The sequence below is a fragment of the Phodopus roborovskii genome, unplaced genomic scaffold, assembly GCF_943737965.1.
Source record: "Phodopus roborovskii unplaced genomic scaffold, PHOROB, whole genome shotgun sequence".
Classification (NCBI taxonomy): Eukaryota; Metazoa; Chordata; class Mammalia; order Rodentia; family Cricetidae; genus Phodopus; species Phodopus roborovskii.
The window spans coordinates 8,073,176-8,217,354 of NW_026126416.1; the positions used below are offsets into that span (position 1 = coordinate 8,073,176).

The 144,179-nt window shown below is 40.7% G+C and overlaps 1 protein-coding gene and 2 pseudogenes across 4 annotated transcripts; 1 reads left to right on the forward strand and 2 right to left on the reverse strand.

The window, feature by feature from the left end:
* Positions 1-4,266: 4,266 nt before the first annotated feature.
* On the reverse strand, positions 4,267-108,007 carry Kiz (kizuna centrosomal protein). 4 transcript variants are annotated; one of them, XM_051183231.1, is made up of 14 exons: positions 107,887-108,007; positions 102,584-102,646; positions 99,326-99,488; positions 93,411-93,491; positions 77,401-78,043; positions 76,220-76,523; positions 39,360-39,441; positions 33,621-33,786; positions 32,900-32,962; positions 25,518-25,586; positions 23,010-23,096; positions 20,166-20,262; positions 5,967-6,010; positions 4,267-4,404 (listed from the first exon to the last, which is right to left on the reverse strand). In XM_051183231.1, the coding sequence occupies exons 1-14, from the start codon at positions 108,000-108,002 to the stop codon at positions 4,301-4,303; spliced, it is 2,082 nt and encodes a 693-aa protein (XP_051039188.1). In that variant the 5' UTR covers positions 108,003-108,007; the 3' UTR covers positions 4,267-4,300. The 4 variants fall into 4 exon arrangements, with proteins under 4 accessions (XP_051039188.1, XP_051039189.1, XP_051039191.1 ...); XM_051183232.1 differs by lacking the exon at positions 93,411-93,491; XM_051183234.1 differs by lacking the exon at positions 99,326-99,488 and having other exon boundaries at positions 107,887-107,973.
* On the forward strand, positions 13,759-14,649 carry LOC127221341 (60S ribosomal protein L6-like; annotated as a pseudogene).
* Positions 29,352-29,844, reverse strand: LOC127221343 (60S ribosomal protein L12-like; annotated as a pseudogene).
* Positions 108,008-144,179: the final 36,172 nt, after the last annotated feature.

The following is a 144,179-nucleotide window of genomic DNA, read 5'->3' on the forward strand; positions in this document are numbered from 1 at the left end:
TTTGAGAAATGGTTCAGATCAAAATTGGGTCATTAAGCTTGGTATCAAGAGCCTTCACCTGCTGAGATATCTCACTGTCTTGTAATTTCTATTTTAATTAATTAATTAAGCAATCATTCATTTATTTATTCATTCATTCATTCGTTTGCTTGTTTGTTTGTTTGGGGCAGGGTTTCTTTGTGTAGCCCTGGCTGTTCTGGAACTCACTCAGTAGACCAGGATGTAGATTCAGATATCTGCCTGATTCTCCCTTCCAAGAGATTAAAGGCATATGTCACCACTGCCTGGCATTCACTGGCCCTTAAATGCCATGTTTTAACCCAGTATATCCAACACACCCATTTTAATATAGAACCAAATTTAAATTAATACACTGTCTTATTTCTTATATAAATACAGATTTTAATGAATCTGCTATGTCTTTCTCAATATGAATTAGTTACATTTCAAGTAGTCAAACGTTTCTCATGGTTGGTGACAACTGTATGGGACAGTAGCTCTAGAGCAGTGGTTCTCAACTTTCCTAATACGTCTACCCAATCATGCTGTGGTGACCCCAACCATAAAATTATTTTCATTGCTACCTCTTAACTATAATATTGCTGCTGTTATGAATCATAATGTAAATGTGTGATATGCAACCCCTGTGAAAGGTCGTTTGACCCCAAAGGGGTCAAGACCCACCGGATGAGAACCACTGCTCTAGAGTGGCTGTCCACATTTTTTCTTTTCCTTTTAAAAAATACTTTAACTTTTATTGATTTTTTGTGGATTTTACATCATGCATTCTGATCCCACTTTTACCTACCCATCCCCTCACATTCGCCCTCTGCCCTTGCAACCTCCCCACCAAAATAAAATTTAAGAGAAAAGCCAAAAACCAAACCAAACAATGATAAAAATTAAGAATCTTGTCATGGAAGCTGGATTGTGGCCCATTGAGTCACAGTTGACCCTTTAGTCCATTCATCTTGTAAGTGTTCATTGCTATGAGTCATTGTTCTGGTTCGAGGCCTCTGACTTCTGCTACTCTATTGATAATGGGCCCTCTTGGATATCCTATTATTGTTCTATCTCATGTCGTCCTGCAGTTTTTAATCTATAGGTCTGCTCTCTTCATAAGCTCCAACAGTTCATAGATGAGGTGGATATTGGGGTGGGCTAACTCATAGCCCTGGTTCTGGGCCTGGGTGGTAGCTGGGTTGGTCATCTGGCCAGCTTTCCCTCATTGTCACTACCTGGGCAAGCTCTCCAGTATTGCCTCAACTGGCTCACTGAAAGCAGCCTGCAGCTAGTAGCAGGGCCAGTTCTCTTGCACTCAGGCTCTCAGATGCAGGTCACCCACACTCACACCACCAGGGTCAGCTCTACAGTTTTGACTAGGCAAGACACAGAGCCCTCACTCCTGATTGCTGTAGGGGGTATATGTAGAGAGCAGGGCCAACTCTATGTTATCATGTCCTCAGGACTGATTCATCTGCATCCCCTACAGTAGGGTACTGCCCAGGTGAGGTGCATGCCTGTGGTGAAGAGTGGTGACATCTTTCCAGAGTGTGGGGACCAGCTCTCCTGCTTCAGTGTTCAGCAAGGGGCATGACCAGCTATCCCAGGGCCAATGAAAGGCAGGGCTTATTCAGCACAGCATGGTTCCAATGACACCCCCCCCCCCCATGCTAACACAGGCCATGGACACCATCACAGTCCCCAGCTGCAGTGGAACCAAGGACCCAGACATGACCCTTGGCAGCAGCTCAGGCCCCAAGTGGCAGCACAGGCCACCCAGATCAGTATGGCCCTGGCAGCAGCATGGCCCTCAGTCACCAACATGGTCTCAGGTTGTCCATATTTCTTGATGTAACAAGTGACAGTTCACAGAGTCCCACTTTCCTGAAGTTCTCAGTACTTACTATGATCCCAACCCCTCAAACCTCCCAGTTGCTGTTGAATAAGAGACAGCATTCTTTTGCAGTTTACAGCATTATGATTTTGGTTTCCTTATTATGTCTACTTATTCTGTTTTCTAGAAATTTCTCCTTCTAACCCTCTGATTTTCCATTGACTTGTATATTTCTCATTGATCTTTGCTGAGTTTGGTAAAAAAGGTATCTTAAAAATGTCAGTGTTTCAACAATGGTTTGTGTCCTCACATTGATAGCAATTTTGTCACCCAAAAGTTTTAAAGTCATAATATTTATTGATGCTTTCCTTCCCTTCGTGAGTTTGTGCTTTTTCTGTTAATAAATTCTCCTTTTCTCCAAAGTCATAATGATAGTTGCTTCTTTTTCTTTAAAAATTTCAAGCCCTCTTTTTCACATTTAGTACATTTCCCTACTGGAATTTCTTCCACGCTCAGGTAAAATCCATATTTTGCTTTGCTGTGTGGATCACTCATCAGTCCAGCAGCACTTATTAAAGGGTGTTCTACACCTCACTGTCTTCAGGACCACATCTGGACTATGCTCAGTTCCCGCACCTAGGAGGACTTCTAGGGCCTTTGCATCTGTTCATTATACATTACTGTAACCAAGGTGATGGAAATTTTTTAAGGGTCTCAACTGCAAAGATGACTTAAAAAAATGGATCCGGTTTTTTGTTTTAAAGATCTGTTTAAAGGTTTTATATTTGTTCAGTGAGGACTTGGGAAACTTTGGGAGTCTCACCACTCTGAGTTGTACACTACAAGCTGACTATGCATAAATGGAAGAGTATTGGTCAGGCTGGGTTAGCCTTTCTTCTCTGTTAACAACCTTCTTGTCAAGTGGTTTCACTGTGCATCAGCAAGGGAGACCTGCTCATTCTGCTCACATATGGCCAGGGCTGACTGTCTCCATTTTGCTACACATGTCCATGGCTACTCATCTAGCACATGGAGAATCATGCATGGTTCTTAAATTTTTAAGTTTTTGTTCACAGTTGTTCAAAGCAAGTCAAACATTTCCCTTCAATACTTGTCAACTCCTCCCCACTTCCTTGTTTTCTTTTTGCACCTAGGCTGTATTCTCTTGGCTGCCTGCCATGGGGTTTCTAACTAAGTGTGATAAAACACACACAAAGTTGCAGAGGGAGGAGTTCATCTGGCTTACTCATCCATATCACAGTCCTCATCAAAGGAAGTCATGACAGGAACTCAAGACAGGAACTCGTGTGTGTGTGTGTGTGTGTGTGTGTGTGTGTGTGTGTGTGTGTATTTTTCGGGGGGGGGGACAGATATAATTTCTCTTGAAGTGGAATGGCTAGATGACAAGGCAAGACTGTTTAACCATTTGAGGGCTGTTTCCCAAAACTGCTGTACCATATCCTATCCAACCCTACCAGCAGCCTATGTGATTTCTTCACATTTTCACCAACACTTGTATTGTACCTTTAGGTCCCAGCAGTATCTCTCTGTGGTTTTGACTTGCATTTTCCCAATGACTAAAAGCTTTTTAGTGTGCTTACTGGCCAACTATATCTTTGGAGATATGTCTGGTCAAATCCTTGTTCACTTGAGACAGGGTCTATCTTAGTTACTTTTCTATTGCTATGACAAAACATCACAATCAAAGCAACTTATAAAAAAAAAAAAGCATTTACTTTGGGGCTCATGGTTCCAAAGGGTAGTAGAGTCTATGACCATCATGCCTGGAAGAATGGAGCAGGCAGGCAGGCAGGCGGGCAGGCGGCAGGCAGGGTGCTGGAGCATAAAAACTTACCTTGAGATAACAACTACGAAGGGGGGGGAGGGAGGGGAATAGGGTACTAATCAGGAATGGCATGGGCTTTAGAAACCTCAAATTCCAACCTCAAATCTCACCCCCAGTGACACACCTCCTCCAATAGGGCCGTATCTTTCAACCCTTCTCAAACAGTCCCACCAACTGGGGACCAAACATTCAAATATAAGAGTCTATGGGAGCCATTCTCATTCACACTACTACAGGGTCTTATGTAGCTGACACTGGCCTTGAACTTCTCATCCTCTTGCCTCCATCTCCCAAGCACTGAGATGACAGGGTTGAACAGCTCAGGATGGCCTGGAAATCACCATCCTGCTGCTGCCATGTGCCATTACTTTGGCTGCTCATAGCACTCCCTGGTGCTAGGGATCAGCCCCTGAGCCTCTTTCATGCTAGCCAACTTCTTTACTAAACTACTCCCCAGCCCCTGGTCGCATCTCTGTCATGCAATCACTTGAATAACTGGTTCAGTTTTCCCCTTTAACAACTAGCAAACTTGGAAGGATATTTTAATGTTGGGAATTATACATAAACACACAGTGACAGTTTCTTTAAAGACTTTAATATTTCTGGCATGTAACAGTTTATGTGTCATAAAAGTCATCAAAATCATCAGACATATTATGGTCTCTGGGACGAAGAGCAGCTTCGATTTCAGAGTTACTGTCATCAGACTCCCCCCAGAAGGCTGGAAGAGAAAAGCACATGGCTCATTAACATTGTTGCACTCTGACAAAGGGTTTTCAAAAGAGCAAGGCAACTGCTTAGTGGGAGCACTGGCCAGCAAGTGCTGTGTCACTTGTACAAATTTACGGATTTCATGCTATGTTTTTCCCATTGTTTGAAAGCAACTTTGGAGACTCCTTCTTTTTATCTTTCATTATGTCCAATTCTTTCTTTAAAACCTAGGTTTGAACACTTATCATTTATTTGGGAGGCAATTTTAGTAACCATGGTGAGGAGAATGGGACAGTGACCCAAGAAGAGAGGAAGCTGGTGAAAAGTATGGGTGCCGACAGTGGACAACTGGGATTCAGTCCCTTTGAGGATCGTCTGAGAGATTGTAGAGCGTTTTCCTCATGTTCCAGTGAAGAGTAAGACAGTGTTTACTGATCTATTATCTCCTAACCCTAGCTGCCAACTCTCTGGTCCTCTGTAAGAGCTTCATATACTTGTGTGGTAGGCAAAAGTTCTGGGTCAGAGACACAACTGTCTCATGTAGAAGGCCATGGGCATACCTGGCTATTGGAGCCCTGGTGACCTATAGGCATCTGACAGGGTGTGGTACAGCATCAAGAGCATCTTCTGCCTTGACAATCAAATAACTGATGTCTATAGAGAATAACCAGGCAGCTTTTGGATGGCTTCTTTCATAGGATCCCAGTTGACCCTTTCACCAAGCTGGTTAGAATACTATTACTGTTTGCACATTACTGAGCAAACAACAGCTGAACAAGAGTAGGTATCTGGCTACAATCATGGCATCAGTGCTTGTCCAGCACAGTTACACCTAGGCCATCTGATTCATACCTGCACTATGCAATACTACCAGTGGGGGATGGGAGGAGAGGAGACCAGAGCAGAGAGCCCAGACACATGAAGGAAGTGTCCCAGTGTTGTTGTGGGACAAGAGCTAGAGCATCACTGTAGCTCGGGTGCTGAAGGATGAAGGGGAGCTCAGAGTTTAAAACTTCATATAAAGGAACAGCATGAACAAAGGCACAGAGGCAGGGGTATAGCAAAGTCAGACAGCTGTGGCCTTGCAAGGAAGGACTGACACCAGGGATACCACGGGAGGAAATACATTCTGTGCTGCAATTAGTGAGAGATGGTGGAACTGGTAAGCAGCAAGCAGAGAGAGTGAATCTGGGTTAAATGCTAGTGGCCATGTGGGGACAGGAGGGACTGGGTGTGGAGAAGCCAGTTAAAGTTGCTGCAAGAGTCCTAGTGGGCATGAGCAATAAATACTCATGGGCTCTGCCCTGGGGGCAGGGAAACAGAGGCGAAGCCTTCTGTAGGTAGAGAGCACCGATTCTGACAATCATTCCCAAATAAACTGTACTACCATTGTATCCCACAGCACCTTCATGGTCCTTTCACTAAAGGCCTTGTTCATGGGCAGCTGTGTGGGCCGTCCCTGGGCTTACAGGACACGTTACAGTCCTCACACAAGGACACAGAAGACAAATACACAACATAACTCTTTCGGTTAAGATGAGAAATGACAACTGGCGTCTGTTTATTTCTTACCATTCGACTTTATAGTGGTCACTGGGTCCCTTTTGCTTTCATGCCTACAAAATAGGAAAGTGAAAGTTGACAGCTGATCAAATAATTTCACAGGGAACTGTTTGGGAAGAAGCTGTGTTGTTTATGGTAAGGAGAGAAGTTTTAGATTTCCTTCCCAGGCTTGAAAAGCATAAAAGTGTCAAGGCTTGGGATGGCCAAGGCTGGGGGAGCCCTGTGTGCTGTGGGCCCCTGCTGGAGGATGATCACAACAGCTGGAGGCAGAGGATGCTTTCTGTTCAACTGTCCTCTGTAAAACACTATGTACCAAGTGTCAGTGCTTTTGAGAAAACTCAAAGTCAAATACCTGAAGAGAACTCAAGATATTGGGGAGAAAGTGAAAATACCTCAGTCAATCAAATCAGCAAAAACAATGCCATCGATTTAACAAAGGCAGTCACAAGTAAACACACTGTGGGAAACAGCTAGTGTTTTTTGGCACCCATGTTTAGCTTTCTATGTATTCACTGACACAAATGCTACGTGTATGTCTTTTGGTACCTACTGGCCTCCTCTGATGGATGTAAAATAATGACTCTTTGGAGTAGGATTTCTCATTGTGCCTTTCCAGGGCTATATACAATTTAATGAACTTAAAGAGCCCTTCTGGGAGTATCACTTACCTGTTGTATTGCACCTAAATTCTCCAAGTGTCATGATGAGAGACAAGTGGTCAGTGGAGACATTAGGGGAGAAATTTACTTTTTCTATAAAAGGTATCACCATCGCCCTGTTATGGTCAGGACCCTGTTCACCTTGATGGGAGAACTTTTCAAATTCACTCCCCCCTCCCACTTGGTCCAAATCTTAACCTGCAGACTACACATATGCCTCTAACACTAGCATCACAGCAAAACAGGCTCTACCAAGGGTCCATTTTCCATGCTCTACAGTACCTTGTAATACTCCCTGGCATTTGGTGCCTGCTACTGACCAGGATCCAGCAGTGGAGCCCATGGCCATTCTCCATAAAGAGCACAACACCCTTGTGGCCATCAGAAAGGGGACAACAAATAGAAAAGCTACCATGGGGTTGAGCATTAACAAAGTGAGCCTCAAAAAAAAAAAATCCTTTTTATGTAAGGTATATACACACATACACACAATTAACCCCATGTGTGTTGTAAAACCGTTCACCTACTCCCATTACCTAGGTGCTAGAATGTTAGGCTAGGTGCTGGGAGAAAGAGGTGGACTGTAAAAACTCTGGGAGACAGGTAGTCTTGAGACAGCTGTGGTCTGAATAATAAGAGGAATAGGAAGAAGGTCAAGCCTATTGCTGGATGAGACTTGAGAGGACAGAGGGTTTGGTGACAGGGAGGACTAGGAGCTGGAGGGTCCCCAAAGGACAAGGTACTTCTAGTTGAGAAAGAAGACACTGCAGGCCCTGACTGAGGAATGGGATGTGGTGGGATGTGACAGCTGGAAGTCTTCACGCAGGAGTAAAATCATAGAGGCAGGCAAGCCCAGGCCAGGACCCGAAAGCTTCAGTGACTACTCCGAGTTCCAGAAGCAAGTCCAGTGTACATTTAGTAGCTCCACTTGCCCTCCTCCAAAGCAACCTGTAGTGAAAGTCATAACCTTTCTAGTGTGGTCTTCACTAGACAGTACTTTCCCCATCTCAGCAAGTGGCATCTCCAACTTTCAATGTCCCTCACCAAAAACAGTCAATAACTATGTCCTGCCAATTTGACCTCCTGGTATGTCCCAATGCCCTCACCAATTCCTTATGTATTTTCACCACACTGGCAAGCAAACCAGCAACTCCTACCTAGATTTCCACAATGGCTTCACTAATGGCACCACACAAAATTTGTCCTCTATTATCCACCTTCTACTTGGCAGCAAAAGTGAGATGCTGGACACACAAATCTTACATTTTCTGATGAGAAGCTCTGTTTCTGGCATAAAGACTTAAATGCTGAATGGTGCTTCCCAAGGTTGGCTCCCAAACACTGTTGGGCTTCCTCATTCTGTATCCCCATTCCCCTTCCACTGCAATCCTCATCAAAGTTGCTCATCCATTCCTTCTGCTAACTGATAAGCTACTCCTTACCTTCTAGGCTGTAAGCAGAAACCATATTTGTTCCAGCTCACCTGGATAACCCAGTGCTCAGCAATTAGCAGGTGCTCAGGGTGGAATGAATAAATGACCTTTAGTAAGCACAGGGCCCGACTGAGAGGCTCATGATCAATGTTCAATAATACACAATGTGATCTACATGTTTATGATTAGCTGTGACTCCAGAATCAGGTTTTTTTTTTTTTTTTTTTGCATTTTTTTCATCTTCTCAACAAAGAGGGAGTACACAGGGGAGAAAAATGAGGAAAGAAAAGAAAGAAAAAAATTGCTTCACATAATGTTGTGAATGTGGCCATGGCCATGTGAATATCCTCCATATAACTGAGTGTTTGTAATCACCCAACTCATCAAAAGCAAGTGAACTGAGCCAGCAGTAAGTAAGGTCAGGTCCTACCACATGGAGGTGACCTATTGAGCATGCCAGGGATCCTCTTGCTCTATACAATGTATTCTGGGAATGTCATGTCTCCATGAGGCCACTTGAACTTTTTTCTGTTTGCTCTATAGTTATGCTGGGAGCATATCTTTAAACCATTGGGAGCAGGAAACATCAATGAAATATGAATTAAATGTACAGTGATTCTTAAAGTCATGTTTATTAGAATTCTTACAAGGAACCTATTACAGAACTACTTATGCCATAGTTCATCACTGAGAAAGATGGAGGATGCTTTCAAGTGTTCTCTACTCTGGTATCTTGGTTTTTTGTTTGTTTGTTTTTTTGTAGGAACCCATCTCTAAAAATCAATGTGATGCTATAACTCAAGGTCACCTTTTATTACATATTATTCCTAGGGTTAACATTTCTTTCATGGGTCTCACTAAACATGTAAAGAAAGCCAACAGGCACGGAGGAATGACTGTCCATGGAATGCTGGACAGAGTCAATTAGTTTAGTTGCAGACAGAAAAGTAGACATGAACTTCATCTTTCAGAGTAAGAAATTGGGTTTTAGTTCCAGGCCACACACTTGGGCCATTACTCCATCAAAGTGCTTAGAACTGGACTGCCTAATCTTCAAAAGTGTGAAAGGAATGCTTCTCACTTGTAAGGCTGAGGTTGGCCAAGGATTTCTATAAACCACTAGACAGTAAAAAAATTCAGACTTTGTGGGCCATATGACCTTTCACAACTATTCGGTTCTGTGGCCACAGATGGACGTAAATGAATGGATATGGCTATAACACAATGAAACTTTATGTAGAAACAATGGCACTTGAATCTCATGTACTCAGATGTTATGAAACAGAACTCTTCTTTGAGCTCTTTTTTACAACCAATTAGAAGTATAAAAATTGCTGGGCATGGTGGTTAATTCCAACACTTGGGAGGCAGACAGATCTCTGTGAGTTCAAGACCAGCCTGGCCTACACATTGAGTTCTAGGACATCCAGGGCTATACAGAGAGATCCTGTCTCAAAGAAGGACAAACAAACAATAAGAAATTAGAAGTATAAAAGCCACTCAGTTCATGGTACAGAACCATTCCTGCCTGTCATTTATAGAGCCTTTTATAGATCTGAGGTATATCAGCTTAGAGCTTCTAATACCCAACTCTACTTATTATGTCCTAGGCCAGTTCCCTGCCCTTCTGAGCATCAGTCTGGTTGCCTATAAAATGGATCAGCAATGCATTCCTTCTAGTATTGTGGTAAGTTTACAGATGATCCCACACGACAGTCTGTATAAGGTGGACTTTAGCAAAAGCCCCTGCATTCTGGTGTGCGGGTATGAATTCTAAATAGAGATGACACACATCAAGCAAAACTAAGGTTTGGGATATAGTGACACAAGACAGAATTGACACACATTGCCTTCATAAGCTGCCCAATAGGTAGGAGCACTGAAGGGGACCTGTCAGACTGCCTCCGAGATGTGGAAACCTCCTCCAGTGGTGGACATGAATCTAGTCTGAGTTTGTTCATTCAACAGAAGGGGAGTCATGGTGGGACTTGGGAATCCCGGATGAGCCTCCAAATTCTGAACCCCAAAATCACCAAGAGACCCATTCCAATGCAAAAGCCAAGAGTCTATTAATTAATAGTTAATTAATTATAGTTAATTAATATAGTTAATTATAGTTAATGAGTTAATTGTATTAATTCAGTCCCTCCGTCTGATATGGGTAGGGCAAGAAGGAGTGTCTAGGATCTTCAACAGACTCTGGACTGGTCCATATCTGAACTTGAGTGGTTGATTGGTCAACTGGTTGCTATGGCCTATAGGTCCTCCCAGGGCAGTTGCTATGCTCTGTACACCCACTGTTACCATAAAGCACATCCAGAGACTACCAGCTAACTTCTGATTGGTTCCTTGCCACACATGGAGATTATCTGACCTCTTAGTGACTAGGACACTGGGCAAGGTCAGGAAGCTTAACACATGTTGCTGAATCAGAGGCCTACATCTTGCTGGTCTTTTCTGCAGCCTGTCACGGCTGCTAAAGCAGGAGGCTGGGTGAGGGTCTGGCCCCTTTGATTCTCTAAGCAAGAACAAATAAATGGGATGCTGTGGAAACCATGGAGTCAGGGTCTGAGCTCATGCAGCAATAAACAAAATTCTAGGCAAGCATCCCCTTCTAAGAAGAGAATCGGAGTCATTGGAAACTAGTCCACAGAGGAGTAATGCAGACCACAGTTTTGTTGTTATTCAAAGTTGCAGTGCTGAGGATTCTGAGAGATAGTTCTAGCAATATTACAATGTACAAGCAGACTGTCTCTTTAAGTAAAGGTGTAAGCTGCAATACTAAATCAGGAAAGGAGGTGGAAGCGACACACTGTAAGGATCCACATGGACAAGTTCTCATCTAGCACTTCATATTACACTATATTACATATTACATATTACATATTACATTATAAACACTCAATGCTTTAAGATGCTAAAATTGTAGAAGGCTGGAAAACTCAGGCCATCTAAAGAAGACAAGTCAAAACCAGAAGCAATAAAAGTGTAAGAGTACACAGAGACACAAAGACCAGGCCAGAGAGTGCTTCCTAGAAAAATGGATTCCTACAGGATTCCTATTAGACTACAGATGACCTTGATCAGCCATTATTGGTCAGCTCAGAAAGGAATGTTTGCAGAGATGGCCTGTCTCACAAAGTAATCTGTCCTGCTTGAAGCAGGCAATTCCAGGAAAGAGACTATGAATACACACAACCCATAAGGCTGCAACACTTTCCCCATTTCCAAGCCCTTCACCCTGTATAAAGTGTTGCTGCCAGACCCCTCAGTTCCCCTTGCTGTGTGCACTAATAAACACAGTCTGTTGAAAGTCACATTCTAGTCTCTTTCTTCTTTCTGCCTCTCTCTGATGCCTCAGGAATGTAACTAATACCAATGGCAGCATTGGTGTGAGAATAAGGTGGCAGTTCAAGAGCCTGTAGGCAAGTCTGCGATGCATTTCAAAGATTAGTGACTGATGTGGGAGGGCCCAGCCCACAATGGGCAGTGCTACCCCTGGACAGGTGCTCACAGATTGCACATGAAAGCAGGGCAAGCCACAAAAAGCAACTCAATAAGTGGCATTCTTCTGCTTCAGTCCTGTCTCTGGGTTCCTGCTGTGAGCTTCAGCCCTGATTTCCTTAAGTAGGAGACAGTGGCCTGGGATGTGTAACCAAGCAAACCTTTTCTTCTCTAAGCTGCTTTTGGTCATGGTGTTTATCAAAGCAAACTAAGGCACTAGATTGGAAAATCTAACAGAAACAGATGAGTTTCTCGATATATATGGCCTACTAAAATTACTGACTCAGTCATATGGTTGTGGTTATTAGTGGCCACTTTCATGCAGATCGTCAATGAAAAGGGGCAAGTGAAACAAAGAGAAATGCAAAACGTACAATGTGAGGGGGAAAAGGACACAAGGAAAGGTGGTGCTGGAGCCAAGTCCTATACTCAAGGAAATAAAAAGGTTAAAAAAAGCCTAATGCTAAATTGAAGAAAGGGAGTGCTAACCTCAGGGCAAGACCTGACCTAGCTAAGCTTCCAACTTGTGAAAAGAAATTAAAGGAACACTAAAGCAGTGAAGGGAACCATCAACAACAGAAAGCTGATGCAAAGGTAATTGAAAGAGGGGACAAGTTCCAGTGCCAGCAACAGGACTTGGCAGCTTTAGGCATATGGCTCTGGCTTAGAGTCAAGGGTACAAGAAAGGAGTTGTAGAATCTCCCTTCACAGCTAAGGAAAGTCACTGAGGCCAGAGGTGTGTCAGGGATGCCTCTGAATGGAGGCTGAGAGAGGTCACCGAGTGAGGCTGTGAAGGTGAAGCATTGATTGTGTTGAGAGACCCCCAAGATGTTGGAGATGCCCGGTTTGTAGGATACCGCAGTCTGGGTGTGGGACCAGCCCAAGAGGGAAGAGCATGTTCCAGTCAACAAAGCTGAAAGGAGTTGGAGACCTGAAGAGAGCTTTTACATCACGCATGGCGATGCAGAATTTGGAGTTTGCCCTGATGGCTTTCGTTCTCGCTTTGGTTCAGTATTTCCTCACTACGCTCCCCGGATGTCCTTTTGGAATGGTAAAGCATATTCTATGCCATCGTATGCTAGATGATCTGCTTTTTGATTTTGATTTACAAGAGTTATAGTAAAGAGATTGCCATCAGTCTCAGAAGAGACTTTGGACTTTTAAACAGTGTTGAGACTGTGATAGACTATGGGGGCTTCTGTAGTTGAACTGAATGCATTTTTTTTTTTTTTAACATTATGATATGGCTACAAGCCTATGGGGGCCAGTGAGTGGAAGGTATTGGTTTGAATAAGAATGGCCCCCATAGGTTCATATATTTGAGTGCTTAGTCACCAGGGAGTAGAATTGTTTGAAAGGATTACAAGGATTAGGGGTGTGGCTTTGTTGGAATAGGTGTGGTTTTGTTGGAGGAAGTGTGTCACTGGGGGTGGGTCTTGAGGTTTCAAAAGCCCATGCCAGGCCTAGTCTCCTTTCTTGTACTCTGCTTTCAGATTAGGATGTAGCTCTCAGCTACTTCTCCAGAACCATGCCTGCCTTGACACCATTCTCTCTACCATGATCATAATGGACTCAACCTCTGAAACTGTAAGTAAGCCCCCAACTAAACACTTTTGTAACATTTTATAACATTTACTTAAATGTTATAAACATGTAATTATCTTTTAAAACATTTGCCTTGGCCACCGTGTCTCTTCACAGAAATAGAACAGTGACTAAGAGAGTGTCTCCGTAACAAACAGTGAGACTGAAAAAACCAAAACCAAACAAAATCCCTGAGGAGCTGGAGAGACTGACCATCAGTCAAGAGCTCATATTGTTCTTGGAGAGGAGCAGGGTATGGCTCTCAGTACCAGCACAGCACTCACAAACATGTGTAATTCTGCTTCCAGAGGACCTGACACCCTCTTCTGACCTCTAAATGCACCAGGTACACCCAGGTACACACACATATATGAAAGCAAGCACTCATACATGCACAAAAAATAATAAATGCATCTAAAAGAATCTCATTTAACAATGGCCAGACCCAAATGGAGTCACTGGTGAATTTGACCAGACTTTCCAGGGAGAACTAATACCAATGCTTCTCAAACTACTCCACAGAACAGGAGGGAGCACTTCCAAACTCTTTCTAAGATGCCAGTATTTTCCTGATATCAAAACCAATAAAGCTATAACAATAGCTCTTCCCCATCTTGTAAGATGGCGGGTGAAAAAGCTAAGAAGCCTGACAAAAAAGGGAAAAACCCTGCAGCCCTTCTTGGCTGGTGGTGATGCCGCAGGTGCCCCGCTGCCGATGCAGCTAAAATGGGTGACCCTGAGGTTAAAAAGCCTAAAAAGACCAAGAAGGGGAAGCTGCATTGCAGCTGGAACCCTGTCCTGGTTAGAGGAACTGGCAGGTACTCCCGATCTGCCATGGATTCCAGAAAGGCCCTGTACAAAAGAAAATACTCAGCTGCAAAAACTAAGGTTGAAAAGAAGAAGAAAATGGAGAAGTTCCTTGCTTCTGTCACCAAACCAGTTGGTGGTGACAAGAATGGTGGTTCCTGGGTGGTTAAGCTTCGAAAAATGCCCCGGTATTACCCTACTGAAGATGTTCCCTGGAAGCTGCTGAGCCATGGCAAAAAGCCCTTCAGTCAGCATGCGTGAAAGCTTCGAGCCAGCAACACTCCAGGGAGCATCCTGATCATCCACAGAGGCAAGAGGATAGTTTTCCTGAAGCAGCTGGGCAGCAGCTTGCTACTTGTGATGGGACCGACCTCTTGCCCTCAACAGAGTTCCTCTGCGGAGAACACACCAGAAATTTGTCATCGCCACCTCTACTTGATATCAGCCAAGTTAAGATCCCTAAACACCTGACTGATGCTTACTTTAAGAAGAAGCAGCTACGCAAGCCCAGCCACCAGGAGGGTGAGATCTTTGATACAAAGAAGGAGAAACACGAGATTACAGAGCAGCGCAAGGCTGATCATAAAACTGTGGACTCTCAGCTTTTGCCAAAGATCAAAGCTTCAGGGCTACCTGCGGTCTCAGTTCTTTCTGACAAACTGGATGTATCCTCACAAACTGGTTTTCTAAATTGCTATCAACCTAATTAAACAGCTTCATATGTTAAAAAAAAAAAAAAAGCTATAACAACAAAATGAAATGATAGACCAGTCCTCCTGAATGCAGGCACAAAAATTCACAACAAAATGCTTGTGAACCAAATTCAATAAGACTTCAAAAGAAATAGAAAAAACAAAACATTCAGCCTGATAAAGCTTAATATATACAAACAATAATTTAACGTATCAATAAATAGACCTAAAAGACACAAATCACATGGCCATCTTGGTAGACACAGGAAAGGCTTTTGACAAAAAGCCAACATCCTTTCACAGCAAAAGTACTGCAGACCTAAGAACAGAAGGAATGCATCTCAATACAATAAAGGCTGTTTCAAGTCCCTGACATGGGCCAAGTGCATCTTCATCTAGGTCAAAACAAAGACAGGTCTTCCATCAGCAGACAGAAAGGCAGTCAGGAAGGATCCTATCAAGGCTTTCTGTAAGCATGCCCACCTAGATCCTGTTTCTTGAGAATGAATGCAGATGGGCTTTGGGACAGTCTGGGAAGAGGACTTAACTTGAGGTGAAGCTAAGATTTCCCTTTGGAAATGTGTACACCTCTCCTACACATACTGTTTGTAGATGAATATATAGAATATGCACTGCCCTTCAGCTCAGGGATGTGACGCTAGCCTGAGGGGAGGCACTTTTGCTTAAAGAAGAGTGATTGGCAGAGTACACTCTCAGGAAGTTCAGCAGTTACCTAGTTGATAAACCTGCCATGCCAGTGAGAAGCTCACATGGGGAAGGGAGACAAGGTACCTGAACAGCTTTTATACCTAGCTAAGTAGTGATAGAAATACTACAGGGCCACCAGAGGGGCATCTGCCACAGCCACCCTCTGCTCAGGAAATATTTGAAAGGCTAACTGAAGCCAGGTTAACAGTAGGGCAGGTGTATTCCAGCCAAACAACAAAGGTCCCAAAGACAAGGGATAGCATGTTGTAACCGAGCATGATATTTGACTTGGTACTGTGTAGGACATCCCATAATTCTACATAGTAGACCAGCAAGAGCACCTACAATGTGGCTATCCCAGCAGGAGGAGGTACATGCAATGGGCTTCTTCAAGACTGGCAACAGCATTGGAATGGGGCTTGTTACTACTCACTTCTGGTCGTGAAAGGAGGACAGATATGGAGACTAGAAAGACCTGGGGATATGCGAATGTTAGCAACAAACTGATTGCCCATCTTCTCTCCCTCTCTCCTCCTCCCACCTTTCTTCCACGGGGGGGGGGGGATCCTTATCTCATTAACAAACACACCCAAGTTGCTGGATTTGGGGTCCACTTGAATTTAGCAATTAACTTTGAGGATCCTGCCAAGAACACAGTTTGTGACATAGAGGACAATTAAGAAATGGCTCTCAGCGGAATGTGTCCTCCCTGTCCTAGGGCCTTATTATAAGACTGTCAGTAGACTGCCTGCTGTGAAATCATGAAATCTGAGTTTGGATCCCCAGTGTCCATGTAAAAGCTGCATGTGTGTCTAACTCCATGAGCTGGGGGAGGATGGGGGTCAGGGTGTGGGTGGAAGTAGGTAGGTCTCTGGAACTCAGTAGATGAATCTATAGCCAATTGGATGAGCTTCAGGTCTATTGAGAGAACTTTTCTTGAAAAAAATACAGCACAGAGAGCAAATCAACAAAAATATTCAACATTAATCTCTGGCACACACACACACACACACACACACACACACAGAGAGAGAGAGAGAGAGAGAAGCATACCCCCCTAGAAGCATGCCCCTCCATGAAGAAACATGCCCCACCCACATACATACAAAATGAGGGGACGTTAAAAAAAACTAAGCTATGAGAAGGTGTGGTATCTGTCTGTGAATTATAAAAATTTCTGTGGGTTTGAAATCAGTATTAAAAATTTTCAAATAGCATTTCTTAGCTGGATTTTTCTTTAAAACAGACACATTTCTGGGAAAATATAGGGCAAAAACAATCCATAAAGTAAAATAAATACAAATGACTATACCAACAAATCTCCATGAATATCAATTTTAAATTTTAAAAGACTACCCAAGTCTGAGGCTGTTTAAATTTGACAAAGTCTGAGCGCCCCCTGATGGCTAGTTGGAACTCCTACATCAATGCTGTAATTTCAGCTGCCCTGGGGTCAACTTGTTTACTTCTTTCCTTCGAATAATCAAAGTGATTATTCTTAAGCGAAAGTGTGTGTGCAAGAAAAAAACAATGTGTATGGGTTTATGACAGTAAATGTGGGCTGTTTAAGAAGCTTTTAATTTAGTAAAATTTAAGGTCAACACAGATTTCCTAAGCTAAAGTTGAGGTGTGCACTTTTACATAGGACTGCTGGGAAAATTTTGCTTTTATTTCAATGAACAACTAGTGTCTAAGTATCTTTATACCATTCCGGGGGATAAAAAAAGCAAATGAGCAGATGAGAAAGTAAAGCTGTAGCCACCATCTGAGCATCAGCAGCAGGCTGTCGCCCTCCGCTGGCCACTCCCATGGCTGCAGGGCTGGCAAGGAATGCCACCCAGGGTGCTAACGGGTGCGGGTGGCCCGGTGACTTTTAGTAACTTTCCCCAAGGCAATTGTGTTGCACTCTTTTATTCTGGCAAAAATCTTATCTTGATTCAACCCGAAGGCCGGAATTACAAGGGAACCGGTAAGCTGAAGTTACAAGGGACCTGTGAAGACATACTCTCCATTGAATAAATGGATCCTGGAGGGTGAAACCGCTTCCTGGGGAAGGTAAAGAGAGACAATGTTTGCAGAGGAGAGGAAGCTCTGGCATGCACCCCGGAACAAAAGGGAACAAGTGGTCTTTACTCGGAGAACAGCTTCCTATTAGGACTCACTCCTTCGTACATCATGCCTTTCATCCCCACTCAACCACAAAATGATTTTACTGAAGCAAATACAATGGTAGAAAAAGATTTACACTGAAAGAATCTTTAATAATAAACTGTTGCCGATCGGCCTACTTGCCCGTGATTTATAATACAATAAACATCGGATTCTATTACGGCTCATGCACTGAAGCCTCAGCTCTGAAAAACGGAATATGAAAGCACGGGGACCGCGCCATCGTCACAATGAAATGAGCATGTATAAATGTGCTAAGAGTATCTCTTTGCATCTTTTATAGCTTGTGTGTATTAATCTGTAACGCTTATTAAGAAAGTCATTGCTATGCAAAGCAGCACCCAATCCCTTTCTCTGGCTTTTCAACAGAGTGCACTGTTTAGCCAATAGGAGGGACCCTCTGGCCCTCATTCTGCATTCATCACAGGCAACATTTGCACAATGTATCTCTCAAAGGCGGCTGAAAAGAAGGCCTTAATACTCATGTAAACAACTGCAAACCAATTACTTAATGAATCAGGCCCACACATAATGAGGTGCAGACAAAGAGCTATAAATGCATTTTTGCGCCCAAGCCCCTGCTTTAAAGTAAAATCCCTCAGCTGTAGTTTGGGCTTAACTAGCACATCATAATTATTGTCTCTAGGACATCAGAGGAAGCCATTTTTTTAAAGGTCCAAACAGGGTCTATTTTTTTTTTTTTTTTTTTTTTTTGAGGTTGCTCATCAGCTCACTGACAAAATAGAGCAAAGAAGAATTTTTAAAAGTGCTACAACAGCGCAGCACTGTTATGTTTATTCTCAAGTACTGGGTTTCGAGACCACTTGTAAAAGCAATAAAGCACAAGGAGTGACTGCAGTAAGTGGGATCCTTAAATGTAAGCCTCTAAGAAATTTCAGTGAAGCCGGGCACAAACAGCAAAACCTGAGCTCTCCAAAGCCCAGGGTGGGGTAGTAACAATAACAGAACCAAACTGTGCCGAACAAACAGCATACCAAGCTGTACACTCACTGTTCAAAGCCTTTCAAGCTAGATTACTATCAAGTGTCTAGAACCAAGGGTTTCTGAAGACCTTTCAGTGGGTTAATTTTTCTTAAAGGGGGGAGGGTGATGAGATTACTTATAATTTATTAGGAAATTAATTTCATACAGAAATATAATAACAAGAGGCTCCTTGCTATAATTTGTAAGAGAACAAAGTTTAATTTTAATCTGGTGAAATGTGACCAAGTGTGGATGACCAGGCTAAGAAAATATCCTACATAATCCTATTGCTTTCTAAGAGTGTTTAAGAATTTCCCAAAGAACACACATAAAGAACTTGTTTTATATCTTTAAAATATAATGTAGACAAATACTTCTAACAATCTTAAAAGCTGAAGGGATAAAATTTAAAGCCAAATGATAATATTAAGCCTGGAAACTAACTACCCATAGAATCTACTGACCTTTAAAAATTCTCTTAAACTAGAACTTGAATTTATAGTATAATCCCAATGATATAGTATTCAACATTCTTCCACACCCAGTTAGCTCCTGTTTTCTCCAACAATATGAACAGAAATCAGGTAGCAAAGGTAAGTTCTGATAAACGAGGAAGCATCTTAACTAGTCATCAAAGTTCCTAAAAGCAAGAATTTTAGAAGGCTAACCCATTCAAATAATTCAGGTCCTGAAATATTGTAATGCTTTTGTAAAATACAAATGAATAGATTTTTTTCCATTTCCATTTCCCTTTAATATGACATTTCTGGATCAGATCATTTTGTTATTTGGACATTACACACAGCGGTAGAAATGTAAAGGTCATGTTTTAACATTTTAGCAGGGTCAAGTAGTAAATTCAAAGGTAATGAAATCATCTAAAGGACACTTTTTTAATGAGCATGCTATTACAAAGGAAACTTGCTGGGCTGTTTGAAATAGTATTTAGCCCAAAGTAAAAGAGTAGGCACCACATTAGGCAATTGCTTAGGTTCACATTATAAATGCTTCCTAAGTGACTTGAAGTCACTGCATGATTAATTAGTATTGGATGCTGACGGCAAATCGGCACACAACTCACTTATTAGAGCTCACAAAACTTGTAAGGAGTGTTACATTTTAACGAGTGTGGAGAGATAAATTCTGTTCTTTAAGGGGAATAAGCAAGAGCTCATCTGAGAAGGGTGAGAGATGTGGTCCAAAGACTTGGTCTTAAAAAAACAAAAAACAAAAAACCAAAAAACCGCACACAAAAACTAATATACAGCAATTGTCTGTTCGTCTATCAGTTGCCTCAGAAAGAAGAACATGCCACTTTATTTCTTTTAAGGCCTGATGTTTTCTCCCTGCCCTTTCCTGACAACCTCCTTTGTGTGGTCTCTAAGCAGTCCTACTGCGAGCAGCTGTAGACGCTAATTTGTGGTTCACTGAGGTGTCAATTGAGTCTTAAACAAGGAAACAACAGCTGCAAAACAATACTTGGCTCTGGTGCAAATATTTTCAAAGGTAGACTAAAGTTTCAACTGTTATTTTAGGTAAACAAAAAACCCAAACCATAACCCTCCATCAAGTCACACAACAAAATAACACGCAGCCAGGGCTGAATTCATTGCGTAGTGACATTTCTCATCTTGTTACTGCTATTCAGAAAGGCTTTCACGACTTTACCTTGACAAAGGACTTCCTTCACTAGATGAAAAACTAGCTTCCGAAGCGATTTTGTGGGCTGTCTTTGTCTTGAATGTACTGCTGCCAATATCCAAACCTGTGACAAGCACAAACAAGGAGAGTGAGAGTTAGCCACCACACAGCCACAAAACAAGCACAGACACAGCCTCCTGGTAATTTTGGAAAATCAAGAGGAAGATTTTGTTCAAGCCACAGAAGGTTTCTAAGTTTCTAGAGCTAGGGACAAAATACTCATAGAACACTGAAAAGAAATGGGAATTTTCTTTGTAATAAAAATAAAAAATAAAAACAAACAAAACACAACTACTCAAAGGGTTCTGCTTTATGTTTTACTTTAACTACTCATTCTTTCTTTGTGGTATGAGGCCTGAACCCAGGGCCTCCTCAGATGTGCTCAGCAACCATATGATCTAGAGCTAAGACCCCAGAAAGCTCTGCTTCAAACGGCCAAGATATACCCATAAGAGCATGGGTTGAATAATTCATTTTGTTAGGACTAAGGCAGAGATGGCTTACCAAAACAAGTACTGGGAACCGGGTCTCAGACATAACTGATACTCCTGGATGACAAGCACCCATTACCGTCTACTCTTAAGTCCTTTTGCTAAATCCTGTTTCCCATCCCTCAAAGAAGAATACATTTCTACTAAAAGCCACCAAGGCCACTTTTTCAGCCTGTGTTGAGGATATGGATATACAACACATCTTTTTCCCAAGGGATGGAGGTTGGACTGTCCTCTGCCTTGGATATTTCTGCTGCATGTCTGGTTTCAATGGGCAGTCACCCCAGATCTCAGACTGAGAGTACACAAGCAGCTTTTTCAGCACCAGGCCCACGGTCAACTCAACAGGGTCTCCACTTTCATATAGGACAGGACTTTGGATTATGAAAAGTGGGGTTCAAAAAGTCAAGTGGCTTTCCTATGTATCAGAGACAGAAACCTACAATATCTAACTCAGAAAGTAACTGAAACATAACTGTTCCTTTGGGAGCGAGAGGTGAGGACAGAAGTCCTGTTCCCACTGCCTTTAGGTGCTGGGAAGTTTCCCTTTACCCTCACAGATGGTCTTCTGCTTCTCTGCATCTCACAGCACCTGAGGACAGCAGATGTGAGAAGATGATGTGCAGCTAATGGAGAGTGGATGCAAGGCGCCATCAATTCCGAGGGCAGCCAACAGCATCAGAAGCTCCTGCAGCCAATACCATGTCAGACTATTGGGGACCTTCAAGGCATATAGTGTCACTGTGAGATGGCCTGAGGAAACTGAACTTGCCTGTACTTAGCTGTGAAGTTCCATTTCACAGTTGAAAAGTTTATCAGGATGTGATCAAAATACATTGTCTAAGTATATGAACTGTTCAAGTATATTATTTGAAATAAGTTATTAATATATTTAATAGCATAATTTTTATAGACAGCCAGGAAATAACAATTTACGCCAAATACTTGCCTTTTGTACCTCCCGATTAGGCGTCAAAATAATTTGCCCAAAACACTGCAGCACTGCCTACGTGCATCTGCTAAGCAGTTGTGCTCCAAGCAAGGATGGCTCTCTTGGGACATTATTTATAAAGTGAGGGGGTTGGAAAACACCTTCTAAAAGCAGTCTTGACTCAGACAACTAAAATGTGAACAGAAAGATGATAGGCACTAAGATCTTTCCAAAGCTATAAGGACCTCCTTCAGAGGTCAAGAGATCGTGATTTTTATATTTTCAGAGTTAAATCATAGCTACCAAACACTCTCCCCATGAGCTTGGTCTTGGTCTTTAACCTACAGTGGCTCACTGAATCCTTAAAACAACCCAAATAAATGACACTTCCACTTATATTTCCTAGACATGTATTCTCCAAATACATATAGTTCTGATGCACTTAAAGCATATGTCTTGAAAAAGGGTCTGTCTGAGGAAGACATACTCAAGACAATCGGAAATCTGAATACCGTCCAAGAATTATACATTAAGAAATCACTGTACAACTCTAATGGGAAAAACAAAATATGGTGACCACAGAAAACTAAAGCTATTCTGAGCTGGAAAGATGGCTGGGTGGTTAAGAGCACTGGTTGCTTTTCCAGTGGTTCAATTCCCAGTACTCCCAGGGTGACTCGCAATCAACTGTAACTATGGCTCTAGAGAATCCAACACTCTCTTCTGACACCCATGGGTACCAGGAATGTACATGATACACATTCATACATGTAGGCAAAATACTCATGCACATAAAATAAAATATACAAGTCTAAAATTAACAAAAAAACACTCATATACTTTCTCCTGTATTATGTATCTTTTATTATGGGTGCTAAATTAAGTAATACCTAAAAAAAGAAGATATAATAAAATAGAAATCACTAAAATAATAAATGGGAAAATATAAGAAAATTAAAATAGAAACAAAATCCTAGATTAAAGGAACTATATTTAAGCCTACATTTTGGTTTTATTGGGATTTACAGTCCTTTCAGTGTAAGAGAGAATTTCCCAGCATTCCCACAGAGTGGACATGCAGCACGAAGCTGCTCATTTGATGATTAAAAAATGAGAAATGTGTAGAAAAGAAGCTTGGGGCATCTTCTATGGTACAATTGTAGAGTCTATGAGAACTACTACCATGCTGGGCTGGCCCCATGTATCCAAAAGGGGGAGGGTCCTTCCAATTCTTAGCTTTTCTGTTAAGGATGAAAAAGTTCTTGCTCACTCAGACTCAGTAACACTCCTTACCAAGTAAACTCTAAAACCATACTTCTCTCAGCATAGTGCTGACTGTTGTCCTGAGCCCCATCACAGTATTTAAGTGTTGAATCTGTCCCTACTTACTTGAAAATTGACTTTCAAATCTCTCTTCGGTTTGATTTGAATTATCCTGAAGGGTAGACTTCTTTAGTAACTGGTATGCTTTTGTCTCTATAGATGAAGAAAAGTACAGGAATATTTTACTTTCAACTGTTCATAACTGTTTCTTAAGTTCCTCTTATGTGGCTAACATTTCTCAGATACATGGTCTCCCTAATTAGGTCTCCTTATAGAGCCCAAGTCATGGGATGATAAAAGGTGTGTGCCATAAATAAAAATTGAGTTGAACTTAATTTTAAGACTCTGAGATGGATTTTAAGAGTTTGAGGCTGCAAATTCCATTCAGCTTTTCTATGGAGCTACATATAGAGTCACTATCAAAATGAATAGCTTCTCTCCACTCCAAGCCCTAAAGCTGCATCCTGGGTAGGGAGGTAACTCCAGAGCACTCCAGACCTTGGTTCTCAGGCTCTTATGCTAGAGTGTGGGGCTCTGAGAGAGGGGAGGGAGAATGCAAAGATCTCAGGAGGGGCAGAGGCAGTAAGATGGATCCAGTGAAAAATCTGATCCCAAGGGCTAAGGAGAGGGCCCCTGCAGAAAGCAAAGCTAGGTGCACACAGGGATCAGCAAAAGTACAAAGGCATATCCAAAGGTACAACTTAGATGCTAGGGAAAGCCCTCACTGAAAGGGCCAGGACCTGAACATGACTCAGAGAGGCTGTGTCAGCTATAATATGTTAAGTGGTTGTGGACCAGCTTCAGACTCTTTGCAGGCAAAGGCAAGAGGTTCTCAAAGAATGCAGATTCCCCTCTGGTAACAGCCTAGAGATTTAATCAGAAAGCAACTTCACAGTGCAAAAAGGCCAAACAATGCATGTGAGTTTTTCAGCAACTTGAGCCCAGACTCCTATGGAAGAAAAAAAGAGAGCAAGGCATCAAGCAGTTACAGTTGCAGTGTGCTACTGCCTTACAATCCAGTTAAAATCAATGGAGAAGTGATAAAGGAGAAAAATCTACAAACAAAGGGGTAAGGGGTAAAGAACTGGCTGCAAGTAAGGCATGTATCTGAAAATTTAAGTACTAGGTAGCTGTTAAAGGTTTGATTTACACTGTAGCTTGTGCCTTGGAACTCCAGGGAAATACTTCTCTCATTTGTAATGTTAACCACTCACATAATTATGGAGTAATAAGAATTATTAGATGAAACCAACATTTTAAAAGAAGCCAATTCTTTTCATACACAGAAACAAATACATGTGCATCTTTGAGTTTTAGGTTCTAAATCCCGCAGTCAAGCACCATTATATATTCAACTCTATGTCAAATTCTAGCTTAAAAAGTAGAAAATAATTTCAGTTTAAAACCTAACAAGGCAAGGGGTCTACAACCCATGTAGTATCCAGATGACAAGAGACTAAAAGCTATACTGTTTATTAATTCTAGGCTGATGACACAATGAGATAAATATATTTCCTCTACTTTGTTTTGTAAGCTGGAACCCAATCATCCATCTCCCTGCAAAGTGCTGAGGGATCACTAAGGCGATTTTTTTCTTTTTGATATGCATTTTGGGTCTAGAAAATAGAAGCAGCTATAGAGAAAAAAGGGGAAAACATGCTGAATAAAGGGGGTAGGAGAGAGATGATGCTGAGGAGAGGGGAAAGAAAAAGCCTCAACTTCTTATCTTTTATTCTCTTTTATATGCAAATGTACACCTGCTAAAATACTCCTAAATCTACAAATAAAGAGAAAATATCTGATGAACAAGTGCTTTTTAACAGCCCATTACAAGATACACATGTGTTTCACCAGTCTCTAAGGGCTGTACAGAGGCAAGGGATCTGCCCATTGCTTGTGCAGAAATCCTTAATGAAAAAAAAAGAGTTGGGCCTGGAAAGGAATAACAAAAGGAGATACAAACAATACTATCACGGCTGCAAGGGAACCAGACCTTGAACTCCAGAGCGCTCAACTAAGGGCATATAAGTACCATTCCTTTATGAAGTGGATAGAAACTCTAAATATTGAAAGATGCTTTCTGTATAAAAAATGCTAAGGATCTATTTATTACTTTTCATGTATTTCTATACGTTAAAAGTGTTTTTCATATTATATTAGGTGCAATGTCAATGAATCAAACTCAGTTGCAAAAATGTATTTCTAAAATTAATTCAAAAGACACAAATTTAAGACACTAATTTAAGTGCATAAATTAGTTATCCAGTAATCTGCTCAAATAAAAATGGAAAAAACTTTGAATATGGGTACTTTTACAATACGGTAAACATAGAAAATGCTTGTATATTTAAGACTTCGGAGAAAGAGTACATAAGTCAATGAATGTGGGCAGCACTGGCCCAGGGAATCTTCACATCTGGACTTCTAGTGCTACTCATCCCCCAGGAGACCTAGGTCAGCAAACCCACTGTGAGGTCTGCTTTCTCCTCCAATGCTGCAGATACACAAGAATCACTCCTTCACAATGGCTGCCTAGGGAAGTGTCAGAAAACAAGTGCCAGGTGTGTAACTGACCTTTCACGGCTGCTCCCAAGCTAAACTGAAACAGCTCTGAGGGTATAATATCCGCCTCTCTGTGTCCTTCTGTTCCACATCCACGGGCCCAAAATGCAAATATAGATTAAAATATTTTAGAAAAAAAATGTATTAGTATTGGGTACGTACAAACTTTTTCTTGTCATTATTTCCTACTGACACATTAATATGCATCATTTACATCATAGTAGGTATTTGTTTAAAGTATCAAGAGATGATTTAAAGTATGTGGAAGGATGTATGTAGACTATATGGAAATACCAAGCAATTTTATATAAGGGAGTTGAACATGTGTGCAGTTTGGTATTCAATGGGCTCCTGGAGTCTATTCCCCTTGTACAATGGGGGGCAACAATAATTTCCTACAAACTTAACTACCATACTGCTTGCTGCTGACCACTGTTTAATCACAGGAAACAAATTTTCAGCTCTCAAACTCAGGGAACCTCTAACTTTTCAAAGCTTTCACAATCTCTGTCAAAAGCTGGGTTTTAATGGTATGCTCCACGATTTTCATTTTTTCCTAGTGCTGGAGACTGAATTCATGGGCTCATGCAAGTTGAGTAGAAGCACTACCACTGAGCTATATACTCCCAGCTCTAAACAGTTCTATAAATATCACTTTTAGCAATTGATACTTAATCATTTATATGATGGGAGGAATCAGATATCTTGACATTATCTTTGTTATTTACAGAATGGGCAACAATGATGGTTATGAGGTGATCCAAATACTAGAAATATAAAATATAAAGAATGCCTTTCTCAAACCCTATAGTGGGCTGAACACTGCCTTCCTCATCCCAAATTCAAATCCACTCAAGCCTTAGAATGTAATCTTATATGGTAACAGATTATTGTAGACACATTAGCTAAGGAGAGTCGGATGAAATCTCCCTGAATTTTCACTGGACCCTAAGCCAACAACTGGTGTCTACTTGGTAAGAGGAGCAGATACAGAGACACAGAGAAGGAAATAAGAAAGCAGAGGCAAACACTGCAGAGACACCCCCACAAACCAGAACCACAGAGGCTGGGAAGAATTCTTCCCTGGAGCCCCACCCTGGTTGTACCTTGCTTTCTGCATATTGAATTGTTACAGTCTGAGTTCTATCCTTTTAAGTTGGTTTTAAGTTGGTGGCATTTTGTTTTCATGTTTGAAACTTTGTTGCCCAGGGAAGCTTCCCATTAGTATTAATGCTCCTCCTGCTGTAGCCAGTTGAGGATCTGGGACTACAAACCTAGGTCATTGCATCTGGTAAACTTATGGTACTGCCACATCATCTCAGGGAAAACAATGCTCTCTCCAGACCCCCCCCCATTTTATGAAAATGTCTAAATCCTGACCTCTCCTGTCAATTTGAATTCCCTGTGTAAAATAAAGGTCTTTTAATTTGACCTACAGACCCTCCCAGCTTTGAGACTCTTATTGTACGATTCTCAACCTGGAGACAGATGTGGATGTGTCATAAGATGTTTATGCCAGGGATCTATGCTGAGTTCTGACAGAGCACAGCACAGAAAGCCCACATGGAATTTTACTACATATTCCCTGGGAGAATCTCTCTTCAATTATGAGCTCATGTCTTCAAACGCAGGCACACTAATCAACAGCACTCTTCAGAAAGGTCTTTTTATTCTTTCACATCCATGTTAAACAACTCTGTCCCCCAGGTGCAAGCAGCAGGCAGTAGGATCAATGGCAGAGGTGCTGACCGCCATGATCAACACTACAGCAAATGATGCCCTGCTTCACATTCATTGGAAGTTCCCTGACCCAGGCACAGTAGATAGTGTCTTTCTACTAATTCTTCTGAGTGAAGCACTTCTGGAACAAGGCAAGAAATAAAAGCATTCTTAGTGAACTTGCAGTCCTGGAGGTTATATGCCATTACACTTGGGTGGCCCAAACTTGTCACTGCATTCTTTTCTCCTGGGGTAAATGCAGTCACCAATGACAACCTGGCCATTGTATGTGCCCAGCTCCTTTTCAGCTTGGTATAAAACAGAAGCTGTAGTGTTTGGGGAGGTGGTGTCCAGAGCTCCACGCAGCGCCCTGCAGGAAGATGCTAACCTGTAAAGCTTCTCCATGGATGCTTCAGTGTGACGACAGAGAGTATTTCAGCTGGCCAAGGAATATTGAGGAGGAATGGCACAGTGAAGCAACACTTTTAACACAGCTTGACCAACACAACTGGTGTTAAAAGAATGAGAGGCTGAATGGACATTCTTAGAGGCTTAATCCTCTTGAGATAAAAGCTGACAGCCCTTTTCACATGCAGCTTAAGGAGATGAGTTTTGCCAGGATGGGCACGTGGGATGGGAAAAGTGGTGGTGGAGTGAATGATTGAAAGAGATAGTGTTCTGGCCTGAATCAACAAGCATTTAAGGAAACTCCTTAATTCCCCATTTTTATTCATTTGTTTGACAAATTAAGGGCCCACTGTGTGGCACTAGTATGTAAAGTACTGGTTTTCATGATTTAATATAAGTTGTATCGGGGAGGGGGAAAATAAAAGTTGTATCATTTGCTTAAACTAAAACTTGGAACTGAAAGGGGCATTGATTGGTGTGAATACAAATTAAAATGCCATTGCTGTGGATGTGAGTACTTCAGAGGGACATGTTCTCTCATAATCTTGGTAAGCATCACTTTCTTCCCGGCTTAAGTGTTCCCAGGGAAACAAACCAGAACATCCTGCATCCTTCACATGGTTTCAGAGATCCAGCTGTGCTCAGGCCTGTCCCATTTTAGAAAAAAGGCAAGCCTCTTGGTCTGGCCTTGGAAAAATTTAAAAGCTGTTCACTTCTCTAGGTGTAGCCAAAGTGAAAGGAAAGTCATGATTGCTCAACATTGCTCCCCAGAACTTCCTTATTAAGCCCCTCTTTTGCTATGGTATAGGCTGAGATCTAATTGACCCAGATGCCCTGATACAGCTGCTTTTCTGCTGCTGTAACAAAAATAGTATGACAGAGGAATGAAAATACTGAATGCTCAAGTTTGACTTGGATTCTACATTCACTGAGCTGGCCCCGGCCTTCCTAAGTTTCTGTTTGACAGCAGGAGGAGTTAGCCAAATTGAGTCCTGTAGGGCTACTGTAAAGATTAGAAACGACTGAGGTTTATTGAAAGCAGAGGCAGTTCTTTCTAACACTGATATCCTAAGCCTCAGTCCAAGTAATAGGCTAATATATTAAACATGGAATGGCATATTACCTATAACATAAATAAACACACATGTTCATAGATATAACATTAATCTGTTTATCTGGATTCCTTAGTAAGGACACCAGACTATGTTTAACAACAGACTAATCTGTAGAAATATCTGATTTTGTCTACTGGGGAATGTGGGCTGTATGAGGGGCATTATATTAACCCTGGTGAAGAAAACTCATTTTTCTATGACTAACAAAGCAGTTATCTTTGAAGGGCTAGTAAACTCTTTAAGGATGAACTTTAAGAACACTTAAGTTTGGGGGACATAAGTAAGAAGGTGAAATAAAAACTTAGAATGTTGGCTCACATTGTAGTTGGATTTTGATTTGGGCTGCCAGCTCATAAATAACAACACGGAGGCTTATTAATTATGGAAGCTTGACCTTGGCTTAAATTTGTTTTTAACTAGCTCTTATAACCTTTAACTCATTTCTACTCGAGTACATTCTGTCATGTACCACCTATACTGCTTCCTCCAAGTCAACTTGCATCTATGGCTGGTGTCTCTCTTGAGTGCCTCCTCCTCCTCTCTCTGCCCAGAAGTCCAGCCTAGCTCCTGGACTTTCAGCTTTTTGTTTGTTTGTTTGTTTGTTTTTTGTTATCAGATATATTTTATTGAAATATTTTCTCTTGTTGCTTCTTAACTAGCTGGGCATTCCACTACACCACTGTTGACGTCATCAATGTCATGAGGGTGGTGGCCATCCACATTGCAGCCCACAGACTGTGCAGTACCCAGGATCTCTTTAATAGTTCCAGAAAGTTCTCTGGCTAAAGACCGGTGTCTCATCTGGTGGGAAATGCTGACAATCTCATCAAAAGTGATATTTCCACTGTGTTTAATGCTCTTCTGCTTATTTCTGTCTCTTGGTGGCTCCTTGAGGGCTTTAATGATCAGGGCAGAGGCTGAGGGCACCACCTCAATCTGAGCCTGTTCTGGATGGTCAGTTTCACTGTAATCCTCAGACCTTTCCAGTCACCAGTTGCCTTGGCAATGTCATCACCAACTTTTTTTGGAGACAGACCCAGAAGACCAATCTTGGGGGCCAAAGTACTTGACTTTGATCTCATTGGGGTAGAACTTAGGAAGCATGGTGAAGGTGGCTAGTGTCAGATGAACCGTTCAGCTTTTTATTATACAATCACAACAATACACCCTCACAATGTGCAAATATCCTGCAATAATACATTGATTCCCTTAGTGTACAGTGAGAATCATGGCCTTGTATGAAGAAATGGCATGTTCTATAGACAAGAATTCCTTCTACAGGGCTTGCTGTGGTTCATGTTCTCAGCTCAGAATCTCATACCTAGAAGACTGTCCTTTGTATTATGAAATGAAGAGCTAAAATGTGCCTGTTACCAATCTACACTGCAGTTATGCTCAGTAAATGATCTGCTTTGCACATAGCAGCTCCAAATGTACAGAGAGAGAGAGAGAGAGAGAGAGAGAGAGCAGGTGCGCCTTTTCAATGTTAATGTCTCAGGACTCTGTATTCTGAGAACTGTGTAATTTCAGAGCCTCCCACCCAGCCTGGAACCTGCCCAGGATTTCACCTTGCTCTCTTGCTTTCCTACTTCTTTCTAAAATGGATGCAAAACAAATAGGCACACAGGGAAAAGATCCACACTGCAGAGCCTTTCTGGACACCAAAGTTACTACTATAACCTTCTGGCCAACCTGAGGGAGTTTTATCAGTAGTTTTCAATCCTAAAACCCCAATATGATTTGATTAGAGTAGCCCCAAGTCTCACCCACTAGGAAGGTTCACAAAATGGTGTGTAGAAAAACAATGAGGCTAACTTTACTGTATTGAGAAAGCTGATGTCCATCTCAATTGGACCTGATATTTTAAGAAAAGGTCCCATATATTGCTTGTTTGTCTGTTTTCCTCTTTGAAACTTGTTTTGTAAGATTCTTTTTGACTGCGTGCTACTGATTTGTAAATGTTAGGGATTATGAGATCCAGCACAGATTTAACATTTGGATGGATATTATTACTGTATATCACAACCAGCTAGTCTTGAGCTAATATTTAATATCTAGTATCTATTTGGCACTTTCACATACTTATTTCATCTCACTTAACTGTTTTTTTTTTTTATTTTTAAGACAGGGCTTTATTATGTAGACCTGCCTGCCCTTGAACTTGCAATAATCCCCCTGACTCTGCCTTTTATATGCTACATTATAGGTTTATACACCACACCTGGCTGATTTCACTTAAACTGTATGGTAACTTGTTAGATAGCTTTCCCTACTTAAGAGACTCAGAAGTATGTAAAATCAGCAGAGAGTGAAAGACACTGATGCCAAAGCCCAGGCTCAACTGCTAGTCTCTTCAACATCCAGAGGACAGATTCTGGAGAATATTCTAGATGGAATGCAGCCCATATAAATAAACCCATTATGCACCTACACAAACCTGAAACTTCAACAGACTATTATAAAGGGTAGGAACACTGAATCTTAAATTGAACTCTACGAACTTGTCTTACTCTGTGAACAATCAAATCTCCAAATAATTATGATAAAAGACACAAAAGTTTTAAAAAATGATAATAATCAAGAGTTTAAGAGACCAAGTAGTTATGATGATAGACACAACAAGAATATAGCAGCACATGAGGCATGTAGACACGAACATCAAGAGAGGCTCAATGGGGCACTTAGAAGAACAAGGGCAGGGAGGAGAAGACAGCACTGCTCTAGCAAAAATAACGTTACAAAGTTTTCCAGGACCCCCACATGCTATTTAATTTTAATTTATTTTTGAGACAGTATTTCTCTGTGTAGCCGTGGCTTTCCTATAACTAGTTCTTTAGGCCAAGCTGGCTTCAAACTCAGATCTGCTTGTCTCTGCCTCCATCAGAGCCAGCTCTCCTGTGCTATTTTATAACAGCTAATACTTTTGTATGCTAAACCACGGTATTCTCTGGTATTGACAGAGGGCGGGATGTTAATATTACAACTTTTTAAAAATTTGTGATCACAGGCTTTATAATCTTAACTGAAATACATTCAGAGGTCATTAAATACTTCTGCACTCATAGGTAAATATATGAAAAAGATAACCAAATAACTTCAGATATCTGCAGCTTAGGGATCATCTATATTTCTTCTAGTAACACCCAGAAAACAAAAAACAAAAACAGAGGGAACCCTAACAGCATGTTCTCAAAATGAAAAATAAAAACACAATGAATGTCAATGGGTAAAAATACTTAAAACTACAGAAAATCTGTATATATTTGAGTTAAATTATATATATACATATATATATATATTTGCTCTGCTATAAACTCTATTTTCAAAACAAGAGTTCATCACATAAACTTGTGTTTAAAAATTAGTCATCATGCCATGAATCATATTACCATAAAAGCAAGCCATTCACTTTTGCTTGTAAACAAAAACAAAACTACCCCATATGCAGAAGCATGATCAGTACCTCAGCAATGGTGTGTTTACTTCTATAAATATTTAAAGTCAGACCTTTGAATTTATAATGAAGCAACATACCACTTTACAAAATAAGGATCTAGTAAATTTAGATGTACAACAAATAAGGTTATGTTCAGAATACTAATTGCTGCTTGCTGATATTTTAAGCCTAAAAATTGTAATGATACAATTCAGATTCCACCTATAAATGCGCCTAATACATGTGCAGAAGTCCTAATAGGTTTTGATAGATGAAGCATGGTTAGTGAGAATTTTAAATTGCCAGACAGGCCTGTATACCCTGGGCATGAGCAAATTTCCTACCTAGTACACATTTAAAAAAAAAAAAAAACATTAGTTTTAAGCAGTTTTAAGTTCAATTGCTACAGGAAAGAAAAAGAGTAAACTCAGAAACATCTATAGTTTGTCCTCTATCAATGAGGTACTCACCCTGGCCAACTGACAGTTCTCAATGGCTACAGGTGCTGAAAAGTTGTATGATGGAGGATACTTAGAGGCTGAATGTTTAAAATCATTATGAAGAGCTCAGTGGACAGAGTCGTTTACCACCTTGGGTTATGTTAGCACAGCTTACATACTGAGTCATTGAACCCACTAATGACTAAGCCTGGATGTTCTGATTATGCAGTAAGATTGCATTCTGGGACTGAAATTATTAAGTACTTGCAACAGTACCTGTGACTGGAATTGCAGCCATGCTTTCTTCTTTGCTCTCATCTCCACAGCCACTTGAAACTTCTAAAAATGAAAACATAATAAAAATGTGTTTCAAATTCATAGAACAGATTTGTTCTTCAGTGCCTTACAAATGATAGGCAAACTCGCTACACTCCCAGCTCTATATGTGTTTTGTTTTCAGATTTATTTTATGTGCAAGAATGTTTTGCCTGCATGTGTATATGTGCACCATGTGTATGTTGTGCCTCGTGCCTGCCTGGAGGCCTGAGAGAGCTGGAGTTAACAGACAGTTGTAATCTATCATGTGGATACTGCCTGAGTCCTCCCCAAGAGCAGCCCGTACTCTCAGCCCATCTCTCCAGCCCCTGTATGTGGAGTTTTAATAACAATCCTTTTCTTTTTCATGGTCTCTTCATTTACAGTTTTTGTTCATTTATTTCTTGTCCAAAGGTACTATAAGTGATTGGTTTAAGATTTCCTAACTTGTGAACATTTTATTTCATTAGAAGCTCAACAGAACTACACTTAGGGTTTACCTTCCTGCTGACTGAGAACATACATATTAACTGGAAGGTACCATAAAACAAACAACATACCATGCACTTAAAACCTGAGACGGGCTTTAGTTAGTGGGATTTTATAGGTATGCCTCAAGAAAGGGGATATTGCATTGACTCTGAATGCCTTTTTGCTGTGGACACAGTTTCACAATAGTTACCTTGTTCCCTAGTAAGAACACTGTTGAGCCGCAGAGCGGGCTTTGCTTCCTTTATTCCATTATTGTCATTCAGAATAGATGGCATGCTGCAAGATGATTCATTGCTGTGAATAGCTGACCTATGGTCACATTCTTCTGTAAGGACGTTTTTCAATAATGCTGGGGCCTACAGCGTTTCAAAGAAAGCACAGAAAAAAAAAAAAAAATCATCAAAACAAACCGGAATCCTGTTCCCTTTGCTCTCAGAGACTCAGACATAAAATAGAATTTTAGGTTAAGCTTTACTTAGACTTTAAATTGCTTCCTAACATTAAAATGTCCTCAGGATCAAAATAACAGAGAAGAAGAAGGGGGAGAAAGAGAACTGACATGAAGTCGGGTGGGTAGGGAGAATCTGGGAAGAGCTGAGAAAGGGAAAAAAATCATCAAAACATAAAAAACTTTTAATTAAAAAGGAACAACTGGTTATTTCCCAGCACAATTTAATTCTGTACAATTTTCATTCACAATAATGTGTTTGAAGACTGAACCTTAGGTACTACACAAATGTTCAAATTGAGAAGTAGGTACATGAGATGAGATCATCTCTGTTTATCTGAGCTAGCCTGTTCTCCCCTTTGATATACATAAGAGCCAACCCTCGGACTTTTTTTCCCCTGAAGGACAGATTTATTTTTTCATTGCATGATTCCTGTTTTCTAGACTTGTAACAAAGAGTTGGTTTAGGGGCTGGAGATGGCTCAGCAGTTAAAGAGCACTTGCTGATCCTGCAGAGGACTTGGGTTTGGTTCCCTGCACCCACACCAGACAGCCTATAGCATCAGTTCCTGGAAATCTGATGCCCGCTTTGGATCACTGTAGATGCAGCATGCATGTGATGCACATACAAACAGGTACACATACCTAAGTAAAAATGAATTAAAGAAAAGAAATGCAACAAGCAGAAGATAACAGACTTGTTTGTGAGTCTTAATCTTTAGCCAAGGATAAAAGTCTCCTGAGCACCTGGGGAAATTCACCTGCTACCCTACATACCTTTTTTCAAAGGACACTAACTAGCCTATATGTATAGGGAAATTGATTTTTAATCACAGCCTACCTGAGAAGCAAGGTAAGGAAAATGGCAATTAAGAGGATCTGAGCTAACCAAGTCTTTTAATTTCCAGGTAAGCACTTTGCTCCTACAACATAAAACTATGCTAATAACAATCTCTGCCCCAATGTCCCACTGCCAGTGTACACACTCTTTTAGGAAGTGGTGATTTGTTCCATTCTGGTGATGGTGATGGTGACCTGCTGATGGATGATTGCAGAAAATATGGAGCAGCATCTAATCTGCAAGAAATGGGTCCAAGACATCATAAACCAGTATGATTAGGAGAACAAGACAAAGGTCCTCAGGCTTTATACAGTTGAGTGTCTGGGTAACAAGCAATTGTTCAGTGAATGGTGAAGAAATCACAATTCTTCACCATTAGCGTGGAAGAAGGAAAAGATGCCGCAATGTGAGAGCCACTGAAGCAGAGCATGGGAGACCCAGCCCTGAGCATTTAGCTCAGCTAGTCCTTCAAGGCTCACTGCAAGGCTCTTTCCTTCTGACTTCCTTAGGGCTGGTTGATCTCCTGGACCCAAGGCTTATGACAGAAGCTTGAGAAACTGCTATGGGGGTGATGTGTTAAGGAGCTGTAATTCTTGGCCAAAGGTCCTGGTATCCTTAGCCTTGTAGCTAGGACCTTGTGCTGCAGTGCTAATTCCCAGGTTCTTTGCTTCTATTTGTATAAACTGTCCCTGGAGTTTACTTCAGTTCTTACAAGTCTATGTAGATGAACTGCTCAGGGATTCTGTTTCTGCAGACTGGAGCACGGATTTGGAGCCTTGCCCCTGAAGCCAAGCCCCAAATGGCTCCCATCATCAGCTGTCATTCTGATAGCCCAGCAGCCTATATGTAACTCTTCACTATGTATGCTCCTTAGGTCTGAAAGGAAGAAAGCAAGCCTCCTTGAACTGCATTCTCACACTGTCCAGGGTGCTTTTTAGACTTGCCCAGGTTCTATTTGTCTGTGCCCAGAAATCCTAGATATAAGCAAAACATCTTAAAGTATGAATAAAAACAAATTTTCACCTTTAGAAATCTTATAGTGAAGTTACAACTTTTTATTTTCTCAGATTTAAAATAATCCATATATTCTGATAGAACTTTGAGGGTGTATTCTAAACTATGTGATATAATTGATATTTTTTGCCTTTTAAGAATACTGTTTTAGCATACATTTAAAAAAAAACAAAATGAGAAAGGATTATTGAAGTTTTTGTGCATTTTACAATGGAATTTGCAGACTGTAAAGAGTTATAGATTTTCATGCAATTTAAAATACCTTTATACTCTCTCCTCCCCTGAATGCTGACACTGTTTTGGACCATAGGTGTTTCAGATTATTTCTGTCTTATCCCCTAATGCAAGTTACCAGGATCAAAATGGAGTCACTATGTCAAAATAACAAAATGGAGCCAAGAGACCACAAGACAAACCCTCTTGCCCATATGCCTGTAACAGGGTCTATGCAAAGAATTCCTCAAAACTACATTATTATAGATTAACTACCTGAACATTCCAGCTTAGCTGCTCATATAAAATCACTTGATAAACAATGGCGGTCTCCACTAATGAGCCAATCACAAGCTTTAATAACCAATGGTCTTTATTTCATGGTAACTAAAGTAAAACTTATATCTTTTAAAGCTTCCTGTTGTCCCAATCCCTTCAGAGGTACCTGTAGTCTACCACTGAATGCCAGATCTGCAAACTACACTATATGTGGCCAAATAAACTCTGCTTTGGAGAACTGGTCTCCCTGCTGCTCATGCAGAGTTTAGTTGCTTTCAAGGATGACACACATTGATCTGCTTTGTGTATGATTTCATATACGACTCTCTTTTGCTTGAGCTGAATTTGAATTGGTCTTCAAAAGAATACAGAATAAAATGCTATAATAATATTACAAACATCTGTCTAGTAAGTTCCCATGTGCTTGATAAAAACACCATTGCCACTATGTAGAGCCCTCTTTTCCACACAATGTGGTTAACACTGCATGGCTGGCTTAATTTAGTTTGTATATTTTATCTTATTTACCTTCACTACTCAATATCCATCTTTGTGATTTCCTATATTTTTTGAAGAAATGTACAAGAACTGATCTTTAAAGACAATTTTATAAATAATAATTTCTCAAAGGCGAGTATCTTACATCTCTGGAAATTTAGGTGAATGGTCAAATTGTGAAAATAGATGGTTTAACTCTACCAGATCACAGAGACAACAGAGACAATAGTAGATCTGCCCAGTGGGTTATCTGCAAAGGAATCTATCTATACTATAAGCCCCTAAAAAGTAGAGAAGGATAAACTGACAGAGACAAATGTCCAACCCCAGCAAAGAGCCAGTCAAAAGCCAGTAACACAGAGTCACTTTTCTGTTGGACATTTCAAAGTTTCATTTTATTTTTCTGTTTGTTCCTTAAAGAAATCAGACCCAACTCCTAAGAATCTGATTTTTAAGGGCAATATGAATCCAAAGAGAAACTAAGTGTGAAAGCACTTAGTGGAATTAAATTCTCTTCTATATGCAAACAGTGCCTCTCACACTGCTACTGAGGCTCAATGACGGTGGATGAGGATGCCAGTTCCCAGATTTAACTACCACTTCCTCAAAATCCTTCCTCTGGGTTATGGAGAAATACTTTTCAGTGTTTGAAGAAAAGCACAAGTACCAGTGCCAGTTATTTCTGAGTTGAAGGCAGGGATTTTATTAATGCAGTATTTAAAAGACAAAGAAATAATCACAAGAGTTGAGAAATGAGTATGTAGGAGATATCAGAAAACAATCCATCATTTAGAGAACATGTCATCTGGTAAATAAAATCAGTGTGAGGACAAGACCAAACCAATTCTGAGTGACATCAGTAAGTCGCTCCAATGTGTCAAAGTTCTCCCATGTGGAAACAGACATCACTTGGGAGAAAAGAAGTATTAAGCCACTTTGTATTTTAATGACACTCCCAACTCACCCCCCCTACATAAAGTAATTACCAATTTCTCTGAATTAAAAGCATGCAGCTCAATTATGTAATTACCTACCAGGTTATTCGGGTGCTGGCAGATCTTATCTGGTCTCCAGGGGACAGTGAGTTTCTATGGCTTTGGTCATGTGTTTACTCAAGAGAAGAGATTGACTAGAGCTGTCAGCACAGGGACCCACAGGTAAACATCATTTACATGTGGCTGTTTAATTAGCCATTTCCTCAAGAGATCAAAGTAAATACTTCTGGGCTTCATTAGACTTTACATTTTCCAATGGAGCATTCTTAAATTTTCAAAATCACTTACTTTTAAGAGTTCCTCTAAAGAGAGATATTTAACCTATTGTATCTACTATATCTATCCCGTTTCAATATATAGAAACAACTCCAAAAAAGATAATGAGGGTTGGGGATGTAGAGTGATGGTAAACATGAACAAGACTCTGAGCTTAATCCCCAGCATCATATACACTTGTATGCATGCACACACACACAAACACCACTTTAGAAATTACAAAATCATTTTTTACCAAAATTTATGGGTATGTCTTCATTTTGGTACTAACACTTCCTTGAAATTGTGAATCTCTTCAGCCATACCTACATTTTTGAGAAACTGCTTGTTTATTCCAATTTTTAGGGAAAAATCATCTTAGCCCTGCTCAAAGGTCTATAGCAGTGTTCCAAATTCCAGAAGATATGGAACCCTTTCCTGGTATCCATAAACACTTGCATTCACATGCACATACACACAATTAAAAATAAAATAAATCTTTTAAAAAAATGGCTCTATTGCTACATATGTATTAGGTTTCCCTGTCTGTTCATTGGTTCCCTGTCATCCCAAACATCTTCTCCAGTCTCACTTTGTCAAAAAGCCAGTTTCTATAGGGTCACACCTTACATGTCCCTACACTCTTCCATCAAAAGCTTTCCCTCACTGCCTCTCCAGGTAGCTGGGCTCACTTAATGAAGGTGCACATCTCTGCCATTTTATTATGGCACCCTGGTAACAGCCCTCAGGAGAGGGTCACATTTTTCATATTTCTTTCCTTCCAATGGATCTGGGCTAGTACCTATGTACAACAATGGATCAAAAATGTATTTGTTGGCTTAATATTAATGACTTTATAAAATTTTATGGTATGTAGACAGAAAACTAGAATATTACAGAAGCTTCCAAAATCTGAAGATGGTGCGGTAGATAAATTTAAGCGACCTCTGGGAATTAACATTAAGTCAGAGTCAGATCCTTCCACAAAACATATAAAAGGTCTAAGATCAGAAAGTAAAAAATAGCCAGGCGTTGGTGGAGCACACCTTTAATCCCAGCACTCAGGAGGCGGATCTCTGTGAGTTTGAGGCCAGCCTAGTTTACAGAGCTAGTTGGAGGACAGGCTCCAAAGCAATACAGAGAAACCCTATCTTGAAAAACAAAACAAAACAAAACGAAAAACCCAAAACCCCCAGAAAAATAAAACTATTATCAACAGTCATAAAACTTCACTTACCACTGTTACCATTTTTTCAAATATGTTTATCACTCAGAATATACTATTTCACAAACAAATAGTTTGTATAATCTTGGAGCTTATCAAAATAAAAGCTATTACTAACCCTATCCCTTGGTCATAACTAAGAGAATAGACTCACTACGTACCTCTTCTTTAAGAGAATTATCATGTTCTTTCATACACTGTTCTTGTGTCTTCAATAAGTGCCAATCTGGAACTTGTCCAGATCTGTAAAACAGAAAGAAGGAGACAGTATAGAGCTGTAAATATATGTAGAAAAGGGTGAATTAGAAGGGTCCCATACTTTTAAAGGCCTTATAGTCAAGTTACTGGAACAATGTTTATTAAGAAAAGTCTGGAACCTAACATATTTGAGACTATAAAACTTTTCAAATCCCCATTGTGTGTGTGTGTGTGTGTGTGTGTGTGTGTCTGCGATTGTACATGTCTGTGTGTGCATGTATGTGTGCATATCTTATGTCTGGTTGTGCTCACTTGTGTGTGCACATGCAGAGACCAGAAGCCATTGGATGTTTTCCATTACTCTCCATATCATTTTTGAGACAGGATCTTTCAGTGAATCTGGAACTTACTAGCCCAGCTAGACTGCCTCTCTGGTAAGTCCCCAGTATCCACATATCTCTTAATTAACCACCATTAAGCTATCTTTCACAAGTCCCTCTTTTATAAAAAAATTATTTTGTTATGATGTCATTGTCAATAAACATTCTCAACCTTGATTACACATAGAAACAGCCATGAAGTTTTGCAAAGTCTAGATACCCAATGCCACACCTATGTCTATACTGCGACCTAGACAGTCCATTTTAAAACTCACTGCAAGTTCTTTTTGTTTGTTTGTTTTTACTCACTGCATACTTCTAAAGCACAGCCATGCGCCCTGGAATCATGACATAGTTTGTAAATGACATCAATCACATCTCCATCTCAACAACAGCTTTTCATGACATTTTTTATTATCACCCACTCACTATTAAAATAATTCAGGTACTACTGTGGAAGACTTAAGAAGGAAGTGTGAGCTGCAACTGCACCAGTTGTACTTGTTATACCAAAAGGTGGCTCCTTAGAGAGAGGCTCCCTTCCAGTCTGGCTGCAAGAAACTCATCAGATAGACCCAAAACATCAAGCAGTGACAGAAACCAAGGATGTTCCCAATAATTACTGAGGGGTGTCAAAGGACTCAGCCCGTCCTGAAGGGGTTCCCACGGGCCAGCAGTGGGAGAATTTGAGCAGCAAAAGAGATACTAACTGCAATGTACTAAAACACACACGCAAAAAAAAAAAAGCTATCATAAATGCCCTTCCTGGAGAGTGAGATCAACAACTAACTTCTCCATGGAGCCCTCAACTAATGCCTGTTGAAAACAGGACCAAACACCCATACATAAACACTGAGTCGAACTAGAACCCAGATGCAGATGGAGAGGACAAGACCATGCAGCAGAAAGACATACAGACAGCTTACCTGAACAAGGAGGAGCTAACGGGCCACTAGACTGATAGCTGGGAATCCAGCAGGGGACTGACTCAGGCCCCCCTGAATATGGGTCTCAGCCAGAAGGACTGAGCAGTCTAAGAGACCTCAGACAGTGGACTTTGCGAACATATCTCCCATGGAGGGATAACTGCCTTAATCTAGAGACAGGAGAGAAGCCCTAGTCCCTACTTCACAGGACCAGTCAGATCTACAGGACCCCAACTGGATGGCATTCCCCTACATATGGAATTGGGGTGGGGGGATGGGAGGGGAGGGTGTTTAGAGTGCATGTGAAAGGGCAGAGAGAAAGGGAGAGAAAGAGGGAGGGAGGAATGGGGGGAGGGAGGGAGGGAGGGGGAACTGGGATCGACATGTAAAATAATAAATTAAATTAAAAAAAATTGCTTTGACTCCAAAATTTAAGTTGAAGGACAAGTTACTGGGGAAAAGGATTTCTATTTTTGTTTCCACAGAAAATGAAAAGATGTGGATTCCTTTCAGACTAATGTGGTTTGATCATGCCAGACCGCCTGAAACAGAGTACAAGGTGATCCTACATTCAAAACAGCTGGACAAAACAGCCCTACAGACTACAGCCAGGATATCTGAATCTTCTTCGAATCCCCCATGACAGCGCCCCTTACCAGCAGGAAGTAGTTTGGAAAGAACGACGCCCAAATTCCCAAATATTGTGTATAAATGTTTGTTTTCATTTAATTGGACTTTGTTATATAAAATTAAATAAAATAAAAAAATTTAAAAAAAACACAAAAAAATCATAAAAAAAGGGTTCATTTAAAAAATAAACATAAACAAATCTTTTAAAAAAACTTTTGAAATACACACACAAACACACTGGGATGTGTGTGTGGGGGGGGTATTATTTGATGTAGTTATAAATAATCTAGGATGCAGTAGAAGATTCAGAAGTTTGAAAGCATTTATTATTTTTTCTTAGTTTAGCTATTCTGCATAATAAGATGATCACCACGTGCATTTATTTTCCATCATAGAATATAATCATTTTGTTCTTTATGGAATAAAACTCCACTGCATATATTTTGCATTTCATTTATCCATCATCTGTTGCCAGACACCGAGGCTAATTTGCTAACAGCTACTGTGAAGGCTTCAGGAAACATGCATCTGCAGGGCAATGCTGACAAGAGTCCTTTGACATATACCTAGGAGTGATGTAACAAGGCCTTACAGTAGTTCTATCTTTAATTTTTTGAGGAACTACCATACCGATTTCTATAGTGGCTAAACCAATTTTCATTCCTACCCCTAGTATAAAAGAGTTCCTCCTTCTAACTTTCCCTGTGCCCTATATTCTTGCATTTGTTGTTTGCTTGCTTTGTGATAGTCATCCTCTCTGGGTAAGATGAACTCTCAGTGTAGTTTTAGTTGCATTTCCCTAATGGCTAAGGATGTGAACAGGTTTCCTAGGTGTACTAGCCCTTTGTATTTCATCTTCTGAGAATCTTCTAGTTTGTTGTTTATTGTTGTTTTGTTTTGTTTTTGTAGTTCTTTATTTATTTTAAATGTTAACTGTCAGGTGATAGCTAGCAAAGTTTCTCCTATCTTGCAGATCTCCTTTGCTCCACCATGCCCTTTGGTGTGTAGTTTTTTTGGTTCATGCAATAACATTACACTGACGTCCTTTATAGAAAGTCCTTGCTTTGCCTATATTACCCTGACTCTGGGTAACAGTAGAATATCTAAGACAATTCTTGGCAATGTGCAATATTTATGCAGCTTCAGAAACCAGAAACCTTGAATCAGACCAATGATTAATTACAATGCAATGAATATTTGCATATTAAATGGTATCTGTGTCTATATGGTCACTCACATGAATGCAAACAAGGACTATTACTAGCCATCTTGCTTTTCCTTTTATGGCTATTTGTGTCAGAACCTTTGTGGTACTATACTTTCTCTGTTGACCTTTGCATTGTTGGCCCCTAAATCATAGGGTATATAGGCTGGGCAGTGGGTATCATAGCTAAAGGTGTCATTGCCATCTCTAGGTACCAGAAAGGTTGTCAGCAAGCTTTCTGTTGGCGTTACTTAGATTCTAGCACCTGTAAGCATGTTCACTGCTTACACCTATTCTAGAGACCTAGAATTCTAGAGACCTAGTGGGTTTCACTGTAGTCTACAGCCTATGTTTTGAACCAGACTTCCACATGGAACATTGTGCAGTTCTGACTCAGGGTTTTTCCCATCTAGCTAGAGGTACTACTCTCCTACACGCTAAGACACAGAACAGTCTCCTTAAGATCAGCTCTGGGTTCCCAGAGTTGACTTTCTTTTTCTTGTTTTGTTCTCATTTTCTCTAATTCATTTTCATATTCTCCCCCTCTGCTTCCTTCCCTACACCTCTCTCCCTCTCCCTTTCTCCCCAGTATCTCATTATGTAGTCCAGGTTGATGTGAACTCACACCTAATCTCCTGAGTCAGTCTCCCAAGTCCTGGGATTACAGGTATGTGCTATCATGTCTGGCTGTATTTGAAAATTTTCATGTTAAAATGTAAAAGAAATTCTAGGTTTAATTCAGAATCTTCATTATTGTTATAGTTTTGTTCTGAGTCTCATCATTTCATTCTGGCTGGCCTAGGATACACTGTGTAGATTAGAATGGACTCAAACTCACAGAGATCTACCTGCTGCTACCTCTTGAGTGTCAGGATTAGAGGTGTGCACCAACATGTCTAGCCCAGAATCTTTAACATGTCTTGCCTGACCCAACCCAAGTTTTCCAAAAAAAGAATAAGATGGGGTGAGTTTTTAGAATCCATTTTTAAACTTCCAAGGATGATACTAAAACTTCCCACTCATGTGACAGAAAGCACATTTGGCAATGTAATTGCTACCACAACTCAACGATATGAAACAAAGCAATTTTTCAAGTTCTATTTCTTCCTAGATTAAAATACACTGACTTGTCATCTGCAAATTATAGGTCATTCAAGAAGTACCTTTGTTTTAACATGTAAGTCGATTGTTCCAAGCTAAATGCAAGTTTAATTAGAGTGAACTATTTTTACAATTAGGTGAATTAAATTATGAGAGAATGATTTCTCTAATGACTAAACTATACAGTTTTCTGTAGAAGCAAAGTCAAGGTGTGAGACTTTGTTACTATTATTCCAGCCAGCTGCAGCTTCCCTGAGTCCAGACTATTTCAAGTCTCTTGTATTTATCTAATAGTTATTTAATTATTATTTATTTGCTACAAAAAGACAAAGCCAATTAACTGGGTTGTGCAGGACCAAACAGCAAGAACAATTAAAGCAAATACCACATCTCAGATTTGACTTCTGAAAAACTAAGTAAGCTAACAATCAAGATTTCCTGCAGATTTGTTTCAGAACATCTGCAGCAAGGAGTTTAAGAGCCACAGCTGTCCTTGAATGGAGTCTTTTCCATGTCTCTACGTGAACACAGTAAGTGCGAAAATTTGCAAGGTGGTATAAAGAATTGAAAGAAACTGTGCTTACTTTATATTGTGAAAATTTATAACATCAATGCCGTGGAGAATCAAGAGTTTAATGTCACATGATTTATATACGTCTCTAAATACAACCCAAACAATGTAGCAGCTTTTTCTTAACTACAACTGACTTATTACCAATTGACAATTTGACCAATGTTTTAAATGCAGACACAGTAACAAATATCTTGAGTTTTATTCTGAATCTAAGTAGAATAAAACAAAGAAATTTTTCTATTTTTTTTACAAGCAATGTAAAGCTCACTCCCTGAGATTAAAAGAATAATTATATTTGAAAGTAGATACTAAGAGAGAGAATTGTTGCACCTGGAAAAACTATAATAATGGAAGACTTACTACATTTTTCATATATGATAAAACTACTTAAAGTGCTTTGTTAAAAAATACAGCAAATTTAAATAATTCAATATCCAAATTATGTGAATCATATTAATTCATAATTGTCTAAAATAAGAACTTGGTTCTCTACCTAGTAACAGTAAGTTTTGCATATGAAGCTCTTGGCATAACATAAAATTAATCCTTGGTTTAACAGAAACCAATAATGATGAAAGCAGTGGTTTATCTATTTTTCTTCTCCGTTTTAATTGGTTTCATTTTGTGAGTAGGATTCCAAATCTTCACATTTTATTCTGGAGTATGTTCTAGGGTAGGTGTCCTACTTTGTGGTAGGATTAAAAAGACATGAGTGCTGTACTTTGCCAGGAGCAAGGCAGGCCTACAGTCATACCAACCAAATTCATCTATTCAATAGGCTTTAAGGCTTTCATAACCTGCCTTTTTGCCTCTGTGACTTATACTTCTATGAGATTTGAGTCATTAACTGTTACACAACAGAAGTAAACCATTCTCTCCAAGTCTGCATTTCTGGGATGGTTCATCAAACTGGCCTGCTGACTGTTTGGACCCTGGGAAGATCGAGGAGGAGTACTTCATTCTGGGAAGTTCCCTGCTAGAAATCCTGGGTGATAGCTAGGGGGTGCAGCAAGGTTGATGCAAGGAAGGTAGAGGGGAACCTGGTGATTCAAACTCATCAGAAAGGACTAGTGTTTCAAAATCTGACTGCTTGTCTCCCACAGGCCACGAACACTTAGTATTTTTTCCAAGGCTAGAGAATGAGCCAGTGATAATCAGTGTTTTAGAACAGTTGTCTCTGGTAACAACGTACATGGCAACTCTAACGGTAACAGAGCATGATGTCCATGGCAGACATTTCTCACTTCATCTGGTTTTAAAAATGATCACAGTAGAGAAAAGTCTTGAAGACTATTAATTTTTACAATTGTGCTGGCCATGAAGGATCACATCTTGTGGAGGGCTGATGTATATGTAACTGCAGCTGGAAGGAAATCAATGTCCTATTATGGATGAACACTCCTTAGTGTAGTCAATGTCGACCCTTCTTATCACCACATTCTCAATTAGGTTTAAGAGTCACACCATGCATCATTTATTATAAATGCAAATACACTTTCCATATCACAACTGTGGGTGTGTCAAATAGTATATAAACAGATAAAAAAGGCAGTGTGAGAAAAAGCCAGGAGATTTGCTAAAGAGCCTTGTAACCTGTAATTACCAAACAACCCACAAAGTTCTGACAGACCCCTCCCAAGCCAGCTTTTCCCATTATCTTGGAAAGCGAAATTTTAAGACAGTAGGTTTTATTCTACATGATAAAAATGTGATAGAAGATGAAAAGCTACCAAACAGGAAGGTCACTTCCAGCCTCCTTTAGTTCAGAGATGAAAAATGGAAATGTAGAAGTAGTATAAATTGGGGCCACCTAATCTACTGGTTTTCTTTTCTTTCTTTCTTTCTTTTTTGATATTTTTAAATTTAAATTTGAAAAAAGCTTATTTTACATGCCAATTCCAGTTCCCTCACCCTCCTCTCTTTCCCTGTCCCTCTCCCAACCCCATCCCCAGGGAGGCCTTCCATGGGGTATCTTCAGAGTCTGTGATATCATTTGGAGCAGGGCCTAGGCCCAACCCCCCATGTGTCTAGAGAGTATCCTTCTATGTGGAGTGGGCTCCCAAAGTCCATTCATACACTAGGGATAAATACTGATTCACTACCAGAGGCCCCATGGACTTTCCAGTCCTCCCAATTAATGCCCACGTTCAGGGGGTCTGGATTGGTCCTATGCTGGCTTCCCAGCTATCGGACTGGGGTCCATGAGCTGCCTCTTGTTCAGGTTAGCTGTTTCTGTGGGTTTCCCCAGTCTGATCTTGACCCCTTTGTTCATCATTCTTCCCTCTATACAACTGGATTCCAGGAGTTCGGCTTAGTGTTTAGCTGTGGGTGTCTGCTTCTGCTTCCATCATCTACTAGATGAAGGCTCTAGGATGGCATATAAAGTAGTCATCAATCTCATTATTGTGGAAGGGCATTTAAAGTAGCCTTTTCACTATTGCTTAGATTGTTAGTTGGGATCATCCTTGTAGATCTCTGAATATTTCCCTAGTGCTAGATTTCTCTTTAAACCTATAATGGCTCCCTCTATTATGGTATCGCCTTTCTTGCTCTCCTCTGTTCTTCCCCTGACTCAATCTGTCTACTCCCTCATGTCCTCTCCCTTCTCTTTCTTCTAACTCCCTCTCTCCTCCCTCCATGCTCCCAGTCTGCTTCGAAGATCTTGTCCCTTTCCCCTTCTCAGGGGAGCCATGTATGTCTCTCTTAGGGTCCTCCTTGTTTCCTAGCTTTTCTGGAGGGGTGGATTGTAGGCTGGTAATCCTTTGTTCTTTGTCTAAAATCCATATATGAGTGAGTACATACCATGTTTATCTTTTTTTGTGACTGGGTTACTTCACTCAGGATGGTTTCTTCTAGTTCCATTCATTTGCCCTGGAATTTTAAGATTCCATTGTTGTTGTTGTTGTTTTTCTGCTGAGTAGTACTCCATTGTGTAAATGTATTACATTTTCTCCATCCATTCTTCAGTTTAGAGGTATTTAGGTTGCTTCCAGGTTCTGACTATTACAAATAATGCTGCTATGAACATAGTTGAACAGACATCCTTGTCGTATGAATGTGAATCTTTTGGGTATATGCCTAAGAGTGGAATTGTTGGATCTTGTGGTAGACTGATTCCCATTTTCCTGAGGAACCGCCATACTGATTTCCAAAGTGGCTATACAAGTTTGCACTCCAACCAGCAATGGAGGAGTGTTCCCCTTTCTCCACATCCTCTCCAGCATAAGTTGTCCTTGGTGTTTTTGATTTTAGCCATTCTGACAGGAGTAAGATGTTATCTCAGAGTTGTTTTGATTTGCATTTCCCTGATGGCTAAGGATGTTGAGCATTTTATTAAGTGTCTTTCAGCCATTTTAGATTCCTCGATTGAGAATTCTATTCAGTTCTGTACCCCGTTTTTTAATTAGATTATTTGGTGTTTTGGTAACTAGTTTCTCGAGTTCTTTGTATATTTTGGAAATCAGCCCTCTGTCAGATGTGGGGTTGGTGAATCTTTTCCCATTCTGTGGGCTGCCATTTTGTCTTGTTGACTGTGTCCTTTGTCTTACAGACACTTTTCAGTCCCATTTATTAATTGTTGATCTCATCCACTGAAGTTTTCTGTGTCAAGATCTCTCCAGAGACTGTAATCCTGACTTCTAACTAGCTTATGATGGAACCCCAAGTTTACTAGATTTAAGTTGAATTCTACTCTAAGGAAATGTACTTCTCTTCTCTATTGGTGATTTCATTAACATACAACAACCTAAGTGAGCCCTGAAAGGGAGAAGACAGCACTAGATGGAAGCCAAACAGATAGAAAGTTGTTCTCTCTCTTAACTCACAGGGTCCCATCTGTGGTGGTTTGAACAAGAATGGTCCCTACGGATTTATATATTAGAACACTCGGTCCCCAGTTTATGGAACTATTTGGGAAGGACTAGTTGGTGTGGACTTGGAGGAGGTGTGTCACTGGGGGTGAGCTTTGAGGTGTCAAAGATTCTCACCATTCCAAGTGTCTCTTTCTGTTTCCCGTCTGAGAATCTGGACGTGAACTCTTAGCTGCTGCTCCATATCTGCCTCCCTGCCTTCTGCCATGCTCTCTGCCATGATGGTTCCTATTCCTCTGGAAATATAAGCATCACACAGAACCTTCCTTATATACGTTGTCCTTGTCCTAGTGTTTCATATAACATTTCTATTATCACAATAGATGAGTAATTAAGATACCATCCAACAATGGTCTTTAAGAAGCAAGCACTGTCAATTCCTCTGTAATTATTTGATCTCCACTAGTAAACAGTAAGGATATATTCTGAGAGATATAGGCAGCCCTCACCCCAAAAGAAGAGTTGTGATATTGGGTAACACTTAGGCTGTAGCTACTTATTACATATCACACATGTTACACACGGATCTATTACTGAAACAGTCCACATGCTACAGAGTTCTAAGACCATAAGAAAAGCTCCTATCAGCTAAAAAGTGGGTACAGGGTATGAAATAGGTTCCTGACACAGCAAAAAGGTGTACAAATGTTGGCTAATGTTTTAGCCACTCCAGTAGCTTGCTCTCTCATCCTAGCTTTATACTCATTTAAAGTTCTTAAACTGAAGGGCTTTAAACAATAAGGGCTCATTAAGGCCCAGATGGCCCGGCCCCACTCTTAGAGTTCCTGAGTCACTGGGTCTAGGGTAGGACTGAAGAGTGAGCTTTTTCAAAAGAAGTTCCCAGAACCTGCTGATGCTGCTGGCCCATATTTCAAGAACCAGCTTTTGACTAAGGGGTCTATATCTAGAGTGAGCTTGGAAATCTGGGAACCCAACTATTACTTAGATCTGCTGAGGACCTTCTTATTGGTAGCTATGGTGGATAAATCCTGGGCTGCTCACCTGACTGTAGTCAGTCAAGCTTATAAACACACCCCACCCAACAAAGTAAACATTGCATATTTATGAACAAAACCAATCTCTGAAACATTGATACAAGAAGGTGCTGAGTATAAGAAGTTCACTAATAATAAGAAACAAATACAGTTATAGGCAAATAGATGAGGACTTCCATCAAGAGGCTAAACTGGAACAAGATGGATACCTCACCACAGCAGCCATTTCATGCCAGACACCTGACTTCCTGTTCTGCATTGCTGTTGCCCCCAGCTTCAAGTTTGGGAAGTTGTGAAGGACAGCTGTTCTGTAAGCTTCAAGGTCTCCCTTCAGAATGTCACTTTGATTACAGAGCCTATAAAATAAAACAGGCACTGCCAGAAGTGTTTATGTAAGCACAGGCCGCCTGTTTCTAGAGGCTCTGTTGGTTCCTCCTGCTTTACTGGAATATATGTGTAATATAATCTAGACATAAAAATGCAGCAACTATATGTCTCTCCACAAAGATGTAAAATGGGGCACTTTGAAAAACTTGTTTGTGTATTTGTGGCAGTTTTATATCCACTGGAGGAAGTAACTGTTAACCCTTTGATGATTTTAACGGTGTTCAAATCCACAGCTGGGCAATCTCTTTTCACATTCCATATAACTGATGGGAATGCTGATAATCTTAACAGCAGAAAAGGCTAATTTTATATTGTCAATCATTACAAAGTTAGATCTATACAGCCTATGAAATTTATTTAAATTGCCACTGCTAAGAAATTGCAATTTTCTAGCTGAAGTGTGGGTTACATCTTCTACTTCTAAATGCAGAAAATGACTATCATTTTCCATTCAGAACCCATTGCAGTAAAGTTTATTTCATTTTAATAAGAACTGAAAGGTATGGAAGAGTAAAGGTAGTTTCTTTACTCATTGGGAGATTTAGTCACTGTTTTAGATTACCTCTGTCACTGTAGCCAAGAAACCGCCAAAAAAGCTGGGTAGCAATTACCTAAAAAGATATGTATTGGTGGGAAGCACAATTCTGAACTAATACGGGATAAATTAAAGCCAGAACAGTATTTCTGCTTAGAAGCAGCTAATAATATTGTGAGCTGGGAATATTCAGCACACATAACACTGAAAAGAAAATGAGGATTGTTTATAAAACCAGTTATTAAGCAATTTGCTACCCTGCATGTTGGTAATTAGTAATGTATTTAGGCATGTTACTGAACTGATATGGGGCCGTATGCCTGATATCACAGAGATAAAGTCGATGTAGGCTGACTGCTAGAGGGTAAGGCACAAGTGTAGACTCAGTCCACCCCAATACCAAAGCAGGTCTTTACAGAAAAGGAAACATAAAGAGCCACTGGACTCAAGCCCCCTCTTGACTGTCACCCAAGATACTAGTACTCCAACTGCAGTTGTAGGAGCCAGAGGGGCTGAGGACACCATGAGAACAGGGCCCATAGAGACAGAAGTGACAGTCACAGAGCCTGCATGGATCTGCACTAGGTTCCCTGCATACATTATAGTTATGCAGCTTGGTGCTCTTGTGGGACTTCTAACAGTGGGAGTTCAGGCTGTCTCTGACTCTTTTGCCTGCTCTTGGGGCCCTTTTCTGCTCACTGGGTTGCCTTGTCCAGCCTTGCTATGCGTGACGGCTTATGCTTATGCCTACCTAGTTTTGTTATGTTTTTGGTTGGTATCTTGGGGAGGCCTGATCTTTTCTGAAGGGAAGGGAAAGAGGAAGGGACCTTAGAGGTGGGGTGGGGCTGACATAAGTGGAGGGAGGGGAAACTGCTGTCAGGATATAATGCATGAGAAACGAATAAAATTTTGGAGAAGTATATTAGCTAGTGTTCTATTGCTATGAAGGGACACCATGAGCAAGGCAACTCTTACAAAAGAAAGCATTTAATTGGGGGCTTGGTTGGTTTTGGAGCCTTGATCTATTACCATCATGGCAGATAGCCTGGCAGCAGGAAGGAGTGATGCTGGCAATGTAGCTGAGGGGTACTTCCCTATCCCAGAAGAGGGGGAGATAAGAGAGAAGGGGCATGGAAACCTCCAACCCCACCCCCAGTGAGACTCTTCCTTCAAGGAGGTCACACTTAATCCAAGATCATACGTCCTAAACCTTCTCCCAGGTGACTAAACATTCACATATATGAGCCTATGGGGGCCCCAAATCACCACAGGAAGGAAACTCAATTTCCAAACGAACAACAACAAAAGGCATCATTCAAAGGGGAAATTCCAAGTGATGAGTGAGTTGTTTAGCAATAGTGCATATCCACGGATGTAAGAAAGGAAAAAGAACTCATCTTCCCATCCCAGTGTGTGGTAAAAATTCCATCACTCAGGAATTTGGCCCTGTCTTCTTTCTGGGTTGGGGTTCTAGGGGCCCTGGCTTCCCTTCCTCTAGTCCCACCTTTTCTCCCTCTTCCTGCCATAGCTAGCACATCCACTAACAGGCAAAGCTATGAGGAAAGGGGGTGCTTTGTTTTGGAGCTGAGGTAGAACGGTTCCTGCTGCAGTTTGAATGTGAAATGTCCCCACAGGTGGTACCGCTTTGGTAAATAGCTATGGACACAGGCCACTAAGAGAGGATCATAAGGGTTAAAATCTGGGCTTTCTTCCAGTCCTTTCTTTCTTCCTGTTCACCATGACATGAGTTTGGCCATATGTTCCTTTAGCTACAGACTCCACCATGATTGTTGTGCCCAGATTCTGAATCCCAAAATCACTAAGAGACCTGTTCCGATGTAAAAGCAGAGTCTTTTATTGTTTAACGAGCTAACTGCATTATCTTGGGCCCTTCATCTGTTCATTGCAGTGGATGGCAGGAGAAAAGACCCTGAGGAACCTTGAGGGGGGAGGATGTATTGGGTGGCATAAGGGGAGTGTCTAGGGGTATGTAAAACAGTCTCAGGATTGGTGCACTTTCGGGCTTGGATGGCCTGTCTGGTTGTTATGGCCTGTAGGCCCTCCCAGGACAGGTGCTATGCTCTCTCTGCATGCCACCATTGTGCCATTTGTAGTGTAAAGCATGTCCAGAGTCAGAAGCACAGCCCCATTAGCTAACTTCTGATTGGTGCCTTGCCATGAAGAGGGTATCTGAGGTCAGGCAAGCACATGTTGAGCTTTTCTGCAGCCTTTCATGGCTGCTAAAGTGTGTGTGTGTGTGGGGGGGCTGATCCCTTCATGATGAACTAAAATCATGAACCAAAATGAGTGTTTCCTTCCTTAAGCTGTCTCTGTGAGAGAGACAAAACAGTAAACAGCAGTTCTCAACAAGCAGGGAGGTTAAGGGATGGAAAACCAGCAGATTCTCCTGTATTCTCTGTAAGGGCTCAGGACAGCCTTGACAGCCTTTCTGCATTTCTGAACTAAATGTCATTCAGCCTCATGTAAGCAAAAAGACCAAAACCCTGCTGAGAAGCTTTGGTCTGTGTGTCCAGATTTTCTGGTTTTGTTTTTTATAAATAAATAAGTTTAAAATAAACTTGCTGGGCAAACTCATACACACACACACACACACACACACACACAAAATGAACAGGCATTCTTCCTTTATAATTATTTCACTCCTAAAACATAATCTCTTGCCTTTGTGAGGCTGAATGAACAGATCCAGTCACTGTCTTACAAACTCTGAAAGTTAAAAAAAATTAAAACTAATTTAAGTTTGGTTGTTAATTTGAGGTCCTTGGAACTTCAAGAGGCTCTCAGCCTGGCCCAACTCTGTTGAAATACTAAAACAAAACAAAACAAACAAAACAAAACAAAACAAAAAAAACCCTCTACTTTTCACCAAGGGTCAATGTACCATGATACTGTTTTGACTTCCAAATACCCTTTAGCTTCATGCATTCAATTCCAGACCAGCCTAAAACTAGTATTGCTCCTGCTTTAGTTTCCCTAGTGCTGGGATGGTAGGCAAGCGCCACTGGGTAAAATGGTAATACTTAGAAACAACTCTGTGTACTTTCCTGTCTGGCATGTGTTACTGGGAAATGTGGAGACTTCAGGAGCCTTTTAAGTCAGTGGTTCTCAATCTGTGGGTCTTGACCCCTTTCACGGGGGTCACCTAAGACCACCAGAAAATACAGATGCTTACATTATAATTCTAAACAGTGGAAAAATTACAATTATGAAGTAGCAATGAAAATAATTTGATGGCTGGGGGTCACTACAACATGAGCAACTATATTAAAGGGTTGCAGCATTAGGAAGGTTGAGGACCCACTGTTTGAAATTATACTTTCTAGCCTGAACACTATACTAGTAACAATCCATACAATTCGTTTTGCCTCAATGATTTCAGTGACTAGAACAGGGTCTCCTATGGGCACAATTACAATGTTTGGTGAAGAAACAGCTATTAAAATATCCCAAGTTTTCAATTTCCATTCCCACTAAGTATCTTATCTGTTTCATACTGAATCCAGTCAAATCATAACCCTTTCTTCCCCATTATACTCATAACCCAGCTTCCTGTGCCCCTTTTGTATTCAGAATCACTGCTGGGCAATGCAGAGCCACTGTCATGTGTCGATGAGAAGACAATTTCATCTACTGCCTACAGGGCCATCGAAACTGGGGGTCCCTTTAAATACAGGGTCATCGAAACTAGGGGCATTTTTAAATCGAAACTATATGGTTTGGACAGAAAGGATTATTTTTTTTAAAAACTACCATATCATCAGGTTGTCTCTTCTTGTCTTATGTTTCTGTCCCAAAGAAATTTGATTACAACTCACAACATTTAAAATCCTCTTAAAATCATGAAAGTTCTTAGGTTTAAATACTTGTATTAAATGCAAACCCACAAGGGCCCCACCTGCTATAACATAAAACGAACGAGCCAAAGCAAGTCTGAGTCACTTGTTCAATCTGTGTGGCTCAAAACGAGCCAAAGCAAGTCTGAGTCACTTGTTCAATCTGTGTGGCACACTGTCATCCAAAGCTGTTTGGCACCTTCACTAGAGAGAGAAAGGTTTAGTGACCTCCCACCCACAGGTATACAAACACGACAGAGAGGTCTGTAATGTGCTACCTCCATAAGGATGCAAATTAAGATTTAAACAGGGGAACAATTGCCTAGAGCTAATCCTTTTACAGAGGTGTAAACGGCCATTGAGAACTGAATTCTAGGCTGCTGGCTTTTGTTAAGTAGTATCACAGACAAATTTTACCAGAGAGTGGTGTTCAGCTGCCAGCTCTGAGGACTACTGATAAAATACTTAAATAAAGCCAACGTAACTTGTTTGTTTTGATATCATATTTCCTGGCCATAAATTCAAGAATGTAAATAAAAGCACAGCAAGAACTAGTACCCTGGGAAAATAAACTGGTTGTTGACTATCTGATCAAGCCTGCCACCCCAGGAACTGCTGTATGTGAAGCCACTGTGAAGTTTGCTACACAAAAACAATTGTAGAAAGACAAACACATACATAGTTAAACAGTATTTTTCTTTTGACTGGCTGTCTTACAAAACCTATGTTTTGGTGGCTACTTCGTCCCCATTGTACAGCCCCCTGGGTGGTCCCTTCCAGGGGGCCACTTGAAGGGAGCACAATGCCCAGAAGGAGAGAAGGAGGGGCCAGCAACACAAAGGCCATCGGAGCAGGGCGGTCTGTGGCAGCCCAAAGAACAGGGGTCAGCAAACAACACTGCTACTCTTTACCCAGGAAACAAGGGTTCCTTCTCTTTACCTGGAAGCACTGTGATTAAACTGACAGCTCGAATTATGGGCTACCTTTTGTAGGGCGCTGTCCGGCTGTGCTAAGGTCCCCTTCATTGTCACGGAAACTGCACAAGCAGCACTCTTGCCTTTACCCGCCTTTGGCCTCCCACCAGACCTCATCATTCTGTTCCATTTCCATCCTCAGAACTAGGCCCCTCCTGTTACCACATTTTTTTTTTTTTTTTTTTTTTTTTTTTTAAGTTTCTTAATGAGGAGCTGGAAGGCCTGGGAGAATTTATAATAGATGTTTCCCCCCCACCCCTGAGCAGAGATAACCAGCCTGAACCTGTCACTGTTTCTAGTAGCCAAGAATCATTAGTGACAGCTGTAGATGTCTTTTAAGAAGCAGATAAGTCTATTCTCTCTTTGATAACTGTGGATGCCACACTTAATATACAAGTTGACAAAATCCTCCTAGCTGCAGATGGGTAAGGGGCGAAGATCATTAAAACGTATTCTTACTTTCCTGGATTTCTTTTAGATCTGCACTGACCCATTGGCAGAGGGGTTTAATTTTAAGGGTGTTAGTTGAGTTTTCCATCAGGGAAGTACAAATGGACCTCCAAATGTATCTTCAGGGCATACAGATCCTAAGCTTATCTTGCTTTACTCTCTGATGAAAAACAGTGTCCAGGGTAAATGTCTTAGAATCTTACAACTTCATACCTTTCCCAAATTTAACATAATTGGGCCCTTTATTTTGGAAAAGTCTTAAAATACTATAGGCAATGTTACTTCCAGGTATTTATTAGACAATATTTTAAGGGTTTCCAAATGTAAGCTCTAGAGCAGTGGTTCTCAACCTTCCTAATGCTTTGACCCCCCAACCATAAAATTATTTTCAATGCTACTTCATAGCTGTAACTTTTTATGAATTGTAATGTAAATATCTGTTTTTCATTGGTCTTAGGTGACCCCTTTTGACTCCCAAAGGGTACATGATCCACAGGTTGAGAATTGCTGCTCTAGAAGGTCCTTGTGGGAAAAAGACAACTGATGTGTCTGGGATCTAAAAGCAGCAAAAAAGCAAAGCAACAAACTGCTGTGTTGTAACAGTTCTGTGTCTGTATCTACAAACACATACATACTTGTGCACACATGCATATGGAAGGAGATATATGTACATTTGTATACGGAAGGGGTGTATATGCATGTATGTGTATGTATGTATAAGAAAGGAGACGGGGGCTCAGAGCAGACATTAAAGTTATGCCCTTAGTGGCAAAGGGGAATTGCAGGTAGGCTTGCTGAGGTCTCAGGAAACATTCACAACCTGAAAATAAGATGAGCATAGTGGTACATGAGCAGAACCTTGGCATTTCAGAGGCAGAGGCAGGAGAATAGTGAGTTCAGTGCCAGTTTGGGTTATACAGTGAGACTATCTCAAACAAAACAAAATGAAGAAACAAAAACAAAACCTACACCTCCTGGAAATATGTCACTTTACCAGGATAAAGAAGTGTCTATGTAGGCCAATTAACTCTGGAGAATGAGAATGAAGTCTGGCACAGAGTCTCATCTCCCACTGGGGGTAGTAGTGATAAGAAAAGTTGGACAACCATTGACCATGTGTCTGGTGGTGGCATGCGGGGGGGGGGGGAGCTGCCCCTGTCCCAGCAATGCCTGGGACGGGTGGAAGAGCAGAGACTTCTCCTTGACCTCCACCAGCTGCAACACTAGGGAGAGCAGGCCCTGCACCATGCCTGGGCAACACAATTAAGCCAACAGTGTTGGCAGAGGTGTGGATGAGCCCCCTGAAATTGTGGGCATAGGAGAGCTCTCCCCGTTTCTCATTTGTCTTGTGGTGGCATGGATGGCAATGATGACCTCCCTCTCATCCATCTATACCTAAGGCAAGTGGGAAAACTAGCCCCTCGATCATAAATGTGAGAAAGCCAACCCTGACCCCCACCAGCTGCAACACTCAGGAAAGCACGCCGTGTACCTCTCCAGGGCGGCACTATAGAGCCATCTATTAGCACAGGTGTGGGTGAGCCAACCCGAAATTGTGGGCATGGGAGAACTGTCCCCACTTCACATTTGACAGACCAACCCTACAGCTGCTCAGGCCCCAAACCCAGGTTTATGACTTGGCCTGTCCCATCATTCACCTTATCAATGATCTGCTGGAGCACATGAAGGGATCTGACTTGCAGACCCAAAGTTTCAGGACTCCACTACACAGGGCAACAACAGGATGTACAGGAGGAGCACTAATGAGGGCCCACCATCAATGGGGTAGTAGAAACCAGTGGCCTCAAAGCAGACCAATGACTTTGCAATGAACACTTTCAAGGAAAGACATGTGAACAAAGGTGTTCATGGCATGACTCACTATCTGCAGCTTCCATGTTGAGATTTTTAGGTTTTTTTCCTTTCTCCCCCCCCTTTTTCTCTTAAATTTTGTTATATTTGGGGGGTGTGCAGTGGCAGAGGGCAGATGCAAAGGGACTGGGAAATGAATGGGATCAAGATGAATGATATAAAAGACACAATAAAATTTTATAAAAGGACAAGTGCCTCCCAATGTTCTGACTCAGCTCTAGGTTCACTTTTAGAATGACAAGGAAGGGAGATCAGCTAGAGAAACACTAAATGCCTCCATTAACGTCTGTCCCCTGCTGTCGAGTATGGCAGAAGCGAAGCAGGACTGCTGAAAAGACTGTCCTGGGTTACAGCTGAACCCTTCAAAGAGCCAGCACTGTATTAAACTGAAGGAGCTGAATCAATTCATGATTCAGATACTCATTCTCCTAAGAAGCTGCTGAAAGGAACCATCAACAAAAAGACAAGATAAGGAACAAGTGGAAAAATCCCACAACATTATGAAAAACAAATGGATGAATTGTGAAAGACTGCAGGCAAAATGTTGTAAGAAAAGAACAGAAGCTACTTGCTCTCTTGGGTAGAGTCCAGAAACAAGATGACCACACTTCTCCTGTCAGTGTCAGAGTTCAGGGAATGTGACACAGCTCAAACGTTTTCATTCTTCAAAATGGCAGATACCAGCGTCAAGTGTGCTCTCGGCTGAAGGTGGGATGATGCTCCTGAAGCAGCCTTGACCAGCACATGCCTAACACACCAGGGCTCCAGACCCAACACTGGAAGGAGGCTCAACTGTCTGGGAACACAGTGGTTTTCAATCACTAAGATGCAGAACACTTGAATTCACAGAATATTTTTTTTTGGCAAAATACCACTGAATACACAAATTAGGAAGACATTTGCTAGAAGGCAATGAATGTATATGTAATATGAAAATGAAACTAGTGGCACATATGCCCATGATTTCTTAAAAAGTCTATCAATGCCACCAAAATCATCATTTCCACAATATTATTCTTTTTCATTTTTCTACTTATTTTGTTATTTTCTAGAGCAGGTACCAAAATATTTAGTAAAAATATTTTTTCAGGTGGTTGAAGTGAGAGGCCTTTCACAGGCCAGGCAAGTACTCTTCTAACACTATTGTTAGGTCACTGTCATGATCCCCAGGATATCACAATGCTATTAGCACCTTGCAATCAGAGTGCCAGGGCTTACCCACAAGAGGCCCTCACAAAATTGTGTCTATTAACATTCCCTTACAGAAGAGTATCGAAGTCATTAGACACTCACCTGAGATTATAGCCACTCACTACCTCCTGTCCAAGATGCAAGAGGTTTACTGAAGAGGGCAGGTACTTCCCTTATGGAGCTCATGGATCTTTTCATCTAGGGTTCTTTTCACTAAAGCTGCTGTTCTGAGGTCACTCACATTTCTGTAACTAAGTCCAATAAACTCATTGGCTCATGAAGCTAGACATGGATGGAATAATTTCTTTGGTCTATGTTGGTGCCTTATGTGAGGTTTAAAGATATTGTTCACAACTCCTCAGGAAGTCATGCCAAGAACTACTGACCACTTCATAAGGTGACTTTGACAAAAATCTCCCAATTACAAATATTAATTTGTAAGAAGACAGTTTAAAGTTTCCTGCTTTGCTGAGGAGTCTGCCTGACACAGTATGGCCTATGGGCTGAAGATGGAAGATTACAGAAGAACTTCGGGTGACTGATGAGGCAGTGAGCTGTCTCTGTCATTTCTAGAGTTTATATATTATCACTCTGTGGTCTTTGATGGAGTTGAAGACAGATATCTATGGTTATAGTTTTCCTTATTTATGATTAAAGATAAGTTACTTATACTTTAGACACACAAAGATAGGATAGATGGAATATTTTCTTCAAATCTTGCTAAATGTTAATGAACTAAATATTGTTAACTGTAATTCTTATTTGATAACTGTTGTGTGATATATTTTGCATGCTAAGGTTAAAACCCTTCTTTTTATTTTAGACAGAAAAGAGGAGATGATGGGAGATGTCATTCTGTAAATATGTTTCTCATACTGGTTAATGAATAAAACACTGTTGGCCAATAGGAAAGCAAGATAGGCAGGACTAGGAGATAAGGAAGAGAGAGGAAGTAGTAAGGAGGAGCCAAGATGGAGAGGCTGGGGAGACAGGACGCCTGCCCCATTCCCCGGTAAGATGAAAGCACGTGGAAATATTAGATCAACAGAAATGGGTTAAGTAAGACAGAGCTAGCCGATAAGAAACAAGTACCTGGCCAACAGCATTATATCTGATACAGAGTCTCGGTGTGTTATTTGGGGCTGGCATGGCGGCGGGACCAGACTGATGGTGGGCAGAAAAACCTTACTCATTACAAGATGGCAATGAAAAGGAGGAGTGATGAAAGGGGACTTGCCATCCAGCCACTAGGAACAGAACTCAGGTTCTGATGTGCAGCATGCCACACCCTGTCCAATCCATGTACACGGAGTGAGGTTCGAGGTAAAGCATGGGGTCCAGGTATAAACTGATGCTACACTTGCCTTGCTAGTATAGTTTTGAAGTAAGCAGGCTTGTGATACTGTCACAGTCAAGGAGCGATTCTGATTTAGCATGCCAGGATAAAGACCTCAGGCAACACTGCCTGAAAGCTTGCCAAATCCAGGAGGGAAGGAGCCAAGAGACAAATAGGAAGCTGAGCCCACTTGTGCCAACTGGGCCTTGGGCAAAGTCTGAACACTGGATGTTGGGCTTCACTGACATTCTTAGTCTTGATCACTGGCTGCACCCCCACCCCATCCCCCACATCACTTCAACCAGCTCAAAACAGTTTCTCTACTACTGTAACACAAAGAAAAAAAAAAAGATAAAAGAAAAACAGCATGTAATATAAAGATCCTTAATGGACACGTAGAGGAAGTGAATTTTAAAAAGACATCAAAGGATAAAAATATATACTAAGTTACTGTTTCTTCATCACTTTTATTTTCACTGTATGCATGCTAAACTATGGCATATTTTGGACAGCATGAAAAATATTTGAGGTATGTGTGTGTGTGTCTTTTAAATGGTCATGAAAAGAATCCCCATTACATGATGATTCCCAAGACCAATGTGATACCAACATAGAATCAAAGGTGCTTTTGCCTTCATGCAAGTACCTCATAGCTATGATCTATGTATTTAAGTTTTCGGTTCCAGAGATAGTTTTTTTTAATTTTTAAAAATATTTGTTTCATGTGAGTGATTTTTGCCTGCATATATATATATATATATATATATATATATATATATGTGTGTGTGTGTGTGTGTGTGTGTGTGTGTATTGTGTGTGTGTGTGTGTGTGTGTGTGTGTGTGTGTGTGTGTGTGTCCCATGCCCATGGAGGTCAGAAGAGGACACTGGATCCCCTGGAACCAGAGTTATAGATAGTTGTGAGCTCTACATGTAGGTTCTTGAAACTAAATCTGGGTCCTCTGCAAAAGCAACAAGTACTTTTAGCTGCTGCGTACTTCTCCAACCCCAGGAGACACTGTTTTTATTAAGCAGTTTTACTAAGATATAATTTACATATTGCCAAATCCACTAATTTAAAGTGTACTTGTAACAGTAAGTTATTTTTATCAATAACTAACTGGATTGTGCAGCTACCATACAATTTCAACTAGAACATCTACAAAACATGATTCTGAGGGCTTATTCTACTTTACATTTTCCCTCTGATTATAAAAGTAGTATTCGTCTATTATAAAATAGTTGAATGTGGCACTCTGCCTATAAAGCCACAAGAATCACACGTCAAGGATCTTCCTAGAGCTGAGCCTGGTGGCACAGGTCTAATTAAGATGCTCTGGAGGTTGAGACAATAGGACCACAGTTCCAGGGCTGACTGGGCTAGAGTGAGTCTAAGGCTGGCCTAAACAACTTAGTGTAAGACCAGGCTCCAGGTTCAACCACGAGCTCCTCGGGCTAGCTGTTTTGTGCAGCCACACCTCTTTTTTCCTTCCCCCAAGGCTTCCCCAGGGGCCCTCATATATGCTAAGTACATACCCTACAAGCTCCTCTTTTGGATAACTTCAGTCACAATGCAAGTGTCTACTCAATGTCTCTTTCTCTCCCTTTTCATGGAACCTCAACTTTGTTTAGTAATCAACCTCTCCTCTTGATCTTGAAAGGTCTAAGCCAGGGGTCCAAGAAAATTATAATACATACTGCCATGATTGTCTACATAATGGGCCTGTGACCAAATATGATATGAAGAGAAGTCGGCTGAAGGTTTTCCCTGCTCCTCACAAAAGGAAAAATAAGAGGGGGGGGGGCGAGAGAGAGGGAGAGAGTCTTATCTTCGAAAGTTGAAAAGTCTAAATGAGATCTTCATGTAAATTAGACTTCAATGTCCCAAATCTACACCTCTCACTTCTAGAATCTGGGAAGCCTAAAAATCAAGGGAGTAGGCCTAGAAAGGAACCACTCCTAGATCTGCAAACAGCTACCTTCTCCTTATGTTTACACAGTGGAGAAAAAGAGTGTTCTGTCTCTAAAGAGCACTTAATTCTATTGTGATGACCCTATTCTTGTGGTCTCATCTAATTCTAATTACTTCTCAAAGGCTTCTCCTCCACATATCATCACACCAGAGATTAAAGATCCAGTCCACAATTACAATGATATTGCCATTTTCTCATGGCCTCAGGATGAGGCCAACAAAAAATGACCCAGCAGAGAAATGGAACACCACTGAGATTTTGTTGACAAGTGTGAGTGAACAAAGCAACACTACGATCTGACTGAACAATGCAATGTGCCTGTTATCCAAGATGTTCTGAGACAGTGCTATGTGCATCCAATAGTATCCTGACATGTCCAGATAATCAACAGATAGTCAACAAGCTTAGAAAGCTACGTTTGGGAAAAGAGCCCTTATGGAGGCTTTTCAGCCATTCAAATTATTTTTGTTTAAAACACATTTAAGAAGTATGCTAAAATGACAAATCTATAACCTGCCTGTGCCCTGTCCCCTACAATGTCATCTCTTCGTCATTTTTTGTTTGTTTGTTTTTTAAATATGAGCTAGGGCTGGAGGGGTAGCTGAGGGGTGAAGTGCAGGCTGCTCTTCCAGAGAACCCAGGTTCTATTTCCACCATCCACACAGTAGCTCACAGCTATCTTTAACTCTAGTCTAGTCTTTTCTGACATCCTTGGGCACTACACACATGTGCACAGAAAAACATGCAGGCAAAACACCCATACATATTGAATTAAAAGTTAAATGAAAAATGTGTTTTAACATTAATGAACCAACAGCAGAATCTTCGCTTTTGGTATGGCTTGGCCATCTCAAAGCAGGACAAAGTGACTGTTTATATGATGGGACTAGGGAGATGGGGAAAGAGCTGTGTTGATCCTGCATATACCCCCTTGGACTATGGTGGTGCTGGGCACTGGCATGAGAGCTGAAGTAGCCAGCATTTCTTCAGACAAGGGCATGCTGGCTTGTCTCTTGGCTCTTGCTGACATAGTAGCCCTGTAATCCACACTGTCTGATGCCCAGCTTGAATATCTCAAAGTGACTTGAAATGTAATGATACAAAGTACACTTTTACCTGTGACCTACACTGGGATGACTGAGCTCTGTTAAGATAATGACCAGCACTGCCCACAGTCCCTTTCTCTGAGGACTATTTGTAAACTTTCTTAGAACTCAGCCATCTTCTGTTCTCTCCTACCTTATTTGGGACTGGAACAAACAGGATCTAACTCACAGGGTCTTCTCTCTAATTATTCCCCTTAAAGTAAACTAGTCCTAGACTCAAACTTGTTTTGGAAAAAGCTTAGTTTCCCTGTAGCTCTAAGAGGGTCTGGCCTGACAGTTAATTCTCTTAGGAATAGCTAGAAACCAGTACCATTCTCTCACTAACCCCAGGTCTTCTCTTTTCCTTCTTCCCTCCATCCCCTTCTATCATGTGTGGTTACCAGAGTGCTGGCATGGAATACTTGATCAGCACCACTGTAATGTCATTCTTTAAAAAAAACAAAAAAACAAAAAACAAAAAAACAAAATCTCTCTGAGGAAGCAGAGAGCTAGTTCAGCATTTAAAAGCACTTGCTGAAACTGTAGAGGACCTGGGTTCCGTTCCCAACATTCACATCAAGCAGCGTATAACCAGGTTCTGGGGATCTGACAACCTTTTCTGCCCTCCATAGGCACCTACATACTCAGTGCATATATATACACTGAAGCACACACAATCACTGAGGCACACACATCATACATACATACATACATACATACATACATACATTCATTCATTAAAAATGACTCTCTGGCTGAGCGGTGGTGGCATACACTTTTAATCCCAGCACTTGGGAGGCAGAGGCAGGAGGATCTCTGTGAATTCAAGGTCAGTCTGGTCTACAGAGCTAGTTCCAGGACAGCCAAGGCTACACAAGGAACCCTGTCTCGAAAAGCCAACCCAAAAAAAACCCCAAAAAAAACAAAACAAAAAACAAAACAAAACAAAAACCTTTCTGGAAGAGAAAGAGGAAGGAAGAAAGGGAGGGAGGGAAAGAGGGAGGGAGGGAACAAAGGAAAGAAAGAGGAAGAGGTTGGGAGTGAGTATCTAGGAGAGCAACCCAAAAGATCACAGACTACTGAGTTTGAGAATTAGGTACCAACATATAGTATAAGCCCAAAAGGTAGTCAAAAACTTCAATTCTCCACTTTCAATAATAGTCTGAAAAAGCAATGAAGAATGGACCCACCATTCTACCCCATGGTAGCAGCATACAGAACACTATCAAGAATGAATCACATGTCATGTCAGAAAGACTACACTCGTTTGTGAAGACTACCATCATACTAAGTATATTTCCTGGCCAAATACAATGGAACGGTAGTCAGGGGTAGAAAGGAAACTTGGGAAGCTAAAATAAGTGGAAATGAGCACACTTCTGAAGCACCATCAATCACAGAAGTCAAATGGAAAATCAGGAAGTACTTTAAGACAAATGGGAAACAGGAAAAACATCACTAAAGGATGTTAAAAAGGAAAGCTCACATCAATAGTTCGACCAAGCCTAAAGGTAGTTCTTAGGAGGAAACTATAAATATTAAGGAAAAATAAATGATATAAACAATAAGAAAAATCTAAGTGAAATGAATATTGTTTTGCTTTGTGTTGTTTTCTTATTTTGAGACAGGGTCTCACTAGTAGTTCTGGTTGGCCCAAAATTCACTATGAAGACATGGGTGGCCTAAAACTCATAGAAATCTACTTGCTTCTTTTACCTCCTGTGTGCTGGGATTAAAGGTATGTGCCAGTGATGGGAGATGTAATTCTGTATATGTTTCTCATACTGGTTACTGAATAAATCACTGTTGGCCAATAGGAAAGGAAGATAGGAGGGACTAGGAGACAAGGAGGAAAGAGGAAGTAGATAGGAGGAGTCAACATGGAGAGTGTGGAGAGAGCAGTACACAGCAGCCGGCTCCTGGTAAGAAGACCACATGGAAATACATAGATTAACACAAATGGGTTAATACTTAAGACAGAGCTAGCCGATAAGAAAGTAGTAACTGGCCAACAGTATAATATCTAATACAGAGTCTCTGTGTATTATTTGGGGCTGGCGCGGCGGCGGGACAAGACTGGCGGCGGGAGGAAAAACCTGTATTCGTTACATGCCAGCATGCCTGGCTAAATCGGTTTTTTAAGAAGGATAAACAAAACTGACAAATTACTAGGTAGACTAAGAAAAATGGATGTTTACTATTATAATTCCAATCACCTTGATATTATCTTAACATGTTACATATATTCAACTATCATAGTGCATCCCATAAAATATTTACAATTATTCAATAACTAAAAATAAAAGTACTGAAAAATCAGCTGTGGTATATGCCTGTAAAGCCAGTCCTTGGGAATCTAAGAAAGGAAGATTTGGATGTTCAAGTCTAGCCTGTGCTATACAATGAGACACTGCGTACAATCAATGAACAGAAATGTTTTAAGATTATTATTAGTACTTTGGATGTTAAATTTGTTAGAATGTTAAAAAAAAAAAACAAACCAATGGTACCACATTGAAAAAAGTCTCAAGTAAATTAGACCTAAAAGAGGAAGCATGAAAACACACTGACATGGTCATGAAGAACATAAAGTCTGGCTAGACGTATCTGGTAAGGAGACTGTATCAGTATTCACAACTTCCTACTAAGTCATGGACTCAGAACCTAATACCTCGCTATAGCAATTTCTACAAAATATTTTAACAGTGATCTTTATCAAACTCTTATAAAAAGGAAAGACTGAAATTCATTTCATTAAGCTAGCATTACCCTGACACCAATACCAGACAAAGATACAAGAAAAAAGAAAAGCACAAACTGATATTTGATATTTCTAAGGCAAAACTGTCAGTAGTCAAGTGTGATGTGGCTCATGCCTTTAATTCCAGCACTCAGGAAGCAGAGGCAGAGGCAGAGGCAGGTAGATCTCAATGACTTCAATGCCAGCCTGGTCTACATAATGAGTTCCAGGCTAGCCAAGACTACAAAGTGAGAGACTATCTCAAAGTACCAAAATGAGTAAAAACAAAACAAAAACAACAAACAAAAAACCCACCAAGCCCTCCCACTGTCAGTAACACATCAACAATATATTAAAAAGAACATGCACCAGTATTATGTATATTGTGCTCTGCCTGCATGTGTGCCCGCACGCCCAGAAGAAGGCATTACATCTCATTATAGATGGTTGTGAGGTGCCATGTGGTTACTGGGAATTGAACTCAGAACCTCTGGAAGAGCAGCCAATGCTCTGAGCCATCTCTCCAGCCCCACCAGTATTAAGTGGATTTTTTTTTTCATTTGTGTGTTTGTTTGTTTGTTTGTTTGTTTTCAAGACAGGGTTTCTCTGTGGTGTTGGAGGCTGTCCTGTGCCTCACTCAGTAGACCAGGCTGGCCTTGAACTCACAGAGATCCACCTTGCCTCTGCCTCTTGAGTGCTGGAATTAAAGGCATGAGCCACCACCACCTGGCTAGTAAGTGGAATTTACGCAAAGACTGATCAACATACAAAAATTAAGCAATGAGTCAAGGAAGCCACGGTCAATGACTCATTGAGTAAAATGCTTGCTATACAACTTGAGTGAGGACTTGGGTTTTATTCCTAGCACTTAGGTATAAAATGCCAGGTATGATATGCACTTGCAATCCCAGTGCTAGAGTGGCAGAGACAAACCTTTCTACTGCTGCCACTTAGTCCTAGAGTCCTAGACATGACACTTTTCTTTAGTTTACTGCCTAATAAGCAGCCACAGTGATCCTTCATTTCCACTGAAGTACAATCCAAAATTCTGCCTATGGCCTATAAGACCCTTCATGAAGGGGCTGTCTTCTGTTTCCTTCTGCCCTCACCTTTTCTGGCCTCTACTCTTTTTTTTTTTTTTTTTTAAACAGCCGGAAGACGGCACCAGATCTCATAACACGCGGTTGCTGGGAAGTGAACCTTTGGAAGAGCAGGCAGTACTCTTAACCACCGAGCCATCTCTCCAGCCCAGTAGCCTCTACTCTTCTTGGAAATCACAAATACACGTTTATTTCATAGCCTCTGTACTGTGTGGTTCCCTTTTCTTGGTTGTTCTTCCTTGAGATATGTTCATTCCCTTTCTCAGATATGTTTGAAGAGAGGACTATAAAAGAAGAAGGAAACCAATACAACAGGCCAAACATTAAATGACCAAGCACAGAGCTGATTAAGTGGACAGAGAATATATGAGCACAAGTAATGTGACTTTCCTATATATTTCAGGTCTCCACTCAAATTTCACCTTAACAGAAGGACTTGCCCAAAGGTGCCCATGTCTTTTCTAGCCACTTAACATCCTTATTATTTTTCATAATACTTTGCATGAAGAATGTTCATCAGTTTATATCTTTTTCCTTCCCAATTCTACACATGCATGATCAATAATATCACAGGGGCAAGAACAATCCTGGTATACCTCAAGGGCTCAAGGCTTACTGTTCAATAATGTACTACCTACTCAGCTACTTACAGGCTCAAAATTAGCTACATCCAAAACTCAGTAGCTTAAAATTACAACTTACAGTATCTCATGATTTTATGTTAGGAACTTGGCAGAGCTTGGCTGAATGAACTTCTTTATCACATTATCGGGGCAGTCATTTGGAAGATACTGTAGAAAGAAGACCTGTTAACCAAGTCCCAGAAGGCTTCCCCTAAGTGTCTGGCACTTCGATGGGCACAGCTGGGACAGGAAGACTTAGCTAGTATACTGAATATACACACATCATTCCTTTAGCACAGCAGCCTCAGAAATTAGATTTCTAATAGGATGGTGCATGACTCCAAGACTGAGTGTTCTAGGAAATATGGTAGAAAGGTGCATGGTCTGTTATACATAACATGGTTGTTAGAAGCCATGGGTCAGCTATTCCATCATGCTCTATTTGTCTGAAGTGGACATAAGCCAACCTAGACTCAAAGGAACACTGAAGAATCTGCAGCTAGCTTAAACTGTCACAAAACCCCATGGCTCACAGTACAGAGCTTTGGGCTTAGCAAATGATGGGAATTTGGGTTAGATAAAAGTGGGAACTTAAATGAACTGGACTTTCAATTATGATACTGTAACTAGAGAAGAGAATAATTTGATTTTAATATATCGACATAGAAAGTATAATCATAAATGATCTATCCTCCTCACCACTGTTTTGTTTTGTTATTGTTATTACTCATTGAGACATGGTCTCACTCTGTAGCCTAGGCAGCCCTTCACCTCATTGTTATCCTAGGCTGGCACAATCTTCCTGCTTTAGCCTCCAAAGTGTTGCCAAGGAAGGGTTACCATGTCCATCTCATCTACATAATTCCAAAAGAAAAAATGTCAAGGTCAAACTCAATATAGAAAATCTGTGATGCACTTGAGTGTTATCCAATCCCAGAGTACCTATCTCTATACATGACCATGCTTAAGTCTATGTTAAAATCTTTGTGCTAAACTCCAACTCTCTTTTAAAAGAATGTCTGTGGTGAATTTCCCAGTAGAAAGGAGAATATTTTAAAAAAGAAATGGATGAGAGGGGTGGCAAGATGGCCTGAACTCAATCCTTAGAACCCATTATAGAAGAGAGAACTGACACCAAAAGTGTCCTCTGACCTCCTCCGGTGTGCACTGGCATTGGTATACACCTGCATGCCTGTGTGTGTGTGTGTGTGCATGCACACACATGCACATACACACACACAGAGAGAGAGTGGAAGACAGAAAGACACACAGAGAGAATAAAAATATAAACATGTTTTTAAAAAGAAAATAACCAAAGAGGCTGAGGATGTAGCTTAGTAGCTCAGTGGCAATTTGCCTAGAATGCAAAATGTCCAGGTGTGATCTCTAGCATCACAGAAATAAATAGAAAGAAAGAAAACAATCAGTGGCCAAGTGAGATGTCAAGACAAAGGTATTTTTTCTTCCTTCCTTGGGCACAGGAGTTTGCAACTGACATGGACAAAACAGAGAAGATAGGAAGGAAAAGCATGAGATTCGGTGAACTTGAAGATTATGTCAAAATAAACCCAAAATTGACATGCAAAGAGAAAGAAGGAAAAAAAAGTAACCAAATATCCAAGAACTGTGGTATATTACACCATAGAGGATATAACATACATACTATGGGGATAGCTGGAGAATAAAAGAGTAAAGGAATAGAGAAAACATTTAAAGCAACAGTGGCTAATAATTCCAAAATTACAAGCATATCCCAAAATAAAATCTGGAAAAGTCAGAGAACGACAAGATAAATGTCCAAAATTTCTGTACCTAGCAATGTGTCCATTCTTAATGAAATCGGAATGCATAAGTTAAAACTAGTAGAATCGTAGAGATAAATCCACTGTTACAGTTTGAGAACTAAACCCACCTCTCTCAGTGGCTGAATGACTCAGTGAGCAGTCAGCCATGAAGAGTGCAAACAAGACAGCAGCAACAGTTAGATATAACCGGAATGTGTGGACCACTGCATCCAACAATACCACAATCTATTCTCAAACTCACACAGTCTATACCAAGAACATCACATGACTTGACAAACTTAAAATAATAAAATAATTATTATGATTAAGAAGTATGATTTTAGATCAAGTATGAAATGTTATAGGTAAAATAACTCAATTGTATTGTGTTTTAGGGGATAGGAAGTGACCAATTCAGTTCCTGAGAAGGCCTGCAGGTGGCCACCTTCTATCTGTGTCCTCATGTGTAGAGGACAGCTCTAGTGTTCTTTATAAAGGCACCAGCCCTTGGAGATTAAGGACCTTCTTGCCGACCTCAGGTAATCTTTGGTACCTTCTCACAGGCCTTATTCCATGTATAGTCACATTGGGAGAGTTTCAACACAGGAATTGGTGTGGGCAGGTGTGCAGACAAGTACTTATTTAGTACACCATACCAGGCTAGCAGAGGATGGGGAACAAATTTCAAAAGATATAAAATTCAGCAATGATAGCTCTTCATTAATGATGTCACAAATATCAAAAGGTGAATAAAAGAATAAAATGAAAAAGTTATGTCTACCAATATGATAATTAGATGAAATGGATAGATTACTTGAAGGACAGAATCTATCACATAAAATACGAAAAATACACAATAAGAATTAAAAATAGGCAAGAGGTGACTGGATAGATTGCTCAGTGGTTAAGGACAGTTGCTACTCTTCCAGAGACCTGAGTTCAATTCTCAGCACTTACACGGTGACTTAAAGTAATCTGTAACGCTAGTTCTAGGGACTCCAATGCCCTCTTGTAGCCTCTGTATACACTGATATGCATGGAATACAGAGACATAAAACACCCATACACATAAAATGTTTCTGCTTTGGGTTTTTCGAAACAGGGTTTCTCTTGGTCTTGAACTCACAGAGATCAGCCTGCCTCTGCCTCCCAAGTGCTGGGATTAAATTTAAAAAATAGACAAGCAATCTATATAGATTCATCAAAGATACATTGATATGAAATAAGTATATGAGAAGAATCTCAGTATCATTTCACAATAAGAAGTTGCAAATTAAATAATGAGATACTACACTCCAATTTAGTGATTAAAATTAAAAAACAGAACCAACAAAACAAAATACTAGAAAACAAAATGCAAATAAATGCTGATGCAAATTGGAGCAACAAGAATTATCATTCACTGTTCGTAATAATATAAAATGGTACAGTAATTTGGCAGTTTCTTTTAAAGCTAAACAGAGAATTTGTTGAACATGTATACATCTAGAAAAAAACAAATACCTGTACATGGACTTTTACAGTAGTTTTCTTTATAGCTTACAAAATCTGGAAGCCACCAAAATGTCCAGGAGCAAATAAGTGGATACATAAATTGTGATATACCCAGATATTAGCATATAATTCATTGTTAGAAAGAAAATAAGCCACAAGCCACAAAATGACAAGAAAAAAACCTAAGATGAATGCTGTTCCAAAAGAAGGCCAGTTGGAAAGGTTGCATGCCACAAGCTGCCACCTCAGGTACACCAAAAAGCCAAAGAGAACAGCACTTGAAAAGCACACCAATCAGAATGCAGAGTTGTGGCACCTGGTCTGACTAACATATCTACACAACCCCTGCACCTAAGGCTCAGGGACCACTGCAGAAGAAGGGCAGTAAGACTGTGAGAGCCACAAGAACAGGGAGTTGTTATGAGATGGTTTTGCTTAGAAATGTCAGAACCCACACCCACCAAGTCTCACCAACATGGATGTTGAAATATGACCAGAACAGGAACAATGGACATGCCCAAGTGAGAAAGGAAAGCCCATGAAGCCTCAACTAAGGAACACTGAGAGGGGGAGAAAGTTGATTTAGACGTGCACACCTCCTTTCTGGCCTCTACCCATCTACCATGTCCTACTCACTTAGATCATCAGATGATGAGGGTGAAAGGTGAGGGAAAGCCCGGGTTACTGGGCTACTGGGTTCCGCATGCCTGTGTACATTGTTACCACAGGTTCTCACACTGATCCCTAAACATACAGACTCAACCTTCTCACGGACAAATGCTTCCACTCACATAATCCTTACAAAGATGCAAACCATGGTTCCAATCTCATATCCACCTTCCACTGCTGTGCAACAAGTCACAACTCTGGCACCTAACACAAATTGATTATCTCAGTTTCTGAGTATCAGGATCTTGATGTGGGTGAATGGGGCCCTTTGCTCAAGTCTCAGCAGCCTGGAATCTGCTGGGACCACAATCTCAACTAAGGTTCATCCATGAGTTCCTTTTCTTGCCTCTGGAGAACTGAAATGCTCAGTCCATTGAGAGTATAAAAACTATTCCTTGCCACAAGATGGCATTTTGTGTCTTTGAGTCTACCTCATCTGCTCAGAATCTCTCTGACCACAGTAAGGGCCCAACCTCTTTCAAAGCCTCATCTGATTAGGTCAGGCCCACCTGGATAATCTCGATTAGCCCAAAGTCAACTGACTCAGGACCATTATGGTGTCTGCAGGACTATTTATCTGCCATATAATATAGAATAATCAGAAGAATGAAATCAGATGTGTAGTAGAGGACAGTGATCTTGGATCCATCTCAGAATTCTGTGTACCACATGTATAATGAATCCTGAAGAAGCCAACACTGCAACATTAATCCTTTTAAAGAGGCCATTTCTGATACTACCATTCTCTTAAAATAACCTTCAATAGTCCCACATGATAAAGAAAATGAACCCCAAATTCATTATTCAAGATCCTTCTCCACTTTCCCTAGTAGACACTAGAACCCTTAACTCCCAAGTTCCTCCTTGATAAGAGGTGGAACTCATCCCATACCTTCAGTGTCCTTTGGGTCTGCATACTTGCTTCCTCTAGACCAAATTTGCCTTTCCCTCCTAACTTAAAGGCTATCCAGACTTCAAAAAGCTGCACTGAGCCTCCCAACAAAATCTTCTTGACTCTTAGGATCTATGTTGAATTTTTTCATCTGAATTTCTCCTAAAATACTAGAGTATATTTAAAAAAAAAATGACCATATACTTCCCATCCCATGTGTACACCCCCTTGCAATGCAACTTTGAGTGCCTAAGAGATGGAATGGACCATGTGACTCTCTTTATCCAATATAATGTCTGCAAACATGATGCAAGAAGACATCTACATAGCACTTGTGCAGGGCTGAGTGCACTCTATGGCTGAGCATTTGTCTAGCAGGAGGAGGCCAGGACTCTATCCCAATACCACAGAACAAGGCCAAAGCAAGCACTAGGGAAATAAGGCTTGCCTTCATGCTGTCTTGAGGCTCTGTCACCACTAGTGATGGGCCATATTTACTTTCCAAATGATGAGAGACACGAAGCCAAGTTACTTCTATGGTCTCCAAGTGACAATGAACCACCACCTGTCACATGGAAATAACAAAGGTAGTGCTTCAAAGCATGAGGCTGGATATCAACTTGTATTTCAATTTACTTATTCTTTAAAATAAGGAGATTCCAAATCACCATTTTTAGTAACATTTATTTTACTGTTTCATTTTAGTATGGATTTTATTTTTTCATTTTAGTATGCATTTTATTCTTTAAAAATTCATTTAGCCTCTCTCTCTCTCTCTCTGTGTGTGTGTGTGTGTGTGTGTGTGTGTGTGTGTGTGTGTGTGTTTATACACACAAGCATGGAGAATGCATGAGAGGTAAGAGGGTAATTTTGTGAATTTTGTGGAGTTGATTATCTCCTTCTGTGTGTATGTAAGTTTCAAGGATTGAACTTCGATTGTCAGGTTTATGTGGCAAGCACCTTTAAATGCCAAACTATCTGTCCAGCCCTTGGCATGTTTTCTTATAAGAAGAGTTCATTATCCTTATGATGAAGAGACTGTATGAACTGGTTTTCAATATCTGAAAGCATTTATGAGAGTGGGTCTGGAAAGTTACCCAAACACTTAGCTTTGGGACAGACAGACACACATACGCAAACACACACACACACACACACACACACACACACACACGCATGCACGCAGAGAGGGAGAGATTTTTATTTGTTTGTTTATTATTTATTTGTAAGACAGGGCTTTGCTATATAGCTCCTACTAAGTAGAATAGGATGGCCTGTACCTTAGGGAATTACCTGACCCTGTCTCCAGAGTGCTAGATTTAAGGGTATACACCACCATACCCAGCAAGATTTTATTTTTCTACTTATGTGTATATGTATGTCTGTTTTTGGTTTGTGCCTTCAGAGACCAGAAGAGAGTATTGGATGCTCTGGAGCTGGAGTTACAAGTGATTGTGAGCTGCCCAAAATGGGGGCAGAAACTGAACTTAGGTCCTCTGCAAAAGCATTGTGTCTCTTAACCACTGAGTCATCTCTCCAGATTCTCGATTACCAACCCAAGTATCATGAACAGGTAAATGTGCAAATGGTTTGTGGTATATTCATATACAGAAATGCTATTCAACCAGAAAAAGAAATGAGATTTTGATGCATGATATAACATGGATGAACCTCAAAGCCATATGCTTAACTGAAATTAGCTAGACATAAAAGGGGCATGTATGACTCGACTTTCAAGAATTATTTAAAGTATGAATTTTGTTTTTGTTTTTCAAGACAGGGTTAAAGTATGAATTCTAATTATACATTATAAATGTATAATTAAAGTGTCATTGAAATGTGTATTTTACAATGGCAAATTTCATGTTATACATTTATTACAGTATTTAAAATTAATAGTGTACTAAACTCAAATGCATTGAACTGTCTACTCTAAACAGGAGACCTGACTAGTATGTGAACTATATATTAATAAAGCTATATTTTTATTACAGATATAAAAATGAGCACACCAAGATCAGTGGGTAAGGGTGCTTGCAGTCAAAACTGATGGCCTGAGTTCACCTCCAGGACCCACATGACAAAAGGAAAGAAGAACTGCCTCTGACAAGTTGCCCTTTGACCTCCCCATTTGCACCATAACATATGCAAGCCCTCTCCAAGTGCACAGTAAATAAAAAGTGTAATGAAAAGGAAACACCCTTCAACCTAATTTCTAGAGAGTGCTTTCACCACAGAAAACCAATAGGCTCAAATTTAACAGCACGGACAGCAAATAACGATTGTACAATGACTTCTTCATTTTGATGAGAGGTTATCAGCATGAATACTGAGAATTTTAGTAAATGCCCATATTTTCCAATGAATATTTGAAAACCATATTTGAGAATTCCAAGGCACTTAGATATAGGGTTCTAGGAAAAAGTCATTCATGCAGGAGATTTTACTTCAGAAAACCACCAAGTCCTAGGTAAATAAATATACTTGTCCTTAGCCTACAGAAGTACCACTTTGTTCGGCATAAAAATCAGCCTACTGTCTTAGTTAGGCTGCAACCAAACACCATGACCAAAAAGCAAGTTGGGGAGGAAAGGGTTTATTTGGCTTACACTTCAGCATTGTTGTTCATTAATGAAGAAAGTCAGGACAAGAACTCAAACAGGACAGGATCCTGGAGGCAGGAGCTGATGCAGAAGCCATGTAGGGGAGCTGCTTACTGGCTTCTCATGACCAGAAGCCCAGGGATGGTACCAACCACCATGGGCTGGGCCCTCCCCCATTGATCACTAATTAAGAAAATTTCTTAGAGATGGATTCCATCCATGGAGGCATTTCCTCAACTGAGGATCCTTCCTCAGGTGAGTCTAGCTTATGTCAAGTTGACTAAACTAGCCAGTACATCTATAAACACAAAATATAAACACAAAATATGACTAGACATTCTATCTCTAGTAATAAAGTCTCTAATGTACTCCTGTATCACAGAACACCTGTAGCTCTTTGATGAGTAAAACACAGTAACAGAAAAATCCTATAGGTATCCAATATCCAACAACAATAACCAGTCACAGGGCATGTACTGTGCACCCATGTACATGTGCAGACCACCCACTTTGACATTCGCTGCCCCACATTGCTAGAATGAAAGGCTGCCAGTATGGTGGTACAATCAAAAGTTGGGGGGCAGAATTAGATGTACAAGCTGTGTGTGTGTGTGTGTGTGTGTGCGCATGTGTGCATGCATGCACAATGACCCAAAGGTCTATGTGACACTACTGTGCTCTTCCTTAGTCTTGTTTATTCACTTACAAAAGGTAAGGCCTACCTTAAACTATTCACTTAGGATACTTTTCTTCCTAGAAGAGATTTGATGTTTCTTACTAATATGATTTGATTAGTTGGTTTGCTTAATCACAGAATTTGTTGTCAATATCTAGTAACTTTTCTATTCAGGAGACCAACCTATTTGGCCCCAAATTTCCAATCAATTATAAAAATACATATCTTAGCTTTTATGAGATGGACATTGGTAAGTGCTCAAAATGTACCATATTGATGCTCTATTAAACACCAGGGATTCCAGTGTTCTCAAATTTACATCCAGAAAAGGAAGTCTTGATTAGAGATGCAAGAAGTATGAGTTCATTTAATAGCATGAGACAAAAATAAACAAACAAACAAACAAATAAATAAAAGCGACACCATGGGAAAACAATACAAGCATTGAGTGTGTGCTTATTAGATACAAAGTTCTGAGTTCCCAAAGTAAAAATCCTAGTAAGTTTTGTTACTTCTCTCTTCCGTGGGAGCAAAATGTCAAAGTCTTTTTTTTTTTTTTTTTTTTTTTTTTTTTTAAAAGATAATGGTAGGGGGTTGAAAAAAGTAAGGGTAGGGGTTGGGTTGAGTGACTTGTAAATTTACCAGGGACTGCCTGGGTATAACTATAAACTGACAATCACTACAGTTCAATGACACTCAGACTTTTAAAAGCTATCTTAAAATTTACAAAAAAGGAAGAGAAGAAAGAAGGAAAGAAAGCCGGTGAGAATTTACCTAAAAGCCTACTTATAAGATTTAGGCAGCTTACAACATCATTTCTGGGTACTCAGTAACAGTTTCCAAGTAGAACAGACTCTGAAAATCACAAACAACTGAAAGCAAAACGATTGTGAAGAAGGATGGCTTACTGTCTTGGTGAGTCCGGGGAGGGTTCCCCTTCTGAATCAGGAAAGCTTTGGGCCTGCAAACCGTAATCAGTGAAGAGTGGATCTCTTTGCAGCTTGATGTAGAGTGACTGTGAGGCCTGCCTTCCATCTTCACTCTCTGGCTTGGTTCCTGGATTTGGTAATGCCTCCAGATTCTCAAAAATCAATTTCTCTTCACTTACAGAAACTGTGAGATCACTACTGCTGCACGAACTTTCCTCCTCCTGCTCTTCCTGCATTTTTAGAAAGGCCTTTGGTGACTCTGGGTCCCCATGAGCAAGATCATCTGAAAGAGGGAAAATGAACGCATTGCTGGTTGCAAAGTTCTAGAATCCAAAGAACACAGAACAAAATTTCATCCCTTAAAAAATGTATAGAAGCCTCCTGGTGTGATGCATGCCTATAATCTCAGCAGAGGCAGGAGGATCTATCTCTATGAGTTCAAGTTCAACTTGGTCTACACAGAAAATTCCAAGGCTACACAGTGAGACTGTTTCAAAAGTAAAACAAGAGACAAAAACAAAAGTAACAAACATGTAGAAACACAAGTCTGGGAGATAGCCCAGTCAAAGAAGTGCTTGCCTCAGAAGCATGAAGACATGAGTTCAATACCCCACATGCACATACAGATGAAGAATGCCATGCTTATAATCCCAGTGCTGGGGAGGCAGAGATGGCATTCTTGTGGTTCACTGGATGATCAGTTTAGACAAACTGGTGAAATCCAGACCAATGAGAAGCCAATGAGACACCTACGTTTGTCTTCTGGCTTCCCTCCATATGCACACATGTACCCTCCAAGATAAATATGCTCATATACACACTTACAAATGCATTAAAAATACAATTGTGTACTGAAATCTTTCAAAAATTTCTTTTAAAAAATGTATAAACTTAGTGGTGCTGAGAATCAAATAAACCCAGGGCCTTCTATATGATAACTATACATCTACCATTGAGCTGAACACCTTCAGCCCTCAAAAGCATTTTAAATACTTTTAAACATATGACTTTAAAAATCAGTGTGTTCATCTTTTGAAACATTTCCTTGAACATGTTGAAGAAATTATTATCTCTTTGTCTAAAGACAAAGAAATAAAATTATAGATCATGACCAGAAAAGCTAGGCAATAAGAAAAATCAAACTCTGTCTCTCGTCTCACCTGAGAAACCTTCCCAAGCAGAAGGCTTCTCTCCAGCCCACTTATTTGCAGATGCATGGTGTTCTGAAACTGATAGTGTGGGGACCGGCAGGCTAACTCTTTCTCTCCTGACTTCAATATGTTCTTGTGTCAGTATTTCTCCACCTGATCCCTCTGATCCACTGGAACTGTCACACTTTAAATCAGTGGTTCTGTTCTCTGGACTTAATCTTTCCTGTAACGAGGAATGGAGTTCAGCAGACTTCCTGCCTTCAGATAAATTACTCTTGCTGTGACGTGTGCTGCTTATCTCTAAGCAATGAGTTTGTTCTTCCTCAGACAATACATGGCTTGTGACGGGTGTTTTCTCACCAATCTGAAGAGATGTCTTTCCATCTATTTTGTCAGACTTATTTAAGCACTGTGTGTCACTATTAGTTTGTATTACATAGCTGTCTGTCACACAGCTGCTCTGGGCTGTCTGCTGGTGTGAATGTGGGTCAGGAATTGAACAGTTCTTTGTGGGTTGCTTAGATTTCTGCTCTGTACTGTAATCGTCAATGCTTGAGATGGCTGACATCTGGCGGCCCATAAAGATGGTTGCTGGTTGATACAATCCTCTTGACATGGCTGTCCTTGAGTTAATTCCTGCCCGCACTGCATCCTGCAAAAAGAGGTGTGAATTCAACACATTGTATATGAATAATTAAGTAGAAAGAAAAATCAGTAAAGAAAGCATAACTATGGAAATCAACACCTATCATCGATAAAACATGTCTTCACACTTAATGAATTGGCAACTCTACTACAGTCCGGATTATTATTGTAATAACAATGTCACTGTACAAAACAACTTTGCCAAAGAACTATGGAATTCATTTCTGAAAAATAAAATGCATGCATTTAATCAAGGTGAAATGCATGGCTAAAATAAAATGAAATCAGTACATTTTAGGTTATGTAACTTTTACCCCAATAACGGTCCCTGAAAAGGGGTGAGTTCTAAAGGCACTCTATACAGAGCTCAGTTAGCACTGCTACAAAGGGAATTGACCAGAGAAGAAAAGAAAAGAAAAAAGCAAACCAGGGAAATACAGAAGAAAGACAATGAAAGAGGTTCAACTCTATTTCTAGTGCTATGTATAAAACAAAAACTTCAAGTTGTCACATTCATAATGGTATTAAAACATAGAATAGTCCTAATTTGTAATCAAATTAGCATCAAAATTTCTTGAATATGGTTAAGGAACTTTTAAGTAATTTTAATTTACTAGTATGTTTATAGAAAATCTGAGCCTCTTCTTTGAAGGGTAGGGGAGAAGGAGAGAAGACAGGCAAAGCTGGGCAGAGAACCAACTTGAACAGGGGTGCACGGGACTAAGCAGAACTACAAGTAGCAAGCATGAAGCCTTACAGAAGCTAAGTGCTTTTCTCCCCAAAGAACCAGAGCACTTCCACAGTCAGGAGAGCACTCACTTCCCTATACTGCAGATGGGGAGATGCAAAATGCATTCACATCCTTCCTCCACAGAAAGAAATACCAACGTCCAAACTGCAAGACAAGAAAAGTCAGAGACAACAGAATCCAGGCCATATATCTCTTAAAACATTGTCTCTTCTAACCCTGGAATAACAAAACAAAAACCACAACCCATGCCCAATTTTGAAGTCAACAAATCAAGGGTGCCAGATTAGATAAAGAGCACTAAACAGTCTCTGCCCAAAACAGAGTTTACAATCCTGAAAAGCTATTCAAATCCTGGGACTTAATCAGCTTTCTAAGAATCTGGGAGTGGGGGGGGGGCATTGGCACTGATTTATGAGAATCAGGTAGATCTTGAAAAGAACAGTAAGCTCTGGGCTGCCAGGTGCTGGCCAAGTTGACAACCTGTAGTCACAGCAAAAACCAGCCAAACAGCCACTTGAAAAGAAACTGGAGGTAGGGGGTTGCAGGCAGGATTCTTTCAAGGGCCCCATTTCCAGACAACAGTCTTCAGTGTGGTAGCTCCTTGAGGGACTCCACACAAAAGACTGTTTGACTTGAACTAGCTTTAAGCTGACAAAACAGCCTTGTTCCTAAACTGAGTTTGTTGAATATTATCAGAAGCAGTTGTTTAATGTGGAAGCTGCCTTAGGCAGTAGATAGGCCAAAGAGCTGCCTGTGGGGGTCCGGGACTCTGGAAGGTTCTAGTATACTCCTGGGAATCTGGATGACCACCTGCATGCTCTGGGCTGTGGGGATGCTCAAGAGACACTTCCAGGAAGTAAATACTCAAACTCACTTTGAGACTCTAAGCAAGAAATGAAGGCCAAGGAATAGCCCAACATACTTAGAACCTCTTAGCAAAGGCAGTGAGAATCCTAGTCCCAGACATTAAAGAAAGCTGATGGTTATTAAGTAAATTTAATAGAAACCTCAGTGATCACACATGAAAAATAATACACATTTCACATAACTAACTCACAATATGGATAAACAAACAGAGTTAACAAGGAATTTTTGGAGGGCAGAAATTTCAGAAGTATCACATTTAATTACAGTGAGCATATACAATCAGTAAAAACTATTTCTGAGGAAGTCCAGGTATTAAACTGACTAGATAAATGCATTAAAATAGCTATAATTAGCTAAATAAGTTTTTTTTTTTTTAAATCATGTCCAAAGAACTAGAGTATTCTAACACTCAGAGGCTGACTTTTCAGGGGTACCCAAATGAATTACTTTGAAGCCAGTATGTTTACTGAGATGGATCTCAAAAGTGGGAGGGGTAGGGGAGGTTGGGGAGAGGAAGAGAGAGGGGAAAGAAGAGAGAGATTTTAAATATGAGAATAATGTCCAAATAGAGATCATTATAAAGATATATTGATGGGAGATGCCATTATGTATATATGTTTCTCATACTGGTTAATAATAAAGCACTGTTGGCCAATAGGAAAGGAAGATAGGAGGGACTAGGAGACAAGGAGGAAATAGGAAGTAGGGAGGAGGAGTCAGGATGGAGAGCCTGGAGAGAACAGAACTGCCATTCCTCAGCTCTCGGTAAGACCACGTGGAAATACATAGAAATGGGTTAATAATGAAGGCAGAGCTAGCCGATAAGAAACAAGTAACCAGGTCAACAGAATTATATCTAATACAGAGTCTCAGTGTGTTATTTGGGGCTGGCGCGGCGGCAGGACAAGACCAGGCAGCAGGTGGAAAAACCGTACTCATTACAATATATAAATTAAAGGACTGAAGCCAGGCACACCTGTAATCCCAGAAGCTGGGAGGCAGAGGTAAGAGAATAAGGTGTTCAAGGCTAGTCTTGCTACATAGAGAATTCAAAGTCAGCCTGAGATACATGAAAGATACTATCTCAAAAGAATTAACCAAAGTTATAGGGCTAGCTTGATGTGGTGGGGCATGCCTTTAATCCCAATACTCTGGCAGAGACAGGTAGATCCTCATGAGTTCAAGGACAGCCTGGTTTACATGGAGAATTCCTGGTCAGCTAGGCCTGTATAGTGAGATCTTGTCTCAAAAAAACAAAAACCAAAAACAAACAAACAAAAAAACAATTATAGGACTAGAGGTGTAGCTCACTTGCCAACTATGAGTAAAACCTAGCACAAGAGATATAAATTATTTAAAAGGACTAAATGGGAATTCTTCAGTTGGAAAGAACAATTATTGGAATGAAGAAGGGTTTAGCAGCAGATCTAAACAGACAAGAGGATGAGTTAGTACATTGGGATCATGCAATTTGAGCAAAAAAAGAATGAAGAAAACTATGAACCTCAGAATATCACTTACTATATCAAAAACATTAAAGCCCCAGGAAAGGAAAGGGGCAGAAAAAGGCTATGGGGAGAGGGGTAATCTTTATAACTTTGGAATAAGCACATTTTAAGGGTACCAGAAACTTAAAAATAAGTAAACGGGCATTGTTCTCTACAATCCTTAAGCTTGACTTGCATACAAATCCTGTTAAAAAGGTTGCCCAGATATCTACAAGGATGAACCCAACTAACAATCTAAGCAATAGTGGAGAGGCTACCTTAAATACCCTTCCCTGATAATGAGATTGATGACTACCTCATATGCCATCCTAGAGCCTTCAACTCGTAGCTGATGGAAGCAGAAGCAGACACCCACAGCTAAACACTAGCTGAACTCCTGGAATCCAGTTTCAGAGAGGGAGGAGTGAAGAGCAAAGGAATCAAGACCAGGTTGGAGAAACCCACAGAATCAGCTGACCTGAACAAGGGGGAGCTCATAGACCCCAGTCTGATAGCTGTGAAACCAGCAAAGGACAGACCCAGACCCCCTGAATGTAGGTATAAGTTAGGAGGACTGGGCAGTCTATGGGGCCTCTAGTAATGAATTCATATTTATCCCTAGTATAAGAATGGACTTTGGGAGCCCATCCCAAAGAGGGATACTTTCTCAGCCTAGACGCATGGGGGAGGGCCTAGGCCCTGCTCCAAATGATATGACAAACTTTGAAGACCACCCCCATAGAAGGCCATCCCTGGGGAGCAGAAAGGGGATGGACTGGAGTTTGGAAGGGGGTAATTAGGGAGGTAGGAGGGTGAAGGAATTGGGATTGATGTAATAAAAACAACCTTGTTTCAAATTTAAATTAAAAAAGGAAAAAAAAAAAAGGTTGTGGTTTGAATATTCCATACTGATGATACTAATGCAAAAATCAGGCTAGCCCACCAAAAACCAAAGTAATGTTTTCATTGAAAACAAATTATTTCTGAATCTGTATTAGTACTTGACTACAAAAACAAACCTGTACTGATACCTGAACTGTCTTCTCATTCCCATAAACTTATAGCTTCAGCTGCCAGATGTGGAAATCTCAAACAGCTTTTGGAGTTAGTTGTGTGCAACCATTGCACAGATGGTCAAAGGGGTCTGGAGACCTTCGCTGGTGATAAAGTTAGAGCTAATGGTGATCCTTTTATTCACCCAGAGTGAGTTCTAAGGGGAACTATAAAATCTGAAAACTAGAAGATACCAGGTAAAGGACAGAGCAAGTGCCATTACTGCACTGGAACACATCTCTAGACTTCAGGAAGGGCACAAAGCCAAAATCAGCCACTATTCTCCTAGAACAAACAGTGTGTTTTCCTCCAAGTCTTGTCAATGCTTGCCTTTTACTGAAGAAAAAAAAAGTTTACCCTCATGATTGGGTCACCATGTTTTTGTTTTTTTCCTTTTCAGAATACATGCTATACACATGCACTCAGAATCAGTGGCTGCTTTTTCTCTTGTCTTTGTTTCCCTGAGTGGATAGGTGTTGGAGTCTCTTGGACATTTTCTTTTACAATGGACACAAGCTGTTTAAAAACAATCCCATTATCTTTATCATCATTCATTTCAACCACTCCTGATTTTCTATCTTTGCAAAAATGGTATACAAACTGGAGTGGGGCTCTGGCTAGCCCCAGGCTTCTCCAGACTGTTAGGCATGCCCCATGAAGCTTTTTTCTCTTTTTAGTTCTTTAGCCTGCAACCTCCTTTTTTATATAAGGTAAAGCGGATGGGGGAAAACTGTAATGAATTCTTTCTTCAGCTAATCTCTTCCGCAGTAACTTTTGTTTCCCTTTAAATCACTCTTCTATTTTTTTGCTCACATTTCCAATTCTGATTATCCCGTTTCACTGCTGGACATGATGGCTAAGGAAATGGAACATTCTACTCTTCAAAAAGCTCTACATGTACTTTTCCTGTTGGCATAAAACAACATAGCTGAAGTCTTTTACCAAAATGGTAGTGTTCATTATTTCCACAACCATCTTGGCAACATCCTCATTCTCAAACTCCACAAAGGCTACTTCCAAATCCTTTTACTTCTGGACAGTCTGAATCTTGCAATAGTACCAAACTGGGAGGATTATGCATGGATTTGGCTTTTTAAAAAGGCTGGGGGTACATGGCCCTGAAGATTGCTCCAGAAATGGGGAGAGGACAATGTGTACATATATACATGTTTATGCATATGTATGTATGTATGTATGTATGTATGCATGCATGCATGCATGCATGCACAGAGGCCAGAGGTCAATGTCAGATGTCTTCCTCTGGTTTTTCTTAATTTTTTGAGACAAGGTCTGTCTGAATGTGGGGCTGTCTGGCCAGCAAACCGCAGAGATTGCCATTGTCTCTGCTTCACTAGTATTGGGATGTGTGTATCACTGCTGGCTTTTTTACATTACATGCTAGGGATCTGAACTCATGTCCTTATGTTTGCATGGCAAAGAATTCTGACTGAGCCATATCTGCAGGAATAAGTTTCTCTAGATTTTTCTTCTTTGTTGCATGTTGGCAAACCGGTGCCATCTCCCTCTGAAACTGAATCTTCTTACAGATTCGGCAAAAGACTTGGCTTAGCTGGGCCAGGAAAACCCACCATGCTGAAAGTGGCCAAGCAGCACAGCTCCACACAATGCTTTCCAACAATAAGAGTTCTGAAGAAATAACAGAAAAATTTCCCGAATGAGATGAAAAACATGAAGTTACATAATAGAGCTCAACAAAGTAAAGTACTAAAAAAGACCTATATTAATTAGCTTCAAAAGGAAAATTAAACCCAAAGCTGACACAAAGGGAAAGCAAGCCAAAAGCTGATTCTTTGAAAAAGTCAACAAATTAAAAGCAAACAAACAAACAAAACAAACAAAACAAATCCTTTAAATAGACTCAAGAAAAAAAAAAAAGAGAGCAATGACTTAATTAATTAAAATCAGAAATGTAAGTGGGCAGGTAATGTGTTACAAATATTTTGTTAAAAAGTTAGAAGAGAAATCAAGGAATAAGTTTATACTGATAAACAGAAACACTCTAGTGACTTGGATAAATTCTTAGAAAGGTGCTGCAATAACTGACTCAAGACGAAGTAGAAAATCTGAACAGACTTGTAAGTCAGGCAGTTTACTTAGTGATCATAACTTTCCACAAAAAGAAGTCACATTTAAAGGTGCTGTGTATGAGTGCATATATGCACCTGTCTAAGAGTTTGGAATTTGATACAATTCAAACTTACAGAAAAGTTGCAAGAACCACAGGGTAAAAATACCTTAACACACTTTAGCAAGGGTGACCAACTGTTTGCATTTTCCCATTTTTTTTCCTTTCTTCCCTATTTTATACTTGTGCCTGCATACACTTACTTGTGCATACTAATTCCGTGTGCTTCCTAAGGGCTTTCTCATTCTTGACCTTGACATTTCTTAAGAATATAGGATATCTGCCAGCACATGCTGTCTCTCAATGTATTTGACTGATGTTTCTTTCCTCAAGATTACATTCATATTATTCACTTATGGTAACATAATCACAAAAAAGTATTTTGACTTTGTAAGGAGCAAGAAGAATGTGTGTGTGTGAGAGAGGGGGATTAATTGATTCCTAATTATCTTCTAGTAAACAAAGTAATTAGACTGAAAACAATGTAATACCATTTTGTATGGATTACATTAAATTTTTTAAAAAACATATTGAGAAAAGGGGCCCACAATCAAATCTGATAGCCTGAGTTCAATCCCTAAGACTCACTGTGTGAAAGGAAAGAACCAATTCCCACAAGTTGTCCTCTGACTCCACATGTGTACTATGGCCGCATGCATGTCTATACATATAAACTCATGCAAAAACAGACAACAAGCATCTTGTCCTAAGTACCATCTTTTTTTTCACTTCAGGCTACATTTTACCTCTAGGATGAAACAAAGTTCAAGTTCCAAAACCATGTGAGGAACTGTGAACCTCCCAATAACAGACCTATCTCCTCCTTAGACCACAGAAAGACTCATTATGCATCTTTAGTTCTCTAGAAATATTATGGCTGTTCCAAACAATAGAAAGAAAAAATGAATCTGATTGGTGGCCTGAAAAGTTTGCATTGTATGTCAATGGAGAACGATGGAGTATTTAAGGAAGGCCCCTAAACTTTGTACTCTGATTGGTGAAAAATTATAACTGTAATCTGGCAACAAATGTTCATGATTTTTGTGCTTAAAGGTCTACAGAGCAAGTTCCAGGAAAAAGAGGCCTATGCAGGCTAATGAAATAAGGAGAGAAATGCTCAGATGTGGCGAATGAAAACCAAAAACTAAAGCTATCCTAGGTAAAGACCATTCTGAACACAGTAATAAAATGTGCTTGTGTGAGACTATGTCAGGAATGTAAATATGTTCTTTCAGTTTAACAAATTCACCTTGACTTGAACCCTTAAAATTAGTCTTATCAAAATACAACTTACATATCATAAAATTTGCCTTTCAAAGCACACAACCGAGTAATTATAACATTTAGTGTTTTCTCAGAACTATATAACTGTTGCTATAATTTTTAGAAATTTTTGTATCGCTACAAGAAGAAACCCCACATTTTTTTAGGAAACTTCTTCAATGTTCTCCACCTAGCTCCCTGCCTTGGCAACAGTTAACTTTTCTAACTTTATGGATTTTATTACACTGAGTGATTTGTATAAATGGAATTACACAGTATGTGATCTTTTTTACTTTTTTCCACTTAACATAATGTTTTCAAGGTTCATATTCATGGTGCAACATGTATCAGTATTTCATTCCTTTTCATGGATTTTTCATACACACACACACACATATATATAAACAAAATGACATATATATGTATACATATACATATATGTACGAATACATATACATGCACACACACACACATATATATATATATGTCATTAAATGACAGAGTGAGTTATTCCTATTTTGGCTATCGAAAATGCTGCTGCTATGAACTTCAGTACAAGAGTTTGGGCAGATATGTTTTTGAGTAAATTAGTATGGAATTTCTGGCTAACACAATAATTCTATGTTTCTAGGGGTTGTTAAACTGTTTTCTAAAGTGGCTGCATCATTTTACATTCCTATCAGCAATTGTTTAAACTTCCCTAACAAAAATTATATGAGAAACTTGAACATAACTATTGTATGAAGTTTTACTCTTTTGGCCTTTTGGCCTTTTTTTGAGGGACCAACCACCCAGCTCCGAAATCAATCACACACAGAGGCTTTTTTATTAGTTATGAATGCCCGGCCTTAGCTTGGCTTGTTGCTAGCCAGGTTTTCTTAACTTAAATTATCCAGTCTACCTCTTCCCTCTGGGTGTTTATCTTTTTCTTCTGTGTGTCTTTCCTTCTTAATCTGTGGCTGGCTGGGTGGCTGGCTGGCTGGTCCCTGATGTCCACCTCTTTTTCCTTGTTTCTCCTTCTATTTATCCTCTATGCCTGCCAACCCCATCTATCCTTGCTCCTGCCTTGATATCGACTGTTCAGCTCTTTAGTAGGACCACCAAGTGTTTTAGACAGGCAAAGAATCACAGCTTCACAGAGTTAAATAAATCAGCATAAACAAAAGTCACATAACTTTAAAATAATATTCTACAAGTAATAACTGCCACTTTGATGGGAGATGTCATTCTGTAAATATGTTTCTCATACTGGTTAATGAATAAAGCACTGTTGGCCAATAAGAAAGGAAGATAGGAGGGACTAGGAGACAAGGAGGAAAGAGGAAGTAGGAAGGAGGGGAGAACATGGTGAGATGGGAGAGAACAGAACCGCTGGCCCCCGCTCTCCAGTAAGATAAGACCACGTGGAGGTTAATAGAAATGGGTTAATAATTAACAGAGCTAGCCAATAAGAAACAAGTACTTGGCCAACAGCATTATATCAAATACAGTCTTAGTGTGTTATTTGGGGTTGGCATGGCAGCGGGACAAGACCAGCGGCGGGCAGAAAAACCTTACTTCTTATACCACTTGCTATAGGGTTACTCAATACTTAAACTGACCTAACATTTACAAAATAAGACACTCTCTCTGGTGAAGGACAAGGCGAGCTTCTGTTGCTTGGCAGCTTTCCCGTTTGCTATATCAGGTTCTAAAATACATACTTCTTTTCTTTTAAAATTAATCTTCTAAACAGGAAAAATGGTTATGTTCTGAATCTTTTCACAGTAGTTTCTGGGCCAGGAAGAACTCCCAACTCGTCATTATTGTCGATACTGAACCAGCATTAGGAACTCAAAGCCTACTAACAGACAGACATATTGCCAAAAGGTCCATGAGTCAGTATTTAAGGACTTGACATTAACAACTAGCTTGTCTGCGTCCTTCTATTGCTTTCTAGTTATGACCTGGCAGTAAATCCATCACCTGAGATTTCTGCTTTGTTCTTCCTTTTCCTGTTCCTGTTATTCACCTTCCACCTCTTAAAATTTGTGGGGACTGGGGAGAATAAGAGCAAAGCAAATGAACACAGCTGAACATACTTACTGGTGACCAGAAGTCTCACTAACAGCTATTTTTACTGAGGAAGAGAAAGAAAAGGGAAGTATGTACAGATATCAATAAGTTTCGAACTGATGGGCTTAGGAAATAGATAAGTCTTGGTCCTTACTCTACTTTAAACAATGTTTTGAAAACTGATAAGAACATCTTAATTCTTAAAAATTTTTCTTAATGTTGTTTCCCCCTACAACCAGGGGAATGAGAAGCAGCGAGCTGAGTGCAAACTGGAAAAGGAGCTGTCAGAGCAAGCTTCCAGTTGTACAAAGAATGATTTTTCTAATGATACAGTATGCTACTGAATATTAGCACATGGCATTCGCAGAGGATCCTAATGATAAAACAAACAAACAAACAAACAAAGCAATATATGTTTTCCTCTGGAGCTTCCCTGGTGCCCTGTCACAGGAGGAAGGAAGCCATTTCCCACCTGTCTTCGCTAAGCCTGCTCCCACCTCTCCTGCCTTCTCATTCACTGTTTCAGCTTCCCCCACTCCACAAGACACGCCCCTGTATCTATGAGCATAAGTTTCCCACCTGTAAGAGCCTCTGCACCTTAGCATGCTTTCACATAATCCCACCATGGAGGGGAACAGAGGAGGATAACTGTCTAGCAGAAAGTTCCCACTTTCTGAACTATGGGAAAGAGGTTCCTTTAAGAGTGGACCTTTCCTATCATTTTCTCAAGCAAATTATTTTATACAGTTAACTAAAAGTAGGTTGATAGACATATTAAGACTCTTGACCAAAATAAATTTTAAAAACAAAAATATGGTTTTTGTTTTGTTTGTTTGTTTCTTTAAGACTCCAGACTAGTCTGTTCTGTTTGGATCTGGATTCAGGATCTCGCGTTCACCAGTGTGGGGCCTGGGGAAAGACAGAGAACTTCTTTGAGTACTCCTTCCCTGCAAAGCAGATAGTAAAATACTTTGATTTTGGGTGGGAGTCTGTTTGCAGGGATGTGTACTCACACACTTACGTAGCCACACACAAATCCCTAGGAACAGAAATACACTACCAAGGCAAATGTTAGCTATGATTAGATCCACACTTCCCATCAGAGACTTAGAAGGCACGCCTACAAGGAAGCAGGACACAACAGTGCAGGCTCCATCAGGCCTGTTACTGCACATGACATAGGGCACATCTCTCCTACAAAGACAAGAGCTCTCAGAGCTTTCTCCTTTGCTCTGAACAGGCTATTAGCACCCTCTTGGTCTGTGAGCTGACAGAGAAGAGCATTTCCTACACAACACTGAAAAATGGGTAGGTGTACTTAGTTTGTGGAAGGCTTTGGACTTGTTTAAATAACTCAACCCTCTTGAGAAACTACTATAACCCAGTTTAGTTTCTAGTTGTTTTCTGAATTACCAGCAAACAAATTTTAAAAGCTATAGAAAGGGCTGGGGGTGTGACTCAGTGGTATAGAGCTTGAAAACATTTCTCAGCACTGAAAAACATATTAACAGAAACGACACCATGCTGCAAACAGAATGATTCTTTATCTTTCATGGTTCAGAGTCGAATTTCATTGTCACTTAGAGTATGACAGAAGGAAGGGAAGGTCACCATCCCTGCACAGGAACTGCTCAGAGCCTCATTCTGGCAAGAGTCTGTATTTTTCCATTTGAACAGTGACTCAAGGAAGATGTTGGTCAGGGCAACATTGTGAACTGGTAAATAAAGAAATTGGCCTTTCTAGAGTCTGTTGATAGCAGCCTTCTCTGCTTATTTTTCCCTTGGCAGCTGGAAAAGGGCCAGGCCCAAATTCCTGGGTCCTCACTGTCCTGGTCCATACCTAGTATTCTACCACACCTGTTCCTCTTCACCTGTGAACTTCTGTTGACAGTACATAGCAGTCAGGGGTGGAGCCGGACACGCTGCTCAGTGACTAAACTGATGGACAAATACCTCCTTCCCTTCCTCTACAGCAGGGTACTTCTGGAATATGTTTTGTACAGCCTTCTGAGAGTCCCCAGTGGGGCTGAGTGCCAGGTGCTCACAGCAATAACCCATTCAATCACATACACACTGGCTGTTTCCCCTCTCTGCCACTTTCTTCCCTCTTTGATTGTACTTCTGGGACTACCTCTTAAGTAACTACTTGCAATAAATCCTTGTCTTGGGATTTGTTTCCAGAGGATTCCCAAGTCATTTGCTCTTTCAACAGGGGCACTTCAGTTTTAGGATTCAGTTTCCTGTCCACCAGGTGTCTGTTCCTTAATCTCTTGGTGATGACCCTGGCCTTGCATAAGCTGTCCTGGTCTTCTGGATATTGCTCAGATGCTGAGAACAGCTGTCACTCCCCTTGAGCAGGAAAGAACCATCCTCACCATCTAACACTGGGGTGCTGCATCTCCCATAGTCAGGCTGCTCCAATTAGCAGACAGGCCACCTCTGTTGACCTTCCTCAAGTCAGAGGCTAAAGCCACTTCAATGCTTTTTCCAGACCTGCAGGCTCACATTGACTCAGTGTCTGTCTTTGCAGGCTTTCTCCATGCAAACTTTCTTCTGCACAAACAAGCCAAATGGAACAGATGTTCCTATTACTGAAACATGAACAGTTTGAGACAGACCCTCTGCTCACTATGGTTCATCTTATTCAGCTGAACACTTACAGACTCACCAAGACAGACCAGTTCATTTCCAAGATTTCATCTCACGAGAATATGTCCAAAACTTGTTGGAAGGCAATATGGCAAGATGGTCTGGATGTGAATTTTGGCTCCAGCTGTGTAGTGCTGGGTGAGTTAACTGACGTTTCTTAGCCTTGCTATAAAATGGGACAACAATCGCATCTAAGACCAGAGCTGCTGAAAGAATTAAGTGAACCAATACACAGAAAATGGCACTGCAGCCCCTGGCTAAGAGGAAGAGTGTTAACTGCTATTTAGAAACAGGAGTAGCAACCTGCAGAACTGTCCTCCCCGTGATCCCTGCAAAAAGCAGAGATGACACCCCAAGTAACTTGTAGTCCTGTGATGAGCTCCCCTGGTTCTTCACAGTTCTCTAGCCAGGAAGAGTACCATCAGTACCACCTTGAACTTCTGATTTTCCTACCTCTACCTCCCAAGTACAGGGATTGCTGGTGTGTCCCACACCTGACTTATAAGGTACTAGTAGATTGAAGCCGGGGACTAATGCATGCTGGGAAGCACTCTAACAATGAGCTACACCCCTAAACCCATCTTTTTATGATCTAGCCTTACTGCTTTAATCTAGCCTCTCTCCTCCATCAATGATTTCTTCTGCAATGGCTAGCCTGACCCTGATTTCTCCAGGTTCATCCTGGCCAGCTTCACTGCAGTGATATAACCAGTCTATGCGTCTTCATCTATCCCAAGAAACACAGGTATGCACACAGGCACACATTACCATTCTACGAGGAAAGCTCGGTTCTTGAGCACAGAGCTTTAGTTATGGGTACCTGAATCTTGTGATATACCTGTCCAAGTACATTTTCTGGTATGTCCCACAATCTTCAGATTTCAGCCTCACTGGGCAATGACCTTCTGGGCTTCCCTGCTCCTGCTTCTTTATTGCTAGTGCTATCACTACCGACAGAGTCCACACCCTGCCAAAGATCACTGTTCTACTCAAGTACCATTTTCTCCACTAAGACTTGTGTTATTTACTACAGAGGGAGCAGCCTCACTTTTCTCCTACAGCTCAAGTTCATCCCCATAGCTAACTGGCACTTATTGCACACTACCCTGTGCCTCAGAAAGAAACTGCTTAGCGAGAAATATCTCAAGAGCGAGAATTAAGGCAATCTTGGAGAGGCCTACTGTGGCTTCTCAACGGAACAGTTACTCAACAACTGTACCATACTTTAGAAAGTTCCAGACACTAGTGACTGGGCATGGAGACAAATTCCTGTGACTATCTAAAGAAGAGGAGCTTGGATTTCAATAAAAAAGTACAATATAATTCACAAGATAAGGACTTGTTCAGGAATTAGCATTTAATGAGGATTAACTAAGCCATCATTTTGCTGCAGTGTGTTTGCCTTTTAATTGATTAGATATCAAGAGAAAATTAGAAAAGGCAAGATACAAGTTTCTCAAAATGTTACCTAATTGATTTTTATTACCGTCGATAGTCAAATCTTTTCAGGAAACGACAGCTTTCAGTGCAAAGAAAACACCCTGTTCTAATTATCAAGTGGAGACTTCACAACTATAGGCAGGGTAAGGAGTCAGTAGTGCAGACAGGGGTTAAAACTCTCCATTTTACTTAAGTGTCATTGATACAGCCATACGAAGAATGTGTGTATCAGGGACAGCAGAGAAAGAACAACCCGAATATGTCTATCAAGAACAGCAGAGAATAAACAAATTGGTTTGCAGATTAAAAGTATGTCAATTATTTCCAGACCAAACATGAAACAGAAATGTAGGTCTGGTCTGGAAGTCTATCACTTCCTACCACATTTGCCCAACATCTAATGTAATGGTATATAAATCACTTATCATTAAAGGTCTTTTTATATATGTCAAGGTGGCTGGGGCTTGGTGCTTTGTATCTTACTGTTTAAAGAATACTCTAAATTCTAGCTTTTTAACTTTTAATCTATGGGGAAAGAAAACTAAAACTTCCTGTAAACTCAGATTAATGCCTGCTAATGCAAGGAAGAAAGGAAAACTAAAACCTTCCTCCTACCATAAAAACAAAATAGTGTGGCCTCTGTTTCTTTTCTGATAAGAGTCTTAAATACCAAACAGTTAACTGCATAATAACATTTACTGGCAGCCAGGCAGCCTGCTTAGCAGATATATAAAGCAGGTAAAAGGAGAAAAAGTTAATTTCTTGGCTGAATGATTCCATCGGTAGCTATAGGGCAAACCTGAAAGTCTTTTAGTAAAGTAGCAGTTGATTCTTCTATCAATCTGTAGCACACATACTCTTCCAAGGAAAGCATTAAATATGAAAATCATATCCCGTTATCATCTGTTTCCAGCTTTCAGCCCAGTAAGCTTTTCTTAATGAATGCTGCAGCCTAAGGAACAAGCACGCTGTTGGCTTCTCTGAATAATGGAGTGATGCTACCATTTTTACTTATTACAATATCGACTGGCTGAGGGGGTTTCACACATAGTCACAAGTGACTACTCTTGCCAGCATGCTCCAAGTTATTACAAGATGTTTTTAGACATTTCATCTAAAAGAGCTTTACTGCTTTTAGTGAAGAAAACATCTATGGTCTTGAGCAGAATCATTTATATGGAGATAGGCAGAAGGATTAGAAGCCTGTATTACGGCAGATACATAGCAGAATTTATTTAAGTATTCCTTGCCAGTCTTTTTGTCTATTGCTTAGATATGCAATCTTTTCTTTCCACTTTGTCTGTGAAAAGGTTCAAATGTACAAAATTATATATACAAAGAAAAGAATCAAAGCACCATACTTAGTTTATTTTCATTTAAAACATTTCTCAGTCCAATAAACTACAAAAGACTAATGATGAAAATACAATTTTACCTTTTGCAACCCTGAGGTTTTCTTTAAAATCTTAAGTCCAAGTGACTACCTTTTGGCAAATTTAATTAAGTTAGACATTAAAACAATATCATAGAAGCAAAATTCTGTAGATAATCATGATTCCATCAAAAATCCCTTATAACAAAGATGATTTTATTTTAAAATCTCAACATATGAGCATTCTAAAAATTGTCTAGAAACATAAAATTCATTGTCTTACTGTGATACCTTTTCTCTGGCTTCATCTTTCATCCCAAGGCTGTCTTTTAACAGTAGGTGCATCTTCTTCATTTCAGCCTCATATTCAGTCTAAATATAAACAAAGTTTGACTTTATGGTAGATGCTATTGCAAGTAAAAGCCACCTATATCTTGTCATCTTTGCAACATAAAAAGAACAATAGAGTAGAAAAAAGCTGATGATGCTGAGGGATTCAGCTTATCTTAGAAAACAGGCAACTTCACAATAATATATATCAAAAGTTGAACTCTATAAAATGTTACACATATATTTTAAAGTAAAACAAGGCTTAGTGGATTTTTAATCTTCCATTTTTTTTAATAAAATAAAACCTCAATGCACAATACACATATCCCCAAAGCATATTCTCTTTAACTATCATGAAAATCCAATTGCTTGATTATAAAAGTTAGGTATTGGGTGTCTATTTCCAAAGCCTAAAAAAAGAGAAAAATAAGTCCTACAGATTCGCTGTATTATCATATATCTTATATTATCATGACCTTTAAAGTCACAGACAATTAAGTACACTATTTTGCTGGATCATCAATTTAAATCAGTTTTATTTTCTAGGAATAAGATTATACTATAGGCATCGGGATCAAGTTTGCTTTGGCATCAGCAACTTCATCAAATGTTCTGCATTGTTACCTCCCTATAACTGATGAAAAATATTTGACTCCATAATGTCCTTCACTAACTAAAATACACGGCATGAAAGTACTTTGATTCAGTATACTCCCACTCAAAGCCTTAAAATGCTGCTGACTGCAGTCCACTACAGATAAAAATCAGAATGTTTCTGAATTAAGCACTTACTCAAACAGTTAGAAACATACCTATGAGATAATGAATTAAAGGCTGTTTCTTTAGCTCTCGTCTAAACAAAAAATAGGTCTGAAATTTGTTTTGACAGGCCAAAAAAAAAAAAAAAAATGCATAAGCAGTAATAACCCAAGCTGAACATTTGCCTTAACATTTTTAAAGATATTATACATTTCTTCCATTTAAATAACACTTTTTCTTCTTAACAGGTGCTATTAACACAACAGAGGGCAATAATGATCAAGTAGAAACGTAGCTAAAGTTTATATAAAACCAGTACAAAGACACAATAAGATGGTAAAGTAAATGAAAATAATGGAATAAGGCAGTTATCCACATGCAATTTGCATGTTTCTGCTATGTCTACATGTTTGAACTCTGACAAACTCAACTCCTAAGTCCAAAAGCTTTAAAAGTGTAAACTTGTCAGAGGCCAGGAGAAGCATCTTTAAAAGGGATACGAGACAGATTACAATAGGGACATAAAACATAAACACATAAACTGTTCCTGTGATGTGACTAATTTTTTTGTTATGATCAGTGAGTATTGGACCAGTCTGGTTATTAGGAAGTCTTTTCAGAGCCACCACCTCCCAAACACAGGAACTTTCTCACACATACACAAGGGTTTTATTCAATTTATTATGTTGAAGCAAAATGCAAATGACTAGTGCATAAGGGTTTCAAAAGAACAGTAAGAAATGTATCCTCAAGAGCCTGACCCAGACTGTTCGCAACATGTTGAACATTTTAATGAACTATAAGGCACCCTTTCTAAATTGTGGATCAAAGAAAATTTGTTTTAATAAATTTTGACCCCAGAATGATGCTACCACACACTGATGATAAATACAAACTATGTCTCTGTACCCTATAGAAGGATCACCACCTATAATATTCTGTTCTTTTTCTTTGTCTTTTATAAGAGATTTAGTAACTACCATACCTATCTTCTGAATGCTAGAAAGTTTCCAAATGCAGGACTATTAGCTCCCTAGTTCCACCTTCTCTCCAGCTGCAATTAAGCAAAGGATTCTACTACTTTTATAAGTTCATTTAAGGATGGACGCACACCAGCACATACCAGCTCTCAGTGAGGAGGCAGAGGCAGTAGGATGGTGAATTCAAGTGTACCTGAGTTGCACAAGAATTGTCTTGAAAAGTTTTTTGTTTGTTTGTTTTGTTTTTGTTTTTTTTAAAGTTTGGTTCTAAAATATACAGATTAATTTTTCTAAGATTGTTCTTGCTAAAGATGTTGAAGGAGACATCAGAGGACATGTTCTTGTTTGCATCTCCACTTCCTTGTTTCATCCCTAATCTTTTTTCTGATCAGGCTCATGCATTTCTTCTGTTTCCTTAAAACATCAGGGATTGGAACACATCCTTTCTCTCTAGTGTCTACCCCTCCGGTCTTTGTTTCCTTACTGACACGTGGACTTTTCAAAGTTAGAATTGTTGATTTGGGGGGCACATGTCCCAGTAGCATCTCCTAATCCAAAATCCCCAGAATGGCTCCATTATCATTTTCTCCAACCTGGGAACTCCATTTTAATAACCAAACGGTACTGAGCTAACCCATGTGATAACACACTCTAGGCCACAGTACTGCTTCATGGCACTGGAGATGCTGCCCGCCTAAATTGAAGAGGACCTCTCCATTCAGTTCCTCATATGCAAAAGCAATTGATTTTAGCTGAATTGCTGGGCACTGTTAACAGTAAACTGGGCCATGGGAGGAGGAACAGGTATTCTTACAGACATTTCAGGTCTCTGGATTCTCTGCACACTCACAATACATCTCACTTCCATTATGCTTCCTCTGTATTCCCACTTTCAGTCCTTCAGTCCCTTGCCCATGCTGTCATTTGCCTGAAAATGTCACCACTACCCTCTTCCCCTACAACTTTCTTCACCTCCCTGGTTTCTGGAATTGTTTAGCTGATTCTCAGTCATACACTAGGGAAATAGCCGAACTAAACAGATATTTACGGTCACCAGCCCCACTTCCACATGTTATAACTGAAGATGGGCGCAGTGACAAATTGTTCAGTTTGATTCTCAGGTGAATCTTTGGTTTTCTCTCACCCTATCTTTTCCAATATATGTGCTTCTTCCTAGAAAGTGAAATCTCACTAGCAGACATAAGAGAACATGCATTTATTCAACTAACACATGTACTAATAAGGAAGACACTCTGGTTGTTGAAAAAGAGATTTGCTATGTATTTGCCTTTTAAGCCCTTAAAGATCATAGCTTGAGCGCAGTATTTGTCACATGCTTAGTAGGAATCTAAATAAGAACTCAAACTATGTGTTCTCAAATGTTATCCCCCTTCAGCACATAACCTAAAGACAACTGTCCAGGGAAATCACTCCTCTAAACAATGAAACTGTACCTTAAGAATGACTTTCCTATTAAACATAGTGCTTCCTGGGAAGGTATACGTAAGATACAATTAACACCATATTAGTTCTCACATAGGTGGTTACAATCAATAAGAGAACCAGCCCCCAAATATGGAAGAATTAACTTTCAATCAAGTCTCAACGCTTCCTGGAATTCCAGTCTGGTGGGACACAGAGCAAAACGTACTAAGACAAGGAACCCACAGTGAAATGATTAGAATTATCATGAAGGAAGCACAGAGGTAATTATGACACAGACTTAAGGCAGGGCAAAGGGACAGAGGCAGGTGTGAGGTAATGTGGGACATTCAAAGAAATGTAGTTTGTTCGGCAGGTTAAAGCACTGTGGGTACATGTGACCAGCAGAGAAAGGGTGAATATGTCCAGTGGATAAAGATGTAGAGAAATAGTGGAAAGATACAGGGATGGGAGAGGTAGAGGAAGGAAGAGAGGAGGAGGAGAGGAAATATGTGTCTTTAACTATGAGAGGGTATCACAGGACTGAAGCTGGAGGTAGTGAGCAGGTAGAGACCAGTTCCTGGGCTCTGTCCTAAGATACCAAAGCTACCACCTCATAATTGGGTGAGGCTTGCCCTGGTGATGACCATCCCTGAATTCTGACATGCTGGTGCCATGCCTGGTGCAGTGTGGGAGGTAGCATATATATTAGCAAACACTCTATATGTGCTTCTGGGATACTGGCATAAAAGGTCAACATCTCCCATGATAAACTGCTTGACTGGATAAGCACTTGACTGGAATACCAAGAGGCAAAACCTGCTAAACATTAAACACAGCTAATTCCAGAACTTGGTTTCAAAACTCTGCTCGCCACTTAAAGCCACTGTAACTCCTTGAGTAACAGGCTACAGGCAGAGAAGACACAAGGCATACTTAGGTTCAGAATCCAAGGGTCATGGAGAAAGGGCACAGCGGCCATCTCATGACTCTCAGTGGTGGCAGGCATAGCTCAGTATATGCGCTGAACATGTTTAAGGTATTAGTTTCAACACTCAAAAAAATAGACTTCCACTGCCTACTTTTGGAAAAACAGAAACAAAAACCAATGATAATAAACTAATTAAATAAAAACTCATATTCATCATGTTATTGAGAAAGGAGGGGGCAAGGAGGAAGTTCCCCTTTGTTACAGAAGAAAGTCAGTTAATGGAAGATATAACTGAAAATGGACAGTCTGGACAACCTCCTTTATGACAGCTCTCTCAGGAAGGCTCATCTATGGATGCCCAAGCCAGTGGGTAAAAGGTTAGTGAAGAATATGATCTTCCAGTGATGCCAAGCCATCACTCCACAGACTATTTACTACATTCTAAGGGGAAACAGGTCTCTAGGGATTACCATCTTAACCAACAGCTCAAAAAATACCTCACTCGTGTGGAACCACTTGACACCAGGGACTCCTTCATTGGGAACTACAGGAAGCATGATTCACCAAGGACTATTAACCAAAATCAACTAAAACTCAGCATAGTGTCAAGTCACAATGTCATGGCTCCATAGCCATGTATGGCTGATTAGTCAATGCTGTATCAAAGAACACTGCACAGACACAGCAATCTCAGGACTGCACAAAGTTCTACCGGCAATGCTAGTCCAAACCACATTTCCAGTTCAAAGGGGATGGGTTAGGAGGTAAGGGTAGACTCTGGATAAGGAAACCAAAACTCAAACTTCAAGTGACCAGCAATTGGCTGCCTTCGTCAAAATAGCCAAAGCCATACAAAATAAATAAATAAATATATATATTGAAGTTAGATTAAAATAGACTTTAAAGGTCACGATGATAATATAAATCTCAAATAACATGTAAACTCTAGTGGGTCTAGAAATAGAAGATACTCTTTTAGGGGAAACTGAAAAGATTTGAATATGAGCTGAATATTAAGTGATATTGTGGATTATTTATTTAGCTTAAGGATAACAAGAGTATAATTAAGTAAGAGTATAATTATATGTTTATGCTCAAGAAATTAGGAGAGAAGTGGCATGGTATAACCAGGGTTGCTCAGAAAGAAAAGCCCACATGCACATACAAAGCAAATACTGCAAAATATTTGTAACTGTTACATCTAGTGGAGAATATGTGTCCATTAAATAATTCCTGTCATTTTCCTGTATATTTAAATTTTTGCAATAAAGTTAGGCTAGAGAATAACTACTAGAGCACAAAGGAAAAAAAAAACAATGAAATCAAGTTCTCCTATAACCAATATTCTGATGGGTAGCAACAGCCCCTGCTATTGCAATTAGCAAGGAAAAAGACAAGATTCTGGCCCTCCACCTTGGCATAAGTTTCAGAGCACCATGTAGACATGCACTAGAAGGGACTAAGGTGCCAAAATAAAAGGGAGCTTTGAACAGCAGTCACTGTACCAGAGGCCAGGAACATGAAGATAAACTCCCAAGGAGCACTCCTCAGTGCTCCCCATCCCTAATGGTCTCTTGACCTGAAGAGAGCAGCCCAGACCAAAAAAAAAAAAAAAAAAAAAAAAAGAAACTTCAACTTAAAGAGGGAATCAGCTTCTGAAGGAAGCTTCCTGCTGCTTAAATTCACACTTTCCACCAACAAATAACCCTATTCAGACAACTGAAAGTGGCTGCCACTGATCTGGAAAAGCTTTTCAAAACACACTGTGGAAAACATGATGTTACCTTCAGTTTTTGAAGCTTCTCTGTATTTGTGGTCAAGTGTTCAACGTAAGTCTGTACATGCTCGAACTTCTTTACATACTCTTGGTTTCGGACACGAGCCCTCCTTTCAGATTCACAAACTTCCCTCAGGTATTTCTTTAGTTTTGCACATTTCAGCTTAGCTCTTAAGGGAAAAAAGCAAATCTTTAATAAGGTAACTCAAATTTAACAAATTTAATAATTTTCTTTAATAAAAGTGTTAATAAGACAATAAAAATCTAAGAAATTTTACTCAAAGCATTGAAGCCCAGGGACAGAATGCATATGCAGTTTTGTTTTATTTATTTATTTATTTGACAAATAACATGTTTTCTTTCATATGGGGAATCTAGACTAAAACAATATATGTATGTAAGACGTGAACTTCGGGAGCCCATTCCCCATGGAGGGATGCTCCCTCAGCCTAAAGACACAGGGGAGGGCCTAGGCGCTACCCCAAATGATTTGACAGATCCTGATGATCACGCATGGAAGGCCTCACCCTCCCTGGGGAGTGGATGGGGGAGTTATGAGGGGCAAATGAGGATGGGAGGGAGAGGGAACTGGGATTGACATGTAAAATAAGAAAAAAATATTTTAAAAAAAAAGAAGGGTCTATTTGGGAAGTGGGACTACAGGAAGGGAGAACAGAGGGTGAGGTGTGAATGTGAGCAAGAATATGTGATCCATATATATGAAAATGTCACAATGAACCCATCATTATATCTGCTAGTTAAAAAAAAAAAAAAAAAGCTAAACTTGGCTGTAAGATGATCCAAGTGGGAACGTGGTGCACGTTCCAACAGGCTGGGCCTGGATCTGTAATGATTTCTCTCATGGTGCTTGGGGAAGGAGGACTTCCCTGGCTGCTGTCCTGAAACACTGCTTGCACTGAGTCTATGATCATGGTCCCTGCAGTCAGCCATCAGACCTGTCAGTTCACCACGAGGCCACCAGGCTGCCCTGCAGAGCATCTGAAAGGAGGGGAGGCTCCTGGTGGGGGTGGGGAACTGACTCTTTGGTTTTGGTTCTTTTTCATTTATTTATTATTTTTTTTTTTTTTGGAAATGTAGTTTTAGAAAGAGAAAGAAAATTATTATGGTATCACAAAGGTATCACATTGGTCACAGCATGACATACCTCTCTTGAGAAACACTTGATAACACAGTAATGACACATATGATGTTGACAGGTTTCAGTATACAGCCTAGGATGCAGTCATCTTTCCTTGGCTTCCCCGGGGGAAAATTACAGGTGTGCAGCACCATGCCTGACTGCTCCCTGCCCAGCTACATGAATTTCTTCCCCTATTTATTTATTTATTTATTTATATTTATTTATTTATGTATTTATTTATTTTGGCTTCTCAGTGTATCCCTGGCTATCCTTCTATAGATGTATAGACCAGGCTGACCTCAATGAGATCCACCTGCCTCTGACTCCTGAATGATGAGATTAAAGGTGTGTGCCAGCACTCCCAGCTATGAGTTTATTTCTTAAACTGAAATGTAGTTTCAAGAGTAATGTCTCTTTAGTCACATTCAGATGCATACATAGCCCAGTTTTTATATGACAGGCAATTTTTAAATTAAAAATTGCTCATGTAAAAGCAGAATCAAACTAAAGTCTGTAAAATTAAGAAAATTTAAAATACAAAAGCTGTCATTACAACATATTAGTGAAATATTTTGTAGAAGACATACTAGACAGCTCAAAGACATTCACTTCTCATAGACCAATATGCTAATTTTCTTCCTTCTTTACAAGTAATCTGAACTACAAATGAGCACCATATGGAGTATGTGCAGTATTGGTCCAGTAAGATATTTTATATCCTCTCATCCAGATTTTTCAAAGATGCTAGAAGTTTCCAAAATTAAACATCAGATCTTAAACTTCTAACTCTAGAAGTTTTCAGAAATCCCCCACCGACCCCTTGCCCCTCCCATCTCTGGAGCAGTGATGGGGAGTGTTTATGTATGGATGTGTGTTCCCGTGTAAGTCAAAGGACAACCTCAGGTGTCAATCCTCACCTTCTACCTCATTTGACACAGGGTCTCTTGATGTTCACCACCACATATACCAGACTAGCTGGTTCACAGATTCCTGAGGAGCTCTGGTCTCTGCCTACCATCTCCATGTGGGATTTCAGACCTGCACCACCATGCCTGGTTTTATGTGGATTCTAAACTTAAGTCCTCAGGCTTGCCTGGCCAGGACTTCCTCACTGAGCCATCTCCCCAGCCCAGAAGAGTACCATACTAATGATATTGTGCTTTACTCTGACTGGTTGTCTTCATTTTTCTTTGAATAAGACAATCTACCACTGTTTTTACTGCCCATAGCTATCTGTATTTTTTTACAAAAATGACAGTAATGGAGGAAGACCCAACATATTCTTATCTAGCTGTTTAATAAAGCTGTTTACCAGCCATATCTTCTCCACTCAAATCCTAGTGCTCATTCTCGCTGTTAACTTTCAAAGCTGGTCATGTAAGTCACCCACCGGGCCAAGCAATCACTCATCTATTCAGCAGTGCAAGTATGAAAACTGTCTAGCCATAGTCCACAGGAAAACAAGGAGGTAATAACTGCATGCTGAATACTATGAGGGAAAGCAAGGAACTTTTCAGGACAACCTACCCTAACATAACCTGCAAGGAGGCGCTGCCAGGGGCAACAATTTTTCAGGTAAAAGCTAAAAAATGGATTAAAGCTAGCAGATCAGCTGTAATGATTAATTATATGTCTTAACCAAAGACCCCTAACATTGCTGGGTCTTAACCATTTCAGAAGCTAAATATGTTTAAATAAGAAACAAAAAGACTACACTGCCTTATTTGAAAATATTTAAGCAAAACCATATTCCTGAACTAACACAAAAACTAAATAATGAAAACAAAATGTTTATTTATAACAACTATATAAAATTATGACATTTATTTTGAGTTATTGTGCATTAAAAATAAAAGAATAATAAAAATATTCCAATTATAAAACTATGACATAATAATAGGAAGCTAAATTTTTTTTTCCTTTAGAAACAGGGTGTATGTAGTCCTAGATGGTCTGGAACAAACTATGTAGACCAGGTTGGCCTCAAACTCACTGAGACACAGAGATCTGCCTGCTTCTACCTCCATAGTGGATTAAAGGCATGTGCCACCACTGCAAGCTGTAGACGTTAAATTTTGACTAACAGCTGCAAGCAAGCTGGACAATCTCACTGTCATCTCTTACCTGCACTTATCAGACTTATTGTATTCATAAAGCTTGTCTTCCAGGTCCAATCTCTTCTTTTCACTGTAATACAAAAGAAAAGTCACAGTACTATATAAGCCAATGTATATTGACCATGACGTCCTTTGAAATCATACCTTTGTGAGACTGTTCTATCAATCTATTTTTTAAAAAGGAGAATATTGCACAATAAATAAAAAGACCCATGGTAGAACATGACTCTTGATTTCAGGGGTCATGGGTTCTTGCCCCACGTTGGGTGCCAATTGTTGCTTGATAAATAAATGACCCAGAGACAGATACTGGGTTTGAAGCTTCAAGCTGAAGAACAGAAAAACAAAGTAGATGGTCATTAGCTCTCACTCTACCTCAGAATGAAAGGCAATTCCACCTCCACTAAACCTCAAAAACTGTAACCTCTTCTCAGTGTGGCTAGAAAATCCTGAGACTTCACTGTCTGGGATTAAAAGTGTGTGATCCCAGGTGCTGAGATCATCTTTGTGTGAGCTGTTTCTCTTTAGGACTGGATTAATCTTGTGTAGATCTGGCTGGCCTTGGATTTACAGAGATCTGTCTACCTCTTAATCCTGAGTCCTAGGATTAAAGGTGTGTACCACCACCTCCTACCTTCTGGCTGCTGGGATTAAAGGTGTGTATCACCACTGTCTGATCTCTATAGCTTGAGAATGACATTGCTTTCTGAATCCTCAGGCAAGCTTTAATAAATCATAATATATCACCACAGGAGAAAATGTCATGAGTATCTGAAACACAGACCTGTCACCAAGTAGAAGAAACAAGAGGTACACCAATATGAAGCAAAAATTCAAAACTTTCATCAACAGTGGAGCACTGTTGTGCATGCCTGTAAACCCAGCACTTAAGAAGCTGTGGTAAGAGGATCTGGACACCAAGGTCAGCTTGGGCTACATAGTAAAAACTTAGCTAAAATAAATAAATAAATAAATATTGACAGATTCTCAAAAAAAAAAAAAAAGGGGGGGTTGTTTGAGGCTAGCCAGAGATACACGGGACCTTGTCTCAGAAAGCAAACAAACGAAAGAAGACTGAACTCAGAATAAATGTGGAAAGCACATCATATATTTATTTCCACATTGGAAATATGTATTGAGATTGTGATTATTAAGCCTTCAAAGGTTTCATATCAATTGGGTGCTTGTCTCATGAAAACCGAATGACTAGATGGTACAAGGAATTTGTGCTTAAATTACAAGGACAGGCAGATCGTTAAGTACACCTAGGATACTGTGTCTCCAATGGTATTAAGGCCAAGACTGAATGGCTGAGGTCTGATCATGAGGAATCATCCACAGGACCTGGTTTGGGAGTTACCATCTAGAAAACTTAAGAAATTATCAGGAAGATGACTGACAGGGACAGAACAAAAAAAAAAATTATTGCAAGAAGATATAAGAGATATGACACACAAAATGCAAACTATGTTTCCCAATGACCCTAGACCAGAAACAAACAGAAAGAAAAAGGGACATTGTTGGGACAACTGTGTCTGGCATGAGTGTGTAGACTAACACAGCAAGGCTGACAGGTATCAATGAGAGTTGTACCGTGGTTATATAAAAGAACATTTTTTTTTTTTTTTAAGTACATTGAAGGTTTTAGTGGTGATAGGCTACCACAACTGCAGTTTCAAATATTTCACAGAAGAGCACTATTTTAAATAGGTATATGGGAAGAGAAAATGAAGATACAATATTGTGACTTCAGGTGAATCTGTGTAGAGAAAATACCTAGGTCTTTGTCCCATGTTTGCAACTTTGTTATAAGCCTGACTTTATTTTAAGATCATTTTTTAAAATGAATCTGCAGTATTTAGTGAAAATGGGCCACCATTTCTTCAAAAGTCCATCACCTCCCAAATTACAAGTTCTTTTTAATAATGATGTAAAAAATCTTTGTTCTCAGTTCCCTCTGCTAATCACACTTCCCTCTCTCCATATCTTAGCAACCACAGTCAGACACATTGTGGCTCTCCATCCCATGCAAAAAATGGTACTGATTGTGTCAACTCCATCTTCTAACTCCCTCCTCCACATGGCTGCATCTCTGCATGGTAATCCTTCATGTGAGTTTTAAACATAAGGCTTAAAAACTGGATAGTTACCTCAGTGAAAGTCAGAGGGAAGGCATATTGGTAGGATCTCTGTGTGATGCCTACAAGTCAAATCTCTGTTTCAGAATCTCTGAGATGCCCAAACCTGAGATGCTTACATAGTGCATGCTTCAGTCACTTGCACCCTTCATCTGGGTTTTCACAGCTGGGATGTTGGTACAAGGCTGGAGGCTCTGCATTATAAGGCACTTACTCTGTCTGTGCCTCAATACTACAATTTTCCATCACCCTCAGCTCTACTTAACTAACATCTCAGTGTCAATTTCTGGACCATTATGATATGTTACCCTGAATCAATATCACCACTGAAAATAACTGGGGCTGGTTAATGGACCTTTCAAAGGATGTTTTTATATACAATAATTGTTAAGCGTCGGTTCCACTTACACGTTTCTACCACACTTGTGGGCACTATACACACTGCAACATGTCACTCCATTAGACTCTTTTAGATTCAATTATTGACTTTCATGACAATGCAGAGAAAGCACTACATACACAGAAAAACATTCAAGCTATAAAATTACACCTATGTGTGAATACAGAGAAGATGACTGGGGTTCAAAATACAGCAGTTTCAAAGGAAAAGCCCAGCTATCAGATCAGCTAACATTTCAATGACTGCCTCTAAAAGGGTTGAGGAAGGGTGAACTGTGTTTATTGTTGCTGTTAATCTCCAGTTTCTCTAAAGCTTCCAAATTATTAATAAAGCATTTCTGACTGCTATCCAAATCGCAATACTTGAGATGATTGTGAACTTTCAGGAGACAGTACTCCCTATGTTAAAACTGGCTTTTAATTTTTAAAGTTTGTCTGTGTGTGTGTGTGTATGAGAGAGAGAGAGAGAGAGAGAGAGAGAGGGAAAGGGAAAGAGAGAGAGAGAGATACATGTGTGGCAGTCAGAAGACAACTTTCATGAGTCTTTTCTCTCCTCCCAACTTGTAGGTGGGATCAAACTCAGGTCATCAATTTTGGTGGCATGCACCTTTACCTGCTAATCCACTTCACCAGCCTAGCTTTAATTTTTTAAAAGCCCACTAATCTATTTTTTTAAGTGAGTCCTTCCTTGTTTTACATATCACTCTAGTTCCCTCATTCTGTTGAAGAACCAATGCTCAGAAAGGCCAGATGACCCCCTTTCAAGGTCTCAGGACTTGCCACAGCTAGAACTCATGCTCCCACACTCTTACTGTAGTGTTCTCTCTAAAGTTACTTGCTTCTCTAGCTTGAGTGTAGTATGCATTAATTAGAGTTGCTTACAGATTCTTAAAATGAAAAATGATCATACACGGCAACAGATTCATACTGACTTAAAAGTAAAACAAATCTTCAAATGCAGGACCATGAATAGGCCATAAAATGGGACTCCAATTTCTTATGTAACTTCAACAACCTTACCTTGCTTAATAATTAAAGCAATAAGTGTTGAACATAAAGTGGATAATCATTACACAGTTATTGTACCATAAGGACCATAAACAGCCAGGTGTTCCTAGCATAGGAGGTAAAAATAACTCACCATTAACTTAGTTCAAAAAGACTGTCATTTAAATCAGTAGCATTTTAAGACCAGATCTCTGGCTATGAAACACAAATAAGGCCCAACTTTTCAACTACAACAATGAACTAAAGGAACTGAAACAAGAAGTCTTGTTTTTTAATTATCTGCTATATGCAGACATTTAGTATCACCCTGGATGACTAGAAAAAGGATCATTATTTGGTGACAATATGAAGCCACTGGGTTCCACATAAGGCATCCATAACATCTAGACGCTGGCTAGTTAACGCTTGGATTGCACTCAGAAATTCAAATATTTTACAAAACACCTCTTTCATCATACGTACTATATAAGCCAAAGGGTCTGCTAGGTGTCATTTCCCTCCCAGAATTCTCAATCTCTTGTGTTCTCCCTGAGAGTGAAGTAAGTAAGCTGAAGGTACAAGCATTAGGAATGTGTTTGGAAAAGAAAGGCTCTGCAGGGAATGGTATATATATTTTTAAGACAGAGTCTCACTATGCTGCCCTGCCCTGGAGCTCATTATGCAGCCTAGGCCAGCCTTGAACTTCCAGTCCTCCTATTTCTGCCTCTTCAGCACACACTTCCACCAGCATACCCATAACTGGTTAAAAAAAAAAAAAAGAAATTCTTTTGAGTGGGAGATTATGAACAGGAATGTGTCAGAAAGAAAAATAAAACATGGAAAGGACAGTTAAGGCCTGTCGCAGATAGTTTACAAATAACTGACAAAATTAGGTCTAGCGTAAGAAGATGTAGTCCCTTTGAAAAATCACTTACTTTACCTCACCTGCCATTACTGTTATCATCTTAGAATTGTTACAGCTCTATCTGAATGACTCTGTAACTTTAACACTCATTAAATGTTTTGTTTATCAAGAGATCCAAAATTCTATTTCCTTTCTTGTCAACTAATAAGATTTCTAAGTCCAACTAATTTGTCAGCGAAATAAGTGTGCCAACAACTTATCTTTCATGTAGTTATGTATAGTCAATTGCTTTATAATTTTCTCTATTTATGCATTCTTAGATCTAGCTGTTTCCAATGGTTCTCATCTTTCATGTCTTAATCAAAGGCAATCCCAACCCTCAAAGCTGAACTCTTTGAAAATTTCATCCCTTCACTAGAAATTCAGACAGACCCAGACACCTCCAGGACATGGGTTTTAAACATACACACACACACACAAACATACACCACCCCCACTCCAGCCTGCGTTCCTGGACCTGTCATCATTGATGCAGTGTGAGTGTCAAACTAGGATGTCAATCTGAAGAGAGAATGAGGAGGGGGCGTGTAGAAGAGGAACAGAGAAATTCACAAGGCTTGATGGAGCCTGCAGGCAAAAGAGCTCCCACTCTCACTTCTGCAGCATCCTCAGGCTGAGGGACCCGGCTTTAGTTGCTATGGGAGATTACAGTCTCTCATTGCGCCTAGCTCAAACATAGGTTCATTTGTGGTGAACTTTGTGTTCACCACAATCCTTTCCGGAGCTAGTGGTGGGTCGCAGGTGGGTCCCAGGCCTGGTGAACCATTGGCGGGGAAGGGGAACGAATGCCAGACAGGGTACCCGAAGCTCTCTCTCAGTGGCGCAGCTGACTCCCCGCCCCGTCCCGCGGCGCGGCCGTACCTGTCCCGCAGCGCCTGCTGGAGCTGGCCCACCCTTTCGTAGTAGCTGGGGTTCGCCAAGAGCGCGGACGCAGCGGGATCCTGGTGCACGCCACCGCCACCGCGCCCTCGCGGCATCGCCAAGGGGCAGCGCGAGGGCCTGAGTTGCCAAAGGAGACCGCCCCGACATGCACCGCGGGTAAACAAGGCGCCAACCGCCTGAAGAGGGCGGGGCGGAGGCGGGGCACCAAGGAGGCGGGGCAAGGGCGGGGCAAGGGCGGGGCAGAGGTTGAGAGCCAGGCAAGCAGCGAACCCTGCCTGGTAGTACAGGCTACTGAGGAAGCTGCTTTTCTCTTCCCTGATCCTGCTATAGAATCCGTCCCAACTGCATTATTAGATGCAGTTTCTTGCTTCCCACCCCTTTCCCTGCCTCTTTTCTTCTTAGAATTTGCAGTGAGACACTATAGCAAGGTTGTGCTACCAGCACTTAAGATCACAACAGCCTTGTGATTTGCAGAGCTAGTGCAGGGCCCTACTGCCCTGTGGTTAGGTTGGCATGCATGTGACTTATACTTGGTTGCTCTGTCAACTCATTATATCAATCTGACACATGCTTATGTGTTGAGGTTTATGTTACTAATTTTAGCGTGCGATGATTAATCTTCATTGTCAACTTGATTAGATTTGGAATCACCGAGGAGATAAATCTCTGGGATGGAGGATGTTTTTCAAGAGATTTAACTGAAGGGAAAGAAAGATCGCAAATGTGGCCTGTAGCGTCCCATGGGCTGCAGGGCTTGACTGTATAGAAACAGGAAACAAAACAAGTGTCAGAATTCCCTGTTCCTTGTTTTCTGGCTCTACCTAGGTGTGAGGAGTTGCAGCTGCACACTTTTGCTGTTATCCTTTTCTTACTATGGTGAACTGTTGCATTGTAACCAAGGAACCAGAATAAATCCTTCTTAAAGTGCAATACTTGGTCACAGCAGTGAGAAAAGTAACCTATACATATATAATCTTACTACAATTCTGACAAAATACCTTTTATAAATCCTCAAAGCAAGTGAGTGATCAGCCCCCCTCCCCAAACTGCACTATTGTCCAAATGGGCCATTTTTGCAGAGCTCTATCCTACAGAAAAACCAAACCAAAACAAAAACAAAACCACAAGATCAGGCCAAAAAATCCCACTAATCCCAGGCCACACTGGAAAGTTCATGGCCCCCAAGAAACCCTCCATTTAAAATGTCTCCTGCTCAGTTCTTTGTTGCTTCTCTCCTGAGCAGAAGCAACCATCCTCTTCTGTCTTTCCCAATAAATCACTTCTGTGAGGTTTGTTGTGTGGTGTGAGTTTGTGGTTTTCTTTACCTCTTGACTGCCAGGATACCTTTTCCCTCAGCATTGTAACACGTATACATTTTATTTTTAAAATATTTATTGAGGTCTTCACATTCTTCCAAGACAAGAATTTTATAATTGCATTCAGAAAATAGCACAGAGTAAACAGATTAGAAAGCCATTTCAAATCCCTGCCCTCACCCCCATTTTTTGTTTTTTCCAGGCATGGTTTCTGAGAATTTGCTCTGTAGACTAGGCTGGCCTCAAACTCAGAGACCCGCCTGCCTCTGCCTCCTGAGTTCTGGTATTAAAGATGCACACCACCACAACCAGGTTGCATCTCAATTTTCATCAGGTCAGTTTGAAAGATTCTAAAAGTACATATAGTTAAGCAATAAATATTCAAAATGACTAAAATGCTCAAGCTATGGTTGACATATTAATGACATGTACTAATTCTAGGTGGTCTCCTTTATCTACAGTAACACATAGTAAATAGAAAGAATATTTCTAAATATTTATGCCAAAATTACACATTTAGAATAATGATAAGCATTTAATAAATTCAGGATTCTCCACTTTAAATACTTAATTTGGGATGTACTCTCTTTTAATATTTTTCTTTAGTTCCTCTATATAACACAGCTGCTTTTTGTAAGTAGCCTGATTGGACTGTGAGCCACTGAGACATCTTGGATTGTCAAATGTTCCTGCAAGTCTAAGGATGAACTAGAGGTGGGAAGGACTCTGACTTCAGCCCCTTATTTAATTTAATTTATTTACTTTTTTTTTTAAAGAAAGGGTCTTGTTATATAACCCTGATGGCCTACAAAACACTATGTAGACCATACTGGCCTGAGAATTCATGGCAAGACGCCTGCCTCTGCCTCTGCCTCCTAGGTACTGGAATTACAGATTTATTCTACCACTTTCAACTTTGGTCTCATTTTAAAGATAACGAAAAAAAGTCGTATAATCCGTGTAGTGTTAGTTCAGAATATGTGCCCCCAGTAAGCCAACAGGACTGGAAGCTAGTGTGTCTCAGCCCAGCATTCTTTTTTTTTTTTTTATGCATATAGAGTATTTTTTATTTAATTTTATATAACAAAGTCCAATTAAATGAAAACAAACATTTATACACAATATTTGGGAATTTGGGCGTCGTTCTTTCCAAACTACTTCCTGCTGGTAAGGGGCGCTGTCTTGGGGGATTCGAAGAAGATTCAGATATCCTAGCTGTAGTCTGTAGGGCTGTTTTGTCCAGCTGTTTGGAATGTAGGATCAGCTTGTACTCTGTTTCAGGCGGTCTGGTGTGATCAAACCACATTAGTCTGGAAGGAATCCACATCTTTTCATTTTCTGTGGAAACAAAAATAGAAATACTTTTCCCCAGTAACTTGTTCTTCAACTTAAATTTTGGAGTCAAAGCGTTTTTTTTTTTTATTATTATTATTATTATTATTTTACATGTCGATCCCAGTTCCCTCTCCCTCCCTCCCTCCCTCCCCCCAAGCCCTCCCTCCCTCCTTCCCTCCCTTTCGCCCTCTCTACCCTCTCCCATGCACTCTAAACACCCTCCCCTCCCAAACCCCCACCACAATACAATATGTAGGGGAATGCCATCCAGTTGGGGTCATGTAGATCTGACAGGTCCTGTGAAGTAGGGACTAGGGCTTCTCTCCTATCTCTAGAATAAGGCAGTTATCCCTCCATGGGGGATATGCTTGCAAAGTCCTTTTGTGCACCAGGGATACATCCTGGCTCCACTGTCTGAGGTCTCTTAGACTGCTCAGACCTTCTGGCTGAGACCCATATTCCGGGGGGTCCGAGTCAGACCCTTGTTGTCAGCCCAGCATTCTTATGGGTCTTTGGGTAAGCTACATGAAACTGTTGTGCCTGTTAATTAGAGCAACTGAGTGAAACGATGATATGACTTTTGGAAATATGTTGAAATTAGCATATTACCTTTTAAAAGATAAACATCATGTCTTTCCCCCCTCCCCCGCCCCTTGATTGAGCCCTTGAGCTTGTTAGGTAAATGTGCTACCACTACATTTCCACATGTACATATACTTTGAGTGTGTGTGTGTGTGTTTGTGTGTGTGTGTGTGTGTGTGTGTGTGTGTGCGCGTGCGCATGCAAGCATGTATGTGTGTTCACATGAGCATGCATATGTGGGGTAACCAGCTCTTTTAACCATCTCCCCGGCCCCCTCCTCCATTTTTTAAATATCTTTCTTTTTTGACCAAAAGAACATGCTGTTTATTCTTTTAATTAAATCTGAAGTCATAAAAATTGGCACAGAAAAGGGGAGGCAGTTAAAAATATTTTACTTCCTTCTCTGGTGTAGCCCTTCATCCACTATAGATAGAAGGCATCTATTCTCCTCAGGTGTAGCATTCCCCAAAAGGACTTATTTCAAATTATAGATAAAATGTAATAATGTTTGGTATACATTTTGCTTTGGTACAATGAAAAAAACTGTAACAAAGTCAGTCCATTCATCGCTCATTTGTAATATTTATACCAACAAAAAGATGACTCCTATTGGAGAAAATACTTTACCAGAAATATGTTATCTGGCCAGATGCAGAGTATCCAGTGAAGTACCCTTAGACCTTAAAAGAAGAGTGAATGATTGTAAAGCATAGGAAAAATGAACTGAGCAATAGATTTGGTGTTGTTTGTTTCAGCAGCTAGATTATATATTCTGACTCACACACAAGTGCATTAAGTTATTTTTCCATAAAATTATTAATGAGCATTTATGTATCTAGATGGTAAAGAGACTACAAACCCAGAACAGAAAGATTAACAGTCAGTGTGAGCCATGCGATGTATGTGCTCATAGTCCCTGTACTAAAAAGTGGAAATAGAATGATCTTGAATTTAAACCTAGACTATATTGCACAATAAAACCCTCTCTCCAAAAAAAAAAAAAAAAAAGTCAAAGTCAAGTCTATATATGGTGAAGAACTATCTAAAGCAACTCTGTCCCATGGGACTTTAGGCACTGATGGAAGTTTTAACTCTGTCCCATATGCTAGCCTCTAGGCACATATGACTATTCCACAATTCAAGGTGGCTAGTACAACTGATGAATTGAAATTGTAATGATCAATATATAAATTGACATGTAGCTAAACATCATGTGGAAAAATAAATAAACATGATAGAAAGAGAGGACACATGATACCAGAAAGTGGGAAGGTAGGAACAAGAATGTGAGATGTCCTTGATGAAAGGCAATGGGGTCCAGAAGGGATGTGTGATAAATAAGTTTATATGAGAATCTGGTTAGGCCTCGGGGCTAATTTGATCAATCATGAGTCATGAGTCTAGATGTTGCTGTGAAGTTGTTTTCTTAGATGACTTCTGTTAATTCATTTTCTATGCTATAACAAAATATATGGAGCTGGGTACCTATAAATGAAATAGGTTTATTAACTTGTATTTTGGAAGGCTGTAAGACCAAAGTCAAATGTCCTCTTGGTTTGGTCTTTGGCCAGGGCCTAATATCAGGTGATGTTAGAATGGTGAAGCAGCTATGACAGAGGTCACATGGTGACACAGGAAGCCAGAGAGAGCATTGGGGTCTAGGCAGTTTTAGTATCAGCACACTCTTAGGAGAATAGCCCACAAGAGCTGTCAATCAAGGAGCACCCACAGTGACTAATCACTCTGCAATAAGTGCCATCTGAGAAACGGAGAAATGTGGTATCACTTTAAGACCAAGAAGCCCATGATGAAGACTTAGCTTCCAGCATGTGAACACTTGGGGAACATGGGGATACACTAAAATCATATCTAAATCAGAACATCTTCATACCTGGACAGGTCTGATCTAAGCAGTTAAAGGACTTAGGAGATAAGACTGATTATCCCCCTAGTCTCATAAGCCAATATTTACCTCACCTCCCTGTTATGAGTAGTTTCTCCTCCCGTCTGGACCCACAGCCACTCCAGCACCAAATAAAACATAGTGATGTTGTATTAGATATGATTCTGTTGGCCAGTTACTAGATATTTATTGGCTAGCTCTATCATAAATAATAACCCATTTCTATTAATCTAAGTATTTCCATGTGGTCTCATCTTACCGGAGGGAGGAGCTGGCATTCTGCTCTCTCTGTCTTCCATGCTGACTCCTCCCTACTACTTTCTCTCTCCTCCCTGTCTCCTAGTCCCACCTATCTTGCTTTCCTATTGGTCAACAGTGCTTTATTCATTAACCAATATGAGAAAACATGTTTACAGAATAATATCTCTCATCACCTCCCAATGTATCACCTGCTTGTTCTGTTTCTTCAATGAGTCTTGATTCATATGGAAAGGTATGGAATTGCTAAGAGCATTTTGCTTGGAGACATTGAGATGCTAAGATGTTGGTGGTCCAATAAAAGAACAGAGAAGTCATGTTTGAAGCCATGGTTTCAATCCTGGCAACGTTAGTAAGTAAACACATAAAAATGTCAATGAATAAATTTCCCCAATTTGTTTTAAATCAGAGAAACCAACAACTACTAAATACCTCAGCTACCAGAAAGCTAAATAATCGCCAAGTACAGAATATGAAAGGAGTGACAGGAAAATGAAATGTTAGAGACATTGCTTAATGAGATAGACTCACTTTGTCTCATAGGCCTTATCTACCTACAATTAAGCCCTTAAATCAGCTCCCCTGAGTCCTCCAGGACTGTGTCTCTGTAGGAGCCCCCAGAGGAGCTAGACCTGAAGCATCAAATCCTTGTACATTTTCTCCTTGAGGAGCTAGACTGTGGCTTTGTGCACCAGTCAGGGACAGGTCTGCAGCTCTGGGTGTATGAGTGGCAGGTTGTAGGTGTTGACAACACACATGAATTGATCTTACAATGCCAAGATTCCCCTCAAAAATCATTTGGTAGATTTCATAATTGTTTGCCACTTGGATGTACTTCTCATCAGGGTTCAACAAGTACTCCTAACTACAAGGGTTGGAAACAAAGAGACACTCTAGGCTTCTCTTATGATGGTGCACTCACAGGAAGGTTAAAACTAAAGAGTTTTTGCATAATAAATGCCATTTAATTTGATAGCTACACGTTCATGTTTATGGGGTGAGAAGGCACCGGTGGAGAATGTTGCACTTCTCATTGTGTTCAATTACCCATGAGTCTTTGTAGAAACGTAGGCTCCATTCATTCCTGAAGCACCTCAGTGGTGAAGCCATAGAGAACATCTCCCTACTCCAAGTACTTACACTGTGTCCTTGAGGAGTGGTTGAACAGAGGTTGAGAATTTTGATTCAGGTGCATCGTCAATGTGGTAAAGTGCTCTTACAAACTATGTGCTATCTTTGCTGTGTCCCAAATCTGTTACTTATAAAATGGTGGCAGTATCAGTGCCCTCCTCTCAGAGCTGTTGAGAAAATAAATGTGGTAAACTGTGTGTTGTTTTTTGAACTATGCCCAGTTCAATCAACACAAGCTGGCATTGTTTCTTTAGAAGGCAAGAAAACAACCCTGTGGGAGGCAGATTGTGGGGGTCGAAGGGATGGGCCTTGCTTGCCTAATGGTCCTGCATCATGAAATGGCTTAGGTTTTGCTGTTTTATGGAGTCTGGCTTCCAAGAGTTTCTGAAACAATAATCACGCAAATTTGGTTGTGGAAAAGATCTTCTTCTTTTTCTTCTTCTTTTAAGAGTAGAGGGAGCACAGGTTGCAGTATGTGCATGGAAGTCAGATGACAATATATGGGTTTTTTCCTTCCACCATGTGGGGGCCTGGGTATCACACAGAGCATCAGTCTTGATGGCAAGCACCCTTCCCTGTTGAGCCATCTGGCCAACTCCACTAACTATGGGACATGGTTTCTCTGGGTAGCAGCCCTGGCTTCCCTGGTCTTAGTAGACCAGGCTCACCTTGAACTCACAGGGATCTGCCTGGCTTTGCCTCCTGAGTGCTGGGATTAAAGGTATAAGCTACCACAGCCTGGATCCACTATGTTTTACTCACTGTTTTGTGTATTGTGTTTTAACTAATGTTCTTTGAAATGATTTTATATATAAAGATTTATTTTTTTATTCTCATATGTGTGTACCTAGGTGTGTGTGTGTGTGTGTGTGTGTGTGTGTGTGTGTGTGTGTGTGTGTGTACCACAGGCAGGTTCTTGAGGAGGCCAAAAGTGTGTTGGACACCCTAGAACTGAAGCTACAGAAGGTTGTGAGCCATCTGATGTAGGTGCTAGGAGCTGACCTCATGTCCTCTACAAGAGCAGAAAGTATTATTGATACATGATAAATAAAAGGACCTAGATACTGATAATGGGGTCCAAACTTGAAGCTGAAGAACAGAAAAGCAAAGAAGTGGGCCACTAGCTCTTATTACTACCTCAGGCTGAATGGGCTGATCCTGTTGCCTCTCCTTTGTGTGGCTGGAGAATGAATGCTGTATACTAAGGCCTTGTTCCTGTCTTACATACCCCTCTAGTGCTGGGATTAAAGGTGTGTAATCCGAGGTTCTGAGATCATCTTTGTGTAAGCTGTTTCTCTTTAGGACTAGATCAATCTTGTTTAGCTCTGGGTGGCTTTGGACTCACAGAGATCCATCTATCTCTTAATCCTGAGTCCTAGGATTAAAGATGTGTACCACAACCTTCTAGCTTCTGGCTGCTGGGATTAAAGTTGTATGCCTGGCTTCTATGGCTTGTGGCTGACTTTGCTTTCTGAATCCTCAGGAAAGCTTTAATAAATCATAATATATCCCTACAACTCATGACCACGGAGCCTATCTCTAACCCTGTACCTCAAGATTTTAAATAGCTATGAGGCATTCTCTGTTATGGGTACTACCTGAGACAATTCATCTAACCAGTCCTCCCTTGATAAATTTATTTTTGCTTCATGTACTATGATATTGACAGTGATACTTAATACAGTAAATTATTTTTTCTTGTAATTCATTTATTTAAGTTTCATTCTACATTCCAACCCCAGTTCTCCCTCCCACCTCTCCTCCTGCTCCTCCTCACTTACCCCTGTGAGTGCCCCCTCTTCAAATCCTCCTCATGGGTAAAGATTCCCTTGAGAAGTCAACAAAGTCTGGCACATTAAGTTGGGGCAGGACCAAGGCCCTTTCCCATGCATTAAGGCTACACATGGCATCCTACCATATGGAATGGACTCTAACAAACCAGCTCATGTACCAGGGTTAGATTCCTACTTCCAGAGGCCCCTCCGCTAGTTCAAGCTTTACAACTGTCTCCCACATACAAAGGGACTAGTAGAAAAAAAAATTCTACTTTTTAAATTCAACTTTGAAGTGTCAGGGTAGACATCATTATAAAATACTACAATCCTACCTATGACTGCACTAATCAAGGGGTCATTTGTCAGGTATGCTCATAAACTGTGCTTGTGACAGCATAATCACTGTGGCAGGAGCAAAGATAGCCCAAAAAGAGACATACTTGCATCTTTCCCTTTAGCAATCATATTATTAAGTCATCCCCAAGAAGTTGGAATTTCCCCACAAATCTTATGCCAGAAGAAAGAAAAGGCAGAAGCCTGGTGTCAACCAGAGGGGCAGCTCTGATATGTTAGTCCACTTTTCAAGAGAGACCTACAGTAAAGACAATAATGGGTCAGTGGTGGGCAGGACCATACCTTGACCAGGAATGCTTAGTTATACATAACTCTTGCCCTCTGTCTAAACTAGAACTTCATGTCAGTGCCCCAGTGATGGACTTGAGGGCACTGACTCTGTCCCACTTCCTGATGTGACCACATCAAATAAAGTCCCTTCATCTACTTTTCACTATTGCTTATAGGGAGATTTTTCTATCCTATCTGCCAGCCCCCAAACAACCACATGGGGACTTCCTATTAATTATGAAAGCTTGGCTGGCAGCTTGGACTTGTTACTAACCAGCTTTCACAACTTAAATTAACCCACTTTTATTAATTGTATTACCTTTGCTCTGTATTGACCATGCTGCTTCCTCTCCATCTGGCTGGCGACTCTCTGCCCTTCTTCCCAGCGTCCTCTCTGCCTCCCAAATTCTGCCCAGCTATTGGCCATTCAACTTTTTACTAAATAAATCTGAGTGACAAATCTTTACAGTGTACAAAAAGATTATTCCACAACAATCACTTTTCTCTTTCACTGGCATATTGAAGACAGGTTGCCAAGTCTAGTTTGTTAGGGTTGCCAGGTCCTACGATTTGACCCTAACAACTCCAGTAACAGAAGCATGTACTCCAGTAAATGCTACTGACCAACATCTCTGGGGTTTCTGAAACCTGTAGCATCACATCATGCTTACAGGTGTGCTCCCACTACCCAAAGCTCCTCCTCTGTTTCCATGGTATAGTTTTTTTTTTTAATCACCCTTTACCATTTTTATTCCTCTATCATTTAGACATTATCCTTAAATGGCTTTTGAGACCTACACTCAAATCTTCTCTCAAATTACCAGCTGCTTTTGGCTATTGGAAGCCACTTAAAGTGGGACCTATTTTCTTTGTTAGAATTTCTATTGCTTGGTGAAAAGATACCATGACCACAGCATCTCTTATAAAGGAAAACATTTAACTGGGGTGGCTCACTTACAGTTCAGGAAGTTAATTAATTATTTTCATGGCAGGAAACAAAGCACCATGCAGGCAGACATGCAGGCTAGAGAAGTTGCTGAGAGTTCTTACATCTTAACTCATAGGCAACAGGAAGTAGTCTACCTGGGATGTGGCTTGAGCATATATGAGACCTCAAAGCCCGCTTCCATAGTGACACACTTCCTCTAACAAGGCCATACTTATTCCAACAAAGCCACATCTCCTAATAGTGCCACACCATCTGGGGGTTATTTTCTTTTACATCATGATACCCACAATGCCCAGTGAAGGTAGTGTTGCACTGTTAGTACCAAATATAGGCTCTGGGCATGGGGGCCAATTGACTTGAGTGCATCATTCTACATTTTGATAAGACTAAAAAACATAGTGTAGTGTCTGAAGACCTGGGTTCCTATCCTAGCTTTACTACTAATCAGCTTGATCATTTTTCCAAAGAGCTGTCTTTATTTCAGTTCCCCAAATCATACCCAAAGACCAGGTTTGGGGGCATAATTCATTTATTTAGGTGAAGATTCTAGGAAGTTGTTGAGAGAGAAAGGATGTGAAACACAAGGGAAGGAAGCAGATACTAGGAGCCTTACTGAGCAAATGATCACCATGGGCAGCTATGGCTCAGTCTCTAAAGGTCTATGTAGAACCAAACAGATCATCTTGAGTGAAGATTGAGGAGGTAGGCTCTTGCTTCCTTTATTTTTGTTTTTAGTGCTAGGTATTGAAACCAGTTCCTGTGCATGCTAAGCATATGTTCTATCACTGAGCTACACATCCAATTCTAAGCCCAATCTACCTATCTACCCGCATTACTCATTGAGACTTTTTTGCTCCTAGGAATTTTATCCAGCTATTGTCTTTTTCTTGTGTCCCTCCAAAGATTACAGATTGAAATATAGTCTTCAGCACAACACTGGATATGGGGTAGTGCATGTCTATCATTCCAGCACTCAAGAAGCCAAGAATGGAGTATTTATTGCCGTGAGTATGAGGCTAGCATGGGCTACATAATGACTTCAAGACCAGTCTAGGATACATAGCAGAAAGAAATATAGTCTCCAATAAATACTTTACTATCAAGAGATGAGGCCTTTGGTTATAGGGGCAGATTGCTTGTGACCAGGGTTAAAGTACTTCTGAAAGAGCTTTTGTGAAATTCCCCCCATTTGCCTTTTCTTCTTGTGAAGAAACAGCAAGAAGACATCATCCATGAAGCAGAGACCCATCTCAAGGAACCATATTCACAGGCCTCTCAGCCTCCAGAACTATGAGCAATAGGTTCCTGGTGTTGATAATATACCTAAACTGTATTATTTTGTTGTAGTAGCCTGTGTGGGCTAAGGCAGCTTCCTAGTGTTTCCATTTGTTTGTGTACTCTCAAAGCCATCCCATTCTAGGAATACTGTCAAGGACAGAGATGCAGGATCACATAGCAACTATGAATGAAATCTCCAGGGTGGACCAAGAGAAAATGGGCAATGACAGAATTCTGAACTAGCATACACACTAGTTCAGAATTTAGCCTTTGTGTCCTTAATGAAGTACTTCATGATAAGTCAGCAAATAAGGACTTTAAGTACTTGGCCTAAAGAGTGCTTAGCCCTAGGCACAAAGTAAGTTTCCATAGAGAGCTTAGAACATGAGCCAAAGAACACTGATGGTTCTTACCATGGTTCAATCACTGGCTGTATTCTTAGGATACAGGATCTCACAATTAGAGCTACAATCACCATGTCATCTGTATTTCTTCCCTAATACTCAGAGTATATACCCTCATTAAAGTCTTATAGGAGAGAGAAATCAAGTATAACCCATTGCAATCTATGTTACATTTCCAGGGCCAGAAAGATGGCGCAGTGGGTAAAAATCCTTGCCATGCAAGCCTCATGACTTGAGTTTGATTCCCAGAACTTACCGTGGAAAGACCAACTCCTGAAAGTTGTCCTCTGACCTCAGCATGAGTGTTGTGGTGTGCATTTTTGTACACACACACACACACACACACACACACACACACACACACAGAGAGAGAGAGAGAGAGAGAGAGTAAATAAAGTTAAAAAATACATTTATGGGAAACATGAAAACCAAATGATATCATTCTGATTTCTCTTAGCTTGTTGAGAAGATGGGAAGATGAAAGAGCAACACAAAAACAATTATATTTATATATAACAGCAAAAAGCAATGGGGGTTGAAATGTTTAAAACACTGCCTTATTAGTCAAATTTTCATCTCCCTAACAGATACCTGAGAGAGTTTAAAAGGATGACAGATACATTTTAGATCACAGTTTCAGAATAGCTTACCTCATGGGAGCAGAGGAGATATGCTAGTGGTACCCTTCCTTTGCCTTTTATTCCATCTTGGCTCCCAGCCTATTGGGTAGGACCACCCGTATTCATCTTTCATCATTCCTCTCTGGAATTGCTCTCAGCTAAGTCCAGTAGTAAGTTTTACTGACCTCTCAGATGCTTCTTAATCCAATTACCTTCACAGTTAAAATTGGTCCTAACTCCACTTACAATATGCTCTGGTTTGAAAGTCTCCCAAACACACATTGTCATTTAGCTCTCCAGTATAACAGTGCTAAGAGACTGTACAACCTTTAGGAAATGACTGACATTAGTAGACTACCTTGACAGTGGGTTGTCATAAAATGAGACCACTCTGTGGTGTCCCCTTCTTAACACACCTGCTTGTCCTCTACTTTGTCACCATGGGCACAGGGCTCTCATCAGACACAGCCATTTATTCTTGGGTTTCCAGCCTCCAGAATTATGAGCCAAATAAAATTATTGTGTTTATAAACTACTCAGTCTCTGATAGTCTGTTATAACAACACTAGATGGGGTAGATATGGTAGCATTTAAAAGTATGAACTGCCTCAGAATAAACTTGGTGTAAAATGGAAAAATCCTGTATGCTGAAAACTATGGGTATTGTTAAGAGAAGTTAAAGAATTTGTAAGCAAATTGAGAAAACTACTAATCATGTAACATGGCCGAGGGAGCAGATGTTCTCACATTAAACTATACACTCAATGGAATCCCAATAAATTTCCCAGCAATACCCCCACCCTCCCTACCCCCCCCCCACCCTCCAACCCACTTCTAGGAGGAGGTAGGTACTGACAAAATGATTGTAAAATTCATATAGAAATGCAGAACTGTTTTAGGTGTTTAACTGGTTGGCTGAAGCCATCCATATTAGTGAGGCTTCATTCTAAAAGAGGTTCAGAAAACAAAAATAGGTGATGGAGAGCTTTACAAAACAGAACTAATTTGACATTTACAAAAGTAGTTTTCTTAAACAGGAGCACTGGAATAGGAAGTGAGAAATGTGACTTCCTGCTGTGGTTGGGAATTGAGAATACCACAAAAGTCCCTGTGTTAAATCATGTTTAACATACACAACTCTGGCATTCCAGGAATAGTTGGTAATGTGTACAAAAGTGGTAATAAAAGTTGGCATGATGGCACTGATTTTAATTCCAGGTCTAGAGAGTCAGAACGATTGTTAATTTAGGCCAGCTTTGTCTCAAAAAAGTAAAAAATGAAACAAACACCACCACGACCTCTAACAACAAAAAAACCCAAAATGGCAATACAAACAAATAAATGGAATTATTTTCCCCCATGTTTAGGCTTCTAGTTGACTAAACTTTGTGTTTTCATTGTTTTGAAAGCTTTTTTATGTAGTGTAATTCCTCAGTCCACATTTCAGAAGAGGATAATATAAAATTCACTAATTCAGATTATGTTCAAAGTCTCCAGGTTTAGAACAAAGTCTTCAGATACAGGCATTTGTCCACTTTAACTCCTAGGATACAAAGTGATCTCTTAGTCCCTGACAACACATGTCCCTGTCATTGCAGAACAGACTCAGGCATCACTGCCTGGATAAAGATAGTCAAGATATTTTTTTTCTTCGTTGGCTTATGAAAAAAAAAATCAGTCCACATTATGTTTTTCTTCCCTGCACTAGCTTCTGTAGGATTTATGAATTTCACCTAGCAGTGCATATGTGTGTGTGTTGAGTTTTGATACCTATCTCTTTGTGTGTTAGTGAGCAGGGTAGAAAAATGCAGACAACAGACTAATAGAAGAGAAAATATCTCATGAATAGTCTTAGACACATCTAATATTATTGATGATATTCTGTGATAAAATAGAACTATAGGACCAGGATTTATATATTTATTTGCTTACTACATTGGCCTCACACTCTGGTAGGATATTTAAGTGTAATTTACCTTCTAAGGATTTTGAGCATATCCTTTTTTGTTATTTGTTTTATTTTATATTTTTATGTATTGATTTATTTTAAGTGCTTTTTGTTTGAAAAAAAAAAAAAAGGTCTTCTGTAGGTCATACTGACCTCAAACTACCTTTTTCAGCTAAGGATGACCTTGAACTCCTGATTCTTTTGTCTCCACCTCCCAAGTGCGGGATTACAGGAAAGCACCACAACATCTGTCTTATTTTATATTTTTTAAGAGAAAATAAATTGGCTGGATCTAAGATTTGCTCAGAAAACTAACTGATAACTGAGCTTCACTGTAGCCTCCCTAGAAAGACTGACCCTCTCTGGGTGCTTCAGGCTCAGCTTAGGCTAACCAGAAGAGACTGGATATGAGAGTTAGATTTCTTCTAAATGTGGGTTCAGAATGGATAGTTTAAAATGTATATGTTGGCTGACAGATTAGTATCCCTCTCACCCCTTCCCAAGGCGGGGATGACTTCTTTTCCATGTATTGTTCTTTGTGCTGGTGTGGAGCCTAAGTGCTGAAGGCTGGCCACACTTCTTTGCACTAAGACAACTTTTGTTAGGCACTTGGTTCTTGTGTGTATAATTAAATCATAATGTAACGTTGATTGGTTTATTCATTTTTAAAAGATCCAGTTAGTAAAAATAGGAAAGGGGGAAGCATGAAAATAAGATGAGCTTATGTTTTTAAAATGAAACCTCCAAGTAGACATTTAACTGAAACATGTATTTATTTTTTCTTTATTCTCGTTTGTATTGTCCAGGAAACCAGACAGCCTCATTGCATTGGAAATGTCTTCATTGATTTGGCTCCATCTGTATTTCAGAAACCTCAACTTCACACCATCACACAGTGAGAAAAGAGGACGTTGGGATTCAGTCAAATTCACCCTTCTGAAAAACTGCAAATGAAGATATTGCTGATTAAAGTAGACTGCCAGTCTGTGTAAATCACCCAGATTAAAATCTAAATTTCAAGAAAATGGGCCGCGAAGGATGCGGTTGGGCTTCAGACAAACTCAGCTGAACTCTGAAGCTGGGACGGTGCCTTCCCAAATCTTTTCCTAGGCGAGAAGCCCCAACAGTCCGCGCCTGGCTCCTGTGTTTCTTTCGAGTGGCTAGAAAGTACCCATCCCCCAAACCCAGACGCACCCGGAGCCGGGTGAACCATTCTAGGCTGTCAAAACACAAGGCGCCTCGCTCAATCCCAATAACTCGAGTGATGATTAATGAGCTGCTTGATCATTTAATATCTCATGTGATTAAATTATAAGGCGTGGGGGAGGGGAGCTACGCACACTCCCGACCGCCGTGGGGAACATGGATCAGCCAGCCGATACAGGCAGCTCCTGAGCCGCGCACTCCTGCTTCGAATATCGCCACTGCCACCGCCACTGCCACCGTGGGTCGGCGCCTTCTCAAGGTCAGTAGGTCTGGGGAGGGGAGGGAGGAGGAACTCAGGTGGGGGAAGGGGTCGCTTGCAATGGGGAGGGGAGGTGTGGACACTACATTGAAGGTCAAAGCCTTTCACTCTTCCCGCTGCAAAGCAGCTGGTTACAGGAAAACTGCTTCAGGCAAGGGAGCGTCAGATCTTAAATCTTTTCTCTGCTGCAGTCTAGGGTATTTCTGGGGCTGCGAAGGCCCTAGAAAGATGGGACGCGGGGCCTGGAACTCTGGGTCTCCACCCGGTCCCGGCCCCCAAGCATCTTGACCTTGAGTGGTTTTACCTGTTTACAAGCCTGGTGACCGACGGGTAGCCCGAAGACCCTGGCCCAGTCTAGTACGGGGGAGTGGGGGTGGGGTGTTCAGGACAGTCTGAAGTTCAACCCGACCCGACTTACCGAGGCGCAGGGATGCGCGGAGACTCCAACAGAACTACGGTTAGGGATTTCTAATTGTAGGGGGAATGGAGCCGAAATCGTGGGGGAGAGGGCTCCTTTGATCTTTTATAGAAGGTTCAGCTGAGATTTGGGTGTGAGTACCACTTACCTCCTAAGAAAAGTGAACCCAGGGCAGCGCTGAGCAAAAGGGCGGGGGCTGTCGCTTGGCCAAGGCTGTAACTACACAGTTCCACCAGGAGCGAGGCAGGTAGCTACTGGCCTTTGCAGTTCAGCCCAGCTGAGTGTTCTTGCTGAGGATAGCAGCCTCAGAGGGGCCCTGAGAGGCAGCCAGTGGGATACAGGGGAATCACCTCTTATTTCGTAATCATTTTTTAGTCTTGACCATTTAGCCAGGGGTGGGCAGGCCCTCCGGGAGCAGACCCTAAGAAACTGCACCCCAGAGATTTGTTAAGAGCCAAAGCAGATGGGTGAAAATTAAACGGCCATGCCCAGAGCTACAGAGGTGCCCTAGGCTAAACTTAATTTTCAGCCCAGAAATGGTATGGGGGTTGGGGAGCGCAGGTAGAAACCAAGATACCTCCTTTCATTCAGCCCTGAAGAAGGGTGAGAGACCAGGAATAGCCCGTTGGTGTCCAATGCTTTGGGCTGTAGATGTGGTGGCCATGTCTCTCTCCTTCAGGGAAAAGATTGGAAGCTTCATAGGGCAGCTCCTTGGATGTGGAAAAATTACACCACCTAATTTCTTTGAGGGGAGAAAAACACTAGCAACTAAACAGGCCTGTAAACAGAATTCACAGTATTCTTACTGTGCACGCAAATGTTTCTATGACACATTATATATACTTAAAGAAAATGAAACCTACCCATCTAAAGCAGAAGTAAGAGGGTTGACCTGAAATGCCTCCAAGTTAATAGATGTAGAATTTGATGACAATTTCAAGATATTCTTCTTTAGGGAAGAAAAAAATTCTAAGGGGGGGGGCAATGAAGGAGAAGCCTGGAAGCTGCTTTGGTCCTTGGCCTTAAGTGGCTTAAACCCTGGAGGCATCTTCCTTCCAAGGCCGCTCCTTCTTCTGCCAAGGGCTCAGGCTCTAAAGAGGCCACTCCCCTCAAGGTGCATTTGTAGTAATTAAAAAGCGCTTATGGGCAAAGCTGTTGCCTGAGTAGATAAGGCAGAATTTTCAAGAAAGGCAGGCCCCAAATATCGCCTTTGTTTGACTCTGGGGGTACTGATACGCCTTAAGGCCAACAAGTAGTTTCCAACCTGTCAATTTTGTTCCAGTTTCTAAACCACGTCCTTCGATGCTTTATTCAGTTAACCCTGTATCAGGTTCTAAGGGAAACAGTGGCTTGGATCTACAGAGAATAATCTTTAAAGTCCGGTGCCAACCTTTCTCTACCTACAAGACAGTATACACTATTGCATAACTAACTCGTGCCTGGCGGAAGAAAGACCTTTCCCAGGAACTAATGTGGGCTCCAGGAAGACCCGACAGGGAGAGGCCTAGAGCCCTAGACAGAATGTACCTTGGAGAGAACTCTGTATTTTCAGTATTAACTTAGGATGGGAGGTAGAAACATGGCCATACTGGGTTTTGTTTTCCAGGTTATCTGCTGACTCAACGATGCCAAGATACTAAGGATTCCTGAAGTTTCAAAAGGAGAGTTAGTTTTATTCTCTTATCCCCAAGATCACTTCAGTTTGATGATGTCGGAGATCTGCAGAACAGCCGTCCAAATCAGCGGTGCAACCGGCGGCTTTGTTCTGCAGGACTTGCGGGTAAGTGATCTAGAGGGACCTTTTCTTCTATGGGAGCGCTAGTTGGTCTCACCATTTCAACATTGATTTTACCCCTCACTCTCAGCCCTGCTGCCCAACATCATTTAGGCCAAGATCGGGTATAATGGAAACACCATCAGCAGACAATTACCCTTTCAGAGGATTCACTTCTCCACGCAGACACTGTTATTTGAGAAATAGGATCATTTGATTTCATATTGCACTAAATAACACCCAACCGGTTCAAATTGCCAGCTTCTTAAAAACCGCCCATTGGAATAAATTGCAACGGCCTCTTTTGCTTTTCCAGGCCAATACTGTGGGTACCGGCAGAACTTACAAAAATAACTATAAAGCCAACCCTGAGCAGTCGACACCGTGCTCCCCCGCCCCACCCCCAAGCCCAACTTTGAGATGGCTGAACCACTTGACTTTGGAATTAAAATGCACAGTTTCGGTAACCCAGAAAGTGCTTGGAACCACAAAGTGCATTAGTGTTCATCAGAGGAAGATGGTGTGGTGCATCATCCACCAGTTCTCTATATCCTGATAAAGTTGCCTTGCATAGTTACTGTGTTTGAGGAATGTTGTAGGGCTGGGCTTTACTACCCCTACCTGTGCCTTTCGGGTTCCTGGGTCTTTTATTCCCAGAGCCAAGTGCCACGGGGGACACAGACACTGCGGGTAGGGTACGTGCCCTCTAGTACTGCTCCTTCTACCCTCGCAGCTAGAGCCAATTGGGGATCCAAGACCCCAAGAGTCCATCTAGATGGCAGAGGGGTGAAGCTGTGTTGGGGCATGGAGTGGGAGAGAGGAGAGGACCAGAATATTAGTTCTCTGAGCATGCACCATCACAGACATTTTAGGAGCGATTAAGCCCTCTGAAGTTGACTATTTTGCTATGGTTTAATTGACACTGTTCAACTGAGTGACAATTGTTCTGCTGATTGATGGGGGTGATCCATCCCCACCCCATGCTCTTAAAAAAATCACACAAGTAAACAAAAACAAAAACAAAAAACAACAACAACAAAACTTGTCCTTGGTTCTTGGCTCCTTCATATCAAGGGACAGAACAGTGTGTTTAAGACACAGAGTTTTGGCAGCCTTTCTTTGTTAGATTTGTGTTTATATACTTCAAGAAGGTGGATTAGATTCTTCCCCTCCTAGGTAAACTGAAAGCAGGATTCGGGAGCTCTCTCTGACGCACCCCTTTGCCCACAGGAGCAAGAAGGAGCCTTTTGCCCGCCAGTTAGAATAAGCCCTTAGTGACCTACTGAAGAGCCTTTCCCTTTTGGTGGAACTGGGAGGAGCCAGGGAGAAGGGAGTTGTGGGCCCTAATGGACTGGAGGATACTCCTCCAGGAGTATCAAGTTCTCTGTTGGGCTTAGGCAGGGTCGGTGGTGACTGGCAAAATGTGAGCTGTCTACCTAAAATGGGTAAGTTGGAGGAGCAGAGCCCTTCTCTGCACTCTCATTCTGCACTTGGCCTTGCCCTCAGAACCCCTCGTATCATCTCTCCATAGTCTTCTGTCAGGTCACTTTTCTGCCTCATCAATAAAAGTCTACCCAGGAAACCCAAAGTACCCAAGTAAAAATATGGACAATGAGCCTTGGGTGCTGCCCTCTGGAACTGGGGAGAAAACTGTAGCGCCCGACTTCCCATGCCACCAGATCTGGCCTTGGGTATCCGAATCTAAGGCAGGCCTGGGACTGATCACTAGATCCCAGGGAGAGTTCTGGAGCCTGCTCTATGACATCCTTAACACTAAAACGGTCGTGCAGGCCCTGGCATCTCACTTCTCCCAGCCTGATTGCCTCCTGGTCGGCCATCCTCTATTGGAGTACTCCCTTTCAACTCCCCATCCCTTCGGTGTGGACTACATAAACCAAGAACCACTCCCCTCCCCCCCCCCCCCCCCCCCGATGTTAAGACCACAGGGCAGCTTTCCTAAGAGAGGCTGGAACACAGCGGTTAAATTCTGGGGTTCAGAAAAAGTGGTCTTAAGGCGATCCAAAGTTCACTGTCTGTGCAAACCCAAATGGCGCGCTGCAGCACCTCTAACAAGGTACCCTGGCAGAGGCTGCTGGGCAGCGAACTGAGCCCGGGGTGTGCCGGAGGAAACTCCCGAAAGAAGATGGAAGGACCTTTCCCTCGCAGAAGCCTTTGACACTCTCTTCCCGGGCCAGAGTCCGGAGAGTGCGAATTAGGCTCAGGAACTTCCAGGTCTGCGAACCTAGGTGAGGGCAGTGGGGCAGCTGTTAAGACTCCAGTTGCTTTGGGGAGTGGCTAAGTAGGTCAGCCCCTTCGCCCACTATTACCGCCCCCCACGGTAGCTCGCGTGTCAGTGCCGGTTCCCGCACTACCCTCACTCGCGCGCTGTCCCTCTAGGTCGCAGCGTTTACCAGCGCGTTTTGTTCCGCAGTTGGATTCCAGGCTGAGGGGCTGTAACCGTGCTCTCCTCCGACGGACGCTAATCAAGTAATTTCCCCATCCCAGTCCCATCAAATTGCTCTTTAGCTGTTGAACCACGGAGTTTTGCTCGTCTTTTCACATGCTAATCACGCCCATTCAACGGCTCTCCGTGGGGCTGTTTGTCGCGGGATAAATCTCCTTGTTTGCCCGCTGCATGATTAATTGATATTGTTGTCTGGCTTTTGTGGGGAAGCGCTAGGAGTTGAAAGGCGACGCGTCGTGGCTGCGCCTGGGGCCGTTGCGACATCTTCGGGCTGCGGAGGTCCCCGCAAGGTCGGGCCAGGGCTGATGACATTATGCGCCCGATTTGGTTTTCCTTATTAGAACGATGATGAAAGACTTGGAGACCCCAGTCTTTACAGCCCACCACCCGGGCGCAGAAACCACACAGCGTTTAAGCCACAAGCGCAGACAAAGCCCTGGCATTTGCTCAATTCAGGGAAACGAGTTGGGTGTCCACGCAGGAGACAATTACATCTTATTTCGGCCCACCCGGGATTTCAGTGGAGTTGAATGTGGGAGTGTCGCATAGAGGTTTGGGTTCTCAAACAAAGAATTTTTTGAAGTGTTTTTGATTGAGGGCACTAAGAGAGAACAACTAAAGGGTCAAGAAAGAAAGCCAGCGCTATTGCAGGCAGCAGTCCCGCAAACGCCTTGCGCAAAGCGCCTAGGAGCGGGACATTGTGCTTGTGGATTTGCAGAAGGGCGCTGTTCTGCCACTGCTTTGCCAGACACCACCAACGTTCCCCCGGACGCGAGCATTAATGCTCCAATCAGTCTGCAAATTCACATTTTATTTGACGGCACCGATTCCTACTTGGTGCTGTATTTTTCTGCCTCCCGCAGATGTGCAACCAAACGTCCAAATTCCTCTGCCCCCTCCACCCTTCCTCTGTGCCCTGGTGTTTTATCCTCCACAGACATCCCTAAAACTTGGAGATTCAATTAAACAATTCCAGTTTCGCAGAGCTCCTATGGTCTGCTTATTGCAAATATTTCCTTTTTCGAGTTCTTAAAAGAGAGAGAGAGAGAGGAAAAAAAAGCAAAGTAAAGAAAAGAAACTGTCGCCTTCGCTTTCACTGCGCGCGGGGTAATTGATAGGCGCCATCAGAGGTCAGAATTTGCATAAGAATTAAGAGCAGTAAATTAATTTAATATTCCGTGCACATCTCCAATTATTCCTGGAGACCTTTGTCTCCGCGACTGCCAGAGAGGGGATTCAGCTGCTCTTCAACCAAACAACATCTGTGCGGTTAATAATTTGATAAACAGCTCATACAAATAGTTTCTGAATTATCTGGCTTCCCAATGACTATTCAGTTTGGAAACGTTTTGGCAGGGTCTCCCGGAGTCCTCTGAGGGGCTCAGGCTCCCGCCCTGACAAATGTCCTATCCTTTATACATCAGTAGAAGACAATGTGTAAAATAAGTCATTATCATTGAGTAATAATCCTAACCCTTAGGGGAAAAAAGACACAGTCTGGGTGTTCAGGGTTAGGGCAGGTCGTCTATTAGAGACTCCCTGTGATAAATAAACAGGCTGGGGGTGGGTAGAGTGAAGACATACTGTGTGCATGAAAGATGGGGTGTTGGGAAGAGTGAAGAGAAGTGTAGGATGCTTCCTTTAACCCCTTTACAATTGAGTGTCTAGACTTGTAGATAACAAAAATCCTCAAGGATTTTGGGGGAAGATAATGGACTAAAAAGCCAAGGTGTGGGGGAGGAACAGATGGAGATCAATTTTCCACTATGTTGCTTCTAGTATCTTTCATTTTTCTCCCTACACATGTGTTATTTATTTTAAAAATGCATACAAAAGCCGCAGGACCCGGCAGTAGGTTATGTTGGCTCCTGTAGGCTTTGATGGTTTTGTCTCTGTGCTCCTCTTTGGTTATAACCCCTCCTTCCCACCATGGTTTACCACCAGTATCCTGAAAACAGCTTCTCACAAAGACTGATGGAGAGGGCCCCAACAAAGCTTTGAGTTGGTCCAGCTACAGAAACAGCCATAATAAGATGATGCTGTTCTATGTCAAACCCGGCCTGAATTTAGACACTAACCCCTCACTGTTACTGTCTGTAACACTGAAGATGTCATAGCTGTCATTATGTTCTATTATCTTCCTGCCACCTTTAGCAAAGCCTCTTTCTGATATAAAGTCTAGAAAGGAACCATTTGATCTTGAATGAGACTCAGACTGCTCTAATTCCTGCAACCTGAGTATTGCAGTTGTTTACAATGAATCTGTATTTACCCTAGGATTGTTCTGCAGTGACTTTAATATAATAGGGTGTTCCAGGAGAGTCTTTATCTCTGTCTATACATTTCCACATGTTTGATGTATACACCTCATACATTCAGTATTCTATTTTCTATTTCCCACACTGCTGACAATCTAAGTACTTGAAGCCACTGAAAACTACCCAGAAGTTCTGAGTAGTGTTGAGACAGTAATATGATAGACCTTTATCCTTCTACTCTAATGAGCCCCTGGTAGCCCTGAGCTTTAAAGGCAGGCAAACCTTTCAGGAGATAGGTCTAAATATACAACTTTATAACGAATACAATGCTTGCCTGGGCTCAATTGAAGAATTATTTTTCCAGAAAACAAGTCATTGTGTCACACAAATAGGACAATAGTATTTCTATTAGGCACACTGATTTCTATTTTTAACATTTTCTTCTTGCATTTCATTAGGTTTCTCTCACAGAACTGTAGATACAGTGGGGCCTTGCAGGTTTTTATATGCATACAAATTGCTTCTGTTATTTATGATTGGGGGATCTGTCTGTATCTTCTTTATTAATTTCTTACTTTGATTCAGACTTCTAGTCATCCAGAGTGATTTGAAAACATTTCTTTTCTTAAATGAAACATTATCAATTCTTTGGGGAGCCATTCTAATTTTAAACACCAGCATATTCAACTGCTTAATCTCCAGCTCTGATGTTATTCATTTTTATGCTCACAACCTACCTCCTTTGGGTTCTTTTATACTCCATATTTATCTTCCTTACATGGGCTTGACTATTTTTTTAAAGCAGTGTAGGCAGAAAAATGGTTAATAAATAAGAAGGAAGATGACTGATTTATTTTTGACTATTTGGGTAAAGACACAACACATGAAAAGTTGAGATTTTTTTCCTACTAATGAAACCCTGTTCAGAAAAGGTTTCTGTACACCATTGAAGTTAATGAGTTTGGGAGGCTTATCCTCATAAATCCTTGACTCTTTGGTGATGAAACACATATTGCCAACAGTCTACTAATTTAGATATATCTTTGGAGGGAAATTTGAACATAACCAGAACTGGTTCAGTATGTTTGTAGGTAACCAACTTTCTGTGCAGATTTCAAATCAGAGGCAATGACTGATATTTGGTGACTTAAAGGATACAACTATTGGAGTCAACAAGATGGCTCAGGAGGTAAAGGCACTTGCCACCTAGCCTGACCATCTGAGTTCCAAGCCCCAAGCCACATGTGATGGAAAGAGAGAACTGATTCCCGCAAATTGTCCTCTGACCTCCATAAAATGCTATGGTACACATGTTTTCTTTTTTCTTTCTTTCTTTCTTTCTTTCTTTCTTTCTTTCTTTCTTTCTTTCTTTCTTCCTTCCTTCCTTCCTTCCTTCCTTCCTCCCTCCCTCCCTCTAAATTAATGAAGATGTGAATGTATATAGTTTAAAATAAGACACTTTTTAAAAGCACAAACTTTGGTTATTTCTTACCATAGTTGAAAAAAGAAATACATGCCTATGTCTTGGGGAAGTTTAATGGCGAAGAGGCAAAGTGATGATTTAAAATTCAGTGTACTCTTCATTTAGATAAAGGGTTTTCCTCTACTGCTGGGAAGCAAACCTAGGCTATTTAAGATAGACTAATTTTTTTCTTTCTCCCTCCCTCCCTTCCTTCTTTACTTCTTTCCTTCCTTTCCTCCTCCCTCCCTTTTTCCCTCCCTTCCTCTCTCCCTCTCTCTTTCTCTTCCTTCCTTCCTTCTTTCTGTTCTTTCTTTCTTCTTGAAAGCTACAAATAGTACATAGTCATGAAATTCTTCCTATAAAATTTATTCTAACTTATTTACTTCTAATGATATAAGTAAATACATGTTTTATATATGTGGTCAGCCTATCACTCAAAATTTACAAAACTTTGAAAAATGTAGATAGACATACAGAAAAGCTATGAATAGGATTGCTTACATAATGTGGTCTGTTCTCATTGTCTTCTATTTCATACCTAAATGAACGGTGTTAGGTAGGTACTCCACCTGTGATACTGGTTTAAAAGGATGCATCTTTGTGGGCTTTGGAAGTTTGGAAACCACAGAAGCAAGCCTGGGTTCTCCACAGATGACTATCAAAAGTTTCTGGTCACCAAGGATGTCTGCTAGATCCTTGGTTCATTCCTATTCTATCCTGGCCAGGATTGTAGTTAGTCAGGTTCAGCTTTACTCTTGGGGGGCTCCCTTCACATCTCTGTGACTGTAGTTTTGTAAAGTTGTTAACACTGGTTCTGCATGAAGGTAATAGAGCTCCTTGGGAAAGGGATGCCATTGATAGAATCTATGCCAACAGCCAAGGTCAACATGGTCTTAAAAAGGAAGAGCCATGGGTCTGAGTTCCCTTTGCTGCTTGAGTTGCTCTGAAGGTCTGATCCAGTAAACCCAATAAAAGAGGGAGTTCAGGATCATGTTCTGCATTGCTGACTCTATGATGAGAGGAGAAGGACCCACATAATACCAGATTCATTAATGTGGCATTTGAGGCTTTCTGTAGTGGGCCTGGAGTCAAAGTGAGAACACAAAGGAAAAGTTGTGGGCAGAAAAGCTCATGATTCTACTTTTCCACTCACTAACTGCTGGCACTTGAGTAATTGTCTAATTTCCTATGTTATAGACTATGGCACTTTTCGCCATTTATTTTCTTCTTGTATATACATGGCTGTCCCACTGAACTGCATTTCCTTTGCAGCTATTTCTGGCCCAGGAAACTATGTTCTCACCAATAAGACAAGCAGACTGATGTGCACACTTGTTATCTCACTCATACCTCTCTCTTTCTTCTCACTGCATGGACATGATATAATGGAAACTTTGGGATCTCATGATGTCCTCCTGGCTTGGAGTCATCTCCTCTACTCTGGAATATTATATGAGGAAAAGTAATTTCTATTTTGACTTAAAACGTCCATAGTTTTGTTCATTTTTATGGCATATATTCAGAACAATCTTCTTCCTACTTTTGGTTTTCTCAACTTAATATATTAGTTCTGATTTCTTCACAAGCAAGCACTGTTGTAGAAGGTGAGCCCAGAAAACACCATTAGTTGTGAGATGAGAAGAAAGGCAACTTTCTTGTATCAGGGAAGAGGAGTGTGTCATAAAGCAAATTACCATCATGGACAACTAGAATTCAATTCTTTGGAAGAACTAGGGAGACTGTGAGCCCATATGGGTTGGAGTATTTACGCTCCAACCACCCTCTGTCATTAACTGAAGGCTATTCTTTGTGAGCATGACATCTCCAATACAGTTAGCTTCAGGAGGGAAAACCAAAGTGCTGGTGATTGGTCATTGGTCACACTATATATAAAAAGGAAGGGACTCCAGGCAGGACACTGGGTAGCACCTACCACAGAGGTCTTTGGATAAATGGTCTTAAGATCTAGTTCTGTATTAAAGTTATTTGGGTTCAACATTAATGTGTATTCTATTAGCTGCTAGTCTGAAATGCTTCCTTCATCTGGATTGGCTTACAAACTTGAGTTTCTCATATGAGTTTGTTCTTGTTGTATGTCCATATTTTCATGGGAAATCAGTTACTTACTATTGAATTTCCTTTATTAATGCTGAATCACTTGTCTATTGCTATTTAACCAACCACTCTGTGACTTCATGGCTTAAAGCAACAATTTATGTGGGTCAGAAATCTAGGCAAAACTACTTGCTGGGCATTTCTTCAAGGAGGGTCAGCATTTGCCTAGAAATTCTAATATAGGCTTTCATCCCCCAGAGCCTATATTCATATGGCCTCTAATGGTCCTATGGCCTAACAGAGACATCTCACCTGCTTGGCAACTGGACTAAGAGAAAGGCAGTGGAAAATACAGGTCTTTAAAAGGCCAAGACAGTCCAAGATCCAGAAAATGTTACTCAGATCTCATTCTATAGGCCAAAACAGTCAAAAAGTTGGTCTGTATTCAAGAGGAATTGGCTACTCTCCCTGATGAGAAGAGTTTCATGAGATAGGAGGAACTTGGGCACTATCTATCTTGCCCATGCACTCCTATTTCCATTTATTCTAATCCCCAGGACACATTTCTATCCTGTATCATATAGGAAGCCCTTCCCATTATGATGGTTCACAATGGTCTTCTATTCCATGTCCCCACCCAAAATGTTGAGGTATTTTTTAGCTATACTTGTATAGGTTTCCTTAATTATTTGCTGTCTTGTGAAACTCTTTGTCACACCTTATTGTTGATCTTCTAGGACACAAAATGGAGGTTAGAGTTTCAAGGATAATTTGAGTTAGAGTTTCAAGGATCACATGGTGGATTCTTAATGAATGTTCATACACATACAAAGGACCACAGCTTGAGAACCAGGCAGATAGAATAACCAGCATCCATATGCTCTTGTATTAAATCTAGAGATGAGTACTCATATTCTAGGGTATTCAACTACATCTTAAAAAGTATCCTTTAAAATCCTCCTAACATTAATGAGACCTAGAGGACACACATAAATCTACATGCACAAATGTTTGTAAATGGAATGGATCACGTGGTAGGCCCGAGCTTCTTCCCAGATACTATTAGCCACACCATGATGTTCTATCCCCTGGGAAAGTATTAGACTTAAAAAAAGTTAAATAATGGTTGGAGATAAAATTGGGTCAGAGAGGGTATGAATTTAAATATTTGTGTAAGTTAACTGATGAGAACAATGTTTCTCTTTCTCTTACAGAAGAAAGTAGAGCAGGATCAATGCTCTGAGGTTACTGGCACTGAGGAATGGAGAACTGAGAATGAGGTATTCCCATGGATGAGTCATCTCCCTTCGCTTCAGCCCAGCTGCTGGTCCAAGAGTCATACCAAGTCATTTATTATCCTGGGCAGTACAAAGTAGTGCCTATGCCCATGCAAAGCAGAGAAACACAGAAATATGAACCTAGGGAAGATTTCAGAATAAAATTGGCAGTCAGTTGATGGATATCCCTCAAGTTTCTGAACTCTAATCTCCTATGCTGTGATTTGACTCTTAATCATTAGGTTTCCAAAGATAGAGTAAGGCTGTGGAAAAATGGGCCATCATGTCCCTAGAATGTACATGGGCCTCTCTCCTCACTGTCTTTCCTTCCTTCCTTCCTTCCTTCCTTCCTTCCTTCCTTCCTTCTTTCCTTCCTTCCTTCTTCTCTCCCTTCCTCCCTTCCTCTCTCTTTCTCTCCCTCCCTCCCTTTCTTCTCCTCTTTTGTACAATCACCAAAGGAAGATTTGAAGACTACTGGGATGAATAGAAAAGCCAAAGATTGACAAGACTTCCTCAGCTGATCCTACTGACTAGGGTTGGGAACATTTATATAGCTCCTTGACCACATTCTTCCTGCTAATTCCACCCTACTTCCTGACTAAATGGCTTGAACAATCATTTTATTATTTTCTTAAATCTATTTATTTTTACTTTTTTGGTTTTTCGAGACAGGGTTTCTCTGTATTGCTTTGGAGCCTATCCTGGGAGTAGCTGTGTAGACCAGGCTGGTCTTGAACTCACAGAAATCTGCCTGCCTCTGTCTCCTGAGTGCTGGGACTAAAGGTATGCCCAGCTTTTAACAATCATTTTATATAGAAAATTTACTATATCAACCAAAGAGGCATTGTGTCAGCTAATCCTCCTGGCTAAGGCTAAGGCTGAGTAAAACATGTGGCTTCTGACACACGGCCACAGCTAACACCATTGTGTGCACTGGTAGCTGGTGTGTAGAAAATGTGCTGTTTGGGGTTCTTGGAAGTTTGTTTAGTGGACTGTATGTTCTAAGGAGGTACAATAGAATAAGGAGGGTCTACCAAGGATCAAACCTAGGTTTACATCGCTGTGTCTCTAGCAGTGTGATCTTAAGTACATTGGAAAAGTACTATTAGATATGTGAAAACATTCTCTCAGCTGTAAAGTGGGGGTAGCCACACTAAACTCACAGGATCATTTAGAGCAATATATAAGTAAATATACATTTCTAGGTTCACAGTTGTATTTAATAAATGCCTTTTAAAACAAGGGTCTTTTTGTTGTTGTTATTCTCTGATCACTTCACTATATCACTGTGTTAGCAGTCTGTGTCTATACAGGTCCCACCAGCAGAATTATAAATAGGCACCTGAGACTCCTAAACAGAGAAAAGAAAACCAGAGTAGGTAGCCTCAGTGGCCATCCAGTTAATTGAGGAGAAACTTTTGGTGCCAATTGAGGGGATTTATAAAGTAGATGAAGCACTTAAGCCATAACAAAGAGGAATTCTGTTTTTATGACTGAGAGCTGGTATGAAATTTGGAGTCATCCTTTGTGCCTAGAACATGAAACTACAAATTACATATGGACTGCGCATGCATTAGAAAAGAAACCCTTCCCCGTGGATAACCCTTTCTTTTGAGTTACCAGTTTTCGTCATTCCCTGAATCGTACCTATTGGTATTTAGGCAACTGTACTGGCCTGCCCTGGGGGTCCTGACAGGATAAGTCCTTAGCTGTAGCCACTAAGAGCACCACTTGTCCACATTTGCTAAGTTCTCTTATAAAAGGTGGGCCTTGCCCACCTCCTGTCTCTTTCTTTTTCTGTCTGTCTGCTTCTCTCTCTCTCAATCTCTCAATCTCTTTCTCTCTCTCTACCTCCTTCTCTGCTCTTTCTCTCTCCTCCTCCAATAAACCTCCCATGTGAACCCTGTTATGCCGTGCGACTCCTTCCCACCGTTTCTTTGTTAAACTATAATACTACTCACATTGGCATTTTCTCCTCACTGGGAACCTTTGTAAACACCGCCTCTTGCTCCATCATTATCCATTGACCAAACTTCTCCTTGTGCAATCATCCCTCCAAAAATAAACCGTGAGTAATCCCTCCTAACATCTCCTCTTCCAAGGGCCATTTGTTGGCTGATGACACTACAGAATCTGCAGTGTGCTTAAATGCCAGTGGTGCAAACATCTCTCCATTGACTCCAATTTACCTGAAGCACTCTGGTGAGGGTGTCTTTGTTTGTCCTTTTCAGTTAGTCATTTGTCAGAAAGCCAGGACTGAGAGATTTCAGAAAGGACAAAAGGAACTCCATCTCTTTACAAAACTCCTCTCAAAAACACTGGAGAAGGGGAAAAAGTGCCTGGAGAAAATTAATTTTAAAAAGATAAATAATACACTTATCTGGAGAATTGCAAGAAACGAATGCACTCAGGGATGTAACCTTCTGGAGGGTCGTTATGTTCTTGAGTGTCATTTTGATCATTATTACATGTGTCCACTTCCAAGGATGGATGCTTCCAGGAAAAGTAGGGACAAATGTCTTGGAATTTGCTTTTCTGTGTGCTACTATGAAAAACTCAGAGCTGGTCTGGATAGCAACCGGAATATAAGAGCAACAGCCCTTTATATACTATTAGCTTGAGGTGGTACAAGTGTTCGGCAGCCATTAAATCTCTAATTAGTATTCAAAAAGAAAGAAAGAAAGTTGTTGCTTCTTAATATGATTATGAAGTTCTGTCCTTAGTCCCTAATGGAGGAAAGGATATCAGGTGTGCTTGCTGAACACACTGTTAGAAGCTATGGCTTCATCTCTACTTTGGGGGTAAAGGATTTGCACAATCTCTTCACTGAGTTTTTAATCGAGTTGCTATTCCACTCTTCCTTTTATGGAGCCATAGAAGTGTCTGTAATGAAAGATTAAAACGGTCTGTGCAGTGGTTTGCAGTGACTCTGCCCAAATAAAATATGACAGCTCTCTCGTAGGGCCTATATGTAAGCAGAGGCAGCTTGGGAGCAGGCTGCATTAGACTCGCTGCCATGCATACTGATTGCAGATTGTATAGGTTTCTTGAATCCTATATAAAAGCGGGGGTGGGGGGTGGGGGGAAATATGGGTGGGGGCAGGAGAGGAAACACACACAGAGAGAGAGAGAGAGAGAGGAGAATTTCTTTTTATCAAATTACTGTGGTCCTCATGTACAGCAAGAAATTGAGCAAAAGATGTTTCTATTTCCTATAGTAGATGTAACACACACACACACACACACACACACACACACACACACACACAGGCTAATGGCTACTTTCCCAAAGAGTGGTAGAAAGAAGTAGTAAATGGGACTGTGTTGATGCCAGGAGAAGACCCGGGCAAAGATCAAGATACCCAGCAACATATCGGATAACACATAATTGGCGGGTCACAGCCAAATGAGTGTAGTCACACATCTCCGGGCAGGCCTTTGCTGGCGATAAAGACACTTGTAAACAATTCAGTCCCAGAACATGGCAATAATATGTTGATCCAGCGTGTAATGAGGTGTTCCTGGAATCAATAAGCAGTCATGGAGAGCAGGGAGCAAGGGCAGCGGCTGGCTTTTTGATGACCTTTTCTCACCACCAAGGACCCCATCTCCCCTGAAGAGGACTTTTCTCATTTTGCAGCAAGCTCCGAGTGTCAGAACTTCCATTCGCAGCCAGCAAATGAACAGCCAGGCCCTGCATGCTAATGAAGTCCAGGCTATTTTGCACCTTTTCATCCGCACATTATGCTCTTGACTCTGGAGAAGGTGGGAATTAGGCCGGACCCCGGTGTCAGACTGCCTGATGGCTCAGCTCCGGAAAACTGGTAATTGAAGCTGATGACTGATGCGAGGGAGGCCTGAATTTGGAAATAAACAGTTTCAAGCACTGCATGTCATTTCTAGAGAGACTGCTGAGAGAATGGAAATGAGCTCCTTTTCTTGAATCTAATGCAGTTTCTCAGCAGGAAAAACAACGTCTTTTAGACAACAATGCCAGTCATTAAGATTTAAATGTTCTGGCGATAATAGACGTACTGGCCTTGGTGTTCACAAACAGCACTTATGTAAATGTCTTTCAACACCCAGATCTACATTTAATCCACGCCCAAAAAGATAACTGGGTGGAAAAGCGGAAGCAAATGCAACTAGGAGTCTATAAATATCTTTCCTAAGGAGAGAGAGGAAACAAACAAACAAACAAAAAACCATTGGCCAGCATGTAACATTGTTGCTTATAGGCCTTGTCAAGCAGCAACCCCCCTTTGAAACAATGGACGGGCAGAATAGCACCAGAAGCTACACTTAACCTGATTATTTTCTCAACATTCTGTTTAATTTCAAATGACACCCCAACCTCTTCATGGGGAAAGTCACCAATGGTCTCCAAGTACCCATAGCACCGGTGCTACAGGTCCTCCTGGACTCGATAGCTTGCAAGTTTTAGGAAGAAGTTCTGTCATCAGTTCTCTTAGCATTACCAGACTGCCACAAAACCCAGGACCAAACATGGCAAATCACTGTGCTCTATCTTATCCTGCAGCTGAGATGAATTGGACATTACTGTATGCAAAAAAGAAAGGCTTGTAACCTAAACACAGGCTTATGGGTTTTAAGAGGCCTTAAAAATCATCTTTACTAGACATGCTGCCAGCCCAGTTCTTCCTGTGCAGGTAAAACACCTTCAGGGAAAAAATTACGAGCCCTGAGAAGAGGAGAGCAAGGATGCTGTTATTCATGGTGGCAGGCTGTCAGGGATTCATGAATAACCATTCCTTTGCTCTTTTCTCGCTTTCCTTCCCTACTAGAAGTGAGGTTTTGATATTTCAGACCTTTTTCAATTTAATAGTGACATACAGGATTCTCACATGCAGGCTGTGGTTTGTTAGAGACATCAAGGATATGAATACAACTTGAGCCTGCTTGGATGTCATTGTCACTTCAGTTTAAAGGTAGCAAACCTATCTCACAAAGGATCAACACTGAATTATTTCAACATTTCAAAAATATAGATAAGTAATGCATTTCTAATAGTGTACTTGTGGAGTAACAGATGGATCAATGAATATTCAGCAATTCTCTGCATAAAAATATATAAAACTGAAGGAGAAACAGGTTCCATATTAAACAGGCATGCACGAACATGTGTGCACAATCACACACATGTACATACACATGTACACACACACACACACACACACTTCACTTGTTCTTCCTTATGACAATGGTGCTCCATTCTGACTTTATTCCCATGTCTCAGAGGATCTCCCAAGTCATAATGGTGGAAAGAAGGAGAAAATTGGGGCCACCAAAATCTGATCATGACAACTACAGGCTTTCTGAGCATGATGTGAACACATACAATAGGAATTCAATATTCATATGATTCCTTCTACGTTCAGAGCAACACTGATTCTTGTTTGAAAAGCTCCTGTGCACTTCATCATTGGCCCCTCATTGTAAGCCTGACTTATTAGCATTGTAGACAGGGAGAAATCATGTGGTTTCTTTCTTTAAAGATCAACAGCAAGGATCAGAACTCTGTTGTAAAACACCTGCCATCCTGTTCTTTTCTATAAACTTACACTTCAGTGGAGTAGATATCTGTTAATGATAGTTATGCAATATTAGGCCATTTCTATGGTCATCATTCACAAGCGCTTCATCTTCGGTTGCTGTTAGGAGATTGAAATTATTTTTACTTGGTGTCAAGACTTGAGACTCCCACTGTCCTAAAGAAGAACAGCTGGTTTGAGGACAGCCTGCTGTACATTGTGAATTCAAGGCCAGTCAGAGTTGTATAGTGAAACCCTGTCTCAAAAGAAAAAAAAAAAAAAAAAAAAAGGAAGGAAAAAAAAAAAAAAAAAAAAAAAAAAAAAGAAAAAGAAAAAGAAAATCAGGGCAAGACTCTTTACTGGCCAATGATGGAGACTTCTACAACCTCCTGTCCCTTTTGAGTGAAGACTTATGTGCCTTTTCTGGGAAGTCTATTTCTGTTCACCCCAGATAGAAAGGTGATGACATGCCAAAGAAGCAATTTCATCCAAGTCCAGCTTGATGAACCAGTGCATTCTTGGGGGAGGGTAATTTTGGGAGAATGAGTGACCCTAGCATCAGTGACTACTCATGAAAACTGCATTTCTGGAGTTTCCCATATCCAGTAATCTTCTACCTTCTATCTACTTTAACATTAAACACAGCTGACCTACAGCTGGTCAGGAGTGGGGGTGGAGTAGGGAGGGAGGCAAGAGGTAGTGGTTGGAGTCTCAAGTGAGGGTTTCCCTACCAAGGGATGTTAGCAGTCCTCATGTGTGAGTAAAACTACAGCTGTTTTGATTTCTGAAGGGCAACAACCATGCCATTCCTGGAGGGCACAGTTCTACATCAATATGCCTGCCTAGAAAATGGGTTACTCACCACATCTGAAGGGTTAAATACATGGACATATCTTTGCTTCAAGTACTGGCTCCATCATCATGTCAACAATAATAAGTACCCTTGCTCGTATAAGGAGAATGCACGGTCAGTCAACCAGAGTGGAAAGAAATAGTTGCTATGATGACTGTGTCCTGGGTTCTGCTTGTATTTTTAGTCCATCTGGTTTCCATCATTCTGGTCCAATCTCTGTTCTGTCTCAAGGTTGCCTTAGGGTTGTAAAGTGGCCGCTGTAGCCTTGGTCTTCTCTTCTGAAGGAAGAAAAAGGAAGGCTATAAAGGCAAAAGAGTTGGGGGAACCATTATTCCTTGCAGTAGCTTTGTGGAATACCTCCAGTTTTCACTTTGGGCTTACAACTTATTTCCATCTACAGAAAAGCTAGGAAGTGTGGATTTGAGGCTAGACATGTTGTTACTACCAGAAGGAGGATTGTTTTGCTAAGAAGAGAACAGATATTGTGGAATTGATTTTTAAGAAGTGTTCAGTTCCACCAACACTCAATCTGTACATTTAAGAAATTATCTAACTTTTAGTTTTCATCTTATGATAGTGGCTCTTTCATCACAAATACATTGGAGATGGGTTAAGTTATAGCTTGGATGTGAAATGTCCCCCAATACTTATGTGTTAAAAGCTTGATTCCAGAACCGGAGAGATGGCTCAGTAGTCAGAGCACTTACTGCTGACTAAGGTTCTGTTCCTAGCCCTCATAGTAGGTGCTTCACAACTGCCTGTAAATCTAATTCCAGGAGATCTGATGCCCTTTTCTGACCCCCTCAGGTACTGCAAATACCTGTTGCATATACACTTTTTCAAGCACACATGTAAATACATAAAAAATAAAAAATTTAAAAATTTGCTTCCTAGTCCATGATGCTTCTGGAGGTTATGGACTCTTGAATAGGTGGGACCCATGGAAGGCCTTAGGTCACTGAGGGTGTTCCACTGAAGGAGACCATGGTATGCCTATCTCTGCCTCAGCCTCCTTATCTTTACTTCTATCTACCATGAAGTAGGCAGCTGGCTCTACCACTCATACCATGATATGCTGCCTTGCCCCACAACCAAGTTATAAGGCCAACTGATCATGGACTGAAATTTATTACAGTAATGGTAAAGTGACTGACTCAGGTTGTGAAGATAAAACTAGGTTGTTCGCAAAAAAACCTTCATTGCAGGTCCTGGCATGTAAATGTTAATATATGGCAATCCAGCAAACAAGGTATGAAAATATATTCAGCTTACTAGAGATTAGGAAGATGCAAATAAAACACCAACAGGGTCTCTCTTCCAAATGACCACTAAAGTGGCAAGGCTGTGGGAAAATGGGCACTCTCAAAAAACTACTGGTGGGATCTGATAATGATCTAAAGGGGGAAATGAGCAACAATCCTTGTCAGAATTTACCTTAGGTAAAATATGGCAAGACCTGTCTGATAGGGGTAAGCACTGTATAGCAGGGGTCATAGAGGAGGAACAGGACACAACCAAAAGGAAAGCCCAGCTAAACTGGTGCCTCTCTGTCATGAATCTCTACAGATATTAGAAAAAGGAAGATTCATTGGCATGGAAGACAAGTAAAGGGGGAGATATGGGAAGAATCTGTTTAATGAAAACAAGTTGCAGAATGATATGTAGGGTAATGTGTGTTTGTGTATGCCTCTATGTAGATATATATGCATATACAGTACACACACACACACACACACACACACACACACACACAGAGGTTTGTCTAGACAGACAGACAGACAGATGTATACTTGTACTTTTCCAGCTAGTGTTCTGAAAAGATATGCACCAAACAAATCATAATCCACTCTTAGTGTGGCAGAAGGGGAATGTACAAGGACCTTTGTTTTTAGGATTTTCTGTAATAAAGTACTCTCTTCTTGTAATATTGTTGGGAAGTAGTACTCTATAACTGTCTCATCTGCATATCTTGTGAGCAAAGACATTGGCAGTATACGTTAGGCTTTTTAGTCTTTTAAAAATTAAAAAAAATTGCCAGGCTGTGGTGGCTCATGCCTTTAATTCCAACACTCAGGGGGCAGAGGCAGGCAGAATTCTGTGAGTTCAAGGCCAGCCTGGTCTACAGAGTGAGTTCCAGGACTGGCTTTTATAGCTACTGAGAAACCTTGTCTTGGATCCTCCCTCCCCCAAAAAAGAATTTTTAAAAAGTATTTAAAAATAAACTGACAAATCAAAAATGCAATTAATGAGGTGCCAAGTGATAAGTTGATTTATGTACATATTTTAGAATGTTTAAATTAGGTTAAACATATTCTTCCTCCAATGTTTATCTTTTCAGTTTGTCAAAAATACTCAGAATCCTTTAGTGTGTTATTCTATAGTCACCCTATTATGCAGTAGCCATTAGAACTCTTTATTCCTATCTAACTGGAACTCACTTTCATTGGTCAACATCTCCCCATTCCTACCCTTTCTCTGGGCTCCCCAGCCTCTGGTAACAACCACTCTAATCATTTGTCTTTTCAAAGGTATGTATCATTGTGTCTTTGAGAACAGCTAGATGGTAAACCA

Bases quoted from the DNA above. Each gene is read 5' to 3' on its own strand.
- Kiz (XM_051183231.1), bottom strand. From the start codon at position 108,002: ATGCCGCGAGGGCGCGGTGGCGGTGGCGTGCACCAGGATCCCGCTGCG. The intron at 32,963-33,620 runs GTAACTATTGTG...TTTCATTTTTAG, and splicing joins TGTTCTTACTAGGGAACAAG to AAGTTTCAAGTGGCTGTGGA. The intron at 4,405-5,966 runs GTAAGAAATAAA...TTTCTCTTCCAG, and splicing joins GACCACTATAAAGTCGAATG to CCTTCTGGGGGGAGTCTGAT.